The sequence below is a fragment of the Vidua macroura genome, chromosome 1 (assembly GCF_024509145.1).
Source record: "Vidua macroura isolate BioBank_ID:100142 chromosome 1, ASM2450914v1, whole genome shotgun sequence".
Taxonomy (NCBI): Eukaryota; Metazoa; Chordata; class Aves; order Passeriformes; family Viduidae; genus Vidua; species Vidua macroura.
Window position 1 is genome coordinate 76,014,019 of NC_071571.1, and position 144,179 is coordinate 76,158,197.

The following is a 144,179-nucleotide window of genomic DNA, read 5'->3' on the forward strand; positions in this document are numbered from 1 at the left end:
TGTTTCAAAGTAAAGTTGGAGTACAAGCACATGGTTAATTCCTATAGGAGAAACTATAAGTAAAAATTTAGGACTAGGAAAGACTACTAATGGGACTTCCAGACCTGCTAATTGCAGCTTGACTTAAAAATCACCTAAGACCTGCTAAGAAAGAATTGGGGGGGATTTTTTGTTGTTGTTGTAGGTTTTTAAAATGTTTTTTCTTTGTCTGACTTGTGCCCTCTATATGTCATTCTCCATGAGATAGATTCTGTGGAAAACAACATTTCCTCAGGTATACTGCTTTGTACATTGGCAACTTGACCCATAACAGGCACAGCATAAGAAATAACAAGTCCCTTCTTTATTTCACTTCTTATTTCACTTTTTATATGCTGGACTAACTTGAAGGTGTACCTCTTGACAGGTTGATGATAGCACAAGAACAGCACTTTTCATAATCTGTTAAAGCTGAGAAGAGTCAACGTGGATCTTGCTAATTGTATATGAGCCATTCAATGACTAAGGAGCTTAAAATGTCCCTAAGTCTCTGAATTCAAACGTAATATAGCAACAACATTATACACATGTTAAAATGTAGCAAATTTTTTTTTTTAATATTTTTGTCTTTTCTACTGAGCAGGGTTATGATTTACTGTCTGCTTTTGTCTATAAATATAATTCCTGGTATTATTTACACTGAAAATGTATGCTGAATTTGATTTTGTTCTCTGAGGGAATATAGTTTCTTTCAATTGTGAGCAATTGATCTAAAGATGGCTAGCAGTTTAGCTGTTCTTAATGTATCACCATCACTCTTGCCAAATGAAAAATTGATACATTTAATCTGTGTTCTTCCAGATACGTTATCAAGGGAGGAAGGATTTCATGTGTATGTGTTAATTTATTTTCAATTGCATTTACATGCACATTCTTATTTAAATGGAATGACACTAAACCTCCTTATAAACCTGCAGAGACAGATTTATGCGTAACAGCATTGGTATACGATATTGAATCAAAACCATGCATCTAAAGCAAACATGTCAATAAGCCTGAAGTATAAAAAATATAATTTTCTAAGGAATGCAGAGAGACATATTAATGCTAAGTGGGAATCAAAGAACAAGTTTTTGTAATTGTTTGTAACATTTCTGGTGCTGTTATCACTGAATGAAAACTAATAAATGGAAAGATCAAGGAAAAGAGAGATCTGGCAACCTTCACATAACTATTACTAAGAACACTTTGCAGTGCAGCAGGTTTTTTACACCATATATTGTCTTATATCTGCAAATTAACTTTAACAAGGCTTGAACCAGTACTAAAAAAAACAACGAACAACTGGCTGACTTGAAAAAGGGAAATCCACAGACCAATTTTAGTGAAGTCAAGTAAAGATTTTTTTTTAAATGTTTATTTTCATACTATTATGCAGAAATAAGTTTTTTCCAAATCAGAGGATTTCTGTTCTATCAAAAGATTTCTGCTTGCTTGTATTAATAAAGCATTATTTTATAAAAGCATTGTCTATTCTAACTGCTAAAGAAGTGATGGGCTATTTGAAGACTGCTACCAATAATCCATAATGGTGTGTCCCTCTGGTTGTTATAATTTTTTTTTTCATAATTATTAAGTAAACCAAATACAAGTTTTTTACACAATATAGATTTTTTGACATCTTTCTTAGTTATTTATTCTGTGTGTAGACATCTGTATGAATTATGTTTCATTTATAAATGGCACATAATTCCATGTTTGTAGATGCTTTCCAAGTTTAACCATTTTTAGTTTATTGTATTAAAATTCACTTGTAGCATCAGAATATCTGCACTCTAAGATAGAGGAGTAGGAGTGCAGATGATTTATAAAAGCAAAAGAGTTTTAGTAGATACCAGGATGTGCACATTCTGCAATGAATGAAAGACTGGATGTTGGACTGATTTTTTGGTGCCAGCTACTTGACTTTAGCTTTCAAAAATTGCCAAAAAAAAACCCCATTGTTTTGGTTAAAATGAGATGCCAGAAACCCAAAGAAGTCAAACAATTTTTTTTTTTATTCTATAACAATAGATCAAGGGGAATTTATAACAGAAATCTGGGCATTGTAAGACATTGGTGAGACTGCATGGAGAGTTAAAGGAAACTGGTGGTATTGTCAGAGCAGCAGCTGGTACGAACACTACTGGATGGAATGGAGAGGGCATGCTACTTTAAGAAGAGTAATAGGGTACTGCTGTGTTGGATTTTTTTTCTTAATGCTTGTGCTGTGAAATATTTTGCTCCTCCTTCCTTTTGTTCCTAGTACTACCAGTATGTTCCTCCACAGTACTTAGACTGTTTGGCATTGGATCCTCTGCTCCTTTATTACTGTCACCTCTCTACTATTTATTGTTATACTTTTATGGTTCTAAGAGACCTCTGGAGGTTGTCTTGTTCAACCCAGCCCTTCTCACAAAAGGCTATCTAGATCTGGTTACACAGGACCATGCCTAGACAGCTTTTGAATAACTCCAAGGATGGAGACTCCACAACCATCTGGACAACCTGTGCCAGTGCTCAGTCACCCTGACAGGACAAAATTATTTCCTGATGTTCAGAGGAACCTCTTGCTTTTTGGTTTGTGTCCATTGCCTCTGGTCCTATCACAGGCCAACTCAAAAAAGAGCCTGGCTCTGTTCTCTTTGCAACCTCCCCTCAGGTGTTCATGTACATTGATAAGAGCCTTCTCTCTTCTGGTGCAGAGTTGCAGCTCTCAGCCCTTCCTCATATATGAGATGCTCTTTGCTAGATTCTGTCCAGCGTGTCCATGTCTCTCTTGTACTGGGATGCCTAGAACTGGACAAAGGACACCAGGCATGGCCTTCCCAGTGTTGAGCAGGGAGAAGGATCACCACCTTTGACCTGCTGGCAGTATTTTGCCTAATGCAGCCATCACCCTGCTTTGCAGAAAGGGTTGGGTCTTGTTCAGCCTGGTGTCCAGCAGAATCAGGTCCTTTTCTGCCAAGGTGCTTTCCAATTTGTCTGTTTCTGTAATATACTGGTGTGTGGAGTTGTTCTTCCCCAGATGCAGGACTTTGCACTTCATCTTGTTGAACTTCATGAGGCTCCCATCAGCTCCAGCCTGTTGAGGCACCTCTGGATGGCAGCATGGCCCATCAGCCACTCCTCCCAGTTTGGTGTCAGCAGCAAACTGTCTGAGGGTATACATTTGGGATATACCCATCCTTGGGATATACTGCTAACAAGTGGCCTCCAACTAGACTCCATACCTAACTACCTAGCACATTCATGGGCATTTCATGAATAAATAATCAACATTACAGATGTCCATGTAGTCATTGTAGAAGTAAAAAGCTAAGACTCTAGACTCAAACTTACAGTAATTCAGGAAATTATTAAAATTATTTGCTTATCCTGCAGCTATGATGTGGTGCATCATGATCATTATATTTTCCTAGATTATTGTCTTAAAGGCACATATTCTCTTTTAAAAAAAAATTCTGCTTCATTGTGATTATTCAATGTAGTGTATGACTTTGTTTGGGGCACTTTTCAAATCCTGCTTTTTTACATAATTCTTAAGGACTTCTGTAGTTCCTAGCATTAATGTTTTCCAATCATTAGCTTGTCTTCTTACTAAGTGTCTGACTTGGGGCCATGATATTTAACCGTTTACAAAAAAAAGAATTTAAGACATAGAGAGAGACCATTATCGGAAGTACTGGCTGACTTAGTGAAAACACACAGAGAATCAAACTTCACTTTTACAATTTTTGCTGTTACTTCAGCACATGAAACTGAGAGTTCAGTACTTCTTTATATCAGACCTAGCACTTCAATCAGAAGCTTGGAAATAATCAGACATAACAGGAAAGCAACCATTAAAGATATCTAGTTCCAATAACATGTTCAACATCAAGCAGGTGTAAGTGGCAGAGGATTAGATATGGTCTTGTTCAAAGAATGTTTTCATTGTGAAAACTTCTATTTTCCCCTCCATTCAGATCCATTCCCTAAAAATTTTCTGGCCACCATAAAAGACAATTTTTTCTAGATAACTGTTGCCAGACTGTGACTTAGCCATAAACCAGTCCATCTTGTGCAGCAAGGAAGGGTACCTTCTGGATTGTGTGAAGAGAGATGGAAAATAATTAGGATATATGTGTAATAAATCGATTTCTTTTAATATATGCACTACAATATTTTAGTTTAGTTTTCTTTATTTATAACAAAAAATTCTGGCTTTTGTTAATTTTGGAGCACTTGACTTTTATTGTTATGTTTCTGTACACAATTTTACAGAGATAAAAAATGTATCAAATGTGGAATAAAACCATGGAGAAATAGGATCATTAGGTTCCATACAGGCCACTGCTAGGTTTGGAGTCTTTACAAGCATCACACTGATCAATATTTCAAGGGCTCATGAGACTACTAATGCACTGTCATGTTCCATGTGGGCCAACACTGAGTGGAGAGAATTCCAGTAGGACAGACATTTGCCAGTAGCAATGCTTAGGAGAGTGGGGTCTAATTCCAGATATTTCTTTCTCATCTTTCTTATACCTTTTCAACTTCTTAAAAATGCAACTGTTGTCTTATGGTATCTCTGCCACTATTGTAATCAGAAATGAAAATAAAGGAAAGCATCTTCACAGAAGTGTGGTAGTAGATTTATCATTTCAGATGATAAAACTGCTTACCTTGAAGACAGAGATGGTAAAAAGCAACACCATAGTCTCTGGTAAGATCTTTATCTGTCTGGCTTTTCATCTTGCATGCCTTTTCTTTTCCCACCTCAGTTTTCCTTGTTCAGTTTCTGTGAATTTATTTCTTTGCCCTTATTCTGCCACTACTTCTTCCTTCTTGCTTCTTTATCAGAAATATATTATTGTTTTTCTTTCCCTTTGCTATCCAAGAAGAATGAGTCCTCCAGCCTTCACTCCTGCTTCTACCACCCCTTATTTTCATGATCCTTAACGTAATCTGTCCCCATTGGTAAGCTTCTATGACTCAAAAGCCAGCTGTACCCTGCGGAGTTTCACATTCTGCCTTCAAAACATGAAGGTTGTTTCACTCCTGTGAGAAAATTTCAGCTGTATAATTTTTTTCCAATTCTCTGAAATTTCAGTATCAGTTTGGCTGAAATGCTTTTAAATTATTTCTGCCCAAGGCAGACCATCAGCATAGAAAATTTAATCCTAAATAATTTGGGAAATTTACAAGTAAATAAAAATGGACTGTTCTAATGGGAAGTATTAGGCCATGTTAAAAATAGGTTATGATGCCACCTTGTTTTAAAGTTACTGTCATGTGTATGAATAAGTATATGGTTGAGTAAATGTTTTTCCTTAGATGACCATATGCTATCAGCATTCATAGACACTGAATTTTAAGCAGCTGACCATACCAACAGAAACAGTAGTTTGTGACAAAGTATGGCTTTTCTAGAGTTAAACCTCAATTCCCAAAGTCAGTCCAGTTTAAGGGTACAAGTATGACTTGCAGTAGCTATGCCTGAATAAATTAATATCTCACTAGGATAAGATAGGTTCACTTCAGCTGAATAAAACCCTAGAAGAAATGTACCAAAATACTTCTCAGAAAAGGGAGTAAGCACACAATCAGGGTCTCTGACCTCCTTTTTCCTGAATTATTCAATTTATTTCATTGATTTCAAAATGTGGCGTAGTTCTCTGTGTGTATGTGTGTGTGCATGTGTAGAATAGATTTTTGTGCATTTACACAAATTGTCATTTATTACCAACTTCATGGTTACAAATGAGAAAAATGCTAAAAAGAGATGAGGTTTTTACCTTAATATTCAACACTTAATATTCTGTCCATCATCCAAAAAGCAGTCCAGCTTTAAAAAGCTATTTCGCATCCATATATATACATTTGCACATATTTGTGTCTCCCTTCATCATAATTTAATTTGTTAGTATTACAAAATTGAAAGTGCAACTTTTATTCTAACACAATCCTTAGCATTCTGCTATGGGATCAAAGCCTAAATCTAATATGTTAGGAGACAGAAGCACAATTGGTACAGTCCAAAAAGGTTCCATGAACTTTACCTTCAGATTGATATGAGAGGATTTGCTCAAAATAAAAGAATCTTATGCTTCCAGTTTAGCAGAAATAAACATGTAAACTTGGAAGATAGCACAGGTGCCTCAATAATATTGCCAGTTCCACATGGATTAATGGGAACTGTGAATGTATCTTTACACAGTGTAGTGTCAAATGGTGGTGAAGACTAGGAAGCTTGAGTTAGTCCTTTGACAGGACAGGAGAAAACAAGGATCTGAGAATGAAAGTCTTTGGAAACCAGGAGCAGAGGGGCATGTGGCAGTTCTGATTTTTATATTGATAAATGCGAAGGGGAGAAGGAAAGATTTTTTTTTTTTTTTTCTACAGAGGTTTTATACATGGCACTGTGTATTTATGAGCCCAAGTACAACGAAAGCCAATGAAATTAATTGCTTTCCTTAAAAAATTAAAAATCTGTCAGGGTAGATGAATTTTTCAAAACAAAATAATTTCATATATGGCAGTAAAAAGAGATTCCCTCTGCCCCCACAACTTGGCATTTTGCTGCTTTACTTGTTTCTATCTCCAGATGATATCTTCACATGCTAGTATAGTATGTTACTGAAATGCTGACTTGCTCATCTGCCAAAAGGTTGTGCTTAGGTGATGGGTCATTTCTGTTCCTACTGATGATTACAAATAAGGGGAAGCAACAGCAGGTGGTTACATTAGGAAATGATGGTAAGTTGTGGTAAAGATCTTGCCTTTTTTTTTTTTTTTTAATTATCTTTTCTCCTGAAAGCGGCTAAAAACAAGCAGAATGGTGAAAACTGAATAGCCTAACAAGACCCAGTGAGCTACATATTTCTGTATTAGATTTCCTAATAGTGAAATAGTTTTCATTGTTACTTTTGTCCTCACTCCCAAATACATTTTTCAACTCCCGTTTAAGATCATTTGGCTTTCCTTTTTTTTTTAAAGACTTTTTTTTGCAACCAGAGAAAGCCTCTTATGACACTTCTTAAATAGAGCAATACTGACATCCATTGGTTTAATCTTATGTGACTATTTGTTAAATCTCTTCTAACTAATGTACACATAACTCTCTACAGTATCACAATGAAAGGATTGAATTTGATATGATCCAAGGAGGATTGTGCTAAGTCCAATTTGCTGTATTAGAAACATGAAACCTACACAGATTACTCGATGCAAAGAAACCCATTGCAAAATGTGAAGTCCAAATACAATGACTAAAATAAAAGCAGGCATCACAAATGCCAGCTGGGGAAAGAATATTAATGGGGGATTAGTAGTGATGCTGAATTTTTTTTAGAACCTCTGGAAATGTGAAAATACCTAATTTTATGAACTTGTTTTGTATTAATCATTAGGCAAAATAGTGAAGTCTGAGGAAAAATGTTACTAATCTAATAGAAAAAGCAGTTCAGTGAAGAAAATAATTACTCTCTGGTTTCATCTCAGCCCTCAAAGGTTTTCCTTTAACTTGGCAGCATGCTATTTTTTAAAATAGATATATCTTTTATAAACACTGCTGTAAGACCACTGGTGATACAATGAAGTGGTTACATTTAATGAAGAAAAACACACCACAAAAAGTGGAGGTGTTTTCAATATTCATTATTACGACAAGCTAAACAGATGAAGCTTAAGCTTCAAAACCAGAGAACCATTCCGGCAGCGAAGGGAGGGCGACAGGCTTTCACAAAAAAAAAGCTTTCCGTTTGCTGTACCCTCCCACCGCATTCACTTGCAAATCACTGTGTGCTCGGGAAGCCTGCACTTCCCCGGGCTCCAACCTTCCCAGGGTAAGTGCTGCGGCTCCAGCAGCAGCGCCTCTCTCCCGCTCCTCTCCGAGGAGGGAGAGTAAGAGGTGTGTGTGTCTGTGTGTCTGTGCACGCTGCGCGTGTGTGTCTCTGGTGGTGCGTCTTGGGTTTTGGTGGAGGGATTTTTTTTGTCTTTTTTCTTTTTTTTTTTTTTTTTTTTTTTGCTCGTAAATCAGAAGCTCTGAATGAAAGCCAGTCGGAGGGAGAGCTCCCCCTTAGCTTTGGTTCCGGACTGTCCAGAGTTAAGTGATGCTGGGAGAAAAAGCCTGAGTTAGATCCAAGTAGGATCAGTCTTAAAAAATAACAGGAGAAAGCTGACCAAGAAAAGGACTCTAATAGCTCGTTTTTCAGTTTGGTTGGGGTGGACACTCAACAGAATAAAAGGTAGGAACCTTTCTCATTTTCTTTCTGTTGATATTATTACAGTTATTATATTAGAGCAGTATGTTGTTTAATGAGATTCGTATATTTGTTCTACTGTATACAACTTTCTGCATTTTATAAATATGCGTCAGGAGTAATGAGACAAGGGATAGGAAATAACTGCTGTGCATTCTCTCCTCAAAGTAAACCAATATCATCATATACATTCAGGATTGAAACACTAAGCATTTTATATTTTTTCTTCTCCTAGTATGCAGGCTATCTTTTGAGCAGCAGTTTCCATCTATAGTCAGTTCTTGAAAATTTAGTATGGGGGAACAAGTCTAACTGAATTGAAAAAAGCACAATGTTTCATAGTGTAACAGTTATGAACATAGCATGAAACATACACATATGTGCCCTCACTTTCTGTATACCTGTGCAAGTCTGTTGCAGCTTTCACTGTTAATCTTTCTGCCCTGGATTGAATTTCAGAATAATTACCTGCACTCACAGAAAATGCTTCTTATGAAGGAAATCCCTGTGGAGAGGGATAGCAAAGTGGATACAAGCAATATTTCAAATATCTGTATTGAGCTATATGCACACAGACAGGGATAAAATTGCCTGGTTTGACATTTCAGTAAAGGGGGAGTGGAGGGAGAAGGAAAAACCAGGGGGTAGAAGGGAAAAGGTGGAGGGAGGAAAAATTCAGTCTGCACCTGTGTGAGCATTTATTGCCAATGCTGCAATAAAATCCATATTTGATGTGGTGTTAAATTAATTCAGCACAATACAAATCTAAATCCATGCTCCCAACTACTAACTATTGATGGCATTGTCAGCTGCATAAGAAATTTTCAATAGGCTCATACTGTACATGATACTAGTTGCAGCTGTAAAAATCTAACAGCCCTTCAGCTTAGGAGAATGCATCTACACGTGCAATCAGTGACAAATAGCAACCAGCATTTTGAAATGGACCTATCATATCTGTTGCTTCCACACAAATGGAGCTGTTGCCTATAATTTTCATCTTTCATCTCAGTAAAAGCCTCTGTGTTATCCCAACAGCACTCCCATTGCTTTGAAGGTATTTTTTAATTATACAACTTGTTGTGCATGTATGTGTGGATGCGTATGTGAGTGTGTATGTGCACAGTGTGAGGAAGCAGGTCTGTAAAAAATAGTATGGTTTTTTTTCTTTTTTTTTTTTTTCTTCTTCTTTTAAACGTAGTAGGCTTTAAATTTACATGGTGATATTACTGGAGGGGGAAGACAGAGAGTGGGAGACTGGAACACACTTCTGAATCTCTAAATCCTTTTCACATATGCCCTTTACTAGAAATATTATGAGTCTGGTACTAGGATTTATTAAGATTTTTACAGCTACACAAACTTTTATACTAATTGCTTACCTTCTGAATGTAAAGCACTCTATGCTCTTTTAGAGGAGGAAATGAAAGAAGGAACTTAGGGAACTAATGAAAGCAAGAAGGAAACAGGTTATCTTTCTCAAGAGTTGAAAACCAGCTATTTAGAGTCAATATGGGTTTATGTCAGGAGAAGAATACTCCTTAGATTACCAACTCTTAATTCCAGTTTGGGCCTGAGGGCTCATATTTTTATATACTTTGTTACATGAAAGTTTGAATGAATAGGTAATAATTTCTGCAGCAGTTTCTGTTAATTTTAATTTAGATTTCTCTCTGTGGGTTTTTATGTGTGGTGTCAAGACAGTGATGTACATTTAAATAGGAACACTGAAATGTCTGAAGAGTGTTGATTATAATGCATATATTTAAGATGAAAACTGATCCTGATTATTTGATTTTTTTGTTACTTTGAGTAGCATTGGAAAATATGTCTTGGCTACTTGCTTTGCCAACCATTTATAACACATTAAACAGTTTGTGGAAAAGAAAATAGCAAAATACATCTTAAAAAGACTGCATGTAGAATCTTATATATTCCTAAATCGTCTTTTTGGCTTTGCCTTAGAATAAATGAGTATAGATACACTAAAACTTCACACTTGCATGTTCTCAATAGACAAAGGATCTGTGAAGAATGATGAAATACTGAAATGTGCTCACAGTAGACACTGTGTCTACTGTTCTTTTCTATGCTTAGCAGTAGTTAAAAAAATGCAGAAAATGTTATATGTGAAGGAAAATGAGCATAGAATTAATTAAATGCAGAGAGAGATTAAAAAATACACATCTAGACATACAAAGCAGTATACAAATTTCAGCTAAGTGATGTAAGTTTTTTCCCTTGTTAAATAATTAAATGTAAAAGTCAGAAAAGGTTAATTTGAAGATAATATCTGCCTCTGATTCTGAGAGAGTAATTTCCTGATCTCAATGTGATTTCCCAAGGAAAGAAATGAATGAAATATAGCTTGTCTCATCTGGATAATTCTGTGCAAGTGATTATTTTTTTTTAGGTCTGCTAACCATACTTACAGGCTGATTGAAAAGGAGTATAATTTTGTACCACTAGGTTGCAGCACTGGTACAAGGGGTCAGAGTACGATTTAACTATTGTTGAATAGTAGTAATGGGGTGAATATGAGGTTATGACAATATTATTTTTAATTAATTCATTATTATCACCTGAAATCATGTTTGTGAATACCAAGGTGTTTTAACTGGACTTCACAAAATGTCCTTCATAGATTTGAAAAAAACTTGCTCTATGGCCAATTCTTTGGCATTATTATTAATTATGTGACTGATAGAAGAAACTCATTGATTATTTGGGCAGAATATAAGGGTATAAGAAACATTCTGTGAGTGACTAAAGTGAACAACATCAATATTTGTTCTGCATTGCCACTGAATTTGCTATGGGCTTTTTACTAACATACTATTGGATACATCGGTTTTTCTAAAGGAGGAAAACAGAAATTATAATAGTAAAAACCATCTTCTCATGAACAATTTAAATATGCCTGAATAAAACATTATGAAGGATGACTTCACTGCACGTAAGGATGCCACAGCATAGTACACTTTCATTTGCTCTGAATAGTATGTAACTATCAATGAAAGCTCATAGAAACTAAAGTTGCAGTTCACTGAAACATTAGGTGATTAAAAAGCACACATGCTGCACATCCTCCACTTTCAAACCTACTAATGTGAACACTTGCCTTTAAGAAAAACCCATAATTTCTCTATTGTCTAACTTCTGGTAAAACTTAAAAGCAAAAAGAAATAAAAGAAGCAGCAATGGTATTCTGAGCTCTAAATGTTCTCCAAATCTCTCTTTAGGCCACGAGGAACTCCTATATCAAAAGTTGCTTGTGTTTTGTTCCCTGGATTTACATGTCTTCAGCTTTGAATCATTGGCAAGATGGCTTCCCTAACATGCCTATTTCTGTGAGTTAATGACTCTACAAGAGCGCAATAGAAAAAAAATCGTAATCTCTGGGAACTGTGTATATAGTGACCAGACTGCATTACTGCACACAGGAAAAAAAAAAAAAAAGAAAAACAAAAGGTATCAGCTGAACCTGAACACTTTTTTTCTTTTCATCTGGAGGGAAGCCAGAACACCACCCAACCAAAGGCTATTGAGCTTATATATTCTCTCTATTGGCCTATCAGTCTATTTTTTAATATGTGGGTGATCACATTGGCAAAAATTGCCAGTTGAAGTCTCATATACATTTCTTTTTACATGCAGTCTTCCTGATTATTAAATGTCAGAGACAATTACCTCAAATGTGTTTGTGTGTTTACAGTAGAGGTAAAACAGGGACAACCTTTATCTTAAACAGAGCTTGCATTCTAGAATACTGTAAAGTTTCTTTTTAAATTTAATTCAGCCTTTCATTACTTGACTTTTTCTGCAAGTCCCACTACCATTTCTTGTCTTTATTAACTTTGATGAAATAGATTATGTTTATCATTTTTTTGTTAAAGGAGTGTGTCCAGCAGAAGGCATAAAGCTCTAGTAGCATCTCAGAGGTGCAGGGCATCTGCTCTGGGATACAAACTCAAGTCTGCTATTTGGAAGTGTGTACCATGTACCAACAGGCTGTATCAGGGAAATACAAAGATTTAGGAAGTTAATTGGACATCATGAAAAACAACATGGGAGGTGTCCTTTATAATATTATTCCCACATGTACATCGTTCTTCACATGATGTTTTTATTTGTGACTTATTAAGGCATCTCTTAATTGTAACTCAAAGTGAATGTTGAACCATATTTAAAACAGTAGGGAAGCATGTAATGAAGAGTTCATGTGTGTGTGTTTATGTAAAGGTAATGATTCAAAAAATTACTTGAAAATAGATGTTTCCAGAATTCTGTTGCTTCAAAGCTACAACTGTATTCTTCTGTTTTCTAAAAAAACAAAAAAAACCCTCTTCAAATATTTTCTCATGAAGAACTGTATATAGTATGATATATACGAATGTATGTACATGTATATTTTACTGTTAATATTTCATCACCTACCACATTACAGATTGCATTTATTGTATCACCCTAGTGCAATGTTTTGCATTACAACATAAAGAACATGATATACCACCACTTATCCAGACCAGAACATGATTCTTAAAGATGACTGCAATCCTCATGAACTCTGCAATGCTATAATATCCAGATTTTCTGAACATGAAGAATGTATGCCAATGTAATTTCCAGCATTTTTAGCAAGACTCAAAATGCAGTGTCCCAGAGGACCATTAATTTTTGTCCCCCAAACTAACATAAAATAAATATATAGAATTGAACTTTTTAGTGCATGCATCTACCACACTTTTCATCTGTTTAATGCATGCAAAAATTATCTTACTAATTGTCATACTCTCCTAATAGCAAGCACAAATAAAACAGAGATATACCTGTGTCTAGAAAACTTACAAGCTGTGTGTTCTGTCATTAGTTCCTCTAACTATCACAGCCTTAATCAGGAGACTTTCAAACATTTAGTATCTTATACAAAAGACAAAATACATGGAGTAAATCTATGAGATTTTAAATGAGAGTGAGAAAAGATATAAAAACCCAAAGTATGTGTAATTATTTGGAGTTAATATTGAGAATAGAGGGAGGGTGATTAGGTTTATTCTGATTCTAAGAATTCCAAGAAAAATTATCACATAAATGTATCAATTCCTTTCTCTTTGAAGTAGTGAGCTGTCATTTCCCTGATGCCTTTTCCATGGTGTATGGAACTGGGAACCATAAATGCACTTCCATTTTATCTCTGTGTCACCAGAAAATTAGTTAAAAGTGGACATTTTAGATCCAAAAGTGGATTAGATATTAGGAAGAAATTCTTTACTTGTAGGGTAGTGGGGCACTGGAACAAGATGCCCAGGGAAACTGTGGAAATCCTATCCACACTAGGTGGCATCGAAGCTCATGGTAGGAGGGGCTTGGAACTACATGGTGTTGAAGATCTTTCAGGTCCCTTCCAGCCCCATCCTTCCTATGACTCTATGATAAAATGTCATTAAAATTATAGGTAATACATTTACTAAAAGTTTACATGGGCTAATTTGATTGATAAGATTTAATTCTTTAGCTAATGTTGGATGTATAGTTGCTTGTTTGTTTTTTAAATGTTGAGATTATCCAGAAGATGATATGGACTTTCAGTTTTTAGAAATAATTGCAAAACAAAACCCAAGAAAAATAGAAAGCATAGAAAGGAAAAAAAAAAAAAAAACAAACCCAACTGAATATGTTTAACACAAAAAATCCCCAAACATGATAAATTGAAGCAAGAGAATGACAATATTTCAGTTCTTACTTCCTTTCCACCTGTAAAAATAAATTTTAATAACAGATTATGCAAATAATCTTTTACAAAAAGTTTTCATCATACTATAGATCATATTTTCATTAAGAGCACAGATACCTTCTAATTTTTGGTTTCTTTCATTTAGTATGGGACATGGTTTTTACATGTCAGTAAAAACATGTTTACATGTTGCATGCTATATTATTTTTTTCATGCATTGTAAGTTTGATTCTGTGGCATAAGCTATGCTTGCTCTCCTGACTTTTTGCTAAAAAATAAAGGCACTGTTAATCAGAATAATCTTGTATTAAGCAGTAAGTAATAGCGTAGACCTCAATTTATGAATGGGTTAATGGGGTACACCTAATTACTTTGCAGCCAAATGAAAAAAACATCCTTGCTTCTGAGACTGCAGAAGTAAGACATTTCATTATGGTATGAAATATATTTTAAGATCTACTTAAACATATTACATCCAAGTTCCCTAAATATGCTTCTGCTTCCCACTTCCCATGGCCAAGTTTTAAATAGTATAGTCTTAAATAAATAGTCTTCTAATTCTGTTTCTCTCAGGGACAGTTTCTACAGTCTTTTGGCAGAAATTTCTAGTGTCAATAAAAGAGTGGGATGTAGAACACTATCGTGAGAACCATTTTAGGGAAGTGTGATTTTTTCCCCTTCTGTTGGACAAAGGTTATTTTCTGACATTAGCATGCTGAGATGTGCTCTTTCCCTTGAGTGAGAGTATGGTCCTCATGGTGAAGATAGCACTGAAACTGGAATCTTGATTAAAATGGGTGAACAGAGCCCCAGGCATGTTAGGTATATTTGGTTCTCTTCATGACTTAGGGGCATTTTATTAAATTTCTGATTAAGAAGTTAAAAGCAATTGTGCTATGTGTTTCTGGAACTACTTTTTTTTCTGGTAGTCACAACTGAATGGAATGTGAACAGATAGAGATAGATGGGTTTTCCTCTCTAATAGTACTCTTTTATAAAATTGCTTATACTATTACTTCAGATTTCCCTTCTTAAGTGGTTTCAAACCAAATAGTAAGTATCCTGATTCATATAATTAATTCGGGAAAACCTTTCTTAAGGTAGAAATGTATTATTTTTTTGTTTGCTTATTAGTGCATACTATTTAGAGAGTCTTTAATCATTCTGATCACCAGAATAAATTGATCTCTTCTCTAAAATTTAAACACATATGTGGAATATTAGTACAGGATGGAAAATTAAGACAAAATCATACATTTATTCTTTCTATCCTTGATTAACAAAGCATCTGAATCACTCTGAAACATATATGCTAACTGTGGTTGGTTTTCTCCAGTTTTTTATTTAAGGCCAGAATAATGAGAATTAGGAAAGGAAAAAGAACTAAGATATAGTGCATTATATTAATAACCCCATTAAAGTTTTGATGAGCATAAATCTAGAGAATTTGAGAATCTGTAATGTGACTAAAAAAGGTCACTAGGCTTGAGATAGTCTAAACTGGATGCCTAAAATTTTGTGACAATGAAGTAGAAACCAATTATTTGAGATATGAAATCAGAAGTTTATTTTTTTTTTTTTTTAATGCCAGTATAAATACATTTCATTGCTTTCAGGGATTTAAATGGTACTTACTGTATTATGCTTTAGAACAGAACTTACAAATGAGCTTTTAAGTTTTTACTTCTAACAACAACCACCTAGCTGGAGTTACAAACCAGTGGTAGAGCTCAAAGTAGTTCAGCCTTCTCAATTACAGAACCAGGCACCCTGTGTTAATAGAGCAGTGAGTTCTTGTTAAATTTCAGGTTATGTACATTCAGGAGAGAAAATACCTGCCATTTCCTTTCTCCATGGCTACAGCCATCAAGATCCAACCAGTAAGTCCTTGTGCATGTGGGGTCTGAGGTTGTTATGCCACTTGGACAGGCTGTGAAAGTTAGGGCTAATGGGATAAAAGCAGCCAAGGTGGATCAGTCCCACAGCTGCCCATTACATGGTTCCTGCTGAATCACTGAAAAAGCACCCCGGCGGTTTTGCCTTAGAGGTATCCATGACTATCGGGTCATTTTAGTGATTTGACTGGTTCCTTGTTACTCTGGGTATGCTGGTTGGAGTCCATTTCTACTTCTAGTGTATTCAAATCCTTCTTTTCCCAGAAAAAAAAAAAAAAAAAGAAGCACCAGAAAAAAAATCTTGATGCCCTGACACTAAAAGAATAATTCCTGGACAACTTTAGAAACTACTTAATTATCATTACAGTGTATTAAAATTGGGCTATTAGTTATGAGGAAGATAAAATGAAAAAAAATATGATGGCATGATGACATGATGACAGCAAAAAAAGTATAAAGTATTCAATTCTATCTAAGTAAACAGAATTAATCTCAATTATTCTAATGTTTAATCGAGTGCTGACTTCTCAAGGGTAATCCATTAGTGCTTTATAATATATGAACTAAAATGAAGTGATGTGCAGAAAAAAAATGTTTGAAGGTAGTTTCTTACTTAATATGTTTCTGTACAATCAGAAATGCTGGCGATTAAGTACAGGACAATGCTGACATAAACACATTTCTTTTATAATCTTAACATTTTTCTTTAAAGGAAAAAGCTATAGTGACTTGAAATTAGCTGTGAAATTTGTAGTTTTATTTTCTGAGATTCTGGCTTTCTTTCGGGTTGGAGGTTATGAACTGCTTTTTATTAGTAATTTTGCTGGAATTTTAATAGACACGTGTTACATGAAATAATTGCCAGTGAAGTGGTTATGGTTTGAATTTTTTTGTCCTAAAACCAAACTATGCAGTTTGAATTTTTTGTCCTAAAACCAAACTATGCAGTTAGTCCACTCCAAGCTGTTCATCTCAGTTAGTAATGCCCTTCATATGGGATGAGGTTTTGCTGTGGCAATAGAAAAGCATTCATTTGACAATATGGTATCCTACAAGCTAGAAACAATTTCTTCACTTTTCATTATGTACCACACAGCTTTTTAAAGAGCTCAAAAAATTTAAGATGAACTTTTTTTTTTTTTTTTTAATTGCATTTGGAAGGGAAAATTAAGTGGAGTAAAGGAATAATTAATAATGCATAAACTGTTGAAGTTTCATAAATTTTCTCCAAGGGAAATTATACATTGTTGATGGTTTTGGAGGGGTTTTTCGTGTCTGTTCAGTTTTCATTAATATACTAGATATGTTTTTACTTCCCTGTCCTATAGGAGAAATATAGAATTCTAAATGTCCCCAGCTAGTTCTTTGCGATGTGTAGGAAACCTAAACTTTAGTATATTTTTTTTTTCTCCTTTAACTCTATGGTAAGTCTCTACATTTTGGTAGTTTGTCAAAGTAAGCAGAATAATATTCATAACTTGCTAACCAATTGAACGTCAAATATTGAAGACATTTCTTGTGCAATTCCCTGAAAAGTGTTCCTTTTTCAGATGTGAACCTTAGGAATGCAGATATTTTTAATCTTTTGGTGCCATCTCGTGGCAAGAGGATTATTGTATGAAACAAAGAGGTAGTCTTTTCAGTACGTATTTTCTAAGCTTAGCAAAAATGTGCCTTGCTTTGGTGATAGATATGTATGTATGAATTTTAATAGTGAATGTAAAATAACAAACTAATTCATGCATAGGACAAAACTATCTTTGGTTTTTGATTTTCATCCTTTTTAAGAGTCTATAAGTATCGATTTGAGAAATCTCAGAAAAATTGACTGTCATTAGCACAGAAATAGATTTTTAGTCTGCTGCATTAGATCTCTGTAGCATACTTAACTGGTTCAAGGCAATTGTCAATATATTTTTATTGTAGCAGTGCATTACATCTCTGTAGAATACTTTAATACTTAGCTAGCTTAAGGCAATATTCACTTCAGCATCCTGTAATGTTTAACAGAAAGCCAGGGTCTGTGATAGCATTCTTGTGTTTCATTTTATTTTCTGGTTTTGGCTTGGGAAAATTCAAACCAGCCTGCATCCAAAAAAAGAGCAAGGACAGCACAGGAATGCTGTATATTTTTCTGGTATTTTCATTAGGATTCAGAAAAATGAGTAGTTTTGGTTCTGTGCTACATAAATACTAGCTTAATACTGGGAGGTTTTAAAGATAATGCTTGTAGGTATCTGCAATTAGTACAGATCACATTCTTGCTCAGTTTCTGAAGGAGTTTTTTTATACAATAGTCCATATTTGCTTACTTATCTCTAACTTCCAGTCTGATGAAAATTTCTAGATGTAAATATACTATTCTCTGTAAAGAGCTGGAAAGAGAATCGAGATGTCTGTCCTGCTTTTACTTATGGTGTGAGGTTCTCATTCTTTCAAAAGTAAGGATGTTTTTATTCAAAAAAAATTATAGTCTCGTTCAAATATGCTGTAGTTATTGAAAATAGATGTCAGATTATTACTTTGTGAGTTATTATAATATTCTTCCAGCTGAAGAAGGAAATACTATCAATCAAAATTAGTGCGAAATGAGAAAACTGTTTTAAGATCTCACCTGTTCTTTTAATGTCAGACAATTCCATTACTTTCTGTACACATGACCATTACTGTCTGTGTACTATATGCTTTCTATATTTGTACAGAAAATAATATTAGAAGCATAAAAATTTAAGATATATTTTCTAGCAATTATATGGTAAATATTAAAATGGTAGTCATTAGAATGTGATTTTTAGTAATCAATCACTAGCTGAGGTACCACTGTGATAAGTTCAGTGTACTATGATAAGTCAGTCAAAAGGTGAAGCATTCATTTTCTTTAGTTAGAGATTGTGTGATTTCTCTGATTGGGTTAGCTAAGTATAAAACTCCCCTGCCTATCAGCTAGAATTAAGAGAAGAATCATAGCATTAATGTAATAAGATACAGAATTTCAACAGTTTTATACAGGTATGTGATAATGTGATTATTTCCTCCTCATCCCAGTAAAACTCGCTTAACAGTTGAGTACTGAATACTTCTCTCTCTTTCTATATTGCCTCCTGTAATAGACTACAAAATTGGTGGTAAGTGACTTAAGAAAGATTTGCAATTGCTCATTCCAGTGAATTGATGAAATGTGTATCCTCTTACAGGAAAGACACATCTAAATATGTGTCATAGTTTTGATAGAAAGACAGAAAAGTGTGAAGCTTAAGGACTCACAAACTAAATTTTAAAAAAAGTTTTCTAGAAAGATATTTACCAATATTTTATCTTCCTAACTTCTTATTCTGGATTAATACACATTTGTTTATTCACGTCAGTGTAAATTCCTTTCTGTTACATTTAATACAAACTACAGAGTACAGAATATTTTAAAGAATATTAAAGAGGAGGAAAGCAGAAATCTTTTATACATTTTGATTTAAGGCATTTTTTAAATGTACTTTCTTCTAAAAGCTTTAGCTAAGGCAGGCAGTCTGCTCCACCTGAAATATGGAATGAGATGGGCAAAAAAGCAAGCACAGATACAGAAAGATGATGCAGCATGTCATAAGTCACCAAAGAGAAAGTCTCCGATGAGATGAGATTAAGAAAATTTGCAGACAGTGTTATGTGGATAAGAGGGAGGTAAAATCAGTTTAAGGGATAAAAAGAATATGAAGATAGTTAGGAAAATGTATTAGAAAGATAAAATAATTCAATATATAATGTATTCTTTGAAGTCAGGGAGGGAAGAGGAAACATGGTCAATGTAACTGATTCTTCCTATTTGTGGAGCTTCTGGAGGTGAAAAGTTAATGATTTTGTGATTATCTTCAGAAAATGGAAATATGTATAGCACAATTTCAGAATACGATATTGAAAAAATTGCTAGAATCTCCTCATTTCTGCTGTAAAATTCCTTGTATTCCCTTTCTTTAAATGGCACCTGTTGAAAAGTAGATTTTGCTCTTTCAATCCCAGTGTGCATAATTTAGTTAGAATTTTAGGTAAGTAAATACATTATTTATGCTGGAAACTGTTGGATCCTGTACATAAAGGGGAGACTGAAAAATGTCTGTCACTGAACTTGTCTAGATGATCAAAAGGAAAAAAATGCTTTTTAAAACTGTTTCTGGGGTTAGTCTGTCAGATGAGGTTGATTGCTGAGCTGTGGAACTTGTGTATTTAGTGTGTTCTCCTGACTGTCAAAATTATTTATATCTAGTGTGACGACCAGTTAGTCTAAGCAACACATACCTAAGCTGTGACAGTGAAAGAAAAAAAATCATCCTGCTGTACAACTGCAGTAGTAAATAACTGACATGTTTCAGGGCCCACAAGCCTACAGAAATTTTAAACAAGACATAAAGGTCACAAAAGCACAGGTTCCTGACAATCATGGGTACTGTTATTACATGCACAATGTAGCTGTGCCATCTTTTCAGACTCCTGCAGAAACAGTCCAAATGAGTTTGTAGCTATGACTTTGTCCTTTGGAGATTGCAGTTCTTAGGACAAACTAGGAAGGGCTTTTGCAATAGAAAGGAGAACTGCAAAATTAAAAGTAGTGACACTGATATGTAATTTTTGTCATTTGGTTAAACATACCTTTGCCAAAGTAAACTCGGTTGTTTTCTTGTGAAGATAAACAGAGAAGCCTATGTATGTATTATCTGCAAATGATGCACTTTTTCCTTCCCTACCTTTTACTGTATAGAAATAATTTAAATTAATAATAACAATAATAATAACAATAATAATAATAATAATTTTGTATGAGGTATGAATATAGAAATAAGACAAAAATTAAAATTATCTCTTATTGGACTGATGGGATGAAATCAACATGCTTCAGAAATAAAAATGGGTTTTCCTGCAATGGATTTATATCCATCTGCTCTGATGTAAAGCACTATGACAGACTGTCATGGGGATAGCTGTCACTTTTTAGTAGAGTTAAGGGAATTCAGGAAGCAAAAGGCAAAAGGAATTGTAGTTCCTAAAAAATGGGACAGAAATTTCCAGCCTTAAGAAATTTTAAAACATATTTTTCCCTGATTTAAACATAATTTTTAATAGCCTCACAATGTCTTGTGCAGGATGGAAACTAAACCCTTATGTCCCTAGAAGTGTCTCTCTAATAGCATTCAATTAAGTTTTCCTCAGCCAAAGGAAAAAAGCACATTTATCTCCAGATATTCCACAAGTCTTTATGATAGCTTTTGACCAGGCTACAGCTCTTTTCTAGCTCCTTAGGTGTTTGTGACAGCTGATTTACATGGGAAAGAAATGGTGACTGATCAGCTCTCCTGCTTCTCTGTTAGTTCACATTGCTATCCACAAGGACGTCACAGATTTTGCACTTTGAAAAGACCATACTAGTCTGTCTTGCCACTCATTAAAAAAAAAAAAAAATCCTGCAGGAGATTAAGTAAGAATTAATCTGCCTCTTTCTGTGTGTTTTGGTACTTCTCTGAAAGGCATTTTGGGTAACAGCAGCAGTCAGGTGCTCTTGTCAATTAGGCCATGCTTGAAGTACTGGGTGCTTGTTCAGGCGGAAGAGTCATGCATGTGAAGAACCAGGAGACTCAGGGCTGGACAGCACTGCAGAAGCTCCTCATTGTCAGTGGATTTCTGATACGCTGTTTGTAATAGCAGGGAAGAAGTTTGCCTCCAGAAAGGACTGAAACCCCCCTCCTACTTTGTATTTCAAACCTGGAGTTCATATGCAGAAAACCACAGAAGTCTGAGGCCAGTTTATGTTGATGAACTCATGTGCTTCTGTGCAGGGGAGACCCCAGCAGTTCAAAAATTATTTCAGCTTGTGTTTAATTTACAATATTGTTGATCAAATATACCTAGTTGATCAGATTTAATCAGATATAAAAAGTTCAGCGCATTTATTTTTTAAAATTCTGTCCAGATATGTACACACTTGTGCTTTGGGCAACTTCATCCCTAAACAAAGCTGTGCCTTGTTCTGAGACTAATTTTCTAGCAGAAAACAAGAATAAAGCAACTCTTTATTTTTGAGGTTAACTTTTTCTAACTTCCAGTTAACCATCAACCTTACATATTTGTCTCAGCTAGTGCTTAGTAGTACTATGTTCAGAACTTATAATTTTTCAGACACTTCACTGGTTTCCACCTTAATTTTAATAAAATGATAATTTTAATTGCTCACATAATTCTTAGAAGGCTGTGACTTTTTCCATAGCCTTTCAATAATGTCCAATCAGTATTTGTCAGGAAGTTGATTTAATTGATTTAAGGACCACAATGAGCAGCCTGCTTTAGTAATGAAATGAAGAGGACAGTTGAAATGATTAAATTTTATAGACAATTCATATGATCAGAGATTGTCCTGGAAGAGAAGTGCAAAATGAGAACTTGCACTGAGCTGAACATTCTTATTGCCTAGGAAGTGCTCAATTGCACTTTTGCTTCAGGGTACATTGAGCAGAAATTTTCACATCCAAAGCAATATATGGAATTATATATTTAACAGAATACTAATAACTTACCTAACTGAAATACTACAGTATTGTAAGTCAAACACTGCCAAGTATTTTAGAATTATTAAATCTTCCACATAAGACTACAATGTAAAAATATTACAGAAATCAAATTACAAGCCTTTTTAATGCACATATTTTACTCCTAGAATTTTAATGATTGTTGCATTATCCTTTCTATGTTTCTGTTCGTAAAATTTCCAAAATTATAAGCAATGTTTTTGTAATTTTGTAATTTTGTTACTTTTATTCCAATGTGGCTCAGCTCTTATACAGTTCTTGATCACTGGATTTCTTTCTGTGCTGTGTGGGTACTGGTATTTTGAAGTTCCTTTTATGTGCCATGTTCTTTACTTAGGACATACTTCTTATGTTCATTGCTTCTCACTTCACATTTTCTGTCAATCACAGATGTTTATCTTTCATCTGTATGATGTAATATAACAAATTAACAACTGAATGCTTTGAAATTCAATTAACAATTGAGTGCTTTGAAACAATTGGTGCTTGTTAACAAAGGGTTTACTGCAACAGGCTAAAAGGAGTCTGAAGTCCTGTGTGAGAAACTTTATTATGTAGCTAAAACATAGAACACTTGTTTTTTAGCATCAAAATATGTTAATTTGGGCATACAAAACTGCTGTTGTAGTGGGATGCTAAGTAATGTCATACCCCTTCCAGGTATACCCTTCCTGGGCTGTATCACGAGGATCCACTAAAATTGGTTGAACTTGAACAGACCTAATTGGTGCAGCAATGCCCTGAAACCATGTAAGAGACCATATGGCACAGTAGCAAGGAGAAAAATTAAGAAATTAAGAATTTCTTAATTAATCTTAACTAAAAAATTTAAAAATCAACAATCATGTGATAAGTCCCTTTACATAAGGAAAGACTATCCCTAGGTATCAGCACACACATGCAGATTGTTCTTGGAGACACTATGATACTTTGCATATGCTTAAAAATATGTTTTTCTAGTGTTTCTTCAGCGTTTTTCTAGTTTTCAAACATTGATTTTATGGTGTACTTTAGTGCTTTTAAAAATATTCAGTGCTATCAAGGCTGTTCATGATGTACAGCTATAGTTCCTAGATAATTTTCAGTGTATAAAGACTATTATTTATGAAGATTTAATTAATGATAAAGAAAAGTCAGTTTTTATAATGTATCAGTTATTAGCTACTAATAGGTGTGTGAAGTAATGGGGGTTATTGGGCTGCAACAGTGTTTCTGCATAGGCATGGACCTCTTATCTATCTATTTGTGCACTGCTTGGTTGTTTGCAAAACAACAATGGCTTCAGAATTTCTGAAGAGTTTTAGGCTGCTTTTTGTCCATTCAGTATATTATAATTAAAGAATACAGCCACCACCACCCCCGGACTATATCCACTCTGCTTAGTCTGTAGTCCCATTACCTCCTAGAAATGTTATATGGATGCTTGGGCAGCACATCAAGATTATTTAATGAAATTTAAATTAAATCATAATTCCATAACTGGTGGGGCTTTTTTATTTTGAACTCAAACAAAACTAACAAATATTTAGTATTATTACAAGTATTTAGCCTAGAGAGGGAGCACTGCAATTACCATTGTATAGCAAATAAAACTTAAAATCAAGTCTTCTTGATCATTTGAGATTATCAAAAATTATGGAATACAATTATGAGTGTACAGGTGTTGAAAACAACATTCTATATCAGTTTCATTTTGGGAATTTTTCCTAATAATTGGGCTGCTTTGCATATAATCTCTGGGGCTCCTTCTTTGTAAACACATCCTGGTGGGATTTGCTCATCCTCTTCAAAAGCCTTCCATTTCCTTGACGTCCTGTGCCATAATGTTTGTGGAAGCATTGAGAAAAAAATATTCATGGGGGAGAGAAGAATCAGGATGTCTGAGCTGTGTATTGGGAGGAGAAACATAACCCAGGGTACATATGATGTACAGTTCTCTGAAGATATGCAGCTTTACCCATATTACACTACACAGGAGTGAAAAGCAAACAGTGTGTTGATGTTGGGTTTCCAGCATGAAGACAGACCTATGTAAACTGCCAAGTTTAGGTGCTTGGATTTTCTTGTACTTTTGGAAGTCTTTCTACAAAATTCTTTCTTTGGAAATATTGTGGCCTGCTAGTAACTGTCACAAAGATAAGGCATTTGTAAAACTAAGACTGGGGAATAGCTCACAGAGTTAGGAAATAACTTGTTGTAACTCAGGTTCATCCCTGTCCACTGGCCACTGGCTATGTATTGTATTTGTATGCTTAAGTAAAATAACATGGCAATATATAATAAAATAGATCTGGGAACTTTCAAGTCTGATGAAGTAGTTTGCCAATTTAATAAAATGTTGATTTTATTTTTTTTAAAGAAGTTTTCTGTAAACAATATTGTTTTGTTTCTCCTGCTTCTTTCCACCACAGTCTCTTTGGAAACATAACATTTTATGTTTGATCCTGAATGTGGTGTCACATTAGAGCTTAGTATGATTTGAAACAGCCGAAATAGCTAAAAGAATCAAATGTTATATTGGAGACAGGTCATTCTTAATAGCAATGTCATTACAGTTTTCATAGGATTTTTCCTCTTTCAGACAGCATTTCTTCTGCATGCTTAGAATCATTCCATCTTTCTTTCCTTGAAGACACAGTAGGTACATAAGCATTAACCATTTTGTGTTCAGGCCCTTGGGCTGTTTCCTGCTTCCAGTGAGGTTATGAAGTACTTCTGAAATCCAGTAGTCTAAAGGGACAACTGTAAAAAAGCAAACATAAGGTGAAATACAAAATATGAGTAAGCATTTAGTTTTTCAAATTATCTTTAATCCCTAAACAGCTGTGAAAGCCAGCCTGCAAATATTACCCATTTTATGTGGAATCTACATTAATGGAATACTTAATTTTTTTGATTTCACAAAATAGGGCCAGCATGATTAAGATTGGCTCAAAAAGCTTGGTTCTCATTTGTTCAGTTATTGTGTGGCTGTGAATCATATTTGAAAGTATACATTATATAATAGCCTTTTATTGCTTTTTTCAGTCTAAATAAAATGAAGTTCAGGGTTGGTCTTCTGGGTATAGCGCTAGCACTTACAAGATTAAGGATGGATAGAGGTGGAGAAGGAAATTAATCTCCAAGACAGTCTTAAGAGATTAATTGTACTATGTTAATGTGCAGTAGTTCTGTCTGTAGATGTGATTATCATAAAAATTAAAAAAAAAAAAAAAAAAAAAGAATCCACGGAGCTGGGGTTTGTGGTTTGTTTATTTTAGTTCTTCTCAGCTACAAATCATTTTAAACATTACTTCTTGCATATTCAGTAGATAACAGATAACAGATTAACCTCTGTCCAAGTCTTTCATAATTCTAAGTTGTAACTTGTTCTTCCCACTCACAAGCCTTTTTTTTCCATAGTTTAGCAGCACCAGTTTGTTCCCTGTGCCATGACAGTCATGAGACCTCTCTTAAAATGTGGTGTTCAAAATGAATTTATTATTTTAGCTGAGCCCTTCCCATTGTTGCTTGAGTAGAGAAGATAGACTTTATTTTTCTTATAGGTAATAATCTTCCTTATATATAAGTTTATTTTTTTTTTAAATCCAGATGATGCCTGCCGTTAAATCATATTCAGTGATCTTTGCCTCACAAGCATTAAGATGGTTGACATTTAGTAATTTTTCTCTGTCCACCAGGCATGATAATTATTCAATCATAGGAAGAATTAAGAGAGGAACTGGAGTGGAAAATGTATACTTTTAATCAGAGAATGACTAATTATTCTGAAGCTTCTTCAGCCAATTCATGTTCTATACTAGTAGTAAATTCATTAAACCTATGCTTTGAAAACCTGCAAATTGCAGTGAACAGTGTGTGGTCCTTGAAAATGCCTGATTCTCCTGCTGAGCTGGTTTTATTTTATCAACATGTGAATGTGCTGCTGCTGGGTTGCTGGGTTTTCTAAATGTCTTATAACTGAGTCATCCCATAGCTTAGCAGTTGCCTTGCTTACAGCTGGACACCTTGTCCAGTGTTGTTCCATTGCCTTCAGGGGGAATTTACATCACTTCTCACCTAGAAAGTGTTTGTGGGTTTCTTCAGTATATTATGTCTCTTGGTTGTAAAACATATTGTAACTCAGTTAATAGGATTGCAAAAGGTGGCCATTCAGATCTAAATTCTTCAATTACTCTTTCCTGTTTAATGCAAAGATCATAACATCTTGCTGCCAATATAAATTGTATTAGCTACCTGTCTTACATTTATTTGTAAAAACAATGCTGCTGCGCTAAGACAGCATTCTCCAGCTTCCTTCAATTTATCTGTAAAACACTGCTCCTCCAATGAGATTTGAATCAAAATTTTCAATCTTGCTTCTGTTCCTAATTCCCTTACAGAATTATGTCATCCTAGACATCTCTGACTTTTCTTTCTTATGCCTTGACTTTGTCTATTTTACCTCCTTCTTCCCTGTTATTCCTTTATATTAATATTTTAAAGCACAATGTATTTTATATTTCTGAGGTGTTTGCTTCACTATGTTTTGAATGAAATTACAGTGTCTTAGCCAAAGTCTATTCTTTACTGCATTTTCTGTTCCACTTTTGCACTACAAAAGCTTTTGTTTGTGCTATATAGTTTCTTTCAAAAGTTACTCCTCCTTTGGTCTTCTTGTCTTTCCTGCACATAAAATTATCATAATCTTCCAGTCTTTTGGGATATTGCACCAACTCTCTAAGATGCTTATTATATGGTTTTGAACTTTCAAAACAAAAAACGGTGCAATTTTCTAGGTTTGCTCATTGCACTTTTTGTATTAATGTACAGATGTCAAAGACATCTGATTAGATGCCTAATGCAGTACCTTCTTCACCCTGACTTGCTATCACCTGTTTTTTTTTTTTTTTTTATCCTTCTTGCCCCTCAACTCTTATTTATTCTGTTCTATATTCTTTTTTCCTATCCATACCTAACTAACATGTTTGTGTTAGCATACCCATGTTTCATCTCTATAATCATTTTTACTAAGCTAGTACATAATTTTTCCTTCCTTATTCCCTTCCGGGTCCCCTAAGGAAAAAAAAAAAAAAAATCATCTTTATGTAATAACTCAGTGAAAAATGTCCCCTAAGTGAGGAAGGCAAAGAAGTCCAGGTGACACAATCAGTCCCAAATTTATTTCCAGAATATTGTTCTCTAGAACTGGAGGTTTTTTCTTATGAGAAGGTTCTCTGTAAGGTAATAAATAAAAAGAGTTTGTTGATGAAAAGAGTAAGGTGTTTTTACAAATGTTGATAATGTGGAAAAAATTTGCAAACCTTGGCATGGATGAACATTTGTAGCAGACCTCAGCAATTTGCATAAATAAAGCTTTTGGAGGGGAAATTAAATTGGAAAAGGTTATGGAACAGGATTTGGAAAAACCCCAAGGCACAGAGACATTGAAGATGCTTCTGTCCAGTTGCAGAGCAGTAGGGACTCACATACAGCATCTGTCAGGACTGAGGATAGAAATGACAGCAGCAGTGCTGCTGCTGATCTGGTTGCTCTGTGACATGACTTCTTGCTGACCTCATTGTCTGTCAATGGTGTTTAACATCTTACCAGTTTCCAGAAAGGCACAAAATTTTCAACAGTGTAAGAGTGACTTTCTATCATATTCAGTGTATGAACATTTTTTAAACACCTTTCTCTCTCAAAAGTGGTGTACTTTTTGTAGGTTTGGTATTTATTTTCTTTGCTGTCATAGAGCTTTCTGTCTTCAAGAGTTCACTGACTAATGTGAAGGAAGGATTGCAAATTGGAAGGTTTGTTTATAGGCACTGGAAGAAATTACACTTGAGTTCTTCAATCCTCACTCATATAACAGTTATTAGAGACAAGATATCTGTTTTGCTCTAAAATAATATTTTAAGAAGAGTGAGAAAATCATTGCTTGACATTTTCACTAAGTTTTGCTAATGTGTATGTATATATATTTCATAATATTGTAGTTCTGTGCTTCTCAACACTGAGGGAAAAAATCCCCATAGTTTCTTTCAAAATCATAATATACACTTTAATTACATATCACATTTTCCTTTGAGTAGCGTCAGTGAATATCTTTAGCAAGTACACTTCAGTCACTGAAGTAGATGGCTTTTTGTTGCTGAAACTGAGAACAAATCCTTGACATTCTTGTAGTAACATAAGGATAACACTATCACTGGCATTAGATTCTTATGCTAGTCTGCCTTTCTCAAATAGGTGTTTGGAAGAGGAGTAAAAGAAATACCAGAGATAAAAAAGAAGCTGTGGAGAAAAGAAAGGATAGTTGTCAACATGCCAATGAAAATCCATTTTCAAAATATAGGCTAGCGCAAGTAACTTGTGAGTGACACTGGATGGAAACTGGAAAAGTGAACACAATGAGTCATAAGAATAAAAACATTCAATGAGATGTATTATCATTTAATTTATGTGACCTTTACAGCCTCCTAAGAATCACTTCTATTTTCTATTTGGAGCCATTGATCCATTGGATCTTAAACTGATGTAAGACCTCAAGTAACCTTCCTCCTATATTTGTCTAAAGTCATAACCTTCTTGTAATTGCTTGCTTTACTGTAAAACAAGATATAAATGAAAATAGGAAATTTAAAATGTTCAGCATTGCTTCTTCCATACTGACAGTAGCATTGGGTCAATGCATTTTTTTCTTGCCATGTGCAACAAATGATGTTTGTAGCAATATGACAGAGATCCAGACTGATATAAACTTCTCAGAAGTGAGAAGCTGGATGCTACCCTGTAAAAACATCAAGGCAGATTGGATAAAATAGTAATTCTTTACCTACTAGTTAAGTCATCATATACATTGGATGGAAATGGATTTGCTTCCCTTAAGTGATTTTGATAACAGATGGTTAACATTTCCTATGTTGACAAATTCTAGAATTTTGTTGTGCAGAAAGTGTCTGAATATATTGTACTCTGTGTACTCTTGTAGCTGTATCTTTATGAATTTATTTCTTAGCCAGATTTTAGACATTAGTATTAATAGAACATGGGAAATTCAGATTTTTCTCATGATTTTGTAACCCAAGAATTATAAGGAAAGTCTGTGGCGTTTATTCACTAGAGCCTCAAGCAGCTGGAATGCCCGGCTAGGCGCCGCTTTTGTGAGACGGTAGCTGCCACATGCACGGGTGCTCCAGAGCTATGGCGTTTGCCTCCCTGCTAGTGTTGAGCACTCCAGCGTGGGTACACAGCTTTGGTAGCTTCACTCTGAGAGGAAGTGAAGGGACAAGAGAGGCACACTTTGCTTGCAAGCCTGAGAGCGAGCTTTTATTTCCACGTGTGGTCGCAGCGATGGTTGGAGCAGACTGTTCCCGGCACGGCAAAGGGCAAAATGGCCAATGGACAAAGACAGCTTTAGGTTAAATAGGGGGTGGGCAGACAGGGGTGGAAATCCCCTTCGCCCAAGAGGGACAGAGGGGAGTGATGTGGATCACAGCAACCCATGGGAACATAACAGAGGTGGGTACAGTGTTCCGGGACAAATAGCATTGCAAAGGTGGAGTGATTGATACAGAACTTTCCATGAAGAAGCAGGGAGTGGCTAAGAGCTCCTGTGGCAAACAACTTGGAGTGAACCATTGTGAGGGAAAATAGGGGTACAGAGAACCAACCTAACTAACATTTATTAAAATCCCTAACTAAACCAACCCAACCTACAACAAAAGTCTATCACATATACATGTGTCTATCACATTTTGTGATCTTCTATGATGTTTTCTTCCCTGTAAGTGATTTGAAGAAATCTGCTGATAAAAATACACAGATCATCTGGTTCTTGATATCCAAACAGAGTAATTTTATTGAAGATAACTTTCTGTGAGGGAAGAGAAAAAACAGCATGGCTTAAACCTGGTAGGGAGTAAGCACCACACAGCTGCTCTGTCACTCCCCCTCCTGTGGGATAAGGGTGAGAAAATGAAGGATAAAAGTGAGAAAACTCATAAAAACAGTTTAATAGGGAAAGCAAAAGCTGCTCACACAAGCAAAGGAAAGGAAGGCAATTAATTCACCATTTCCCATGGACAGCCATTGGCAGGAAAGCAGGGATCCATCACATGTGACAAAGGTGATGCGGGAAGACAAACTATATTGCTCCTGATGTTCCCCACTTCCTTTTTTTCCCCTCAGATTTATTGCTGAGCATGATGTCACATGACATGGGACATCCCTCTGATTAGTCAGAGTGTCCTGGTTGTGTCCCCTCCCATCTTCTTGTGCACCCCCAGTCTACTCACTGCAGGGGTGGGGTAAGGACCAGAAAAAGGCCTCGACACCAGGCTTAACAGTTAAGTGCTGCTTAACAATAAGGAAAACATCTCTGTGGTATCCACACTGTTCCCAAAAAAAAAAAAAAATCCCAAACACAGCACAATAAAAGATACTGTAAAGAAAATTAACTCTACCATAGACAAAATCAGTACAATGAGAAAATGAATCGAGGGATTCTAGTATGGTATGCACCTGGTACGATCAAGTGGTGAGATTTCTTTTTGCCGTAGTTGAATAAAATTCTAAGTATTAATTCTTTTACAGAAGTACTTTGTGTTTTTCCAAACTATTACTTTATAGTGACAAGAAACTATATGCAAAATGTCTCAGGTATATGCTGCATATATCTCTATATATTTCACATTTTGAAAGGGTTTGCCTTCACATACACAGGATTATCAAATTTCTATTTTCCTAAGAAGAACAGCTTTTTTTTTCCCAGATAGTTTTCTTAGGCATCTGGGTGGTATATACATCATTATCATTTCAGTTAAGAGGCTGGGATGGGAGTATATTTATAACTGAACAGACACTTTGAGAACATTTTTAATTCTAAGAATTGGAATTGGAGAATTTTTATTTTTTTTTGCAATCTTCTTGTGGTTACTCATTTGTGAACTCTACAAGGGAGATTTCACTTGCTGTTCTTGAGATTTGGTAAATTTACAGAAGAATATTATTTAGAGAAAAATGTGTAGATACTGCCTAGGACAGCATCACTCATTCAGAAATGATATAAAAATATTGCATTGAATATACCACAAGGTAGGAATAAGTCTCTGTAATGCATTGTAACACTTCATGAAGTCTTTAACTGCAAAGATCAATATATCATTAATCACTTGTAATTTCTTTCCACTTAAAAAAAAAGACTGTTGTTTAAAAAAACATAAAATTAAATTATTTGCTGTCCATATTTTAGTGAAACAGTCCCTTGTTCTAAAAAAAATCTCAAAAATCCAAAACTCAGAGACAAAATGGTAATTATTATTCCTATATAATAAATTCTTGTATTTTTCTTGTACAATTTTTATTCAGTCACATTAAATACAAATATTTTCACATAGAAATATGTTTTGAATTCTAATTTACTTCCAATTGCAATTAAACTATAAACATTTGTTTTACAATTATAATAGTATTTTATTAATCTTAGATCCAAAATAGAAAAAAAAAAAAGAGAGAGGTAATTTGAAACTGTTGTAAATAATGCATGCATCAATTACTTATTTAAAACCAGAGAATTCACAGTACATCAGGTATATTGCTATAAAAGATTGAGTTTTACTGGGATAAATGTAATCCTACAGGAATCTATTAGGAAAAATATTGATTTTCTAGCTAACTATTTGTAGAAATGTATAACTTTAATTAGAATTGTTTGTTGTTTAACAAAGGAAGTAATTGGATAAACCTATAAAGTATGAATCCATCTTCCCTTTGACCATGACAGTTACCTTGCTATTCTACTGCAGTATTCCTAAACTGTCAAACAGCCTCTTGTGAGCTTGCTAGCAAAACGTGACAACATATGCACTCTTTGGATTTTGTTTTCTGGATTTTTGTTTTTGTTTTGGGTGCACTTGGAGAATTATTGGACCAAAATATCAAGACTCATTGTCACTTTGGATAGGCCAAGACACTGCCTAGCAGAGCCTCTTGCAGGTTTATATTTTCAGTTTGGACTAAAAAGAGCTGTTAGGTAAAAAATAATCTTGCTTGATGTTACATGGGACGTGGAGGGCTGGTCAGTATTGGTTGAACAGCTAATATTGGTTGCTGTTTTATGACTGTCCAGTAGCCATGTAAAAGGAATCTGTAGTGATAGAGGAAAAAAGAAAGAAAAGAAGAAAGGAAAAAAAACACAGAAAAAAATTATCAGAGGTTATTGGAGGGGACTTATCAGAGAAACAGAAGTAAACAGAAGTGAATTTCCTTGAAACACAATATTGAAAAGAAGGAGCAATAAAATAGAAATTAAAAGCAAAACTAAGTCTTGTGAATTTTTGCTTGTTTTCCCTTCAGAGTATATTTTCTATCTTCATATAATGTTCCTGCTAATATATACTTTGCTGAATAAGCATCCCTATAGCTGCAAAATTTATACATGCACACATACTTACATATACAGAAACAAAACAAATAAGCAACTGTACTCAGATCTAGAAACTTTAAACTTTATCAGCTATCCAACCACCTCTCAGATGGCACTTACAATAAAGCCTTTACTGTCTAAAGAGTTCCAGTATTGCAATCCCAATTCCAATTCCAAAGCCATTCATGGAATTATCTGATAGAATTCAGATGAAGAAAAAAAACAGCTAATACTAAAAATCAAAAAGTCTTAATTCTCTCTGTACTCCTGAAACTTTTCTTTAATCTTGATATTTTGTTCCTTCTAGTTCCTGATTATTTTAACAAAGAATTACAGACCATTAATTCCTTGTATGACTATTGACTTCATTTTCATCCAGACTTCAGTTTTATCCAAAAGAATTTCTTCAGAATTTCTCCTGGCTGAAAAGGATGAAAACTCTCCATCAAATGCTCATTTTAAATAATACACCAATAGGCACTGTAGGTGCTGTATATTACCTGCCAATTGCCAATTCACTCTATTCCAGTGTTCCGGCTTAGAAGACTGGTTGGCCAAAAATTGCTATGTTTCAAAAAAGTAACATGTTGTCAAAGTAAACCTTACGTAAGTTCTCACCTCCAAATCATTGTTTTATGAATACCAAAACCAAAATCAACTGACCAACCAACCAAAAACAAAACCAAATCAAACTAAACCAAAACCAAAACAAAAAAAAAACTAAAAAAAAACCCCAAAAAACACCACCAAACAAACCAAAATTGCAGAAAGTTACTTTTATTGTTGGTCTGTTTTCTATACTCCTTCAGGAAATCTCTGCACACCACAAGAAAACATCTCAGATGAATTCCAAGGTCTGGGTAGTTTCCTAGGCATTCTCTAGTTTTCTTCCCTTTACAGCTCTTTTAAGAACAAATTCATCTGTGGGATTATTCAAGGCTTTCTTAAGTGAAATCACTGTGTCCATTCATTTTCAGTTGTTCTGAAAGATCTGTATTTCCAAGTTCAAGCAAATATATATGCACACACACCACTATGGCCTAATAATTCCTTTTAATTTATACTATGAGTCAGACTTTTTTGCTTGCTACTTAGTCCCTCTCCTTGCAAAAGTCATTATTTTGGAATATCTTTATGCCTTACACCATGGGTGTTGCTACTTCATTACTCGCTGCTAAGCAAGATTTGGGTGTAGGAAAGGAGATGCAGCGTGTTGATTCTCTGCGGCGTGGGTTTTTGCTCTCCCCGGCCGCACGCGGCTCTTGGGAGCCCGGCTGTGGCGTAGCTTCCACGTGCTGCCGGGGTTTGCTGCCGCGGGTTCCCGGACACGGCTCCGTGTCTCGGGCGCGTGGGCTGGCCAACCGCTGTTACCGTGCGCTAGGGACCCGGCAAAGAGGAAGGAATTTGTCCATTTACTCCGTGCTTGGCAGGAACGGTTTATTGGTCACGTGGCGCGGTTCGATGGAAAGACGCGACCGCTCCCGGCACTCGCATGGGAGAAAATGGCGTCTGACTGCCGGCGGGATAGGGCTTTATAGAGGGGCGGGGCGAGAGGATCCACGGCCTGCCGGCCAATAGGGGCGGCTGCCGTGGCGATGATGTCAGCAACCGCAACCAACCAGAGAACCCCGCAGGGGCGGGCGCCGAGCCAGAGCGGGCTGAGCGGGATCGTGTGGCCAGCACGGGGTTTCCCGGGGCCGGACGGCAGGGTGGTTACAGGAGCAGCACAGGGGTAAGATCCGGCAGCAGGCAACATGGGGGCAGAAACCGCGGGGGGGGAACAACGCGGGGGAAACGCGGGATTACAGAACTTATTTTAACATAAATTAAAAACCCTAATCTAAACCCAAACTCCGGGATGCAACAATTCTCTAGTCTTTATTTTACTTCTCACTCTCCACTTTGTCCTGTTGGTAAGTATGAGCTCTGTTAAACTACTGATTCTCTGGATACTGAAACTGTGAAACAAACCTTCAAGTTGCAACCTCTCATGCAGAAGTTAAAAATGCCCTCCTGAGTTTGCCTTATTTCTTGCATTCTTCTTTGAAGAAAAGGGCTGCTTATGCTTACCCACATAACTTCACTTAATACTTCATTGACACACAGGTTTATTTCTTCATTTGGTGAGCAAAGCAGATATTTTCCCTATGGACTAAGGAGATTCTGCCTGTTATTCCATTTTGTAGTTGCTCATTAGTCCACACCCAATTATATCAGTGTTCTGTTGTGGCATTGAAGTCCCTGGGCGAGCAAGGATAGCTTGGATTCAATCTACACAGGGACTCTCAGCCAATATCATCCAGTTCTAAATGCAGATGTATCATTGGCCAGAGAGCTGGATGGGGCTAAGACCTCAACCAATCACATGTGTAATTGGAGCTCCTATAAAAGGAGCTGGAGAAATAAACTCAAGGCTGTTTGTCACATGGAGCTTTGGTGTGTGTGTGTTGGCCATGTCTCCAACCATTGACCCCACAAAACATATGGATTTTAAACGTAACATTCTATTACTTGAGTTATGCAGCTAAAACAACTTCAGTGTATTTATAGCTCTCCAGAGAATAGCTTTATCCTACAGGTAGGAGCTCACTATTGTTTTCTTGTCTACCACATGTCCTCCTTACTGAGAAGGCAAACGATTTCACTTGAATAATAGTAAATCTATTGCTCGTCATATATTAATGACCTCATCAAGCAGGCTTGGAACAGGGTACACGAGTACAGGATACAGAATAAAAGCCTCTCAGAAGTTAAATGAAAGACCACTCAGTATTGTATGCTGAGACTTCAGAAGGTGCAGTTTGCCTTCTTGCCTGTCACATACTTTCTCTGCAATCTCAAGTAATCTAGAATAACAGAATAATATTTTGTTATTGTGTTCTGTAGAGTCAATAGAAAAGAGGATATTCCTTTTCAGTATCATAGATGAAGTAGTAATGAACACCATAAAGACTGCTAGTGTTACTGCAACTAATGATCCAAGATGTTACAGATGAGGTATAACTCTTTTAATAATGTCAAAATATTTTACTAGCCTATATGGATGTATTTGGAAAAAAAGAAAACCATAATCCAAAAAACTCTTTCAGGCATAGAAACCCTTTCTATCTGAAATAGAAAAAGTGGAGTTTATACAGAAGTTGAATAAATTTCTCTAATTTTAATTAGATAGCTATCAATTGCATTAATTCTGTAAAGAAAAAAATGTATATACATATATATTTGCCACTAATGAACTAGACTGCTATGAAAATAGCATTGTAGAGAATAACAAGAGCTATTTAGCTCTCAAAGGAAAGAGAAATTTAGTTAGTTTATAACCTGCAGACATACAGAGGCTAAAAGGGAAGGGGAAGAATATGATGCACAGTAAAAAGATGAACTCACTTGAGTTCATTGTTTTTGTCTCCTGGATGAGTTTTGAAGTTCTGTTCCAGGTGTATCTTTGAAAGGTGCTTTGTTGGTTACCCTTGAAGTCGGAGAGAAAGATCAGAGATGAAATAACTATTTAGAATAAAATCTCTCTAGTGGCAGCTAGATGTAGCCCTTACCAATTACCCATGCAAGGTCATTTCCAGTGCAAGAGATTGCTGATTTCCACTCATGTATTTCTCAGAAAGGCACACAGCAAAGAGTGTGAAATGTGTTACATTATGGGGAGGGGAAAAAAAAAAAGTAGAATTCAGTGATTTAGTTCTCCAGAGAAGTGTTCTTGTTGGGAAGAGTTTCTCCTCACATTATTGATGTGGGTTCTTAGAAGTGTTTTTCAGCACATTGATTTTTTTCCTGAAATAATTTTCAAGTATTTGTTTTTTCAGGAAGTATTCTATGTAGTGATACCTGGACAGGAAAAAGTAGGTATGTCCTTATTTGGCTTTTATCACAAATTTAGTGGCTCTCTTCAGGCTATCTCTGCAATAGTCCAATATTACTGTTTCCTCAGATGCAATGGTCAACATCAAAAAATGACAGCACGTAGAAGGCCAGCAAACTAACATATATATCTCTGTATAACATTCAGAAATGAAAGAGATATCAAAAGAAGCTGTACAATACAAATATATTCTTCAATGTTAACATATTTGTCCAGTGAATATTTCTGAAATCCACAGGTTTAACTGACTTTTCCAGCTCAGCTTAGTAGTCCAACAGAATCTATTGCATTGGCCTGACCTCTTGTACCTTGAAGGCTGAGACACAAACAGAGATTGCATAAAGCATAGAACTGTATCAATACTACAGAAGGCATTCAGAACACACTTGATCCAAGCATGGAACCCAGGGTCAGACTATGCATAATTTAATTTATCTTATCAATGTCTACCTTTCTTTTCTTATACACCAATTTTAGTATATGCACAAATTATGTTTTCTGAGCATGAAAAAGCACTCTTGAATGCCATTGTAACTATAGTAGAGTTTTACAGTACACAGAAACATTCTTAAGTGAAAATTTTCCTCGGCTCTAAAGTTTCTAATTGACCTGTTTCCATCATCAGTTTATGATGCCAATGCTCATGTGCTACTTAAGAGCAGATATCCTTTCACAATACCAGTCAAGACACATCCTTTTCATTACTGAGATATGCAAAAAATTGTAAATTTTATTATATTATTTGCAGGTTTTTGCAGTTAATCCCTCTGGAAAACTAATTTTGAAAAATGCTGGATGCAGCCTGCTGTGCAAGAACCATTTGGGAAGAAGGAGCTCTTCCTTGCATACCTCATACAACAGATAGTTTCACATTGCATAGGCAACAGCGAATATTATATTGCCTAAATTGAAAACACTTCATCATGCTGCAATGTACTGCAGATTGTCTAATGTAAGGCACAAAAGGCTACTGACTGTTATACACTATACATGTATCTGGTATAGTCTTAAGAGATTTCTAGTCATGATTTGACATTTGTAACGGCTTATGAACAAGCTTATAAAAGATGATCTATAATTGTGACTCACTGAAATTGAAGAAATTTTGATCATTTCATCCAGCCACAGCAAACTAGTGTATTAACACTCCCTACATTTTTTTTCTATAATATCAGGTCATCATGGTCCAATAAACTGCAGTTACCCCATAAGGAGACTTTTGCTTTGCCAGATAAACTGAGAACAATACAAAAAGCCATAGCGGTATTTTAGCATGCTAAAATAATTATAAAGTGATTGAGCACAAGATGAAACTTCAAGCACCTTAAGAAACATTTATAGGAAAAAAATTCAAATGCATTGCAAATGTATGTTCTTGTCATTCAAGATTGTTTTTTCCTCCAAATATGAGTTTTATGAAATTCGTCAATAACTGAATGAATTTTGCAATACTTACACTTTTATTCAAATAACCTTGGAAAATAAAATCATAACTTTTACAAAGTTTCTTAAAATTTGATCCTTTTGTTAATTTCAACTGCGATTTTTCATGAGAAATGATTGCTTCTATTTCTTCCTGACTGCTAAGAAAGAATGTAATCCTTCTGCTATCATCTAATTAGCAGGAATGTGACTATCCATGCTGCAGGCACAGGCACTAACACAAGTTTTGAGGAGCCACTGTGTAGACATCAATGAACACTTTATTAAATTACACAGTTTTCTAAGCAGGCAAAGTCTCTCAATGCCCCAATTCTTTACGCTTTAGTGAACTGCCTCTGCTCTCTAAAGCTGTAAGGTTTCAGCCTGAGCTGAAGATATAAACTCCCTGATGAGATTAGACTGAGTTTTTAGATATTTGGCACGCTTCTGTGCTTATTCTATTTCCCTAATAAGGCTTAGAGTTTTGCTGGCAGGTGAAAGCATTGGGATAGCAAAGGTTAGGAGATTTAAAATTCCTCCTGCCCTGAAGGAAAAAGAATGCTTTTCTCCCTAACTGTTCAGCAATTATTCATTATAATTCACCCTGCTCAGGCCAAACGCTTCAGTACAGGGAGAAGGAATAGTCCACCAGGTCTAGATATTCAATGATCTCTCATGTTTCATTCTTGACAAAATTAATATGGATTATTTCTGATATTTTTATTTCCAGAAAACCCTATGGTCTGTCAAAGATGAAATGTAAGGAATAAGAAAAAAGGAAAATAGGGGAAGGGAGGGAAGGGAGGAAGGGAGGAAGGGGAGGAAGGGAGGAAAGGGAGGAAGGGAGGAAGGGAGGGAGGAAGGGAGGAAGGAAGGAAGGAAGGGAGGAAGGAAGGAAGGAAGGGAGGAAGGAGGAAGGAAGGAAGGAGGAAGGAAGGAAGGAAGGAAGGAAGGAAGGAAGGAAGGAAGGAAGGAAGGAAGGAAGGAAGGAAGGAAGGAAGGAAGGAAGGAAGGAAGGAAGGAAGGAAGGAAGGAAGGAAGGAAGGAAGGAAGGAAGGAAGGAAGGAAGGAAGGAAGGAAGGAAGGAAGGAAGGAAGGAAGGAAGGAAGGAAGGAAGGAAGGAAGGAAGGAAGGAAGGAAGGAAGGAAGGAAGGAAGGAAGGAAGGAAGGAAGGAAGGAAGGAAGGAAGGAAGGAAGGAAGGAAGGAAGGAAGGAAGGAAGGAAGGAAGGAAGGAAGGAAGGAAGGAAGGAAGGAAAGGAAGGAAGGAAGGAAGGAAGGAAGGAAGGAAGGAAGGAAGGAAGGAAGGAAGGAAGGAAGGAAGGAAGGAAGGAAGGAAGGAAGGAAGGAAGGAAGGAAGGAAGGAAGGAAGGAAGGAAGGAAGGAAGGAAGGAAGGAAGGGAAGGAAGGAAGGAAGGAAGGAAGGCGGGAAGGAAGGAAGGCGGCAGGAAGGCAAGGAAGGCAGGGAAGGAAGGAAGGAAGGAAGGAAGGAAGGAAGGAAGGAAGGAAGGAAGGAAGGAAGGAAGGAAGGAAGGAAGGAAGGAAGGAAGGAAGGAGAGGAAGGAAGGAAGGAAGGAAGGAAGGAAGAAGGAAGGAAGGGAAGGAAGGAAGGAAGGAAGGAAGGAAGGAAGGAAGGAAGGAAGGAAGGAAGGAGGAAGGAAGAAGGAAGGAAGGAAGGAAGGAAAGGAAGGAAGGAAGGAAGGAAGGAAGGAAGGAAGGAAGGAAGGAAGGAAGAAGGAAGGAAGGAAGGAAGGAAGGAAGGAGGAAGGAAGGAAGGAAGGAAGGAAGGAAGGAAGAGAAGGAAGGAAGGAAGGAAGGAAGGAAGGAAGGATCAAATATTAAAAAGCTATAACTGCTTTAGCATTTCAGTTAGGTTTTATAATACATGAAACAGAGGAACTACCCTCTTTGTAAAAAAAAATCTCTAGTAATAGTAAATATGGACCTTTTAGAAGACAGCATGGCTATAGGCTAGACAAAAAGAGGATAATCATTTTGGAAGATATACGTGGGATGAATTCACATTGGAGAAAGAAAGAGCTAAATTCACTATCGGGGAGAGTATAGCAGACAATTTATGGGATAAATACAACTTCAGAATCTTATGGAAGGAAATTCAGAGGACTGGCAAGACCTTCTCTAAACCATGTGTCTAGGACTGTATCATTTGATGTGGAAAAGCATGTTATGCTGGCTGGCAAGCAAGAGAATTTCAGTTGCTTTCAACCCACAAAAGCAAATCTAAAGCCACTTTTGAGATTAAAACAGGTAAATAGAAAAGGATGTAGTTAATCTGGAATGAACAATCCATACTCATACAGGAGAATAGGGTGACCAGTGGTTGCAGTGGTCACTGGTAGCAGTGGCACCAGACATAGAGCGATATAATGAAAAGAAATAATGGCATGGAAGAAGAAGTGATAGAGTTCAATGGGATAGAGATGAAAACATCTTGAGAAATACTCTGGTCATACCATAGTATGCCTATCATACATTGGCAGGCAGCCAATTTCAGAAAGCAGTTTGCTCAGACTGTTCTTCAAATCCTTCAGTCACATCTTATTTCAGCTGCCAACTATCCCTGCAAATATATAGGAAGCTTTAGTTAACACTTAACCTAAATCACTGTGACTGTGAGTGAAGTAAATTGCTTAGACTATCTGTGGCGTGCATTGAAAATACTTTCTTAATTTCAAGAAGTGGTTCTAAAAACTACAACTGTAGCCCTTTTTTCCTTTTGTTTTCTTTCTGTAGACTGGGTAACTAGGTGTAGTTGTTCTTTCCTCAAAAATATTTTTTTTTCCTTAAATGTTTTGTTGTCTGCCTGATGCCTAATAATTTACATGTTGTAAATCATTAGATGTGTGCTCAAACCTGAATGCTGAATTTACAATGAGGCTGAGTGGAGAGGAAGGAATGTTTCATACTTCTTAAAAATAATTTTCCTGTCCACATATCTTCTTTCCTGTTTTCTTTTTCTTTTTTTTTTTTTTTTTTTTTTTAAGATAAGTGATAAAAAATCCGCCATATTGAGATTGTTCAGGACTATTATGCTTCTTCTGCATTATTTTCTCCAGAACTGTGCCTAGATAGTTGTTGGGAGGACAGGGTTAAAAGCAGAATAATGGCTGGGGAGGATGGTAGAATCTCTCAGGTGACCTTGCATCTGGGAGTGCCAAGGTCTGGAGAATAACAATATGGGAAAACTTCGCATATTACACCGTTCTGCTGATGATGACAATGTTTTGAGCTATTTGGAGGCAGTCTCACAGATGTGCTTGAGCTCCCTGCTTTAGGAGAGAGATCAGAGCAAAGATCGTAAAAACCACAGAGGAGATCAGAGCATGGTGGTAAACTACATGTACACAGGACCTTGACAAAAGTGTGCAAACAGCAGGGCTGCTGTCCATCAGGGTGGACTGAGCCTGATGGTGCCTGCATTCCCTCTCTTGGCTGTCTCTGCCCAGTGTTGCTTCAGGAACCTCTGGTTAGTGAGTAACGAAATGATTTTACTCTTTTCGTTTCAGACATAAGTGTGTGGTTGTTCTGGCTGCCTGCCTGTGTCAACTCAACACAGTAGTTTGTTGTTATGCTGTGCAACCTATTATGGTCTTTACACTTTTTTTGCTACATCCTGCAAATTTCAAATAGTGTCTTTATTTTTTTTATATATACTTTGATTTTTTTTCTTTAATTCAGCAGAGAGGGCTTATGCACTCTATAAATTTAATAAATTAACTCTATACTTGTTCATCCTTATCATGCAGAAAAGTACTGGGTAGCTACCCTGTAGCTACTTTAACTCAGTATATACAGTCAGATAGGAAAGAGTAATCTAGAAGGGAAAGCAGGGTGCCACATGTAATGAAATGCTCTGGTACCTCACAATTTACAGAAATTATAAAGTTTCAAACAACTTTTGCATGTTCACAAGCCACCCAGCATTTTGTCACTGCTGCATGTATAACTTCTCCCACAAAACATTAGCGACAGCAGTAAATTTGACTATCTATGTAGAAAACTGCAATAATAGTGTGGTACTCTCCATGTCTTACTGTCAGAAAAGGTGTATTCACTGTATGTAGAGAGCTAAGAATTATTGTTAACTATCCAGGTAATCTAATCAACACATTAATAAACACACTCATTAATAAACAGTCAAAATTTTTATGCAAGATAACTTACTAATATCTTCTGCCTTTTCTCTGGTCTTCTGCTCACCCTTTGAATGTTTTAAGCCTAAGGGTTTCACTCTTCCTTAAGAGGACAAGGGAGAAGTTTTGGTGAGGCATCCAGAGATTTTTAGAGGGTGGAGGATGATATTCTTCACAGCAGGGGAACTGGGAGGAGTGGATTTCGATACCTTTTTCCTCTTCGGTTTAACATCAGCTTGGAGTTATATTTTCCATGTTTTGGATTTCTGTTTGCTTAACTACAGTTGTGGATATTCAATTACTGAACTACCAGTGGAATACAGATTGCATCCTTAACCTTCCACTTTGAATTTAGTATAATACATGTTTATTTGTTATTTTTTTAAAACTAGTTAGAATTTTTAGTAAATAAATATACTTAAAAAAAAGACATAAGGTATGCTTATATATAATCTCCCGTAGCCCAAAAAATCAACTTCTTTATCAAAAGTTGTAAAGTTCAGTATTTCCTTTGTTTTCTCTGCTTGTTTTTCAGGATCTTTCTCCCCAAAACATTTCTTTGAATGAAGTAATTTTGATGATTAGGAAATATTATTAATATTAAAAATTATAATACCTAATCCCTGAAATGTTAGTTGATGGGTTTTTTTAGTTATGCATTGAACTGTGTATATTCAACTCAAATTCTTAAGCAGATTAATGGTTGCAGGACTTCATAAAGAAGACTGAATTATAAGGTTCAAAGGTGTAACTGACTACTTTGCAAATTCCTGTTATAATTTAATAACTTGAAGTGTGGTCACTGGGGTGTGCAAGGGTTCTGCTACAAGCTATGAAATAAGCAGCTTATTGATAATTTACCAATTATCTTCTTAGTTCAGAATCAAGAAATTAAATTATGGATCACTTCAGTTGATTTCATTGGGATATAATACATAAGGTAATGAACATAAATCTATAATACAAGGAATGATGAGATTAGAATCCATTACAAATTGATCATTTGACAGACCTAATTTGTCTATTTCAAATACTCTTAAAATTCTTCATAAAAATGTATTGTCTTCTTTTCCCTTAAGGGATATCTTATACCAATGGGTTACACATACAGAGAGAAAGATTTGCTATGTTTTGAGTTACAGGCTCTTGCAAAGCTGTCTTTTTAAAGTACTTGCTTCATTACACTATGCTCTAAAGCATTAGAATTTTTGATTTTGATAGAGATGGCAAATAAATTAACACAACTAAATTATCTGAGCTGAAGGCTCTTCTGAGGCTCAGTGAAAATACAGCTTTTTCTGCACTTAGCTGTCCTGCTACTTCTACTTTTACTAGCTTGTTAAATACATCCTATTATTTCAAATCCTAGCCAGAGGTTTGAATTTCATTTCTGACACCATAAGCCAGGAACCAGAGTTGTAATGAAATAGAGGCACCTTAGCAAGTTCCTAATTCAATGAAGAACCAAAATCATAGGAATTATGGTTCATGGCTGATGGCCATAGGAACTCTAGCAGTAGGCTGAAGGCTGGAGGAGCTATGATAGAAGGTCTGCAGACTATGGTGGTAACTCTCTACCAGTGGCTGGAGAGGGTCCGAAAATTTGGAGAAGTCAGACAGAACGTAAGAAAAGTTTCTCACTGTGGCTGTATATAAGAATAGCACTATTGGCATCAACTCTGCAGAGCAAGAGCAAAACAAGAACAAAATATGCTCTGCTTGCTTCCACTATAATAAAATTAAATATTATTCTCCTCATGAGATTCCAACACAGTTTAATCTAATTTTTCAGAAAGCATCTTCAGTTCCAAAAATTTCTTTCTTTTGTACAAACATAGCAAAAAGGATTGAAAGACAAGATAGAGCTGTCAATGGCTCCCAACTGAAAGAGAAATGGAGAAAACAGGACCAGCATTGCAGAAATATCTTTCCTTAAACAAGCTTTTTGAAATGTCACACAATTAAAATTCAGTTCAAGTTTGACCAAGGTCAAATACAGAACAAAATTCTTAAATGGTAGCTATCCCAAGTAAATTTTTTGCTGTTCAAATTTGTTCCTCACAAGAGACATTTGCTAATTTTTTTTTATCAGAAAAAATTAAACAGACACAGTCTTTTGATCTTTACTGAATTTTCTATTTTAAATTTGGTTCTGCTGAATTCCAAAAGCAACTATATATGAATGCCAAAAAACAGACAAAAAGAGGACATAATTTAATGTAGAAATAAAATCCCTAGTGTAAAAGTTCTATATCCTGAACCAGTAAGTGGAACTTTGACACATGCATCAGTTAGAAGCATTCACAGCCCATCTTATACAGGTATTAAATCTTAGGAGTTTCAAATGGCATGAAGTATGTTTTAGTATTGGAGGGAGGGGTTACATGAATGAGAAACAATATATAGAATTTTTCAAATTTTGCTGGAAGTTGAAGATCACATGAATACAATTTGAGTGGCATTAAAATGTTTTCTTCTGAGAGGTATAGAAGTGATCAACCTGTGGAAAGTACTGTCTAGTGGTTTAAAAACTGCTCTCTGAAAGCTAATGGTGATGTAACAGCTTCAGTGATGATTGATTCATCTCTTTCATACTAAAAATTGTTCCAAGAAAACTCATTAAAAATAATACAAATCCACAAATCTGTATAAACAAGAGCGCAGTTGGGCACAATGTTCTAGTAATTTTAATGTAATTTAGAAGGATATTACACAGAAATATGGGCGTTACACAGGTGGATATTACACAGAAATTGGACATATCTGATAGATTTTAAAAAGCTTTAATTTTTTCCTATTTGTTTCTATTGTGACAAAAATTCAAAAAGTGATCTTCTGGAAAAAGAGATAGAGATTTGATGAGAATGATTGGTGAAATAATATAATTTAAAATTATTTAAAGCTATTTAAACTCTTCTGAGTTCTCAAACCCTCCTCTAAGATAAAATTTTTGCCAAAAGTTTGACAGTTTTACAGCTAGTTTTATAGGGAATTAAAAACAAACAAACAAAAAAAAAACAAAAAAACACCAAACACCAAACAAAACCACCAAAAAAATCCTAAACACCAAAAAAGCAAACAGATGAAAAATGTTTCTTCCTCCATTCACTCTTCCAGCACAAAATCCAGATATGCAATCTAATACAGAACTCAGATTTCTGTTTACTTTCTGTAGTTATGAATTAAAAGGTTTCCTTCATCTAATTATCTTCAAACTTAACCTTTATACAATGCTTTTTTATTAGTTTAGTCTGTGTTTTATTTTTTGCTAGCTCATTTTTAAAGGTAAATGTTATTACTTTAGAGTAGACTACTATCAAACTCATCACATTTAAAGCAGGAAACTGAACTCCAACAGGACTCTCAAAGGAGAGAAAAGTCCTTGCTGGTATGTACATCCATTAAGCAGCTGTGCTTGCCAAGTACATTAGCTACTTTTGTGAATTTAACAAATTTCATCTGAGCTTTCATTCTGCTGACCTAATTTAACAAGAAGGAAATTCAATAACAACCCCTAATATTGAAGCATTATTTCCCAAGAGGCATTTAACAACACTTCTACATCAAATAATAATGTGTGGATAATGGAATATATATACTGAGGGCAACAAGAAAGTGAAAAAAGGGAAAAAAAGAAAGCAAACACTCCCCCTCATACACACACACACACACACACACACACACACACACAAAAGAGAGAGCAAGAGAAGAAAATTCTATATACCCTTTTGAAAAAAAAACCCAATAGTTTTCAAATATTTAGGGAAATTGAGAGAGAGAATTTCAACTTTGAATTTCTTATGGTCTTTGAGAAGACATATTATTTTAGAATAAATTTTTGCCCTCTTCTCTCACTCGGTATACCTTTGTCTTAAAAGAACACAAGTATGAGTTGTGATAAATAATCTCCAAGGTGGAGGACCATATCTCCAGTTTGCACATGCTGATATAATTCAGCATATGTAGTATATTTATCATTAGTAGCTTATATTAGAACAGATTGTTCTGTGTATTAATCAAAGTTCACAAATGAGGTAAATGTCAAAATTTTAGGAGAAAGGGAAAAGGGGTAAATGAAATGATACATAACTTGGTGTTTGTTTAGACCAATGGAAATGGGTGAGTTACTGAGAACAGGGCTGGAGCCAAAATTCTTAATAGCAGTGGCTTTCAGAAGTTGTTTTGACTTCCAAATACTGGGAGAGAGGGGAAAATGTTCTACTGAGTGAATATAACTTGAAGACAATAACTGGTTCCTGAAAAGTATCTGTGCAGTTATTAACATGCCTGCCCACAGACACACAGTTTTTAAACTATGTCACTATATTTCATAGTGTACCCACTTTAAAAATCTTGACATTTTATTATAAGCTCTTTTAATCAACACAGGCTTACTGGAAATAGCTTGAGTAACACCTCAATATCAAATTGAAATACAGGAAAATTTTCTGAAATTTTTACGTACCTCTTCTTTGAAAAATAAAAATATTTAAGATGATAGTGAAATATAGTGTAAAGTTATTGAAAGAAGAGCCAATTACTTACCTATTAAAATCAGCAAGGAGGAGAAAGAACAACCCAAGCTTATTACTACTTGAGTTTTTTTGCCACATGTGGACGAATATTCAAGGAAATGCAACAATCATCATTGGTTTTTATGGGTATGCTAGGAAGAATAGCAAAATCACCCTGATTAAAGTTTGCAGAAACTACACCCTATTAAGATGACAAATCAAAGGGTTTTATTATTTACTGGAGGAAACAATTACCAAATGGTTTCACTAACAAAAACTGCTATTCTTTAAATGCTGGTATAGAAATAAAGTGAAGAGAATTTACTGAATTTCTCTTGCTGAAATAACATCTCATGGTGCTGTTAGATGGAGGAAGAAATAAAATTAAGCAAAGCGAAAAAACAGAAGTAGAGACAAAAAAAAAGAGTGAGTTGGGAGAGGCTTGTCCTCTCCCTGCAATATCATTTCCCATAATGAGATTAAATTCAGTAATTAAGGATACTTGGAAAACAGGCTGTCATATTTTTAAAAATGTTTCCCACATTTTAAGGCTAAGCTCACATTACTCCATATTGCAAGACCATCTCAAGAACTTTTTCTGTTTAAAAGTTTGCTTCATATCTTGTTGTAGTTCTTCTGATGCATATGATATTCCCTTTTACCATTTAAAATACCCTGGAGAACTGGTGTTTTACCATTTGTAATTTCTAAAACTACTTTGTGTAAGAGTTTCATGTCTCTTGATACTAAGACTAATAAAACACTGAAATTCTTGTAAATGAAATTGGGTGGAAAACATTTGAAGCAAAGGCAGCAGTATTTAATGTGTAAGTTTCAGCAATATTTACCCACCAGTCTAAATAAAGAACACTCTTAGAAGTTTCTAAACTGAAATTTTTTAATGGCACTCTTACTTTTTTTAAGGAAGTATTCTTACAGCAGCTACCTGATATATTCAGTGTCCCCCTATATGGACAACCTTTATATTTCTGACCAGATTGCTTTCTGTGTTGTCATGTTTGTATATGAAGGGTACAGTAGCAGTGATGTTGGACAGTAAGGAGTGAATGCATTTCACCTTACATTGTCTCTTCTCTGTTTACTTTCAGGGTTTGGTTACTGTAAACAGTTCAGAGATGAGCTGCTGGAAACTGCTTGGCTGCATCAGAAACTAGATACATAAAAAACAAGCCAAGAAAAACAAAACTTCACGCTCCACTGCCGACTGGCTTGAAGAGCATCAGCAGTGGAGAACTATGACAATACAGCAAGTCCTATTACTTCTGCTGCTGTGGATGTGGCTGCCACATCCCTGCCATACAGAAATGCTCTTCAGAAGGACTCCTGATCTCAGACCCAAAAGCTTTGGAGGACGTGCTTTAGGGAATGATGGGAAAGCAATTCACCGCCAGAAGCGAGGCTGGATGTGGAATCAGTTTTTTCTTTTAGAGGAATATACAGGATCTGATTATCAGTATGTAGGCAAGGTAGGTTTCTCAAAAGGTTTTCTGTATAATTTTCAAGTGTTCTTATCTTTCCACAGTCTTACTTTCTATGTTTTATTCTAATGTGTAAGAAGCAGATTTCCCAGAAACAGATATACTGTTTCTCCTACTAGAATCACTAACTTAATGTTGCTAGTTAGAGCTACTGCAAAATACTTGAAGACAATATTTTTGACAGATTTGTTTGTTTCAGCACATCATGCCTACTAGCAGCCCACTCAGTATGTATTCATTATCAAAGCATAATATTATTTGAATAATTATGAAATAATTTTACTACTGTCTCAATATTTCATGCTTCATACAAGATATTGCATTCTTTTTCTATGCTCATGTTTGAGGAATGCAACATATTTTGAAGAAAAAATGTTCTTCCTCTTTACCTCTCCCTGAAAATAAATTAACTGCAGGGAGTTAGTTCATTTGCAGACCATGTGATAGAAATCACGTGGTTAGGAAGTGAACTGCAATAGAAAACAGCAGACTGGTACATGTGACTGTGTAGCTTACTAGAGGTGTACATAAATGACACTGGAAGTGTACTTAAAATCATTTTCTGTTGATGTTTAGGTTTTCCCAAATAATTTATTGAAAAATATATAATGTATAATCCCACAATAACATTCAAACAGGCACAAGATGTTAATTCAAAGTGGTAATGTTCTTGAAAATGAAATTTAGTGTCAGCAGTAATGGGTACAACTTAGCACCAATGGTTGGTTCTAAACAAAGAAATTCAGTTTTCTATAAAGCATATTTTCAGTATTTACCTGGTTTTGAATTTGAAAAATACCACAGTGAAATACTGACTTTCTGGAAATCATTCAATCACAGAGCAGCTAAGATTGTAAGGCATTTTTTGAAATCAACTAGTCCAAAACCCATGCTCAAAGCAGGGTAAGCTTAATTTTCCTCATGACTATGTCCTGTCAGATTTTAAATAGCTTCAAAGGTAGAGACTCCACAATCTCATTGGACAAACTATTCAAGTGTTTGACCACCCACTCAGTAAAAGATTTGTTCCTGTATTTGAAGGGAATTTCTTGTATATCACATTGTGCCTACTGTCTCTTGTCATGTCACTGAGCACCACTGTAAAGAAACTGCTTCTATCTCCCTCACTTCTTCCCAACAAGTATTTATATACATTAATAAGGTCTGTGCTGAGCCTTCTCTTCTCTAGACTGAGCAATCTCAGTTCTCTCAGCATCTCCTGATATGAAAAATGCCCTAATTCCCTACTCAACTTTCTGGCTATTTCCTGGACTCCCCTCCAGTAATTCTGTACCTCTCTTCATGAGGAGAGCCCAGACCTTGACACAGAAGTACAAATGTATCTCACTGAGGCAGAAGAGAGAGGAACGATCATCTCTCTTGATCTCCAGGTGATCTCTTCCAAATGGAGCCCAGAGTGCTGATGACCTTTGCTGCAAGGGCACTTTTCGGGCTCCTGGTCAGCTTGCTGCTCAAAAGGACCCCAAGTTCACTCTGCAAAACTACTATTCAGCCAGCTGGGTCCCAGCACATATTGGTGTATGAGAGCATTATATTATAAAACATTTATTGGAAGAATTAAGGACACTGGAGGATTTGGGAAAAGAAATGCTTATAAAAACTTATGAAATTTAAACACCAAGTAAAAATTTAAGAGTGCAGGCTTACGAATGAGTAAGCCATTTTTTATTTGTTGCCTTGAGTCTGTAATATTAGCACCAGCATTTAAATAATGAAGCCATTTCCAAAGCATGTTGAGAGTCTTGTAAATAGTCCCTATATTTATTTCATCCAGTTCTCAAGGGCAAAGTCATGACTCCCAAGTGTTCTGAAGCAAGTAGGCCAGTTCCTCAGGCTGGGTCAGGTTCATAGCTTATGAAAATTGACCTTGCTGACAAAATAAGAAGGGTTACTGTATCAAAACACTTTACTACTGTATTGAAAGTATATTGCTTACAACAGTCCTAGGAAATAAATAGATTTCCAGGGCACCCAGAACTTCATATTATTTAAGAACCTTCAAAAGCATGCTGATTACTTTTTTCCTATTGTATTATTTTTGAATATTTATGATTTTAAATAATGAAGAGGGAGTGGTGTTATTTAAATTTTTTCTTCCAGTCATAAATAAGCGAAGAAAAACTCTTTAGAGAGGAAAGGGTAAACATTTTTTAAACATTTTTTAAACATTTTTTAAACATTTCTAACTCACCTGCATTAGAAAAGCTGTTGATAAACATTGAACTACTTTGGCTGAGAGAAAATAAGTGTTTGCAAAAGTGAAGTGATAAAGTAAAGATAAGTAAGATGATGGATTAAGAGTACAGCACTGAGAAGAAACTTGATGAGCAGTTAAGACAGTTCATCTAGTTTGTTCTGCTTACAAGAGTTGTTAATTTGCAAAAGCAAATTTAAAATTAAACAGTATATAAAATTGCCCAGTAGTAATTTTTGACAAGTTTGGGAAAAGGGTAGAAAACACATATAAAATTAAGAGTATCATAGCATGGTATTTGTTCAGGAAGAGTTTTATACAAAGGAAGCTAATGGAAAGAGATATAATTATATGTGGAATAAAAAATTGATTGTTAAATTGATAATGCTTTATTCTGACAGTCCAAAATCTCAAATGATTAGGTAAATAAAGAATTACTGATGAAAATTTTTCTGTATAAATTTTATAGTATCTACCTCCTTTCTCTTGTTTTTGCACTTACCTTTCCAACTGCCATCTCAGTTCTATACTCAAAATATTTCTGCATGTTTCCTTTTACCTCATTTTATCCAGAGACAAAATTATTTTGATAGGTGGGTGACAGAAAATTTCCTGTTAATTTCTCTGCAGCATGTTTGGAGACGGTGTTTGAAATTTTGGGCTATAAGAGAACTCAATGATTCATGGTCAAGGAGTAAGAGAGAATTTTTGTGCAATGCCAGTGGAAGAATCAGCAGAACTTCCAAAGATGATTTATCTGGGTTTATGGTTTATGTCTTTTGGTTTCTGATCTCATGGCTGATACAATTTTTCTTGTTTCTTAACCTGCATCTAAATATCTGTCAGGGAAGCTTAATAACTGATGAATATTAAAAAAGTGTCTACAATGCACAATGCAATTTATGCACTCATTTATTCACTGTTTGGGTCATCCTGAGAATGTTCAACTACAATAATATTATGGAAATGGTGTTCAGTGAATTAAAGGAATACATAATCCCATAACAACTGAAGCATTCCTTCTTTAATCTGTGTGAAATGGTGACAGAGTACATATTGACTGATTATGGACATTCCCAGGTTTCTTTAGATCAGTATTTATCATTATCACAAGAAAGAGGATGGTCATCCTTTTCTTCATGTAATACACATCATCGTTAGACCAGAAATCAAAATTATGTAAATGATTTTTGTATATACAGAACCTCAAATAATGATTCTAGCTGTATTTCTACTAAAGGTTGAAGTCATAAAGAAGATGGAAAACCAAATCTCTCTCTATATATTTATATATATATTATACAATTTGTCTTTGAGGTATCTTTGCAAAAGATAGAAGAAAATCTGAAGAAATTTAGAATTTCTTACTAGAAGAAAATCTGAGTAAAAGTGGTCCTCCCAGTTTCATCTAAATAATGCAGGAATGTTCTAAAAGAAGTGTAAACCTCATGTTGGAAAACCAACTTTATTAATATTAAGGAAAGTGATTAATAATTTTTATTTCTTTTCTTAGTATACAGTTTCAAGGCCCATTTATTATTTTTCAAATTAAGTGCTGAAATTATAAAATATTATGCATTTTCAAACCTGTTCTGAAAAACTTCAATTTACTTTGAGTATACCCATAAAAAAATTCTTTAAATCTAAACTTTATTTTCTAGTAGTTGTCACCTAAGGGAAGCATTACTATGTACCAACAATATCTTAGTACAGGGTCATTCAAACATAAATTTACAAATAAGTTCTTTATTCATATTAAAGTTCATTTCCCCTCTTATTTTCTCAACAGATCTTGTCAGTTCTTTAGTTTTGCAGATATTTTCCCAGCTTAGCTTTCTGAGATAGATATTGACTTTTTCTAGCAATTTCCATTACAGTAGTTTTATTGCATAAACAATCAACTGACACAAATATTTCTGCACTTTGAGAGACTGAAGTTCTTAATAACACTGCAGTGCCTTTTAGTATCTCTAGGGATAATTTATCATATATTTGCAAATAAATGTATATAACATTTGTGTGTCTCCTATTAGAACTGTTACCAGAAAGGATTATCATGACAGTATTCACTATCACGTGATTGTAAGTGTAGTCATTTTCTTTGATGGTGTAAAGAGCAGAACAGGTCAACCTCACTTCCTTTCACTTTGAGAATCCCAACCCAGACATGATTCTGAGGGAAAGTCTTAGCAAGCTGTGTATGCATGACACATTTTCAAGAACAGCAGTTACAGTTTCAGTAACGGTCTACTGACACTGTGGATGATGTACCACATCACAGTAAGAAAGACACAAGGCAGTGAAGCCTCAGATGTTGCTTGTATTTTTCTTTCTGACGAAGCAGCTACCAAAAGTACTGGTTTGAAGAGGGTAGCACAAAATATCATGTTTTGATTTCAAAGGATTCATCATTAGGTGTGACACTTACAATAAAAGGTCCCAATGAAGTGATGTTATTGTTGTGGTAAGGTGAAGACTTACCAAACCCTTTTAAAAATCTCTGCATTTTGATTTCTGAAGATGGTTTCTACCATAGTTCTTTCTTTTGTGAAGACCTTTGCTGCTATGAGAGGCTGAAGAGTAGGGTTTTGAATTGCAAGTGCTAATGTGCAGGCTTAATATTTGGTGTGAAGATCTGACTGAGAGATATAAAAAGCCTTTTCTTTCAGGTGACGGTAATCAGCTCTGTGGCACTGAACTTCTGTAAAGTTTGAATTTTCATCTAGAGCAGATTCTTATGACAGAGATTAATAAAAAAGAATGGAAAGGGATGGAAGATATTCTGCAAGCTGAATAAATGAATAATGACCTGTCAAGGTGAAAGAGGGCAGCTAGTCGTTTAACAGTTTCCATGTGAGGTGGTTTTGGTATAATTCCACTGGAAACAAAGCCCAAGTTATTCACAGATGTGTATCTTCAAAAACCTTACCTTATTGAAGATAGTGCAGTGTGATGGAATTGACATTTGAGACAAAAGAACATTTAGAAATTTATTTCTTTCTCAGCAAGACTTAAAATATAGAATTTGAAGAGGGTTATTTAAGGCACCAATTCATTTCAAGCATATGAAAGATTGCTTTTGGGTGTGGTCTTCTCAAAATTTAAGAACAGGTCAACAGTGTCATAGTGTAATATTGTTTTTCCATAACATCAGAGACATCAAAAGCTTCCCGTAGGATTGTCCTGAAGGCTGATTGATTCTCAGTGAGCCTGGGAAAGATTCATTCTCAATGTCTATTGAGTCTCAGCTTAGTGGAAGTTTCTGACTATAACTGCTTAGATTCATCACTTACTCTATATTGTTAAGTGTGCAAAGGGTTGATATTTTCTGTTTGTAAAAGGATTATTCCTTTGGAAACCTCGGTGTATGCTGGAGGCTCTGATTTCTTGCTTCAGGAAACAGCAGCAGAAGGTGCTGGTGGCAAAGAGATAACCAGGCTGAATACTAAGGCTTTATTCTCATAAATAATGAATTGTTTGTTACCTACTGTTCTGGATGTACCCGTACAAGACACTGGGTTTTGCTGGATGACACAGAATGTAATTGGCAACTGTTGAAGAATGCAAAGGCTTTGTAGTGTCCACAAGACTTGTCTACATGTCTTTTAGCCATGACTAAAAGGGCCACAGTTGTTGTGTACCTGAATTTGAAGCCAGATATATTTGTTCAAAGACTGTGGCTTCACAGCCCTGGACAGATGTCTGTGTGTGTAAGTTTCTTTAAAGCATTGTCTGCTCAGAAGGAAAGAGAGGTTAAGTCACTTGAGTAGGGCAGACTGAGGGCATACTTAACCCAGTTGCTTAAGGGGACGATTCCCAGTGTCCAAATTATCTGATGATATTTTTGCTCACATGTGCCCCACACTTCAAGTGAAAGACCTAAGTGAACACTCCCAGTTGCCTCTTAAGACTTTCCTTTTTTTTGAGCCATTGAGTTTTTAAGTTGGTGGGGTCATGATGTCCCCCTGCCAGAATGACCTTTTACCCAATCAGAGCTGATTCAACACAGTTGCTGCTTTGGCTTTCCTCGTAGTCCATACATTCTGTATTCTTTGTGTCCAATATCAGTGATGTGTTCTTCTCCTTCAGTTTTTTTTAACCTCCCCCTGCATCTGAAGTAACACTGGGAAAATAGTATGACCTTTATCTTATCCCAAGTTCCTGCTGTGGGGCCTTCTCTTACAGTCCAAGTTGTGGGTATCCATGGAAGGATGTTTGGGTGGGCCTTGGTGTTCATAGGTGGTCACAGATGCCATCTGTCCCATAACTTGGTGCTGTCTTTGTTTGACCAGTGATATGTGTACAAGCAGTTGCTTCCTTACACAGTTTGCCATAGGAAGAATTTTTGCCTGGATGCATTAACCAGGATGAGCTAATCAGACCTCACCTCTGTGAGGCCTGCGGTTCACACCATCCTGTTGCTCCATTCTGTTCCTATCTCATGGCAAAGCCCTTCTGTGGGCTGAATAGTTCAAGACAGGCACCTCTGCTCTTCAACTCCTTGCAATTCCAAAAAGAGAAGCAAGGCAAAATACATAGAAAAAAACCAGTAAGGCACTAATTGCTTAAGTAGACATATCTATATCTCAGGTAGACACATGTAAATGTGCTTATATTCAATAGCTTGAAATTAAACACTAAGCATAGTAGAGGACCTTTTTCACTTCCATGGGTAGTTTTAGGCACACTTTGCATAGTTTTAAAGGTCATGATAACTGAAGGAGTTACAGTCAAAGAAGTGGGATATCATCTCTAAAATTATATTTGCTCAGCTTTCAAGCAAATACTAATTTAAAATCTGTTCTTATATTTCCTTGGCCTCTATAGGACCTTAAGTATTTTATTTACCAAGTTTAACTCTTTTAATGGTCTTTAATTGGAATCTGCAATTAATCTTAACAAAAATTAGGTGGTTTTATTCCTCCCCCCCTAAGGAAAACAAACTAAAATTGAATTTAGAAGGTGCAAAGAAGAGGAAGATATTAATGGAAATTTTAAGTTCTGCTAAACAAAGTTATTAATCAATTGAAAATTAAATGAACTTAATTGTTCTTCCTGAACAAAATTACTCTTTGGAGGCATTTTAAAGCTTTCTGTTTCAAGCACAGCCTTTGCATACTAAAACAGGTATGTTGAACTCCTGAGGTAAAGCACTAAAAAGTATTTCTTGTTTGCTGTCATATGTCAGGAGGAGTGTTTTGCCGCTCCCTGAGGGTTTCAGTCTACTCATAAACTAATGCAAATATGAGTAGGGACAAGTAGCTGAATATTTTTTCGTCCTCTTCTGTCAAGTGAATGGAAGCTACACCTCTAATGGTATTGAGTGCTTCGAGGTAGCATGGTAAATGCAAAACACTGGGAATGTATGAATCATAGAATCACAGAATCTCCTGGGCTGGAAAGGACCCACAAGGATTGAGTTCAACTCCTGGCCCTGCACAGAACCCCAAGAATCACACCATGTGCCTGAGAGTATTGTCCAATGCTTTGTGCATTCTGGCATGCTAGCTTTACCTAAATAATTTAATGAAAGCTATCTAGTTTTGATACAAGAGTGAACAATATAATTTGACTTCTACATGTTTCTTTTGCACATTGATACTTGAGTCCAAGCCATTTATCAATCTGATGAGAGCTGGTAAATGAGACTGAGGAGTCAATACGGTTCTGCTAGTCATGGAAGTAGGTTTCCTGAAACTGCTTTTCACAGTATCTGAGAAAACTATTTTTAAATGGTAGATTTTAATTTTTATTCTAGTAATCCCAGTAGCAGTAGTCTGCCATTTTGAAAATAATTTATAAAATAGATAATTCTCATCTGTGTAAGCACAAAGTGAAATAACAGCTATCAGTTGTCAGGAATATTTAGAAGGAAGATAGTCTAAATTATGGGCATACTTCCAGCAGGTATAAGATCACCAATAGGATACAGTTTTGCTGCCTTTATGAAGAACACCTATAGCTCTCTTGGGTAGTTTTCATTTAGAGTTTGTATCTGATTATGCATTGTACTTAAAACAACATCATTCTTCAAAATAGTATAAGAAACTGGGAAATAGTTTAATCTGAACTCTCCAGTTCCTTTCAGTTCAATTTATCTTTTGGTTTTAGAATTTTATCTGCTTGTCGCAAAAAGAAAGACCAAAAGGGAAAGAACTGCTAAAACTGAAATTATTTATATTCAAAGCCACAACTCAGGAAAAGTAGAGTCCGCTTCATCACAGTACATTCATTCACTCAAGGAATTAAAAAGCATAATATAAAAGAGAGCATTACAAATGTTTGACCTATACCTTATTTGAAATTATAAATGTGTGAATAGCCAATAGTTACAGCAGCAATTCAAAGGCTGATTCTCCTTAGAGGCTTTTTTTTTTTCTTCTCTTGATTTTTTTTTTTTTTTTTTTTTTTTTTGTTAAATGAGATGCAGATGACCTTTTAAATATCCTGTATACAAAGATAGCAAGGAAGATCTGGGAGTAATACTGTGGAAAAATTGGTGACTTGCAACAAAATACCCATGAGGGAAAGAATTCTAAGAAGTTAAAAGTTGATGTTTACCCTTTTAAAATGTCTTCCTGATAGAAGGTTTTCCTTATATTTTTGAGTGGTTTTGTCTTTGGAGATAATTAAAATAAACTGAAGCAAAAAGACCGTAATGGTAAGTTCTTCCAAAGTTTCTAATACCTTTTGTTTTGAGGCAGTAAGTATCTGAAGTCCCTGAAGACAGAGTAGGTAGGATTTGATTGCAGGAGTAAACAAACATCATTGTCCAACTCATCAGTGCTACTTTCTCAAACAGTTATTTCTGATTCCTGAGTTTCTTCAATAGCCATTTACTTCAGAGCATTAAAGGAGGACAGGACCACTAAGGGAAAAAATTACCCTTTAATTTTACAATATTTTGGTCTGTAGTAATTTTAAATATATAACCCTAGATGAGTTCCTAATCTCTTCAAGCCTGAGAACAGAAGCTGTCTTGTTTTTGTTTCAAAGATTGAATTCACAAACTACCCAAAATCTTGAAAGGCAGGTACAAAGGTACCTTACACATTTGAACACATTTCAGAGCTTAGAAAATTATTAATGAATAGTTAGGAGGCTTGGTAACCTAAAAAGGCATGCATAAACAGATTTATGCAAAGAGCTAGGTGGAAAATATGCGCTGAACAAAGAAAGATAAAGTTCTGGGATATTCATGGTATTGTAGTTTTTAAAATTAAGAAGTTGCAAAGATTGCTGCCTGCACTCAGATGACTGGGCATGCAAAATTTGAGTGGGAAAAGACTGCATATTTGCAAGAACATGTAACAGCTGAAGAAAACCTTGGTGCTCAACAGCAATTCTGATCATCTGTTCTCCTTATCAAGCTTGTAGAAAAGCTTTTCTTCTTCATATTGGCTGTGCCTTTCATCTGTTTCCTAGATCTGTGGTCTAAAGTCCAGTCATGCTATCTGGATTTATTGTCATACACACAATGCAAACCTACACCAAATTAATTTTCTGGTGACATTTTTATTTAGGCAGAAGTGTATATGCTCTTCCTGCCTCTGAAATTGTATTCCTTCAGTCCTGCCTTTGCTTTCAACTTGCCTAAGTATGTATCTCAAAGCAGCTGAGGGGGAAGACATAAGCAAATTAAGCTTACTCTTGTTGTAAAGTTAGGAGTAATCATACTGTCCTTCACTGCCAATGTTTTGGTAATCTGAGGGTTTTTTTTGAGGTTCTGGGTGGTTTTTTTGGTAGGTTTTTTTTGGTGGGTTTGTTTTTTTTTTTTTTTTTGGTTGGGTTTTTTTGAGGATGTTTGTACTTTCTTAATAATTCTCAAGCAAATGACATTTATTAACACAACAGGAAACAGAGGCTGGAATGATAATTTGGAATATATATGGGTAAAACTGGTGGCAAAAACAAGCATGAAGACAAACAAACAGAAACCCACAAAAAAAACCTACTTTGTAGAAAAGTTTGGAAGACTGCATGATGCATTAGAGATGATAATATGGGATACATTGTCTCTTCCACACTCAAGAACAGCTGAGAAAAGATACAACTACTCTTTCCGACCATTTGGTTTACAAACTGGTTTATGTTACAAAAGTGCTTTTCTTGGTTTTATTCCTAAAATGTTTTAATAGTTTTCTCAGTAATTATATGTAATTTAGAGGTACATATGTTACAATATAGGAATTAATAGAATAAATTACACTTGATATGCAGACTACATGAAGTAGTAACACAGATTTCTTCTTTCTATATTAAGAACTCCATCTTCTAATGACATTTGCATATCCATTTTGATATATGACATTTGTTGTGAAGTAGGCATAAATTCAAATTGCTGAGTATCCATGCTGATGATTATAAATTCCATTTTAAATGGTATTTTTACGAATTAGAAATATTTAAGAAATATTATTTTAGAGTGAATATAATAATTAACAACTATTACTACCTAGACAAGCTGGGATAGAAATTGTCTATCTTAATACTAAACTATTAAAATGGCATTGATATTTTAAGTTTTGGCAGTGGGAAGATTGATTAATGCAACTCTGTAAGAGGTGAAGTAAATGGGGGAAGAAAAAGAGAGTTCTATTTTTTAAATTTTGTTTTAACGAGTAGGAATTTAAAGAAATGTCATGAAAATCCATTTTGAGAAAGGAAACAGGAAAGATAGATAGAGTAAGGCAGTGTTCCAAGCCATGTTACTAAAATTTAAGAAAAGTTTTAATGAAGTGAAGGTACTTGTAAAAAGTTAAATTAATGAGGCAAGTAGAATATATGAGTTTCAGGAGAGGCCACTTGGGTAGACCTATACAGCAAATAAATACATCTATGAGGAGACAAGAAAAAACATAACTTTTGTTAATTTATATATTTTTTTAAAATTTAAATCTTTTACAGAACACTCCATTCCTCTTATATATTTAAAATACCTGTCACTTGTAAGAACTACTATGCAGAAATACAGCTGCATTTTTGCTACTGAAGATGCCATAGAGGACTTAGAAATACCTGTAGCAATCAGCATCATGTCTTAGGTAATTCAAAAAGGATAATGAGACTGCTATATAAATAATACAATTGGAATATAAGGAAACTGCTTAATTACCTATTTAGTTAGGTCAGGTTATGTGACAGACCATTCTCTATGTGTCAGGAGTGGCATGTTGTCTACGAAAAGCCGAGTAAAATAAATGGAATAGCTAGAGGACTGCTGATGGCTGTGACACTGGAAAGAGCTGCATAGGATTAATCAAGGCTTGTCATTTAAGAATAATGGAAGAGATTTCAGTAATACTGATGTATTTCCTAGGAAAGGATAATGACATGCTGTAGAAAACAAAGTCATTAAAAGAATACAGAATACTATTTCAAGTGCCATGTAAAAGTCTGTGTATCATAAAAGAGAATTAAAAAGTTTACTAGGGATAATTTAGAATTCTTTTTACTATCAAAAGAAGAAAGTAGGAGCACATAATACACAAGGCAAGAGCTAAAGCTTCATGGAAATGAACTAATTCTAGGGAAAAAAGGAGAATGTAAAGGATTTCTTTTGTTTTATAGACAAAACATAAAACCCCACATGAAGAAAATTAAACACCAGCAGCATAACTAATGTAGTGTACTTTATTTGTAATTAGGAAAACAGAGATTAAGTAAAGGGTGCTTTTGATGTCTTACAAATGTCAGCAAATGTCACAGAAGCTTTATGGAAATACTGGCTAGGCCTATCAGCTGATTACCAGAGTTCACATAAGTTAGAAAGAATTTTTTTATCAGTGAGGTAGTACACAAAACACTTTTTTTGAAACCAGCAATTAACATTGCAAGGGAGAATAATTACTATGGAATACAGTTCTTAATTTGTATCACTAAAGATCATGATGGTCTTTTTGTCCCCAGTAAAAGTATTTGAGGAATAGAGTTCACTGGTGCTGATGATGCTGTCTTTTTGTATACACCATAAATGCAATTCTCTGTATGATTTGTGCCAAGATTTACACCCAAATCTGGTTATTTTGCTATGTTGCACTCTGATAGTGGAATAAAATATGCTACTTTGGTATAAAAAGTTTTAATTGTAATTATAGCTGCGTACACAGCTAGTACAGCTAGCTGTGTAAATTTCATTAATTTCATCATTAAATTTCATTATGTGATTGTAATTCCCTACATAATTGAGGTGCCTACAAGGTGTCTACAAGGAACCATTGTGGATAAATCCCCAAATGGTCTCCAGGAACCCAGCATTTTAGGATTTCACTCTTAAATGCCTGTATAGTAAAGCATGAGGTACAGGTAATAAACACTATGAGTTAAAGACCTGCATATAGCTGCAGTACTCTGATTTTGTTGTGAATATGGATATTTGGTGGAATGACTTGCTTGACTGAAGCATTGAAATGGAGGGGGACAGGCGCTTTAGGAAGGATGGGAAGGGAAGACAAAGAGAGGGAGTTGCCCTTTATGTGACAGAGCAGCTAGAGCACATGAAGCTCTGCTTGGGGGTGGGAGAGAAGCCAATGGGGAGTTTATGGATTAGGATTAAAGGGAGGACAAGCAAAGGTGACATTATAATGGGTGCTTGCTATATGCCATTTGACCAAGAACAAGTGGATGAAAATCTCTAGAAACAGATAGAAGTGGCCTCACATTCACAGCAGGCCGAGAGAGGAGATCTTTCCTCTCTGCTCAACAATGGGAAGGCCATGCCTGGAGTGCCGTATCCAGTTCTAGGCATCCCAGCACAAGAGATGGTCACATTGGAGAGAGTACAGCAAAGAATGCTTATGGCACTGGAGCATCTCACATATGAGGAAAGGCTGAGAGAGAAGCAGCTCTTTGCACCAGAGAGAAGGCTCGAGGAGATCTTTCCAATGTACACAAACACCTGAGGAGAGGGTACAAAGAGAGCAGAGCCAGGCTCTTTTCTAAGATGCCCAGTGACAAGACCAGAGGCAATGGGCACAAACCAAAAAGCAAGAGGTTCCTCTGAACATCAGGAAATACTTTTGTCCTGTGAGGGTAATAGCACTGGCACAATCCTTCTGCAATGTAATTTTCTGTTAATGATTTAAATTACAACTTCTTTATTTAGTAACTGCTATGTACATAGGATTTTTCTTGATAATAGTGTTCCCTAGAATAACAGATTTCATAATTTACTAAAAGAAGAGACAAACTTGATGGAAAAATAAAAATATGAGTTGCATTTAAGAGTTTATGCATATTCCACCTCTCTTCTACCACTGCTCCTCATTTTAATGCCTTACCTACCTGTTTAGGGTTATAAGATTTCTTTCCTGGATATATAGCCCTACTGATTTCACTGTGATATAAATGAGGTCAGGATTGATACAGGACATCTTTATCCCTCATTGTTTTAATTGCTATGATTAAATATAGTATCAATTCAGACTCATCAGAAGTCTTCTGAAACATATGAAAAAATATATCAGCTCTGCCTTTCTCTCTCTTCCCTTCCTTGGGATTGAATTTAACAATAACACTCTATTATTGTGGACATCACTGTTTTGGAGATTATTAAAATGGTTTTTATTCCTTAATTCTGATATACAGTCTCCACTTAATTTGACATTTTCCACTTCCTGGGTTGACAGACATTATTACTCATTTCTTTGTGATAAATACAGAGTATACATGAAGAGAAAAAACATGTATCACAAAGGTCGAAAACCTTCAAAGATCTTACCAATTGACATGTGACAATGATTTCAGACGGAAACAAAGACAATCTTGTGTAACATGTTTTTAAATGGCCTCCAGCAGTAGGCAAAATAAACCAAGCATCAATATTTTAGATGTGTTCTGCTTTTGTTTTAAAAATGTAGTTTATATGTATAGTGCAAATTATACATTAGGATATATAAAAACTAACTGTTTCAATGGTTATTTTTTTAATAACTAGGCTACTTTAGGAAAACATATTTGAGCATATATATAATAAAATAATTTTTGTTTACAAATAACCCCATACCTACAATTAGTTTTACAATCACTCTTTTGTGATTAATGCAGAGAGCATAGGAATAAGTGGTGACTTTTCCTTTAGAAAAACCTCAAACTAAACAAACAAACCCCTAAGTTTTAAAATACATGAAGCTATTGTGAATTCAGTGAAAGAAAAGTATGTGCTTTTTTAGCATATTTACCTTCCTAGGCTGTTGGCTGATTCTTGGTGGAATAGAGAGATTGTTCTGGAAACTACTTATTCCTTTATACAATATTTAGCAGTGATTTTTATTTTAGTCAAAAACCAGGCAAAAAACACAGCACATAAAAACCATGGATATTAAAAAATCTCCAACCAAGTCTGAGGAAAATCTTACCAGATATTTTTTCATTCTGAGACCACAGGATAGTGTACAGAGACTACTCGTAGAAGTAGGAATGTAGGCTTGTGCCATATCGATTTCAGTAGGAGGAGAGACAAACAATGTTTCTTTGTTCAGTCCTGCATTTTAATGAATGGGGTCCTGAACAACTGCCATGGTCAGGACTTTTTTCTTCTCTTTAACACAAGAATTCCCTTCTGCTTACTCATACCCAGACATGCATTGGAGGTGCCAGGAAGTAAGGGCACTTCAAGTCTACTGGCACTTCTCTGCTTTCTGTCTTCACCTGATGTACAGATTTTATTTATTACATGAAAATTGGAAGACAATATACACATATTGGCTTATGCAAGAACTTTTTGGTGTATGAAATTCAGTTAGTCTCTCATCTTAGCTCAGTGACTGTGTGTCTTTTGGAGTGGAAGCTACAACAACCTCATGAAGCTGAAACTTTCTTGTTCTAACTCTCTGAACAAGCTAAAAACCTTGGCTTGAGGAGGGAGATTGGGTAGTGGCATATTGACTTAGTGCATCTATGAAAGACTTTTTGCTGCTGCTCATATGATGTGTTAAAAAAAAAAAAATCTAGCCTTTCTCACCTAAAGTCCTAAAATATTTTGTCAGTGAAAGGACTATTTACCTTCTTCAGACCTGACTCTTCCCTTAAAAATAATATACAGTAAGAGAAAAAAAATACAAATCTAGTGATGAAAAAACATGATTGTTGTATGGTTATTTTCTAGAAATTGAGAATCTTCATTATTATATCAGTAATGAAAATTGTAGGGAGCTATGAAAATTATAATCCTATCTATGTGATAGATAGTATTTCACTCAGGGATGTGGAAAGAAATGCTAAAAAAAGTATATTAATTTTAATTTATGTCTTACATTTAAAAATATTATTAAGAACAAACAAAAATTTTGGACATGAAGGAACTACTGTGAAATTTATCAATAAAAATGGTGGAAAATATTTTTATCTTTCCTTTTGATAATGAATCAAGTTAAGCAAACACAGGCTGAAAACAGTCTGCATTGCAGACTGGAGTTTTTCATTTCCATTTCCTGCAAAAGAATTTCAGAGTACTCCTCATCTTTACATTACTTGTTGTGCTTCCACTTTAGTTTGCTCATCCCTTATCTTTCCTACTCTCACAAAGCATTCTTTTTGAAATCTATTTTTTTCCTTTCTCCCCATCTCCTCTTAAATAATACACGATAGCACAGTCCTGGCGAACTGACAATATAACTGAGTCTGAAAATTTAATGTGCGACATGTCTAAATAAAACCTAGTGCAAATTACAGAATCACTGAAAAGAGTTGCCTAAAATATTACCTTTTGGATAAATTTAAATAAGTGAACTTCTTTGGTGAGTTAAATGTGCCTTAAAGCCATGACTGTTACATCTGTCAACTTTGAGAACACCGTACAGGATATGAGCTGGTCTAAAAATCTTTAACAGTAAATGCAGCTAATGTTAAACAACTGCATCATTTAATAGCTCAGTTCATGATATTTAAAATAAATAACTCCATTGTGGGAATTCTGTATCAATTATTTTCTGCTGACTTCATGTCAAATCTGCCCACTGTTGTGATTATGTTTAGAGACACAATCATTATTGTTCAATTAAGTATCCAGACAAGTTGCTAATATTAAATGTGCACTAGAACACTGAATGAAATGGCAAATGCTTCTATGGTGTATTTTGGCTTTACATTGCTAATATAATTACTTAGAAAAAAGCTAATAGGTTACAATTTGCCCTGAAATTTATCCTCAGATTTAGGAGACACTCTGGATTATTTGTATAAAATCTAAAACATAGAGTAATCCAAGTGTGTACTGGAGTCTTATTGTTCCTATGATACTAAGATTAAATTGAAATATTGACACACTGCCGAAGAAAGTAGCAAAAAAATTGCTGCATTATAAAATTAAAAATGAATACTATAAAGTAAGAGAGTGAGTCCATTTAGTAAGTTAATATTAAAATAGTCTGTCATTTTGCAAAGACTACAGAAACTTTAAACTGTATTGGAAAGAGTCCTATACATTATAGTATATTAAATTAAGATTAAAAATAACTTGAACTGCATTAATGCCTACAGTAAGTTTTCTAACTAGAGGGAAGTTTCTTAATACACCCATATCTGGTGTCTAGTTATTTGAATACCAATCACTGAAAAATCATAGAGAGACTTCTGAATCAGAAATTCAAATAGAAATATGTGTGACAAATCTTAAAGTCTTTATCTCTCATTGTCATAAATCATTTCGAATTCCAGAAGTAGCTTGCATGATAAAATAGATCTGACTAGTCCAATCTTCTCTCTGGTTTGCACAGTAGCATCTTGCTGCTTTTTGGTGAAAATAAGATTAACACTTTGTATTCTATTAGAAAAAAAAGTCCACCTACTTTATACTCATTTTGGGAGATTTCAGAATTACATGGATTTCATGGGAGAATATGGAGAGAAATCTGAAAATCCTGAGTGGACAGGTTTGATTTGAATCATTGGATGTTAATTAACACTGATTTCTTGTGCTGGAACTTTTGAAGTAGATTTATTATGTTGTTCAACTCAAGTCTTCTGAAAGTATTTTTACAATGGTCTTTTACAGATCTAAAAAGTTATTGAGCTGAATTTGATTTGGGCATCTTTTCATGAGATCATTTTATTTATGGTTGCATCTACTCTAAAGAAGGATGTAACATGTGCATTAATTCTGTGTTTTTTCCCACAATTGAAGAAAAAGTAAATCTGTCTCTTAAAACCTGATTTTTTCTCCATCTTGGATTGGTAATTCAGTTTCACTTTTAAATATTCACATAACAATCCATTTTGTGGCCCTCTGTAAATATTATCTTCTGTTTAACAAGATCTTCCTTTTTTATTTATATGAAATCCTTCTGGATTAAAAAAATTGTTCAACCAATTTAGATAGAAGATATGCAAAAATGTCTTTCACGGTAATTGCAATTAGTGTATGATGAAACAGGGCTATATAAAATAATTCCAACTGACATTTTTTTTCCTATAAAGTGAGGAAAAATATGCATAAAATATGTATACCAATGCAGCTGAAAAGGGAAGTGTTTCTGTGAAAGAACAGCAAGAAATTCACTGAAACAGGAATTTGCAAAATATCAGTGACAGATATGAAAACAAAACCACATCTTCACAGCTGATCATTTTGTGCGATTAAATTGCTAAATGAAACAGATGCCTTTCCATTTCTCAGCTTGGCTGACATGAATCACAGATGCCCATTAGCTAAAATAACTATAGGAAACACTTTCTGCTAAAAGTAGCAGAAAAATATTTTGCAGAACTTTTTTTAGTACTTGAGTAAAATGAAAAAAAATTTGCAGCACTGATTGACAAACTGCTCACGCATTACAGAGTTGGGTAATGATTCGTCATACAGGGCTGTGAAGCACTTTGGGCAGTCTTTAGTCACCTGGATTTCTCTAGTAACATCTAGATTGAATTAAGAACTGAAAAATAAAATGGGAGGTATTCTCTTTTGTTATTTAACTATACTACACATTTTCACCCCTTGAATTATGTCTGGAAGACTTGCTCATTTTATCTATAGTTTTGTGTTTCCTGATCACTCAAAAAGACCTGAAAGGTTATTCTGAATTTGAACTTATTCTACCATAACTCTGGACTCTTATGTATATACATATAATTTAAATTGGATTACCAAACCAAAGGCATTATTAATTTTTTTTTTTTTTTTTAGAGAACATAGTGTTATAGCTTAAAGTGTTCTTTTAACTATGTAGGTTTGTATTCCTTTTATGTTACTGTGAAGTGCAACTCTCAGCTCCCTAGAAGTCTTTATGTGGATGTCTCAAAGTCCTATATTCAATTCCCTTTCCAGACTTTTGGCCAATATATGTGTGGGGGGAAACAAACAAACAAACAAACAAAAAATCCCCAAACCACACAAACAAAAAGAACCACACAAGTAGGAAGTCTGAATTTGGCAGAGGTAATATATTAATAATTTTGTGGGCATAAAAACCATTTTCCAATTACCTTACTAAGATTCACACATAGCTACAGGAGAGGCAATGGAAAATCATCAACAATAATAGTACCTTACGTATTAGACAAATAACTATGTTAAAAGATCTTTACATGCTAAATTGGATCTAAATATACTTGTCCAAAAGTTTCATATTTTTTAGTGCAGGGCCTTTCTTAGTTTTCTGATTTAGTTTTCTTCACCACACTGTTCAGGCTTCAAGTGCCAGGCAATATTTTAAGGCACCAGAATATAATTTTTTGGACTGCTAAATTAATTTACAAGTTCCTGGCATAGTTTTGCTAAATATCACTTTCCAAAACAATTTCCATGCATCATTTGTATGTTAAATTTGGCCAGACACTCTTGCTGGGTACTGGTTGCATGGAGTTACTCTATTCTGGAGATAATGTATTAGAATGGATTTTTGCCAAGATGCTTACTGGTTTCTGAGTCAAAGAACAGGCATTGCAGCATCAATACACTATTCTAAACTTTTGCAAGAATTAACAATACCACACCTGGGTTTGGAAGGCATCTGGGAAAACTGCAATGTGCCCATTTAAAGATCCCTCTCAAACAGGACTTTATTTTATATTTCTTTCACAGGTCTGATGAAGAGCAGCCTCTTACCATGCTCTTCATCATTCTGCTATGAAAATATTTCATAGAGTGGTCATGGACCAGCAGTGAGTTCCTAGGGCTAACATTTTTTTGAAGTGAAATTATATTCTAGGAAGACATGGAGAAGAAAACACTCAAGGACTACTTACACTAGATGACATTTTAAAATGGAACACAGCTTGGAAGATACTGTTGAGTCCCTTAAAAAGAAGGGTTAAAGGCTTAATTGGAGGTGTGAAAGGTCCCAGTTTTTGTGGGCCATTGGGGAGAAGCACGAGGGATTAAAGTTCAGTTTAAAAATTCATTCCTCAACAGAGTTGTGAGAATGGCTTGCATCCTTCAGTTCTTCATCAAGAGAAACAGAAGGAAAAGAAAGAAAAATATTTATTTGCAAAGGATTTTTCATAACATCTACGTTCCTACTCTTTATGTTTGGTGGAGTTTCCTGGTTTTTATATCTGCTGTAGAATGAAAAGAAACAGTAAGAAAATACTCACTTTGTATTACATGCACGTGTGTAGTGTAAGCAAAGTTTAATAGGTCTAAATACTTTCATGTAGAAAATCAAAGTTCTGAACATGATAGTATTCAAATTTCTACGATGAAAGCTTTGATCCAAGATGCCTGGTGAGTTTTGTCTGTTCCCCATATATCAAGTCTGGGGGGAAATATTCAGTGTTTGAAACTTTTTCACAACATAGAAATTTACTGTTTGACTTTGGCTTATCCCACCAGTCCACTCTGTATGTTTGGTTTCACCACAAAAGACAAGGAAAGACACATTCAAAACCATAATAATTAAATATTTTTACTTCTAATACTTAAAACAGATGCTATGGAAGACAATACAAGGGCATCATAGATGAAAAAAAGAAATATTTTCATGGCTGCATAGCAAGGGGGATATTTATACTGTGCTACATATATAACATTTTTCATTATCTGAAATGTAGACTTAAATTAACAAAAGCTCTTCACATGACTGAATCTTACTGCAGATCTAATCAATGCTGTTATTATGTGTGTAAATAACTATTTTTAGAAAGAAAAAAATGCACCAGTTCTTAAAGTGGAATATTCTGATATTTCTTGGGTGTGGTTTAAAAAAATACATTTGCACTTCATTTTTGTAATAAGAGCTTCTACTTTATTTGATTTTTCTGCTGAACTCAAAAGTAAGTTTACTAAAAAAAATATATTTCATGGTGAAAATAAATCTGAGTGCCAGATTATTTCAGTTAATTATGGAATCAATGAGATTGGAAGGACCTTTCCACCAAGGTGTTTAGAGAAATTATGCTAAATGAAGACAAAAAATCAAATGAGCCATCATCCACACTGCTTTACTGAACAGCAAAGCATAATTGAATAATTTTTCATATAAAGACAGTGAGGACTGCAAGTTATATATGTGAAGTTAAGCTTTATACAACTTAAATAATGGGTGTTAAATCAATACTTAATAAATTTGTGTGGTTTTCCTTTAGTCTATTTACAATAGTTGATGGAGTACAAGTGATAATGACTTAAAATGAAATGTTCCCCAATTTGGGAGAAATATAAATAATATTAAATTAAATTAAAAAAAAAAAAATCATGAAACCAGTGGTTCTGCTTTCCTTAATTTTCTTGTATTTAGCCATGTTCTTTATCTGTTTAATGAATTTACAACTAGCACAGCAGTTGTGAATTTTTAATAGGATCTCTTCAAGGAAAGAAAAGGTCAGTATTAACATAAAAATCTTCTTTAAGAATGTAGTGCAGAGGTTTCTTAGCAGAGAACAGGTGTTGCTGCAAAAGCAAAATCTTCCAGAACAGCCAAGTTGAAAGATTCTTGGAGCTAAGTTAGGAAACTGGCTGTGAATACAATTACTTTCTTAATTTCTTATCAACCACATATGTTTCATATAGAATAACTTAAAATATAATCATGATGTTTAAAAACAACCATTCTTTTCATTGCTTCTAAACAAAATACTGTCTTCTTCCATTTCAGCTTCATTCTGACCAGGATAAGGGAGATGGATCCCTCAAATACATTTTGTCAGGAGATGGGGCTGGTACTCTTTTTATAATTGATGAGAAAACAGGAGATATTCATGCAACTCGGAGAATTGACAGGGAAGAAAAAGCCTTTTACACCCTGCGTGCCCAAGCTATCAATAGAAGAACGTTGAGACCAGTGGAACCTGAATCTGAGTTTGTCATCAAAATCCATGACATCAATGACAATGAACCAACATTTCCAGAAGAAGTTTACACTGCTAGTGTTCCTGAAATGTCAGTAGTAGGTGAGTTCTCTGTACTAAGGCACAAATGCCTTTTCTTCATTACTTGACAAATTATTTTCCCATCTTTTCAAAAGTCAGTCATGTGCAGAATTATACCTGATGAATTAAGTATTTTTCATTTTGACATATTTGTTCAAATACTGAAATGGCATTCAGAACCAGATTTTTATGATCTAAGATCTGTTTCTACTTGGAATATCCAAATTATTGGCTTTACAGCTCTTTGGAATATAAATATTACAGACAGTAGGCAATGATGAATCATTCTCCTCCTTAGGAACTGTTAGAATAAGATGACTAAATTACCGTATTGAAAGATTAAATTTTTTTTCTTTCATTTTCAATGGAAGTTCCCAGTGGTGATAAGTGGTGAATGGAGAGCTGTCTCCACTCCCTCTGTGGGTGAGGAGAATTATATATTGACTCATGTACTGTTGATGCACTGTCTGAAGGTAGATACCCTCTTTATTTTCTTTTCTGCCACTTTTTTACTGTATAGACAAATCCTCTTGTGCTTTCACTTCTTCCCTTAACTACATCCACAAATGACACCTTCATGAATATTAAACAGCTGTTTAAGTTACTCTTTCTTCTTTGCAATGTATTTTCAGTTCCTATCTTAACTACAAAGTTGTGGCCTGGATCATGCCAGCTGGTGAATTTTATAACCAATAACATTTTATATGAGCTATTAATGATATTAGTGCATAAATGTCCTTAGGAATAATTTTGAAAAACTTAAAGATAGAAAAAGTTTCTTTTAAAAATTATATTAATTTATTCATTGTATAATTGTAGCTACCATAATATTAAATTCTAAAAATTCAGAAAACAAGCAATACTTTCAATATAATTTTAGGCTATTATTACCATTTTAATCACTTCCACTGCCTGAATAGGTCAAACAGGTGTTTTAGATGACTAAATTAGCCTGTTGAGATAACAAGTTTTTTGTTTTATATATACAGGTATTGATGATTTAGTATTTACTTTCCTGGACCTTGGAAAATGCTAAAAGAGGAAAAAAAAAAAAAAAAAAAAGCATAAATATTGAAAGAGAATGGCCTCAGCAAATCTGTGCAGCAATGTATGGAAGCATAATGCTAATAGTTTTCTATTCTTAATATTTCAATCCACTTTCAGTTTGTGATTGAATCAGTTTTTAAAATTCCAGCATTCAGCAAGTGGTTTTTATTGTAAAGGAATATAAATCTTAAAGAAAGATAAAGAAATCTGACAGATGATTGTGTAGGCCTGTACTGAAATTTCATCAAATCAGCCCACATAAAGAGGAGAAATGAAAAATCTTCCACCTTTACTGTTCCAAAATCTATCAAAATGTAATGCAAATTAACTAATGTACTGGTCAGTTTTTTCTTAAAGATATACAGTTTTAGGCAGAGCATCTTGGAAGTGCATCCTGAAAGAACATTTCTAGAGCATTTTCTTGAGAAGCACATGGCAAGGTTACAGTAGGGTTGAAAAAGTATATCTCAGAGTTTCCACTTTATTTCTTGTGTTCTTTCTATAAATTCCAAAATGCATTGTTTAAAACATGATTGGAAAGATATAAGAAAATTACTTAGTGTTTTCATTAAATATTATGCTATTATATAATACTAAGTTATAAGTTATTTGTTTCTTCATTTCATTAGTTTCAATCCCATAAATAACATTTTTTTTTCTTTAAGTGTTCTCAAACATTCACAGTATTATTTCAATGCTTCTAAAGTATTCAGATTGCAAGTTTTCAGTGTATCTGTACAGTTGTACATAGATCATAAAATTTTGAAACTGCAAAATGTCAGCATTAAAACAAAAAAAAAAGGAGAGATAAGATGATAAGAAAAATATTTAGAAAGCAATAATTTATAGAAAAACAAAGAACAACAAAAAAAACAGATTTGGTGAACTTAGTGTGTTAACCTTGTATCTTACGTAAATAGCTGTGCTGAAACAAATGGACTTCATTTTGCCAATAAAATTATGATAATTAAGAGAATTATAACTCAGTTCAAATCTGTCATGTTCCTGGATTTTATAAATGCAATCATTCAGCTGCTAGAGTGACTGACTGATTACCTGATAGGTAGCATTTTCTTTTAGCTTCATTACTTTTAGCTTTATGTCTGGTCCCTATAGGTATATATTCATCTGTGGTCCGTGAATGATGTGATTTTATAAAGTATTCATCAACATTGATTCATTTCTTCATAACGCTAATTTAATTCTCCAACTTAAAAAAATCTACTCAGTAATCTGAAAACTAAAAGCTAAACAAGGAAAGGGAAAAATCTTCTAAAAGCATAAACTGCATAAAACTTTTGAGAAAAATATAATTAATAGAAATTGTGAAGACATTATGCTAAAAATCTTTATCTTTTGGTACCACAACAATATATTATCACATCATTATTACAAAATATTTTTAAATTAGTATTTTTTCTGGCATCATGCAATTCAAGCATTTTTAGTACAGCAACTTCCATGAGAAATTTATGAAAAAAGGAACAATTGCATTTTTTATTACAATTACACTTCCCCATTCAAAGGGAAATACAAAGAAATTCCTACATTTCTCTATTTTTCTCTCTCTGGATTTTTTTTTTTTTTTTTTTTTTTTAAGTTATAGTATTGTGAACAGCCCATTACCTGCCCAGTACTGTTGGCCATGGGCTAAGAAATTGTTAGGCTTGATGTAAGGAATGCAGATAGAAATTGCAGTCTTGGATGTAATCGCACATTCCGTTGAATGTCCCCTGTAGCAGTCACTTATGTGAGAATGTAGAAACAGTTAATCTTTCTATAAATGTCTGCAAACATTAAGAGGAGTTTTGATATAAATATTTTCACAGTGGTAGGTACCAGAAAGAGAAACTATGAAGCCAAATTACTATGGCCCTTACCTGAGTACAAATTAATTATATGGTTCTATAAAAAGTGTGGTACTATCAGGACTGTAATATTTTCATTATCTAACACAGGATAGTCAACATGGTGTGGCACTATGCTGTATATTGGGAGTCTGAGAAAGAGAGATACTGCTACTGAAAGGGAGATACTGAGAAAGAGGGAACCACACCCTGCCTTTCTGGGTTAGACCTGCCAAGCAGACAGAACACCATGTGAAGGATTCCCTGTCCTCACTCTGTTCCACTTCACTGAATGCAGTGACTTCAGCGATAGGGGAGAACAGTGACAAGTTCCTACCAAGCCCTGCAGGTGCATCTGTTCCATGACTACCTTGCTGTCACAGGCGCCCTTGAAGGAGAGGTGCTGATCTCCCCTCTCTGCTGATTTGCAAGAGGAAATTGAATGGAACTGTGTCAAGGGAAGCTCCAATCAGAAATTAGGAAAAGGTTCTTCATCAAGAGATTGTCACTGGGACAGGCTCCCCAGGAAAGTGTTGGTGTATCTTGAATGCTTCTCTTAGTCATATGGTTTAGTTTTAGGTAGTACTGTGAGAAGCAGGAAGTTGGACTTCATGATCCTTATGGGTCCTTTCCAACCCATTACATGATATGATTTCATGATAGCATTATCCACCAAAAATACATCAATATTTTTATACAACGGCTTTCACCCCTGCCACTATTAGTACATCCACGTTCAAGAGTTTACTACCAATTAGGTGTGAAGGCTGGAGCACTAGACAGATACATAAACATGCCCATAAACATACCCAAACATACAAAGAGTGTTTTTTAAGATATCAGTTTATTCAAATCAACTGCACAGAGAAAGATCCTTAAATATAAAAGTAGGATTGGTGACTGGCAATAGTAAAATGGGGTGAAAAGCAAAATAAAATACATGCCTCTTTCACAATCAAAGGTGAAAGAGGACCTTGTGCACATAGATGGTGCAGATAGAGATCAGATATCATGCCTCTTATTGGAGGACACAACACTGGAACAATTCTCTTCATTCATTGTTTCCAGTTCCTATGGAGGTTGTCATCTTTTATATGTATTTTTACCACACAAGTGATGTTTTATAGATAATAAATATTTGCTCTTTTTTTTCTTTGTTATACTTTAAATCCATATCAGTCTTTAATATGACTACTAACTTACAATTTGTACCTGTGCCTTGTATTTATGTTGTACTGCGATTGTGTTCTCAAAACCTTGGCCGTAACCTGGTGACTGCCTTCTCTGTCCTGGTACTGAATATCAATGTTTCAAATGGGCTTAATCTTATCTCTACTTTAAGAAAACCCCCAAAAGTCAACTACTCTGCAGTTTTGCCACTATGTTGTCTATTTCTACACATCTGCACTGCAGCTACAGTGGTGAGTTGTTCATATGAACCTTGTATGCATTTATCTGGATACCAGAAAGAAGACAAACACGGTACCACATCATACAAAGAATGAAATGGTAATGTACCAAAAACTTAAAGTTATTGAAATATCTGCACCCTTGGAGTACCGGGTTTTCTCCATCCTGAAGTTCCCTGTACTAGAAGGAACGACAAGATGATCAGGAATTCAGAAAAACACTATTTAATCTTCTTCTACTCCATATGTCTCCATCCATAAACCTTAGCAAATCATGATGTAGCCACACACCAGCCTCTTTCAGACCACAACAGCAGTTTTGATTTCTTCCTCCAGCTGTGGTACTAACCAGACACCTGAGAATATGGCTATTTCTATTATCAAACAGAGTGTCTTGACAAAGGCCTATAAATTCTTTGTTGTCTTGTTCATCTTTCTTTTGTTGCTCATTAAACATAGAAAAGGCAGACATAAATGGGCCAACTTCAGGATCTTTCAGCTGAGTCGATATCCAAGAAGACAACTTATTTTCCTGAAGTCTTTGTACTGATTACTGGATTTTCATCTTCTTTCACTTTTTCCTTTCCTTACTTTCAGAGTGAGTGACCCAGAATATTCTTACAGTTTTGACGACAGTCTTCTGCTCTGTCCGTATTTTGTACTGATCTCTTTCTGCTCATTTGGAGATTTCTTTTCAGAACTGCAGATAGTCTATTTTCCTCTAGATGGATTTTCCTGTGGATTTTGGCTATTAGTGTATTTTAGAAAAGTTTTCAGAACTTTCTATTTAGACCTCTTTTTATATATTTATATATCTTCACAGCCTATATATTCTATAATCATTCCTTATCCTTATTGCATCTTGTAACTTTTCTGCTTCTAAATTAGGGATATCAATATATGATTCAGAAGATGTAACCTCCTTCTGGGTTTGCATGTGATGCACAGGGTGCCCTGTTGGCCTGTCATCTCTACCTCTTGTTATATGTTTTTCTTTCTCTGGACAGCAGTTAGAGCTGCTTAACTTTTTACCTTGGCTTCTTCTATACACCCTCATTAGTGCTATTCACCAATTCCCAATGCTTTGTCCTCTCTGCCATGGAATTCATCTTTCAACACTTCCTTCTGGTTTCCTACTTACAGAGATATTTTAAAATCTTTTTTTCATATAAAGTTCTCTCAACAAATCTTTTTGCAACTTCTGACTTAGGACATTTCAAAAACCCAAATTAGGATTTTTTTTATTTTTTTACAAAGTTTCATTTCACTTTGCACACAAGTCCTGCCATAAGGAGATGAAACAAAAAAGTTTTAAAAAAAGACCCAAAAACAAAGCAAAACCCCACCAAGTTAAAACATTATTTATCCTTACAAAGGACATCTTAAAAGAATTGAAATTATCCACTCCTGTCCTTGTTTGCCACTTATTATTTTCTAAGTTACAGGACTACCTTGTACTCAAAGTTCTTTCTGACATTGAGTTCTCTGAACATGCAGCCCTTTTCAGTTCTTTTCGGCATTCTGTAGCTTGAAATAGATATTTCACAGGAAAACATGTGTCATTATTTCCAGAGAAAATAGGTGTCATTATTTCCTGTCTTTTACACTAGAAAGAGCAGAAAATTTCTATTAATCTGGCTTGTTATTTGTATGGATAATTTACTATGGAGTGTACTTGCTCTAGTTAAATATCACATAACTCAGCTGGGAGTAAAGAAAACAAAACTTAAGTTTAGAATCCAGATCTGCAGTGGATATTTTGTGTATTCCTTTTCCTAGATAATTATTTCCAGTGATTTTTATCTAATATGTATGCATCATAAATGAATTGTGAGGTCAAAGTCATTAATACTTGTATTGTGTCTGAAGATGCTTGCAGACAACAGCAGCAAGGGCCAAATAATTACTGTTATAGTCCCAGACTCTAGGGAGAGTCAAACACTATAATTAAAGTTATGTTAAAATGTGCCTTCTGAGAACTACAATAATCTGACAAAAGACTGTTTGTTTCTGGGCCAAGTATACCACTGTTGAATTCTAGTTCATGGTATGTAAAATAGGCAATTATGCAAGCAGAAAATAACAGAATTCACTGGTGTGTTATTAATAACATAGATGATGCCTTATTCATAGATTCATAGAATGGTTTGAGTTGGAAGGGACCTTAAAGATCTTCTAATTTCAGCCCCCCTGCCATGGCAGGGATATCACCTACTGACCTCATTGCTCAGAACCCCATCCAACCAGTCTTGAGTGCTGCCAAGGATGGGACAGCTAAAGCTTGGGAAACCTGTTCCAGTACCTCACCACCCTCACAGTAAAGAATTTGTTCTTTATATCTAATCTAAACCTCGTCTCTTTCAGTTTGAAGCTGTTGCCCCTTGTCCTATCACTATATGCCCTTGTAAAATGTCTGTCTCCATCTCTCCTATATGTAATCACTGCCTCCTTTATGCAATGCTATAGAGTTCAGATTAGGTTTTAAATTCTGAAGGTCAAAGACCAGCTTCATCAGAAGCAACCTAAGACTATGTAAAAGACAGAGCAAGACCTAGACCAAGTGATGATCACTAAGTGATCCCTATACTGTAGTTTTAAGCCCTGCCACAACTGATCATCTTCAATGCCTTTTGATTCCTGGTCCAGGTTTCAAACCAGAACAAACAATACATTTGTTTTATTGAGCACCAGTGGTCTTCAGTGTACTGAAGCAAAGGAAAACCAGCTGGTACTTTGACAGCTGATATGCAGAATGTAATAGATACACTGATAGGACTACTCCTGTTCACTCCTTGACATGGCTTCTGTCAGGTTTTTAAAGGAATTGCTGATCCCCCTGTGGAAGCCTAGAGAGCATATCTCTTTTCCTCTCATAGCAAGGACTGAGATCAAAGGGGAGTTCTGCATCCTGAATGGCACTTGGAAGTGTAGTAGTGCCCTTGCACTTCTCCTGCCAGGTGCCTGACCCATAAAAGCCAAAGAGGTGAGGTAACATTAAAAAGTAAAGTTCATCTTTACTGCATTTGGGTAATGGAGTGCACATTGTCCTGATCATAACCCACAACTGCACTGTGTGATAGTGATGATATTAAGGAGCACAAGGGTCTTTCCACAGACTTTAAAGGCAATAGGTGCAAATCTACAGTTTTCAGAAGTTTCTGACATTTTTTTGGGTGAATATATGCAGCCATGTTCATTCCAGCAGGAGAAAAGCAGAGATGATATAATTTGCTCTGTTTCATGTGCACTGAAAGAGTATTAATTAATATATTCATTATGACACCCAAATAAGACAGTAGTAACTGTTAAACACATATTATTACATTTAATATGGAATTGTTTTAAATATATTTTAAATTTATTAAGCATGTTCTTCAGTTTCCTTCCAAATTATTCTTCAAATAATTGATTTTCCTTATATTTTTAAACTAACATGAAATAAAAGTCTCATACAATTGATCTATTAATAGATACATCTAGTTTCACAAATGAAGGGAATGTGAAAACTAGAAAAAAAAAAAATTCAGTTACATGTGATACAAAGTATTTATTTTCATGGATTTACAATGTAGAAGTTTCTGATTAACACATCATGCTGTTGTGACAGATGTCTTGATTATGACTGTTCTCTGTTGTTATGGATATGAAATGGAGGAGTTGTAAATTTTACTTGCACAATTCCATGTTGTTCAGTTACTGAGTGGCTTGGGGTTTTTTTGCCTTTTTTTTAACTTGCACACTTCAGTTACTGAACATGATTTGTCTTATCCTTCTTTTACACAACTGCTATTTCAGAGAAGGTGTTCTTTAGGAACAAGTATAAATTCTAGCACTGCAGTTTCTCTGTAGTAGTAGGATGGTCCAAAAGCACATTTCTGAATCAAGACAACACTCTTCAGAACTTAAATATATTAAACAGAAAGGCCTATTCACCTTTTAACAGAATAGTTATATAGCTATATCTCTACACATGGAGTTCAGTTTGGCTGAAAACATGAGACATTAGTGAATCATAGAAAAAAAGCTTTTAGAACAGACCTATCATCGCCACATTCTGATTTTTTAAAAAATGTTCAGATTTTTGGATTCAGCCATATTCTAGATGGTTACCAAAGCAATCTTGAATACAAAAGAAAGTTATTTTCTCTTCATTTCTTTATACTTGTGTAGCAATTTTTATCTTTTAAAATTTTATTTTCTGTTTGGGTCTTTCCTTTGCTAAATTCATTATTCACTCCATTTTAATAGGAATAATATAACCAGCAATATGCCCATTTTGCATTCTTTATGAGAAGCCAGTACTTTTAGGGACTCACGGAAACAAGTATTTAGATTCTGTAGCAGTTGAAAACTGAACATTTCAGAAAACTCATCTCTGTTTCAACAGTTAGGCAGATGCTTATTCCCTTGATATTGGTGCTATGATTCTGTCAGGTTTTTAAAGGAATTGCTGACCCCAATTTACTTGTAAAAAGTGGATTTGTCATCATGTCATAAAATCACAAATAAATGGAGAAATAGCATTTACTTTTACTTGTTTTTTGTGTATGTTAGAAAACTATGTAGGGTAGACAGTGCAGACAATGTGAGGGAGTAAATAGTTGTGCCAAGGGTCTTGGATTTACAGGTGGTTTTTTTATATTTGGCAGTATTTGGTGGGGAAAAGAATTTTGAAAGAATTGGGATAAAAGGAGAAACAAGTTTTAAAGTCTTCTGATCCTCAGATTAGCCCATGGCTAGCTAGTCATGTGCATATGATGATTGTTTTCCCTTTTTTTTTTTTTTTTTTTTTCCCAATCATTCCCTATATACTTAAAATAGTATCTGCACTTTATGGATGCACAATAGGGGGATCCTTGTTCTTTATACTTTATTTCTGTGATGGAAGAGTTTAACAGGATGTGGAAAATATTTTGATTGTGGAAAAACTGTCAGTGGTAATGGCAAACATTTCATGTTTTAAAGGATTGGTATATTCTACTAAACTTTAGAGAAGGTCTTTAAGGTTAGGACATTTTCTGTAATCTAAATAATCAGCAGATTTCAAAGTTCTTATGGCAGTGTTTCTTCTGGTAATGTCTATCTATAGTAACAATTAGAAAGCAGGGAGAACTGATGGCTTGTTTTTCACAAGATCCAATGACCTGTTTAATCATCTTTTTCTGTCATGTTCCTGCATAGTTTCATAGTGTAGTTTCATAACATCCTGATATAACTGAACAAAATAAAAGAAAAGAAAAGAAAAAGAAAACAAACCATAAAACACCCCAAACCCATTCTAGGCAATGGAATGAAAGTACTTATTGCAATAAAAAAAAGTCTTCTGCAAAGAGGATGTGAATACATAAATTATTGTAGCTAGATAAGCATAAGAATTCAGCTCAGACATAGCTATTGTTTATATTTTCTAAATAAATCTTAATCACACTTGTGGGATTAGGGAAGTTTATTTTCAATTTATGTAGAAGGAGACCCGGAACAAGGAAGAATGTACCTAATGCTGACTAGAAGATCACAAATATATTTGGAAAATACAATCAGTATTAGCTGAAATTTTCTTTGGTGTCTGTTGGAATGGAAATTGATGCTCTGACACCTCCATATAGTGTCATATGCAACTAAGTCTGCTTTGGATGTTTCAGGTACTTCTGTGGTCCAAGTTACAGCTACTGATGCTGATGATCCTTCATATGGAAACAGTGCCAGAATAATTTACAGCATACTTCAAGGGCAGCCATATTTCTCTGTGGAACCAGAAACAGGTAATGAAAATTTTCATTATTTTCATTTACCATAAACTTTAAACCTTTTCTTTAATTTAAAAGACCTTAGATCACATAAAAAATGTAATTAAAAACTAACTGAAATGAAACAGCATTTCTTGATTTTTCTCATGATTTATAACTTTTATAATACATATAAAAACTCAAGACATCTGAAATTATGAAGTAAAGTAATTTTACAGTGGTACTATTTATTGCTTAAGATTTAAATAACATTTCTGATAAAGGCAAGAATAAAGGGTTTTTTCTTAGAAAATATTGTTCTTTTTTTCCCTAATGATTCTACTTAGATTAATAAAAGGTGTTCTTTCTCCTAAACCTTGAACACAAATATCTTGAAGCATTTTTAGCATGAAATTGGAAAAGGACCTGTGATGTAGAACAAGTATTCAACCAAGACATATCCTCTACTGAAGACTACTATAAGACTACAATAAAACTTATGGACAGAAATTTGTACTTTGAAACATTAAATGAATATTTTAGAGATTTATTTCAGACTAGTATAAAAAAAAGATGCAGCAGATTTCTGCACATAAGCAACAAATATATTATTAGCGATTTTGTTTTCCAATTTATTTCTTTTAGGCATCATCAGGACCGCGTTGCCGAACATGAACAGAGAAAACAGGGAGCAATACCAAGTAGTTATCCAGGCAAAGGACATGGGAGGCCAGATGGGTGGATTATCAGGGACCACCACTGTGAACATCACACTGACTGATGTCAATGACAATCCACCTCGCTTCCCCCAGAGTAAGCTGCATTTAATAGTTGACTTGTGCTGTAAGAGTTAAGCAATCACCATCTGGTTTAATTTAGAGTAAATCTAGATTATGGGGCACACATAAACAAAAGGCTTATGTGCTGATTATTATTATTAAAGCAGTATATTAAATGTTAAAGCATTTTTTTTTTGGCTAAGAAACAGCTACATGATCAAATATAACTGCAATAAACCTGGAATTCCTCCCAGAAATATGGGGAGCAATAGTAGGTGGACTCGTAAGAGCATTAGAGCAATGCTTTTGCTTTCCTTACCTATTGCTTAATTCCTACATGCTCTCCCACTGGAGAATAAAACATGTTGTAATTCTAGATATGCAGAAATGTTTGAATTGAGGTATCTGCTTAAATATTTAATCATGAAGAATGTGGAAAAGAAATTACTCAAAGGGAATCAGACAGATTTGTACTTTTTCAGCTATAGAGCTACAAAACAACATAGAAAATTTCCCAAATTAAAGCAAATTACATTTAACTTTTTTAGGGTTTTTTACAGCTTTAGTGAAGGTTTTTATAATGCTTTTTGCCTTTTACCACTGTCAAGACTTTGTATCCTCAAACCAAAATGTAAAAATAATCTTGGTCTCTATCTGATATGGAAATATTAAACTATGTAGCATCAAACTTGTAACAGTTAAGCATTTTAAATACATTTGAAGACTTTTGCATAAATTGAAGTTGCAATATTTGCATGATGATTTAGATTTACTTAATACGTAAAGGATTTAGAGTATCCTCACCACACATTTTATACACTCTGTATAATTCCACTCAATACAGTAGTTACTGATGTACTCTTCTTGATCAAAATAACAGAATCAGCTTCAAATTATGCTCTTTATGGCAGAACTGAAGTACATAATTATGTTCAATTTAATATCGAAGTTAATATATATGTGTTCAGCTAAGATGTTTATCAGCATGTAATTTCATATACACACTTGAAATAAAAAAAGTCATGCACCATTGAGTAAGTAGGATTTGTGCATTTCTACAAAGGTTGTATTCTGAACAGAATTTATTGTTAATTTATATATTTTTTTCATTTTCTGCAATTTTTATTTATTATTTTTATTATTTCCATTTGTATATAGAAGATTATGGTATTTCCATTGTTGTGTAGGACAGGAATGCAGTATTACTCTTCTCTGGACACACTGAAGAAGATATTCAAAGAGGTATCATGTTCAAAGCCTTACAGAAAAAAAAAAATTAACAGTTAAACTTAAGACAGCGTAGAAGCTTCAAAAGTGCATATTTTTACTTTTCTTTTTCCAAATTTTCTTATTTCCTCAACAGTGTGTTAAATTAGAAGTTAGAATGATGGAGTCAACTTTCTATACCATTTTAACATGACTTATCTGGGATTCCAACATAATACTTGAAAGAGAGATGTAGCATGTATTTGAGATGTATTTGAGAGAGGATTTGATGTAGCATCTCTGCATTTTTCTTTAATGTCTGTTTAAATCAGATGTGTCATTTGCTTTAAAGAAACCTAATTTTGCTCTCATGGGCTTTTGTTGTTTGATTTTTCTCTCTACTTTCTCTCTGCCAATTTCTTTGTTAGATATAAATGCATGTTTCATTGGAGATGAATACTAAAACATTTATAAAGATGACATATTTTACTAGATATATGAAAGTAAAAATAGTTATTGACTTTTAAAAAAATATATATTTAACCTCAACATGGAAATAGACATTATAATGATTCATGATTTTAACAGAGTTCAATGAGACTGCTGGAATTGAAACTGATTAAGTTAAATTATTCTTATTCTATTCCAATAATAAAAAAACCCAGATATATTAGGTTAATGAAACAATAATATTCATATCGGATTTATAAATTATCAGGCTAAGTATTAGAATGCCCATTATGTTTCCACAGGACTCAGCATATTACAGCTATATGTTTCAATAAAATGTTTAATATCAGCTTAAATGTCTCCCACAAGAAACTCATATTAAAATTGTAGAAAATTTGACATAATGTATTATACCATACTTTCTAAAAAAAAAAAAAAAAAAATAGAAGAACCCCTAATTCCTCTGTTGTTTACATTATGAAGCAAGGATTCTTCAGAATATTTTTCTCTTCTAAAAAATATACTAAAACCCACATAGATAACAGTGATTATGAGATTGAAAACTTTTTCAAGGTGCTACAGAAAGGTCTTCAAAGACTTCAGACATTGGATCTTCGCTTCAACTGTAATATTTCCAAGTGTCCTCAGAAGTAAGGAGATAGTGTTGACCAGTGATAAACGGAAAATGTGATTTATGGACTTAGAAGCCTGAGTCTGAACGAAACTCAGTGCACCTGAATTATGGCAGCCCATGTATCCTGTGAGATTATAGCCTGTAGTACTTACCCTCACATTATATGCCTATTCAAGAGTGGATGGGAAGAAGAGTAAATGGAAAAATGAGATTGGTTTTTCATTCCTTATGACTGACTGAAGTATTTGCAATCCCTAGTGTGTAGACTTTAATCCTCAAGCTGATTTCTGCTCTCCTTAGTATATGGAAAAGTATTCTTTTCCTTGATCCTCCCATTTCTTTTCCTGACATCTCACTGGAGTAAATGCAAAGAGTAAACTACTTTCCTTGAGAAGAGAGAAATAAGATTGACAGCAGAGTTTTGCAAGGATGATTCTACTTTGGTGTACTTTGTATTCTGATACAGTGTCCAAACCTGCACTTCATCCTATATTAGTCAATGCATTAAATGTCTTCAGTGACAAAAGGAATAAAATGAAGCATCTCATACTATGGTGGAGATTTCTAGAAATGGATAGGCTAGATTAAAAATTATCTTTTAGATTATAAGTTTCTGGTTATTTTCCCTCTCTGTTTCCACTTCCTTATTAGCAATTTGTGATATGAGCTCTTACCACTTTGTAGGCTAAATAATGATTTGGGTATTGCACTGGGAGTCAAAGCAGTGTCCACAAGGCATAGGGATATAGTTTTAAGTGTTGAAAATAAAAAAAAAAATGAGGAGTAGTTGACACTTCATAAAAATAATTATAACATATAAATATTAATTGGGGATAAAAAAAAGCAGTCTTTCAACTTCGTCGCCCATAGTGCTGCTTAAGTGCTAAACTGGAGATAATTTTTCTTTTGCCTTTTTTTTTACCATTAGTTGATTATGGAGAGATTCTCTACTAGTGAAGTATTACAGGTTTAGATATTAGAGAAAGGTAATGAAAATATTAGAGAAAATGCAGGATAAAATATTCAGTTGAACATCAAAATGTGACTGAGCAAAAATAAACACATATAAATAGAATGTGGGGTGTACATGGCCATAAAGAATTCATTCTGCTGCTATATGTCTGTTTCATATTAAAATATGCTTAAGTAAAATTATACGAAGAAATTAAATTTAAATATTTCAATATTTTTAATTCACTGTTTAATTACAAACTAAATATGAATGCATGTATTTTTCAATTTTTGCATTTTTGTTTTTGTAGGTTTGTCAAATGGGAACATAATAACATAATAGAACAGAAAAAAATAACTCTGTAGAAGCAGAAACAATCTCTAATGACCCAATAAATAATAGGGTTTTTTTGTAGTAAGTGTCACTATGTAGCTGGCTTGTAATACACCAATAATCCTCAAATGACTCATGCTTTCCTGAGTTATGATAAAGTCACGTTGCCAGTGACTTTCCCACAAAGCCATGCCAATCTCTCCCCATGATTCTTCTTGATTGCACAAAACTAATATGCCCTTAATGGACTTTTCTGTACTACTTATTTGGGCAATGTATTTATGTGTTGCTTTTTGTGTAGCCTGTTCAGCTTTTTACTGTTGTGGTTGCTGTGCTTTACCATTTCCATTTTTGTGTTATTTCAAGCATACCTCTAACTCCTTTAACTTAGGTAGTCTCTAAGTAGAACAGAACATCTTGGAAAACTTAACAAAGGCCATAGAAGAAAATGTTTTCCAAGAGAGATTTGATGAATTCACTTTCATCTTTGGAATGACAACTGTAGATGCATTAATTTTAAAATATTTTTTCTGAGAATTCTTAATAGCACATTATGTGCCCCACGTGTTTTTCTAGCATATGTTCCAACAGATGGGATCAAATATCTCAACGCTTATTTACAGTTTTCACACTAAGCCTAGGACATAGAATGCTAAAATATATGGTAAGATACTTATTTTAATTTTCTGCAGCATGTCTGAATGATGACAGTTTTATTCCTATATATTTTATCAGCTGTATGACACTACCATAAAGGGATATAATTGAGATAAGAAAAGTAGCACAAACCAAGAATTGCAATACTCATAAGCCTATTTAAGTATGAATTAACTGCTTTAACAAGTATAGGCACAATTTCTGCTTGTAGATTTTTAAAACACCTCCCCCTGCATTAATGTGTTATTCAAATTTATTTAATATGATATCTTGCTATCTACTTTTGAAAGCTGAAATGTCAGCCTGTTGCATAGAATTGGCCAGCAAAATCAAGGAGTCCTATTCATGTTATTGCCTCCATGATAAAATACATGTAAAATCTATCTCGAAGATTGGCCTTACACATTGAGGGGTAAAAAAGAAGAGTGAAGCCTAGCAAGAACACAAAGCAGTCTTTCCAGATGATATTTCAGGAATGAAAGAAAAATGAGGACAAGAAACTTACAAGGAAACGAAAGGCATGAAGATTGCAGATATAGTTGATTCTTCTCTGAGACAGAATAAAAGTCTTTCTCAACCCTACTTTCCTATGGATGTTTTATCTACAGTTCTGTTTTCAGTCTTCTTTATAAAACTTGCCTCTGGATAGTTCTCTGCCTCATATTTTGTCCATTGTCTTAGCGTTAAATGTCAAGTTCTCTAGAATAAAAAAATACACAAAATTATGTTATCAGCTATTGTGTCACATCAGCTATTGTGTTACTTCATGCATGTGTACCGGCTTGTGGGGGTCCTGAATCGCTCTTTGTCTCTTTGACAGGTACCATCCATCTCCGCATTCCTGAGTCCTCCCCAGTTGGGACAGCCATTGGCAGCGTTAAAGCCACAGATGCGGACACTGGAAAAAATGCAGAAGTAGAGTACAGGATTATAGATGGTGATGGGACCGATATGTTTGATATTGTGACACAGAAGGACACACAGGAAGGCATCATCACTGTGCGAAAGGTGTCTATTAACAGCATTCACTAAATTATTTCAATGTCAATGTTATGTCACAAGAGTTCATTGCTTTTATCATGTGATAGCACATGCTAATTGCTTAATATTTGCAAGCATCTCCCATCAGTAGCTGAAAGGTACTATTTCCTTTTAAGATGAACTGGAAATAGAAGGTGGTGACCATATCTAAGATGCAGCATAGGTTTAAAACCTTCTAAGCAAAGAATGAAAAAGTGGACAAGCCCCGATGTGTTAGCACTAATTATCTCTGTGATTTCAAATGCTTCTTAGGTATTTCTATAACCTGTTTTCTTTCAGCAAGCAATCAGCAGCTCACTCACTAATGAGACACACAGATTTTCCTTCTCTGTGAGATTCTTTTCTACTTGGGTGAGATGAGATCTGTATGCCAGAACACCGACATAAGTTGCAAACCTGTGAGAGGGCTGCCACATGAGCAATGTGTATGTAATGAAGGTGTTCCTGGTCCAGAGCTATCTTTAGTTCTGCCCTCTATCTTGCATTGTCAGAGCACTTTCAAATGCTTGTCTTCTAAGTCTACGATGTCACAAGTAGAAATGCCACTCTCCTACTCCCCAAAAATTTCCCTTCCAGAAGTCCCTTGGTCCTTGTCTTTAGGACATCTCAAATGAAACTTTGAGATGAACTTCAAAGAGTTCAGGCACAATTTTTAAGATAAAGCACTGTTTATATTAGCTCTTAAGCACAGAATAATGAAATAAACAGTGATATAAAGGATACCTTCACATCTATTGATAATGGCAACCAATAAAGAGAGAAGTTCTACAAAGAGTGCTCCTTTTTAATTTCTGTGTTCTATTATGTTCATAGCCAGTGTAGTTCTTTATCTAAAAAGAAAAATAAAAAAAAACAAAGTTTGAGGTCTTATATTTTTTCTTTTCCTAGTTTGTGAAGGCTTCTCTTGAGATGCTCTTTTCTTGCTTGCTTCAGATTTTCACACAATTATATTAAATCTATAGCATCTTGAAAAAAAAGTCTAGTAGCTGAATCAAGCACAAGAAATTTCCTAAATTAAAATACAGCAGTTCCAAAAATGTCAATAAATACTAATGAACAAGATCTTCTGATTTTGTCATTAACAGTCTGACAGAATTTGCATTTTTCAGGATGCTGTCTCAGTCATGAATAAGTAGTTCATTGAATACCACAGACAACAGCACTAACAAGCAAGGAAGGAGATGAGAATGCTGAGTTCATTGATTCATTAAAATAGTCTCTTTTTTGTTGTTGTTGTTATTTATCCACTTTGATTGTAATTTCTGTTTTCAGTGGTGAATAACTACAAATAGCTTGTGTTCCTTTACAAAGCCTGCAAGTTATTAAGTCTGAATTTATTATGTGCTGTAAAAGAACTTTTTCTATACAAATTTTTCTTTACAATTTCTCACAGACAAAATAATTGATTTTCCACAATTTCATATATTTGGGCAAGACTTTTGTTCATTACTGTGGATGTGCTGGAATGCCTGTATAATCCAGCGGTTTCATATCCATGTTCTGCACTGTAGGTGGACAAGATGTCCAAACTGGATGTGAATGTTGTAGTAGCAAGTTTACATATTCATGGTGCACATTCTGCCAGATTAAACCAATTAGAATAAATCAGGACTAGCATGTCTTCTTTGCTTTTAGGATTGAAGCCAGTGTCCCTTAACAGCTGAATGATACACTTTACAGACACACAATAGCCTCAGATCTAGGTTAAATAGTTGCTTTTCTCATTTGTATTCATAGATACTCTCCAATCTGCTCTGACTATTTTTTTAAAACAGGTCTGGGACAGTGGAGAAACTCATTCTTTCACTGGACTGCATCTTTCTGCTTTTGAATAGTGTGTTTAAATATCTAACCTGTCACTTTGGCATCTTTAGTGAACATTAATTAGTATTTAAAAGCAGCTAGGCAGAAAAAAATAAGTCATGAACCACCCATTTTAATGAATGAAAACCACCAGTTCTATATCTCTCTGAGAATCTGTGGGAGTTAATAAAGTCTTCTTTGTGTCAGAAAGGTAGATTTTCAGCTTGCTCATTTCCTTAGAATCATTAATTAGCTAACACTTTTCATCTATGACAGCTAGAAAAATGTGAAGAATTAGAATTATTTTCTATCCAAAATGATTTCTAATTATAACCGTGAACTGCTCCTCCTCCCATTTAAAAAGGAACTGCTGACAAAAATGTCAAATATATTTTCAAAAAAAAAACACCCTTTGATGTCGGATTCATTAAATTAAATGAAAAAGAATAAGATTAAACCCCACTGTTTCTCTAAATATAGAGAGCTTTGACACACACACCTTCATCAAAAGACACCTAAAACATTCCTGATATTTAAGACCCACTATATAGGTTTGACAATAAGAATACTCTGGTCATTTTTATCCAGGCATTTACAGAATTTCCTATGAAATATCAGTGTTATTGTTCTGGTATGTTTGTATTTCCAGTCAGTATCTCAACCATTTTAAGTGGTTATATGATTGTTTCAAATCCATATTCTTGTGAAACAGCTGCGAAATTCCCTGAATAATTGGTTCATTTGCACTGAAAATCTTTTTGTCATTCATGCTGAGATAATTTAACTAATATACAGGAAAAAGATACTTTTTCTAGAAACAATATAATTTCTTATTAGACAAAGTGAATCCCATGGGGGGAAAATATTAACTGTGTTGGTGTTCCCACAATGCAGGGGCAGGATCTGATAAGGCTTGAGCCCTCTTCAGTTTGCATTATGTACATAGGTCAACATCTGCCAATATTTAAATCTAATTTAATAAAATTTATTGCAATTTTCATTTTTAGCCACTGGACTATGAGACAAGACGACTTTATACTTTGAAAGTAGAAGCTGAAAATACCCATGTGGATCCCCGTTTCTATTACCTTGGGCCTTTCAAAGACACAATTATTGTGAAAATTTCTGTAGAAGATGTAGATGAACCTCCTGTTTTTAGCAGGTCTTCTTACCTTTTTGAGGTGCATGAAGATATTGAGTTGGGGACAATAATAGGAACAGTAATGGCACGAGATCCTGATTCTGCTTCAAGTCCAATAAGGTAATACTTCAGTGTCTGTAAACACATTATTTGCTAAAGAAATTAATATAAATAATTATATAACATTAATTTCACATAGAGGTTTTAGGTTTATTCTATTATTTATTAGTGTCCCAGAGATAGACAGAATTGAGAATGGTGCAATCTGTAAACCTACAAATATGTCAGGCAACAGCAATTTACTTGCACACAAGAGACACATAAAATATTTTCCAGTGTCACAATTCATAAAAAACTTGATTTCAAGTAGGCCCATCAGGATTGCTATTTACTTTGCACTATGAACAGCTTTTAGAATGCTGATGAAAGTTCTAGTCTTCAATAAAACTAACATAATGTATGAAGTAAAAAGAAATGCTTATCATATTAAGCCAAATAGTCTTAAATATAATTTCTCTAGAAAATAGCAGGGTTTTGTTTTATTCTAGTTAGAAGTTATTAAAGTAAGCTAATAGTAAAAAACCAAAAACATTTGAGTAAGTCTTTATTGCACTATCAGAAATTTTCATTGGCTGTTCTAATTTCCTTTTTTTGTTGTTGCTGTTGTTTTTATATTCATTTTGGCATTGACTTGTTTATTGGGGTTTTATTTGTTTGTCTTTCATATTTACTGCAATTGCATGTAGTGGAGTGAGCAAACAACAGCCACCAAGACTGTAGAGATGCTATTTTCATATAACAGCATTTTTTTTTCATTTGGCTCAATTTAGTTAAGTACTGTAAATGAAACCAGATGCACTTGATGAACAGTTTAGATCATTCATACATTTTCACAGAAACATAAACATTTGTTTCTATTGTACTATACAAGTGTACTATATAATTTTTTAAAAATTTGGCCCAATTCTGACACATATTCTAAAAATCATTCTATATTTGGCAAAATCCTACATTTAATTCCAAATCAAAGCTTCAATTCTAATTTGAAGGCAATGTTAAATATTAAAAAAAGAAAAAAAAGGAGGAAAGAGAAATTTTCTGATACTAGTTTGACACCACCATATCATGTTGGTGGACATCATGCCTGCCGGAAGTATAGCAACTATAGAAATATAGAAGATCCTCTAACATCTATGCATGTAAGTTCTGCATGTCAACTTATTTTTATACAAGTTTTTTTATCTTGATCTCTAGTGAATTAATACATGCTAAATAATAGAAGCTGAGCTTATAGCAATACTTGTGAACAGCTTGTAAATTAGCTGTCAGTCTCAGTCTGAAGAAACAGTATATCAAAGACCATTTTCCTTTCAGGATTAAATTAATTCTTTAATTATACATTGAAATTCTGATTTTTTAAAATAATTTTCTTATAATCTTGTAAAAGCTCCAATTATCAAATATTACACGATTGTATCACATTCTTAAAATCCAAATTTTAATTCCTTGTTCTATGGAGCTAACCTTCAGAATTTTCAGAAGTATTTATAGAAACTAAATATATCTTTAAATATATGTAAATGCTTCTTTTTCAAAAACTTTGTAATATAGAACATAAAACCTGTACTTACTTGTGAAATACATATTTTCATTGACTTTCTATAATTTTGACAATACTTTTTATTTCATAATCATATTTAGATTTTCTCTGGATCGTCACACTGACCTTGACAGGATATTTAACATTCATTCTGGAAACGGGTCCATCTATACTTCTAAGCCACTTGACCGTGAGATATCCCAATGGCACAATCTTAGTGTTATAGCAGCTGAGATTAGTAAGCTAATTTGATTTTCTTTTTCCTTTCAGTCTTCCTTAGCCTGTAAAGTTACAGCTGCAAATTTGTGATGAAAACACCCCCCCTTTATTTTCCCCTTGCCCCTTCACACTAGATGTTCTGGAAAAGTGAACTGTGGGGTAACAGCAGCTGTCTCCTCATTGCTCTTTTCCTCACCTCCATCACTGACCTTTAATGTCCAAGTTACTTCTGAGATGTTAGCCAATTGAATTATAAGACTGGAGTAATTCTTTTTATTCATTTTCTTGGGGGGCAATAGCATGATTTTGCTGTTAAAATAACTGAGTTTAGCATAATAATCTATGTTTTTGTCTCTATTATTTTCTTCACTCCTTTAGAAGTATTTTCATTATCTCTTCCTATGGTATCTACACCTACAGCTCTTAAAATCAATATAACTTACAAGTCCCATTCAGTTTCATCCTGAAGCTGTAGCATTTCTTGGACTACTTAAAACATCTCTCTGTAGATATTTTCATGTTAAGAGTATGAAGAGGAGAGCAGATATCCTCCTAAACCTACTACATTATTGCCAATACCTTGAATCAATGCACAGAAAATTTTCTGAGGGACAAAGGTCTGATCTTTGAAATCAGCAACTAAGAATCACTTCCTCTCAAAGTCACTAATTTTCTTAGGGCTAATTCTGTATCAGTTAAAAAAAATGGAAAAAATACTGGTCAGCAGTGAAACATGGCTGGCAAGAGTTACAATGCAGAGGACTAAATGGAACATTGCGTCCTGCCAATTAAACATTCTGCATAAGAAAAAAAAAAAACAACAAAAAAAGAAAACATTCAGAGTGCTGTCCAATGCTGTACAAATTATTTTCAGATTTATATAATGATGAAATTTAGCATCCTTGTATGCCTAGATCTTAGTGCTAAACTTATCTCATTGACAGAAAACTTAGAGAAAATTTATACTGTGGACATACCTGGCATAGGTAGCATTCTCCACAGAGATATGTTAATTTTGGGGAAAGAAGTGAAGAGGGAGGTTTAGATCTTTAAATATTTTAAAATGCTACCTGTGAAGCATGACAGAATGAAAGCAGTGTTAGAATTCAATTGGAAAGTTAGTACAAACATACAGAAGGCCATTAAAAACTGCATCCTAAACTTGGAAATTGAAATAATTCAGGATGTTAAAAAAGATCCTCATCATGCTCTTTAGCAAAGGTGTTACTGATAACAAGCCAGTGTAATTCCAGTTGCTCCTAAATGTCTTTTGTTTCATTGAAAGCAGAAGAAAAGGAGGGGGGAAATCAGTAATTTGGAACAATCTGTTACTGTTGTTACTTATCCAGTTCCATTAATGTAAAAAAATCATATCATTCTTAAATACCACACAGCAGAATTCCAAGAAACAGCTGCACTTTTTAGACCCAGGCATTATTTATCATTTTTGGTATGGCAATAAGATCAGCACGTGATAGCAAGGACACTCGTATTCCTGAATTAACCTATACTAACAAAAGAGCACTCTAAATAATAGTACGATTTGGCATTTGGCAAGGGGGAGGTTATTCTTGTTTCTGAACCTAAAGTCTGAAAATCTACATTTATATTTTTAAAGGCAATTTAAACATGAAAGAATCTTATTCTAATAAATTCTTTACCAAATTTTTGGAGGAGTACTTTCATTTGTTTTGTTGGAATTTCTTTGAGTGGCAAGAGAGGAAAGTCAGACTTGAAAATTTTTCAAGATATGCATGTGATCAACTAAATTAACTCTATCCCAGCCAAAACCAACACAATGCACAAATTACGTCTTTTATGTCTTTTCACTGTAACCCAAACTAGATCACAAAGAATTTCAAAACCTTACAAAAGCTTGAGCCCACCAAGCAATCAAAATTGTTATGTTAGTAGTGGGCATAATTTTCATACACAATATTTGAATACATTATTAACATTTGCAGCCACATATCTTCATGAAAAACTTAATTGCTCACTAAATCACAATACTTCATTTTTTTTACTCTACACAAAAAATTTCCTTATTTTTCAGAAGGCGTGATTCTGACTTGTTGCTGGTTTGTACACTAAATATTAACCAGATTCAAACTTCATCTCACATGTGTATTGCTCATGAAATTTGAAAGAAAAAACTCTTAATAAGAAAATAATTTCATGTTTCTTCTCTCTTCTGCTGTCAGACAACCCCAAAGATACTACTCGTGTTCCTGTCTATGTAAGAATTTTGGATGTCAATGACAATGCCCCACAGTTTGCTGTATTCTATGACACTTTTGTCTGTGAAAATGCAAGAGCTGGACAGGTATGCCTTTGATAAACCCTTCCCACTATCCAGTTTTGCTACAGCACTCAATTGTAGATCATTCTTGCCTATTGCTTAGGAAAAAATCATATCCAAATTAGCTTTTGAAATGTTAAAAATGAAAGCAAATAAGTTCTGTAAGTGAGGCTTAGAGTGAAATGTCAATATGTTACAAGCGCATCAGTGTTTCAGTTACCACTTTTCCTTACCTAACCTTGTATTGCTGTTAAATCCTGGTGAGATATGTCCATGACATGGTCATGATTCACTTTGCCCTTAATTTCACAACATAGATCATTATATGTAACCAAAAAGTTCGATCTATATTTTCAATAATTCTCCAGTAGAAAAATTCAGATAGATTACAATTCATGCTAATAGTGATTACAAACAAAAAAATCTATTGCACATTTTTTTCCCAAATGTCATCTTTCATTATCACAGCAAAAATTTCTGAAAAGAAAACTTACATTTTTAAGTGGTAACATAATACTTTATTTTGCTTCATAGAGGCTACACAATGTGTACTTCAATTGAAGTGAAATGACTGTACTGCTTAATATCTAACGTCCAATAGGCAGTTGCTTATTAGAACTGCTTAATTTTTTTTTTCCTATTACATGTCCCAGAGCATAATCAGCCAATAATAAAGCCTTTAAAATGGTACCAGTAGTACCTCAGCGCAACCTTTTCAGTACATTTGACTAGAATGTGGTACTATTGCCAGCTTGTCATAACTGTTGGAGTCCCACAGGTATAACATTCAGGTTGTATTGCAAATTTCACATTCAGGTTGCCATGCTTAATTCCAAAGTGACATCGGTTTGAACTTATAACACAGAATTTGAGGCCCAAATTTATAATGCATAAAATATCTAAAGGCACTGAGCAAGTGCATTTTTCTGCTGTGACAGTCGCAAGAGAATCCAAGGTGTTAGATAAAGAGAAATCACTGGCTAAAAATGTAGAATTTTGGACAGTTGAAGCATCTACTAAAAATGCTAAAATAATATTTTAATAATTTTCAATATGACATATGGATTAAGACTTGTAAAAGAAGAACATTGAATTTTCCTCTTCCAGCTTCACAATAAAAAAAAAATCCTGCGTTTAAAAAAACATAAATGCATGAATCCATAAATTTTACTCCTCTCAGGTTTCAGAATTTTTTCTGTGCAGGTTACTAGTTCTAGAGTGCACAGGAAATGTTAAAGAGACCAGTTAAATTTCCATGTAAATGTATTTTAAGGAGCAGTGTTTTCTGCACTATCTAGATTATTAAAGTCAGTATAATTTAAAAGAAAATATAAAAGTATTTCTACATTGCATTGTTTTACGGCTTACAATCAGAATAGGCTGTCAGTTAAAAAGTTGAATAAAATAGCACTAATCACTTATAATTAATAAATGAGATACTAAATAAGTTTACACAACCACAAATTCTTATTTAAGTTGTTATAGGGCTCAATAGTGTCTTTATCACAAAAAACCTGCCAAGGTTATTGAGAGGGCCATAAATAAAAACATTTTTTAAGAAATCTGAGTTGCAAATGATTGCTTAAAGAAAACAATTTGCAGGAAGAGAAGAAATGTAATGCAGGATAACATGAATAATCAATTTGAATATAATTATATTCTTCTTGTTTACTGGCAGCTCATAAATAAGACTTTTTATTTTTCAAATTCAATCTGTCCTAAGAGAATGTAATCAATCCAAGCTGAACATGGTTCTCTGAGCTTGATTCCTCCCACATTTCTGCTATTTTTCTTCCCTTTCTGGTTTTCATAATTACATTTGATCCATGAAATTTATATCTGTTAGGTCACTGAAACTAGCGATGCTGCATCAGTCACAGATTCTGCCGTATTCATTTCTGTATTTCCCATCTACTAAAGACAGGCATTATAACGAATATTATACTTTTCCATGTACTTAATTTATACAGAAGCCTAAATTTTTTACATACATATAAATAGACACACACATACTATATATGATAACTGGGGAGGTGCACATAAATCCATGTATACAAACATACACATATATGCAAATATATAGCAAGAGAGAAATGCAACTTTTGTAATCTAAATGACTCAAAGGGCCTGTGATTGTTTTCCTGCTTGCTATTACTGCTGATGTCAGCTTGTACCATGAACTTACAAACGATGCAAATATCCTATCTCAAAAAGCTCAAGCTATATACAAGCAGCACTTCTGGCAGAATGCTATTTTAATAGTTGCTGTTCTTTTGACCCCCCCCCCCCCCCAAAAAAAAAAATGAGGACAGTCTTGGTGTGATGGCATAAAGAGGACACAGGCATTCATGTGACCTACACAAGGCTGACTCAATAGGAGTTCAGGGAAATAAAGCAGCAAAATGCTCAGATTGCTGCAGCCCTGCAACCAAAGAAGTTCAGCTGTCCTCTGCCCCCAGGTGAGAAGAGCCAGGAGCTGGGCATCTGGACAGATGGAATCCCACTGGTTTTGTCAGCTCCCAGCTGTCACATGTCTGGCAGCTCAGGTGCCAGCCTCCAAAGGTCCTCTAATGTAAAAGATAAGAATCAGTTTAGAAAGCAGAAGTCAGTCCTGCTTTAGAGAGATCTTGCATGGAAGCTGAGTATAACTTTTCGATATATTCATTTTCTCTATAGTAGATGTCAGAAGAGAGGCCCTTCTTCTCTATTTGTAAATGATCTGCCAAAAGAAAAGAAGGCAGGAGGTGACCTTGGTCAGCAGCCAAGTGCCCAACGAGCTACTTCCTTCCCCCTCAACAGTATAAGGGGAGAAAAGAGGAAAAATAAATGGCTTCAGAGAAGGACAAACTTACAAATTACCATCACTGGCAAAACAGACTCAATTTGGGGAAAAGTAACTTAATACGCTGTCCATTAAACATGGGGTAGGATCGTGAGAAACAAAGAACTAAAACAACTTCCCTTAATATCCCCCTTCTTCCCAGGTTCACCTTCACCCCTTCACTACTTTATTTTCTCTGACACCCCTTCCTCCTCACACTTTTCCCTGCCCCAATGTGAACATTCCCCATGGACTGCTGTCCTTCAGAATAAATCTGCTGCAGCACGGGATCGCCTCCAGGTCCGCAGGGAAAGCCCTGTCCCGCCGGGCTCTCTCCCAGGCCACAGGGCCATCCCTGCCGGGTCTCTCCTGCCCCGTCCCTGCTCCCGCTGTCCCCTCGGGGCTCGCAGGGCTGTTTCTCGCTCGCTTCCCCTCGCTCAGCCCTGGCTGCCGGGCAGGTTTTTGCCCTCTCTTGCCCAGGCTTTCCCCGGGGCTCTCGCCCGCCCGCCCGTGGCTGAGGGGCTCAGCCGTGCCCTGCGCTGGGGCCGCTGCAGCCGCTGGCACCGCCTGGGGCCGGCCCGGCAGCCCCAGCACAGCCCTGGCGCCAGCACTGGCACACCTTCACTTGATTCAAATCTAGTGCGATGTTTAAATGGCTTGTTATTATCTTGCTGTTTCTAGCAACATTTTGCCAAATCTATACATCGCTTGTCATATGGCCAAATGTTATGTGAATAGGTCTAGCTCATAATGGATTCTCTTTCAAAGACATTTTAAAATATGAATCATGGAGTCTATTTTCCTTTTTCTGATAACTTAATTCAGTATAGATTATATAAACACACTAGGTTTCTTGAAGCAATTATTTTTATGCTGCACTTCATGTTATCAGCTCATTTGACCCATATAACAATGGGGATGACAAAAGCATCAGGGATGCTTTTCTCACCATAATCTTGCTTAAACATGGCTTTTGGGATCTTCATATTTCCAGAAATTTCCTTCTTATATTCACCAAGTGTCTTTCTAAAAATAGCTAAAATTCATATCTATTGAAAAACTAAAATCCCTGAAGTTTTTTTCTAGCATTCAATTTTCCCTTCTTATTTTTCAGATATTTCTATTAAAATTTCTTAAATCCTTTAATCCTGAAGTGTTATTTTATCTTTGTTTGTTGCATCTCTTTCATGTCTTTTGACAAATGACAAATTGTGATCAATTTACTTGGAATTTTGTTCTCTTTCTTTCCCAGTTCCCCTGGTTCATTCTTACTTTAGTTTCTTCACTATATAGCCATAAATCTTATAACTTCCAGTGGTTTTACGAGTATCAGAATTTTGTCATTGCCTTACCTTTTTCAAAAACTCTCAAAGGTTTTTTACTCAGGCAAGAAAAAGTTTCTGAACTGCAAATTAATGTAGGGTTTCTAAAGAGTTCTGCTTTCTTTTTCTCAATAGCATATTATATTTTATTTGTCCTAAATTTTAAAGCAAACGTATAGTATATTTTAGAAGAAAACATTTACCTAAACAGTTGATGGAACTGATGCTTGCAGAGGTCCTACCAAGCAGAAAGATTAATTTTGTTGGAATAAGCAGACCATAGAGCAAACTTTTTTCCAGTGGTTTATCAGTTTTTTAACGACCCTCATAACTGCTACTGGGCCCTTAATTTCCTGCCTGTTATCATATAGAGTAACATCCTTGGCTTCCCTGCAGTTACTGCTTTGTGGCATTTCTAGAAAGAAGCGACTTAGAGTGTTATATCCCTATTTACAAGGTAATTGGGGTTTCCCATGGCTGGCCAGGTCTAAGAGAAAAAAAACCTGTTTAAAACCACATGCAAAACAGGATTTATCATGTTAAAATAGTAATCAATATTATCAGGAAACAGTTTTCAAACTGCAATATAATGCTTGCAATTCTACACACTCTTTTTAAATTATGATTATGAACACTCAGCAAATCAGCTGATTTTCAGCAGCCTAATACCTACAACTAACCATATTCATGGTCTTTAGTTGTTAAGTAAAATGAACTAGTGTTTTTTAATTTCATTTTGTAAATACCTATGAAATTCATATGCTAATTGCTCACTAAATAATTAAAATATTAATTCTTCAAAAACAAATAATATTCTATGCTTGCATTATCAGTTTTATTCATTTAGAAAGTTATTGGAGGATTATGCAAGAAAACAGATTTAGAGAAAGACAAAACTCCTGTTGAAAAGCAAGGAAGCTGCTATATTAAAAGAAGTCTCATCCTTGCCTCATCAAGATATTTACTGCTATTTTCTGGATGGACAAGAGAGAAGTTGGGAGTTAGTCGTGCGTTTTTTAAGGCAAACAGGAGTGTACTGCAGTTGTTGATGTTAAAGATGATCAGAACTGACAAAAGCTGTGATATGAAGAGAAATGGCTGTATTTGGGAGAACTGGAAGAGGAAAAACAAACAGGGTTTAACACGTACACCACAGGGAAGGAATAGTGTTAAAAATTAGATCTAATTCCATGGCTGAAAAAGCAGTGCAATTTAAAATGATGGATAAGAAATGAAGAATAAAAATGATCTAGACTAAAGATAATCTATATTTGGCAGTTAAACTTGAGAACATAACTGAACCTTCAAGCATGCATGCACAAAAATCAAGACTTAAATTCATTTTATATGCCATGGTATAAAAAAAGCCCCAGGCTGAAATTAGGCAATAAAGTCAAAAATAAAAGTCAAAAAAATAATTTTGCTTGGGAAACAATATTTAGCCACTCTTAAGTATAGAAATTTCAGTGAAAAAGCCACATATTCACTTACCTGACAGGTAAATAAGTACTGATAAAGGGCTTGCCATTACTTTCCCCCAAAAATACCCAAAATTTGTTTTAGGCATTGCAGAAAGCTCCGAGTCTGAGTATGGAACTGACCTGGCACAGCTTACTCTGAGAATTATGACACCTGATTCTTATCCCACTGCAAACTTGTGCATCTCTAGGGTGTGCTACAATGTTTTACAAGAGTAGAAATATGTATAAAATATAACTGGCATTTTTAATCTCAGGAATTATGATGGTGTGTTCTCCTATACTAATAAATAGAAAAATCATGTTTGAGAAAAAATGCTTTAATGTTGAAATGTAATTTGAAACATTAACTTCCCTTTCAAAAAATATCTGTTTGATAAAATGCCATTTTTATCACAAAAATAGAAAACTTTGTGTGAATTGCTATCTTAGGTTTTGATTTGAATTTAAAATGATGAATCAAAGATGAAGTATAAACACTACCAGCTACAGCTAAAACTATTTTTTGCAAGTTTTGTCCACTATGTAGCTACAAAGATATAGGTGCACATGTACTATCACATGAAAAATACAGATGTTCTTTTTCAAAAAAACTTATATAAGACACTTGTTGAACATTTGTTTAGTTTTCATATTTTACAGAATAAATATTAAATCAATATGTGTGAATGCTAAGTTATTCCAATGCTTTTCATCTTCTTTGATCAGACAGCTCTATCAAAAACCTAGATGTATTTGTTCTTTTTGTTGTTGTTGTTTGTTTGCTTGCTTTTTTTCCTGCAGCTTATTCAAACCATAAGTGCAATAGACAAAGATGACCCTCTTGGTGGACAAAAATTTTTCTTCAGTTTAGCTGCCGTTAACCCTAACTTCACTGTTCAGGATAATGAAGGTAAAATTCATGCCTGTTACAAGGAAGGAGTTTAATCTTTTCTGTCTGGCTACATTCCTGAAAGATATGCTTTTGATGTCTATCAATATGTAGAGAAGCTGTGAAGTTTGCTACTATCAAGAATACTTTACCTGAATGAGGTTTAGGACTTCTACACTTCTATCTGTGTAGGTGAAGCAAAAATGTGATAAAAAAAAGTTGTAAAGAAAATCAGAAATGTGTTGGATTTGGGTAAGAAATAGATTAAATACTTGACTACAAAAGAAAAAAAAAAGCTTTCAAAAATGACTTCAGCTGACAAGTTGAGATTTTTCGCTTTAGCCTTTTGTCACATAGTTCTGATTCCCCAGGCCTTCTGTTTTGCTTCTTTCTGACCAATAATGAAAATAATGGTTCTGAGAGCCACTTTGGCTTTTCTTTTGATCCTTTCTCAAGCTGTCTTTATCAGAAAAAAATTTCAGAAGCTTCTGTTGGGGAAATGAGACTATGAATTTTGGCTTTCATTATTAGTATGACTAATTGAGAGGACTCTAAATTACAGAAGAAACAAATAAGAGGGGACATGGTATCAGCCTTCAAATGTGTCAAAGTCATAAAGGCAAAGGGAATAATCCTCTGTTCCTGATGAGTATTTCAGGATGTAGTAGACTACAAACAACAGCAGAAAAAAACTTCTAATGGTAGGGAAAGTGAAATAATTAAATAAAATAGTTTGCATACCTTATAAATTCCCTTGCCGAAGAGGTATTTAAAGATCCATAAGACACATAATTTTTGATGTTGAGTGAAAACAAATAATGTTAAAATACATAAAACCAGTGAAGGGAAGCAAGAAAGAAAAACTTTGTGTTTCACATCTTGAAGTCTATGAAAAAATACATGATTTAATATTTTAAACAAAGGTTATATCTTGGTCACTAGGTCCTGAGTACAGAGAGGTATAGATCTTGATATTTCCTTACTAACTGTAATTATTTTCTTTCTTTTTGCACGTGGGTTATTTTAGTGGTGCCTGAGGTTGTCAAGATAGCTAGCCACATAGCTCAGGCAACCCACAAATATGATGAAAATTAAATTTTCATTTTAGTGCACACTAAACCTGTATTTTCTCTCTTTTGAACTAAACAGTTATCAACTCTGGTATTGACTGCCACTCTAGCATTGTGGCTCTAACAGTAGAAGAAATAGTCTCTTGGTGTTATTCATTCCTTCTCTTCCTTTCCTTCCCTCTGGCCACTCAGTGGACAGCTTTTGATGCTCAAGTATCCTGCACACAACTAAGATTTGTCTGCTTCAGATACAGTTTAGTAAGTTCATTTATCAAAAATGTGCAGGAATACCTACCATCTTTCACATTTCCTGAATTCCTAAGACAATTTCTATCCAAAAAAAGCCCTATTTCATGTGCTAAGGTACATAATTCATTGTTCTACAGTGTGTTGAAAGCGGTGCAGCAAATCTCATACTGAGTTGACAGCATTCCTGTGGGTGTTGTCACAGATGATCCGTAGAAAGAATCTTCAAGAACAGAGTACTTGTTGAACTGCACAAAGTGGAAAGTTATTTTTCCTCGGTTGGTCGTTGCGTTTCAGGGTTTCAGCCCTGAACTGTAACTGTGTCACACACTGCATGCATTAATCTATAAAACATTTTAAGCTTTGAGAAATCCTCTTTTCAAACCACACGCCAAAGTGGTGCAGAGGCACAGAGAAGCAGGCCAGATGTACCTAAAAACCTATAAATAGCTTTCTGATCAAATGGGAATGTTGTTAGAAAAACAGAGGTATCACTATGATATCAGGATCTATTTTGAAGTCATATAAAATACAATAATTTGCATCTACTAAGTGATATGGTTTCTGTTTGTATAGCCTACAACAGTATCTTTTAATCGATCTAGATAACACTGCCAGGATTTTGACGAGAAGGAATGGCTTTAGTCGACATGAAATAAGTACTTACCTTCTCCCAGTGGTGATCTCAGACAACGACTACCCGATCCAGAGCAGCACGGGCACGCTGACCATCCGGGTGTGTGCCTGTGACAGCTGGGGGAACATGCAGTCCTGCAGTGCTGAGGCCTTGCTGCTCCCTGCCGGCCTCAGCACAGGGGCACTGGTGGCCATTCTCCTCTGCATCATTATCCTGCTAGGTAAGAAAAGAAACGTGTCTTCCTCTACCCAGGAACAAATATTTAAGGCCTCACTCGTTTCACAAAATTATGCAGGTTGATATTAATGATCCTGGATTTTGCAAGAAGAATATAACTGCAGCTTGAAATGGAAAGGAAAAAAAAACAAAGGCAAACCTTCGTTATCAGCCAATTTAACACTAAATAAGAATTCAAGCTTGGGACTGTTAAAACTATCACTGTGCAACCAGAAGCTCATTTATGTTCTTGTGTTAAGTTGTCCCAAAAAAAGAAAGTTCAGAAAGGATGAAAAGTATAATCAAAAATTGCTTCCATGTTTTTAATTTTAAAAATTTTTGGAGGAAAATGCTCTTTTTTATTTAAATAACTATTAAAAATCAGTATGCAGTATATATTTCAGATATAATATAACAGTAAGCAGAAATTTTACTACGTCAAAGCCCTGTCTGTCCAGTGATTTCAGTGCAGTAATAAAAAAAAAGGAAAATTTTGTAAAACCTCCATTTTGTGGTTTGCAGAATAAGGCTTAATGACCTATAATTCAACTCAAACCCACTTTTTAACAATATCCTTTGAGCTTGAAAAAGGAAAAATATCTTCAGAACAGACCTGGCTATTTTAAAGCTCATTACAGCTACAGAAGGAGCATGCAGAAAAGCTCATGGTCCTGTAAAACAGAGCACACAATGTGTGCAAAATAGGTTTTTGATATAGACTTTACTGTGCTACCATTATACAGTAGAGGTGTTTATCCAGTTATCAAAAAAAATTAGTTGGTGAAATGTAGCTGAAATATAGTTCTTGTACCTGGTGGATTTGCTGCTAAGAAATTGTTAAATAAAGATCTTTACCCATTCTTTGTTTCCCTCTTTAAGTTATAGTGGTGCTATTTGCTGCTCTGAAGAGGCAACGAAAGAAGGAGCCTTTGATCCTTTCTAAAGAGGACATCAGAGACAACATTGTGAGTTACAATGACGAAGGTGGTGGAGAGGAAGACACCCAAGCCTTTGATATTGGCACACTGAGGAATCCTGCAGCTATCGAAGATAAGAAGCTTCGGCGAGACATTATCCCTGAAACGTTATTTGTGCCACGGAGGACTCCTTCGGCGCCAGACAACACGGATGTCCGAGATTTCATTAACCAAAGGCTAAAAGAGCACGACACTGATCCCTCTGCGCCGCCGTATGACTCGCTTGCAACTTATGCCTATGAAGGAAACGATTCCATAGCTGAATCCTTGAGCTCCTTGGAGTCAGGTACTACAGAAGGAGACCAAAATTATGATTACCTCCGAGAGTGGGGCCCTCGGTTTAATAAGCTAGCTGAGATGTATGGTGGAGGAGAAAGTGACAAAGACACTTCTTAACCTACAGTAGGCTACTTTTTTCTTTTTTTTTGAGCGGAAGTAATTTTACAGACACCTTCTGCACTCAACAGTATTTAACATTCAGGAAAATTTTCCTGCCACTCAGCACAATGGTTTCCTTTTAAAATTTGTTTTAAACTTGTCCATTAATGTCATTCATTCTTTCTAGTAGGATGCCACTTGGAATACATACAACATTTTATTTAATCAAACTTCCAAGAGCCAAAGCTATGGAAATTCAGTGTTGTACATTTTAGTAAGTAAAATAAAAAATATCTTACCTTCAGAAATTTGAACAGGGTGATAACCCCTTAAGCAACCTCATGTACAAGCCGCTTCTGTTAGGTACATGTCCTATTCCTGCAAGTGCAGCTTTTAAGATGGCGACAAAGAAAAAATTCCAATATGTCCTGTTCTGTACATTAAAATAAAACAAAATGTACACGTGGTGTTAATAAGTGTAATATGCAGCTGGTTTAAAAAAAAGTTTGTGCAACTTCATTTCATCAAATTCTATCTGCCAATGTTTTATATTTATATTTTTGTATTTATTTTTAAAAAATAAACCAGTTTTTACAACTATGTTAATGCTTGCTTGCCTGTTCTGGCCATGAATTTCAAGCTTGAAGAGAACATGGAATTTCTCCAGTGACATCACAACCAACTGCTAATACTTCTGTGCTGAAGTATTCTTCATACATACTACATAGTCTGAAGTGCTTGTGCTCACTGAGGCAGGAACAAGTTATACACTTGCTTGCTCGCAAGTGCTACTTTCTACACTTCAGTGTTTATGAGCATTTTTTGGTTTAATTTTTTAACTAAACTAATCATATTCTAGTCTAGAAAGATGAATTACTATCTTGTGTCAACTTGAATAGCCTTATTCTAAAAACATGCTGGCACAATTTATCTATCCAAACACATAACATCAGCTTTAAAATCTCAGTTTATTTGTTCTATAGTTCTCCATTTTTAATCATGCTTACATTATCAGAAGTGATCTGTAAATGCAGATAAAGCGTAACAGATAAAGTCTAAAAAGATGCTCAATTCTTTTTTAAACTCTATTTTTCCAAAGAAAAATCATTTGCTGACAAACCATTTGCTGACAAACACTATGTGTTGTTTTTCAACCACCTTTAAAGTTGTCAGTCAGAAGACTGAGAAAGTGTCGTAAAAACAAGCATCCCCTCCCCTCAATATACTGAGCCTCCTCAACTCTGGTAAAAAGCAACCTGAGCAACTAGCCAACTGTAACCAAAAGTATACTTTAACTATCACAAAATAGAGTAGGTATCCAAAACTATTTTGAAATGCCTCTTCTTTTCCCTTAATCTTTAGGTTACAGAAGTTTAAGCACTAGACAAGCACTGAAGACAATTTTGAAATGCTGTTGAGATTAAATAATTTCAGAGCCAAAGCAGTATGTTAAAAGGTCAGTATTAGCTACTGTGGGAGAAAAGCACCTGAAGAATTATTCCTCCTTGCTTTCACTTAGCTAATTATTGGCATAACACCAAGAGATATTGGAAATATAGAAGTCCTTTGAAAAGTGGAATGCTGCATTCTCTTTCAGTTGGATATTTCTTCTCCTTAATGGGCTGATAAAACCCAGTGAAGTTGAAAACTGAATACACTACCATTAAGCAATCTATTTTGGTGCAATGGAGACCAAATTTTTATTGACTTGATATCAAGTTAAACTATTTGATCTATTAAGAAACTATGAATATTATGGATTTTTCTTCATTTCAATCAATAGTACTTTTATTAACTAGTGATTGTTTATATTCCTTAGTAGAATATGAATCTAAGAATATTAAGAAATGTCTTACATAATCATCGTTACAAAGCTTTTTAAAAGTCTTACAGGTGATACAAACAGTTGATCTTTATGATCACTTAGTGAAAAGGACCTAATTTTTTTCTTCCAAATCTCCATTAGTCCTTCAACAGCATGCAATAAGAAGAAATAAACAAATAATATTCAGCCATTAAATATATAGACAAAAGACACTCCTCCAAAATTAATTTTGTCTACAGCAACATTGACATCAGTGACATGCTATGTATTTAACGGAGTACATACTAGGACAAAAGATGATATAGGCTGTAAAACATCTGGGTTTTTACGTCTTTGCTAAAAAAAAAAAAAAAATGGTTAAACAGGTCTAGACACTTCTACATATAACTCAGTAAAAATCTCTGGTTTGTATCCAGAAGGAAAAAACAAATACACACCTCTCTCTCACTATTCCTCTATATCATCAAACATTAAATAAGATTCTATGACTTTGATTTACATTACAGTACTAATTTCCAAGTAATAACTATAAGGAAATATTTTTCTATCACTGTATTAAAGGAAGTTATTTTATACCTGTTCAGTAGAATCTGAATCTGATGTTTAAAATTTAATTCTGTATGTGTTATTAAATAAAATATTAGTATACATTGTGAAAGTATATAACTATATATAAACATACTACTAACATTATTACATAAATAGTATAAATGAAGATTTTTTTTTTTAATATTTTTTGCCATATCATTGGACATTTATTTCTCAATACATTTTAGAAAATTTTAGGAACCAAGGGCACTATTACAATGTCTTCTTGCACCCTTAAAATAGTGAGGAATTGGAAAGTGAAACTCCTAGACAACTCAAAGTAGAAAAAATGTGAAACCTTCTACCCAAGTAGTACCTCCTTAGCTTAGCCACATGAAATCAGATAAAAATTAATAAAATATACCAACATGTAGTAAACAAAATCATTGTATTGTTTAGTCTGAATAAATTTTCTATATGTTCTTAAGACAAAATTGCCACAGGATCACAGAAACAAAGAAAATACATTAATATTGCATTTCAGTTGGAACTTACAAGTTATTTACAACAAGACGCCTTATGAATGTTTAAAAAGTCAGAAGCATATAAAAACTATTGTAGCCACTGGACATGCAATTGACAGGGAGTTCTTAGAATCTGTTGCAAAAAGAAAAAAAGTATATTTAAAGGGATTTTATGGAAGCAGATGTGCACAAGATCTTATGTTAGTGACAACAATGTAAAGAGTAACATTTCATAGGGCCTTCAGGAAAGTGATTGATAGGAGGAACAGTCTAAGGAGAGTAAAAAAACCCCAGAATACAAAACAAGCACTTAAACCAATAAAATCCTCATGTTGCAAAGATCAGGTAATATCTGCCAGCTTCCATCTCTGTATATGCAGATGTTTTTCTCTCATTCACTCTTACAGCATATCATATTTCCATCATTTCTTCTTCAGTCATATGTAATACTATTCCCAGGCCAAACTATTTATCAATTGCATTACTGTCTGTCAAAAGTTTACCCTTCATTCCTCTCACTCATTGCCCAGTGTGACTCTGTTGCCTTTGAATCACAGGTTCCTATGACTTCTTAAATTCTTCCTGTGCTGCCTGTCACACAATGTTGGAAGAAAGAGGACCAATTTTGCTACGTTATTTCCCTTTACACCTGTTAGTATAATTTGCTCCTACTGGGTTAACTACGTAAATATTTGTTAATGGCTACAGAGCTGCTCATTATACTAATAATAGAATATTCTGAGATGGAAGGGATCCACAAGAATCCTCATGAATGATGGAGAAAATTAAATGCAATAATTTCTCCAGGTTGCTTCAGACTGGTTTGCCCTTATTCTATCAGAATAAAAATTTTTGACAGTGTTCCTCTAAGTTTATCCAATATTGAATAAAAAGCAAATACTCTCTTTTGGCCAATCACTAAAAACTCAAAAGAAAAAAAAATAAAAAAACAAAACCAATGAACCTGTCAGGAAGCTAGTTACTAACATACATCTTATATAAGTATATAAAGAGTTTAGTTTTCCTCACTTTGCGTCAAATAAGTTGAACTGGAGAAATAAAGAAATAGATTTCCTGGAGACCAGGAAATAAAAGTTACCAGAAGTCTTCACACACAGTATTATCATTATCAGGCTCACTTGAACAGCACAGAAATCACTCAGCTGTAATCTGTTCATTGCAAGATGCACAAATAAATGTTCAATCTAAAATAATTTTACTTTTTCATAACAATGTCATCTATTATGTTAAAAGCCATCCTATAAACAGTAAACATAAGGAGATAATTGGAAATATAAGGAGACGTGAATGAATACAACTTTCATTTTTCCAACAAAGTATTCTGGGCTTCCCAATTGTTTCTCCAGTTTTTCAGAGGCTTATTAAACTCTATTCTAATATGGGTAAGCTGGATGAAAAGTCACTTTCTACATGACAAAAGATAGAACTAATAACATGGGAATTCACAAACACAGTAATAAGCCAGACATAATTTTAAAAAATTATTTTGTTTTCTCTTCTTTATAGCTATTTTTGTTTCCATTTTAAAAGAATATAGCCAGCCATGAAATCAAAATGACAGTTTTTAAACCAATATTTTTTTTGGAATGTCAGTTTCTCTTGGGTTTTTTCCCCCAAAAATAATCAAAACAAGCATTTAATTTTTGAGAAAATTAATTGTCTTTAAATTGACCCTAGTCTTTAAATTTAAACCCTAGTCAGCAAAGAAAAAGTAAAAATATATTTGAAAAGAAAGATGAAATATTCCTTTATTTTGACTGCAAGCCAGAAATCATATACATTTTCAACTCATATTTGGCAAAATAATTTTGTAACTTTCCATTAATGTTTGTCAAATGGTATTTTGTTTATTAATTAAGTTTTGGAAAGTAAGCATTTTATAAGTATTTCTGCACCCATGTCTAGGTACTGTGTGTGGAAACTTCTAGCAAAACATTTTTGAGGTAAACAGAAGAAATTCTAATTTATTATATTCATGAAAAGGTCAGAGGAAAGTCAGTAGCTGAATCTAGAACGTATCTTTTATGTTCCAAACAGGTAGCACAACTTGCAACTTTGCAGTCACAGAAAATACAAAATATACAAATAAATTAATCAGTAACACATGAAAAGATTTGGAAGTCATAACACTACTGAAAAACTTTAATTTAAGGAGGAACTTTGGTGTATTTAATATAGGTGCATACGAAATATCTCCATCATATTGCATGTGTCTCATCCTACTAATTTCAGAATTGTAAAAAAATTACAGAATCAATGACCTTCCTTATTTTCAGCTGGTTTCTGGATAATGTGTCCTTGTTCATGAGGACAGAAATTAAGACTTGGCCACACACAGGAATTTCATTTGCATGCTATGACTCAAGGCAGTCATACTTTTTCCTTATAGAGGAGGGAGCTTCAGATTTCATAGTCTGCTTAGCTTTCCAGAAGGTACTTGACAAGGTCTATCATCAACATTTCTAAAGAAATTAGGCTAGAAAATCTTCCCTTCAACAAAATACAGACAAAATAATTAAAGTAAATATTCAATAAACCTAACAGAGGATGGGCAAAAGTGGAATTCTTCTAGATCTGATCTTTTGATCTGGCAAAGGAAATGAATAATGGGTATAAGAGCTTATTTGAGATTGTTATTAAGACCAGTAAATAAAAAGGCCATTCAAAAGAATGTGAGCTGACGAAGTAGTACAACATGGTTATTCACAAATGAGATCTTGTAGTTATAATAGCTAATTGCGGGAAAAGTCTTAGCTTGGTGTTAAGTAAATAAAGGAAATAATATGCTAAGAATTATTAGGAAAACAAGAAAAAATGTTATACTACTTACTGTCATGTCCTTACAGTGAAGGTTTTATTGCTGTCATTAGCATGTCTTCCTTCAGACAAGGTATTCTCCATCTAGCAAAGATAACGAAGAGGACAAGTGATGATCAAAGTCAGAAAATGGTTTCTCTATAAAGAAGAACAAGGCAGGCTGGGATTTTCCAGCTGATAGGAAATCGATGTCTATGAAATGCAGCATCTAATATTCACTTTGTTTTTCAATAACAGAATCAGGAATCTTATAATAAAACAAAAAAATACCAGGTTCAAAAAGAAAAAGAGGTTATTTTTCAGATACAAAATACACTTTAGATCGTGAATTTCCTTGCTGCAAGATTTTGTAGATGCCAACTGCTTAAATGGATTAAAAAATTGTTTAAGGAAATGTTTCAAAAGGCCCTCCATGTAAGTTATAATCAATCACGAAGGCCCAAAATTTTATACTGCCAGTGATCATAGAAGAAAATGCTATATGTAATTATCACTACATGCTAACTTTATGCTTTCACTCTTCCTAACCACCCACAAAGACAAGTTTTCAAAGGCCACCTCCAAGACAGCTTTTGATGATCTAGACATTTGGGTTTCTGTTACAATGACTAATGTATTCTCATTTTTTTGGCCTTCCCTCTGTCCCAGAAACAAATACCACCATATAATTCTCAGTGGATCAAATGGATCAAAAATCCTTGACATTCTTTCACTGTATCCCTAACTGCTGCTAATTGTCATGCCAGAAAGTGTTTTAACAGTATCCAGAAGAGAAGCATACCAGGAAAATGTTAGATGGTTTTGACAGTAAAGCTCTATTTTACCTTTACTCAGCTAAACTTACCTTCCCTTCACTATAGTTGCACTTTAATATAAGTGGGGCCAAAATATAAATTTATTAGAAGAAAATTTAGTGGGTACTTCTCTAAAGCATGGCTGGCATAACAGCTAGCAAACACCAGGTTTAATGAGATGATATATAAATTGCAATTTAAAATATTTCTCTCTACATGAAAGACTATCAGATATAGTCAAGGATATTATAGTTAATTTAGGTACCATAAACATCACCTTATTTAGTAATGGAAGTTGGTAAACCTTGTTTATAACTCAGAGGATGCTGAAAAATATTATTGGAAGCACAGTTGCCCAGCTTCTTTCTCTCTTCCAAATTATCCATGTTTGAAAAGTAGATTTGCTTCCTACTCTTTATGCTACATTCAAAGTAAAATATAACCCAAAGAAAATACTATTTCTAAGATCAATATTATATGTATATATATATATATATATATATATATATATGCACATAAGTATGTATTCATGTTCTAGATAAACATATCACACTATAGATAAACATCTACACAATATTAATGCATGAAAAGGGAAACAACTATGTTTCATTCCTATTAATAAGACACAATTTTGGAAATGTCACAGTAACTTTTCTCGATGACACTCCTAGCAGAGAAACTTTAGGAAACTGCTATATACAATTATACCAAAGATATATAAACCTTCCTTCATCACCAACTCAAAACGGTGACCTGAGCAGCCTTGGTACAAATGAGGCTGGAAGACAGAAAAAAAGAAAAACATGAAGGTTGTCTTCTGACTTTTAATTATATAATCTGAAAAACAGCTCTTGTAAAAAAGTGTTCCTTTGTAGCTAACGCCTCAGTATGGCCTTTTTCCATACTAGTGCACTAGAGAGAGAGAGAGAAAAATCTTCTTCCTTATTGCAAATTTCCATGTACTCCAAGTATTATGGTAATTCTAATGCTCCCCTATTTTAGTTCTGCTTGCTCTATTTTCCTCAGTTCCACACTGGGTAAACTTGTTTTGGGAATAGTTAGAGACTACTGTAAAATTACTATTTTCTGTAGAGATTTGCCTCATTTCATACAGAGTTTGTCATTTCTAGTAAAAATATTCCAACAAAACACCACTTCCCTAGGAAGCAGTTTTCTATTTCTACTTCTACTGTAAAGTCTTAAAACAAAATAAATATTGAGAACCATAACCTATATAGTTTTGAATTTCTGAGCTCCAAGCTTGTGGCAAAACTGTCAGTCCTTCAAACCAAGAATTCACGCCTACGTATCTCAGCTGGGATGAATTTTCTTACTTTAGTAATTATTCCTCAGGTCTTATTTTTAAAAGACATATAAATAAGCCTTTTAGACCATGAGGATTTTTATTGCTCAATTAATTGTCAAACACTGGTCTTCTAGAGTGGCAAGCAAAATTGGACTGCCAAAACAAACAAACAAACAAACAAATTTAAAAAACACTCATAAAACAAAACAAAAAACAAACCATATAACAACCAAAACAAAGCAAAATACTTGATAGCCCCTTCTAAGGAAAATAAGGCAAATTAAGTGTTTGGCTACTCACTGGACAAAGTCAATAGATACTTATGAAGCGCAGGCCAGCTTTCCTTCAGCAGAGAAAAAAAAGACCTGAAAAATCCACCACGTGATTAAAACTCACCTATAACACACATATAAAAAAAAGAGATAAGCACAGCCTCAATAGCAGCATTTTCTGGGTTGCCTTTAAGCCTTAATTTTGTTAACTAATAATAAATTTGAGCATTATTCCCATTAGCATGTGATAAAGTTAAGCAGATTTTTCCTTACAAATTCAGTTATACCTGTATTGTAATGTGTAAGGAACCATTTAATATATAAAATTTGAAAATGTGACTGTGGTCTAAGATTCCCTTGTTGTTTTAGCTTATTTAAAATGTAAGGTAAATTTGGTATTTTGTTTGTTTACTGTAAATAAGGGCCTACCAGATTATTGTTTTCTGAAAAAATTAAAATGTTTTATTAATATTAATACTAGTAAAACTTTGGAGTTCTTATCTGTTATATAGGAAAATAGAAAAAACATACCCCAAACACTCAACTATAAAACGTTTAAAAAAGAGCCTTTTTGTCAGCAGAGACATAAAAGCAAATTCTATTTCCCTAAAATTCCAGTTCATAGGGTAAAACATGATCGAATAATAAATTGTAAATATTTTTACAAGTAGATTTAGCAATCTTTTCAGTATTTATTCCTTTCTGGTAACACATTAAGAAACCCTCAAATAAGAATATGGATTATTGCTGTCATATTTATTTTCAGGCATGTTCTGACTTATACCGTAGGCCTTACCTCTACTCTTAAGAACTGACAATAAAATCAAATATCTAATGTGAAACTGCTCTTATAAAGTGTTCCAGGCTTCTACCTTTGGTTCAGTACACATTTTTGCAGATGTAAAACATGCTTGCAAACTGGAACTGGTTTTTGACTGAGACAGCATGCAAACAGTCCTGTGTATCTGCTTTCTAAATTCAAATCTTTGTAGTTCCAGAGTAACAAACTTGCCTGATTATGCTTGTTACAGAAGGATGTTATTTCTTTCAGCGTCAAGTACATCCTGTTACAAACCATACAAAGAATGCCTTAACACTGTTAAAATGAATGCCAGTAGGCTTCATTGAAGATGCCTAAAACCAGAATTGAGAGTAAGTTTGAAGACCTGTAACTGAAAAATGGAGGAAATCTTTCTCAAATTTTTGATGTAAGGAAAAACAAATCAACCTACAGAGCTTACAAGAATCTGCTCAGTTAAGATTCAGCTTTGTAGCTATTTGTCAGGTCTGTCCATTTCAACGAAAACAAAATATTTCTGTGATTGAATCCCTTATTTTAATTAACGTAAGTAAAAGCAATAGCAATCAACATTCATATGTGCAGATAAAATCTCTTTAAGCCCACTGAAAATAACTACTCGTGGCCACTGTCAGCTATTTATATATATCTAAGCCATTTAATGCACAATTATCTTACATAAGATATTAAAGGAAAAACATTTTATGTTTAAAAGTAAAATGTCAGGAGAGGGGAGCAGTCTAGTTTTTTTCTAGCACCCAAATGCTGTGAAATGAATTAACAGCAATCCATGCTGCCACTGGAAGTTGAATAGAAATTAATTTTTATTTATAAAGTAGTGAAAGCTGAATAATGTTTCGGGCTTGGTAGTTTTTTTGCAGTGTTATTGCAGGAAAAAGTATTAAGATAATCTAGCAATAAAATATTGTTGTATTACTTGAAAAAATGGCCAATGTTTCCTTCTATCATTAGTTCAGCTTTATTTCTTCCAGTGGATGTACCTCAAACAGGTTCAGTTCAATTCAGATAAGCACAAATGAGCCATTCACAGACTAACTGATTATTTTTAGGTCCTTGTCCCTGTTGGCACCTTGATATTCCTCTGCTGTTGTTAAAGAAAGTAGAACCCTAAAGTGATAAGAACTTTAATGTAATTTCAGCAGCAGTTTGAGTTAGTCAGGACCATTCACTTTATGAATTTGGAGTGTTTAATCTCTTTCATAATTATAGTGGGATTTGTCATGCACAATCAAGGAAGTAGAACTTGCAAAGATAAAAACATATGAATAAATAAAACCTTCCATTAAAATAAATTTATTTTGAGAAACCAGTATGTATAGTAAAATCAGCTTATTTATTCATTTGGAAAGTCTACTTTTCCCTCATTAGTCCTTCAGTAAAGAAGAACAGTCACAGAGATTTAAAAAGAAAAACAATGGGCTATGGATTTTTTTAACTCTCTTCTTCATTAGACATTGGCATAAACAAAGATGTGTACTGAGCATAAGGGGGATTATATTTGAAAAGAAGCTGTAGTAGATTCTACTACTATATCCTGGTGCAGTTCTGGAAAGAAGCACCATTCATTTCCTTTAAAGGCTGATGCCTTTAAAAGGCAGATGCATAAGGAGTAAAATCAGACTAGGGAAAAGACAATTTCAAGTCCAAAGTCTGTGACTTGGACCTTCCCTGATTCATGAAAACAACTAAGAAGCAATATGAAGTTTTTTTTTTTAAATTATAACTTTCAGAAAACTAAGACCTAAAATTATCTATATTTCTGCCTGGCATTACTATGACTGAAGATGACCCATATCTCTTCCTGTTATTATTATATTTAAGGGAAATTCCATTGTTAATATTTCACAATTACTTTGAGAACCAGATATATATGTTAATAGCAGAATATATGTTAATAGCAGAACAAAGCTATTACTTGATTCTAACATATTTGGTTACAGGTTCTTCTTAACCAGAAAACTTACGAAGAATGGCAAGAATTATACCAACCTGCTCCATTTTTTGATCTTTGCTGGTGCTCTTGCTGAAATGTATACATTTCAAAAATATCACCTAAGCCATTCAGGAGGGATTCAAGACACAGCTGTCTAAAACACATTCTACATGACCAAATGTTTTTGACCTTCAGTGAGAAGCTCTATATTTCTAATGTCTCTGCAAGTTATCATCTGTTTTCTTGATGATATGCAAATATCAGCATATTTCAGTTATATCATCTTGAGTATACTTAAATAGAAAGCCAAATATTCAGCAAGCAACAATGATATTTTTATAGCATGAAAAAAAGTAAAGCTACTTAAAATTAGGTCTTGTGATATCACCAAGAGCTTGTAAAAAACTGAATTCTTGACTCCTGTGTTAACTGCACATTGTGTTTTAGGAAGACACATTTTACAAGTGTACAGGAATACAAGAAATTATTTTTCACAAGTATTAGTATATTTCATAACATTTTCACAATAAAGGCATATCATCCCTCTCTGATAAGAGAGCTCTGATTATGTCTCTCTATTGAAACATATCTGACACATTTCAGCACATCATTAGAAGTATGAATTTTACAAAGATGGAATAGCTCAAGAAGTGTGTCATGTAGATTTCTGACTACACAGGACATGCATATTATTATCTCACTAAGAGATATATAGGAAATGGTTCACGAACTACAAATTAGAGCATTTGAAATTTCTTCTCTAGACAAGCTCATTTTACAAACAAAAAATTAACCATTATTTGAATTAATGACAATCCTCATGTCCAAGTGAACAACTTCCCATATATAATATTTTAGTTTAACACTGTTTTGTGTGAGAAAAAAGTAAGTTACATTGAGCATTAAAATATGTTTATGTTAGCATATTCAAAACTGTTACTGTACATTTTATTAATTTAGTGCGATTTTGCTTTAGGATAATGCATCAATACATGGTGTTTCTAGTCCTTTTCAGTATAACTGATGTGCCAATTGAAAAGAAGTAAAATCACAACCAAATCTGATGCTCTATATTTGGAAATGGAAAGCTTTTTTTTTTTTTTTTTTTTTTTTTTTTTTTTTTTATGGGCTTCAAATCCTCCTATTCTGATATATGTGTTTTTCATCTGCCTTCCCCCATTTCCCCCTCCTTCAAACATTATCTTTTTTCAACTGGCCTGATGCTTCATGCAGAGGCATATTATGCAAAAATGCTGCCAAACTGCTTTCACCTTAATGTTTTGGACTCAATCACATAATAATGGCATTAACTGACTCTTCATGGAAGCTTAGAAGCTTATATTGCTGTAATAGCTGTTTTTTCAACTCCATTATTTAAAGACTTTTATTTAAAGTATACCCAAGACTAGATGTCCTGTAGTAATGTTATCAATGCAAAACGTAAAACACTAGGAAGAATTAGAAAAAGATGACTCCAGGTGTTCGTTTAGTGGTTTTACATACTAAAGAAATATCTGTTAGGATGCTCTTCATTTTTTCTTTTTGTTGTTGTTCATATTATGTAATACTATCTTCATAGAAAAGAAATCTCATTTCCCAACCCCATCCTACAACTTTGAGTGACATTCTATTAGGAACTTCTCAATATATTTTTACATAAATTGTAAATATGGCAAAAAATATTGTGACTCTATAGCATCTCTTCTGGGTTGAAGTCTCAGAACAGTTTTAGCTCTTTTTCAGCTAGCCATGTTAACCTGCTCAAGACTTGGCTGCTCACTCTTGGTCAGCCAAATCCAATGTCTGATGCCAGAGGCTAAAACTATTCATTATTTTCATGGAAAACCTTTGGGAAGGTTCACTTAATGTGTAAAGGACCTGTACTGTTTTTTTAAATGACAAAGTATGAAGATGCAATGGTATTCAAAGCTTTTTTGAAGTCTTATTCCTTTCTCATTAAATGTGAGGCATTCTTTTACTATGGCACTTGCAGTATTAAAAGTAGGATATATTATTTCTCTAAGGAAGCTACCTCAGCTGTTGTGGGCTATGGAACACATATTTATCAGTCTGAGAAAATATATAATTTTGTATAGAATCTCATCTTTTCTAAAACATGGCAATAAAACACCTGATTTAGCCAATTCAGCTTCTGCCTTCATAACACTTACAGCAGTAAAACTGATCTAATTTGCTTCCATGCAAATTTTGAAGGAAAGCAAGCACATTTCAAGTAATTTCTCTGGGTTTTTAACTGGAAACAATAAAATTTTGGCATACTTTTTCAGATAAACATTGAGCGGGTTTTTTTTTCTTCAAATATCCTTTGCTGGTAAAATTCAGTGTGGGGGAAAATAGCCAGCAATTTTCTTTGAAAACCACTGATTGTTATTTCATTTAACCCTTCTAAAAAGTGTTTCACACCTCATTTCTGCAGATGCTATGCCTTCTGAACTGCTCCTTACTTTCATGCTAATTAGTTGTTTCACACATTTTTCACAGGTCTTTATTTGTCAGGGACTTTGAGAGGGTTTGCATTATAAAGTGAATGGCATCATTGTGAGGTAGGACTTCTTATCTATGAAAGTCAAAACCTGAATTCTGACTCTGAAACACCCACTGCTGTCTATGCTGTCATGCAGGGCTTGACTGTCTGCATGCTGTTTTCTTTTCTCTAGGTAATTTCAGAGATTTTGGTTAAGGATTAGACAGTTGTGATCAACTGCACGTGGAATCTACCAACATACAGTGCTAGCATAGAGAAAAATATAAAATGCTGATATGAAATTTTCCTTCAAACTTGTTTTTACCAGGACACAATACTCCTGTGAGAGGTTTTCTTTAACTTGTGATTAAACACAATGTCTCCTTAATGTATGAACAAGGAATATTGGTGACCAGAGGTCTCATATTGTGGGATTCATATTAAGTTTTTTGCTCTTTGGCCAGGGTGAGGGTGGAAAAACCTTTCCAGACAGGAATGTGAAACTTGGTTCATTATTATTTATGCATAAAATATGTTCTAAGACACTAAGCTGTAGACAGGTTTTTTTTTGTTGTTGTTGTTTTTTTGGTTTTTTTTTTGTTTTTATGCAAACCAAAACAACAAAACAAATATATGTTGCAACATATTGTTTGCAGCTGACAAGTTTGGAATAGATATTTGGAAGATTTTAAGGAAACAAACTTCATGATCTAGGTAGTGGATAAAGGAAAAGTTGTAGATTTAGTCTACCTGGTGAATGGAGTTAGATGCAGCTGGCTACCAGTCAAAAGTGACGTTCCCCGGGGCTCAGGATTGGGGCCCGTCAGTGATCTGTCTGATGGGATCGAGCACATCCATGCAGTATGGCACTAAATTGGTGGGAGTGTTAATCTGCTGTAAGGTAGGAGGGCTCTGCAGAGGGATATGGACACGCTGGATTAATGGGCCAAGGCCAACAGTATGAAATTCAATAAGGAAAGGGTTGGGTTCTACACTTGATTCACAATGACCCCATGCAACACTACAGGTTGAAGGCAGAGTGTGTGGAAAGAGGCTCAGCAGAAGAGAATCTGGGGGTGCTGGTCAACAGCTGAATGAACATGATCTAGGAAATGCCCAGGTGGCCAGAAGGCCAATAGCATCCTGGCCTGTGTCAGCAGTAGTGTGACCAGCAGCACCAGAGCAGTGATTGTCTCCATGTACTCCGTGCTGCTGAAGCTGCATCTCAAGTCCTGCATGTCAGTTCTGGGTCCCTCACCAAAATAAAGACATTGAGGTGCTGGAGCATGTCCAGAGAAGGGCAATGGAGCTGATGAATAGTCTGGAGAGGAAGTCCTGTGAGGATCAGCTGAGGGAGGTGAGATTGTTCAGCCTGGAGTAAAAGAGGCTATGGGGAGACCCTACCACTCTCTGCAACTACCTGAAAGGAGGCTGTAGCCAGGTGGGAGTTGCCATTTTTCAGTTGCAGCTAGCAAGAGTAAATGGTCCAGGGGTCCAGATGTGCCAGGGGGAGGTTCAGATTGGACATCAGGAATAATTTCTTCACTGAAAGGGTGGTTAAACACTGGAACAGGCTTCTTGGGGAAGTGGTAGAGCCACCATCACTGGAGGTGTTCAAGACTTTCACTGTAGTTCAGTTGACATTGTGGTACTCAGTCCAAGGTTGAACTCAGTGATCATGGGGGTCTTTTCTAAACTTAAGGGTTCTATGATTCTATGATTTGGTTTTATTTATAAGAAAAAATGCTCCATCTTGATTTCTTCTGGGTTTTGTTACTGAATAAAAAGTCATTGCTCACTCTTGATACAAAGATATGTTCTACAAGTATGAAACATAGGTAACTCAGTAATTAAACTGACCAGGCCTGTCACGTTCTGCTTGGAGGAGCGGGGTGTCGTGATGGTTCATTAACTGATCCCCAAAGTGCAAAAGGAAAACAGCAGGGGACCATCAGTTAATCACAACAAATGAGACTTTATTGAGTGCCCACAGCAAATGCGATAGAGGGATTAGAAAGGAGATAAAGGATAAAGAGAAAAAGAGGAAGGGGGGAATATAACTACCAAATGGAGAGATGAAATCCTCGATGGTCCAGCCACATAGATTTGCCATCGTCCATGGGGGTTCACCAAAGTCTTGGTTAACTTAGGGGTCTTTTATAGTCATGTGCCAAGAGGGGGGAACAGGTACAGACAGTCCATGTTCCGAAGCAGAGCAAGTCAATTTCAGCATTGAGCGGGACCCATTGTTTTCTTGGTCCAGCAAATACACCTGCAGGCAACACTTGGCAAACATCCTGCTTCAGTCAGGCCAGCCCTCCCCCCTGTATTAGGGGTCTCAGTCTCAGTCCTTGGGAGGGGGCTTCAATCTCCATCCATCACGGTGGTCATGAGGCAGATGAGGGGTTTTCCATGGGAGATCACCAGAGTTACCCCAGAAAGTTTATTTAGCCAAGAGGTGGCAAAATTTGTGGGTTGAGCAGGTATCGTGAAGTAGGTGTGAGCACGTAGAACGAGCCACTCCTTGCCAGGCCCTTGCCAGGCCCTGCTCGGAGCAGTAGTCTGTGGTGGTAAGCGGCTGTGCGTTACTTTTCCTGGCCCAGGTCGGCTCCTGAGCACCCGGCTTGGGCACCTCGGCTTCTTGTCAAGGTCGGTGTTTGCCGCTATTTCCAGACTCTTCTGTGGCTGCGCCCTGGGGTGGGCTGGCTGCGCATTGCTGTCGGCGCGAGGGAAGAAATGAAGAGGCAGGGAATTCATCCAAATCTGTCCGCGTGGCGGCTGGATGCTTTGTTGTTCGCAGGAGCCGCAATGGAGAAGCCACAGACTACTTCCAACCTTGCTTGGAAGAATCTGGCCCCAAGGCCAGGGAGCTGCGGAAGGATATAGGGGTGGGACAGGGGAGGACGGGAGCTCTCCACCCAATGAACACAGACGCCGTGGCAGTGACATGTGCCACAACGATCAATGGGAACACGATGGGGGTGGAACAGGGCTTTGGGACCAGTGGAATCATGGGAATGAGGTGACGAGCACAGAATTCTCAAGAGTTGGCAGGGAGTGGTTACAAGAGTGACAGGGGGAAACTCCAATGGCAGGCAGCCTGGAATTAGTTACTGTGGGGCGGGGGGAAACCTGGGGGATGCACGAGGGTACACAGAACCGGCAAATTTAACAAAGATCAGAACCCCTAATCTGAATCCAAACCCAGGATGCAACAGTGGTACAGCAAACACACCTGCAAAAATAATCATCCACCTCTCCAAGCCGGAACTCCAATCGGAGTCTCCAGGATTTCAGTCTCTGCCATTGCGACAAACGTGAGGCAAAAATGAGGGGAACTTGGGACCGTCTCTTACAAGGTCCAACCTGGTTTTCTTCAAACTGTTTGGGTTCCAGCTGTGAATCCTGTCTCTCCAGACCTTCTTTTCACATCATTCTGCTTTTCCAACTTTGAGCCGCCTTTCAACAGAGAGGGGTAGAATTGTACGTACCTATTTAAGGCTAGAAGTAATGGAAACCTGCCATATGGTGATGGCATTCCCATTAGATATAGCAAGTTAATGTGCATGTACCACTTCACACATGCATTTTCCATAGATTGAAAAAGAAATTATGGTGATAACTTGCAAACCTCTGAAGTATCTCTTCAGCAATTAAAAGAATTGTCTTAGCTCATTTTCAGCTGACAACATCTTACTCAAGGGTCCTAGAGACAATCCTGACATTCCCTATGAATTTTCTAAGCTTATTACACATTGCTTCTATTGTCAATTTTATCAGCTTTCGTGTTTACCCTTGGAAAGTACCTACCCTCTTAATGAGAGGCATACAAGAAGTGTCCTCAAAATTGTCCAAATGCCAATTTAACACCCTTAAAAATGTGAAATAAAGCATTAATAGATGTCTTAAACTTGGAAATAATGTGTCAATGCAAAGCCTTGTAGATGGATGATGAGCATTATTACCTTGACTACTGGGACTGCCTAAAATTTTATTGGCTGCTTTTCTACTTTCCCTTTACATACAGGCACCTTCTGTATAAATATATATATATATAAATATAAATATATATATATATATATATATATATATATATATATATATATATATAAATATAATTTTTTCACTAGACAACTATATTAGGCAGCTTTACATGATGAGTGATGAACACTTTTTTTTTTTTTTGGTATATTCTTTGTTGTATCTCTTTGACAAATAACTGGAATAACTGGACTGTCATAGTTTGGAATGGGAGGAAATTCAGAGAAGTGATGCAAAGTTTTTTGTGTAACTGACAGTCTGTTGAACCACTGAGAAACTGGACATGCCTCTGTGAAATGCATGTGTTAAAGATGAAAAAACCCACAAATTCTCTTTTTCCCCTCTGGTCAGGAGCAAGGTAACACGACTGGGCTGGGTTGCCTTTCCCCAGTCCGCCTGCCGGCTCCCCCATCCCTTCCCCCATCTGCTCCCAGGCAGAGAGAGGGGGTGTCGCGGGCCGAATGGAGCCAGCCTTGCTAACATCTAGCTGCTTGCTACAACTCCCCAGCCTGGGGCCCAGCCACACCTACTCCACCCTGAGACCAGCCCCATGTCGGTGCCAGCATTTTACCTCCATGGAAGTTGCCCACAACCATCGGGCAGGGAGAAACAGAAGGCCACCCACCCCCCCAGTCCCAGTGTGCTGCTTCTGAGTCCTGACCTGGCTGATTAGATCCGAGCCACCTCCCCCAGCTGCCATCTAGAGCACCCAGCTTGACCGGGGGTCAGGTGACCATTTGAAGAGCCCAGGCGTGATGTCAACCCTTTCAGTGCTTCAGTCCTCCCTCGAGTGAGAGAAAGGAACAAGGTGCAAGCATGTAAAGGAACTGCATGAAAACATCAAGGTCAGTGAGGAAGAAGTTAAGTCCCAGATGGGAGGGGTGAGGTGATGCCTTTCTTTTTTTGGAGCTGAAATCCTCTTGTAAGCTATGGAGAAAAGACTCTTTTTTCCTTATAATGCATGAAACTATGGGAAGATGAAAGTGTTCAAATTGATATTGATCATGATATCGAATTGATACTGCCTCCATGCTAAGATAAGCAGATGTTGAAATAGCTGTGATCCTATGAGAAGTTTGAAGAGAGAAAGAGAGAAGAGTACTCCTGTGCTTCCCGGAGAAGAAGATCTCTGTTTCCAGGGGTGAAGATGATTTTAGAAATAGATAATGAGAACTTTTGCCTTTGAACAGCTCATCTTTAAAACAATACCCCGTAAGTTGACATGGTCTATCGACAAGCTGTGGGAAGGCTTGTGGCAATGGGAAGGATTTCACGATGACAGGGTTCCCTGGGCGGCTGCTAGTCATGATGAAATTGAGAGCCATGATGTTGCATGCCAGGTTGGTTCAGTTAGGGGTTTTAATAAATGTTAGTTGGTCGGTTCCATGTACCCCCATTTTCCCCCACGATGGTTCATTCGAGTCACTTACTATTGGAGCTTTCCCATGTCAGACTTGTAGTCACCCCCTGTTCATTCCTGAAAGTTCTGTGACAGTCACCCCATCCTTGTATTCCTATTTGTCCCGGGACCCTGTACCCACCTCTGTTATGTTCCCGTATACTGCCACGCATCACTTTTCCCACCCCGACCTGCTCCCGAGTGCATGGCTTGGCGCCTCAGCTTCTCATCAGGCCCTGAGGCTGGGGTGCCGCGGAGGGATATAGGGGTGGGACAGGGGAGGATGGGAGCTCTCTGCCCAATGAACACAGATGCCATGACGGTGATGTTGCCGCAACAGCCAATGGGACACGATGGGGGCGGACACAGGGGTTCAGGGCCAGTGGGATTGCGAGAATGAGGTGACGAGCATGGAACTGCGGGGGATTGGACGGGGGAGTGGTCACAGGAGTGGCAGGGGAGAAAACCCAATGGCCAGCAGCCTGGGGCTAACTTCTGTGGGGGGGGATAACATGGGGGATGCATGAGGATACATGGAACCAGTAAGCTAACAAAGACCAGAACCCCAAATCTGAACCTAAAACCCAGGATGCAGCACCTGTAGGCTGCTGTGGTCCACGTCACTCCCCTGTTGCCTGTCCCCATTGGGTGAGGGGGCTTCTGCCCCTATCTGCCCGCCCCCTATTTAACCCCATGCCTCCTTTGTCCTGGCACCATTTTGACTATGAACATGCTGGGAGATGGCCGCCCCAGCCATCGCGGTGGCCACGCGGGAAATAAACATTCTCCAGCCACGCTGGACAAGGTGTGCCTCCCTTGTCCCTTTGTCTCCTTCCAGCGTTCAGCTATTAAACCAGCAAACCCATGCAGAGGCTCAGCCTTAGAGCTTTGCACACGTGGCAGCCCCAGTCTCACCAAAGGGCAGCACTAGCTGGGTTTCCGAGCCCCCCAAGACTGGGGCGAGAAAAACCGAAGCCACACCATGAGAAACTGTTTATTCCTCTTGTGAAAAAGACTCCATAACCTTAACAAGAGGGACTTCTCTCCCTCAGTGAATGGAAGAAAGACTATTTTAAAGGTGGTAAACTGACTGGAAATCTTAGGTTTGGTTTCTTTACATTGTCAGTGGGAAGAAAAGGTTGTGGAGGTGGGGAGGAGAAGTGTTCTGAAGGATTTGTTTTAATTTTTACTACCTTTTTTTCCTTCTAGTTACTTTTGTACCCTTTTAAAGTTTTGAGCCTCCTTTGCCTTTCTCCTAAACCTATCTCACAGCAGGAAGTGAGCGTATTGGTGATGGGCCAGCACTGAACCCATCACATTCTTTGCTGTGTTGGCCGGGAAAATTTCATAATTGGGGAAATCTTAAGTTGGTGAACTAAAACCACTACAGTCCTTCAGGTGGTGAATTAAAGCACACAGCTTCAGCTACCATAATCAGAATATTCTCTTAAATATTTTGTCACAGCTTTTATTTAAACAGCGCTTTTACTCATGATCTGGAACCCTGTGAGCATATTCTTGTTTGGATTTTGGACAGGAATAGCTTCTACTCCTCTTTCTCCTTCACCACTGCCTATTCCCTTAACATATCTGCTTTTAGTCTTACTCTGGATAAGATGGCCAGACACAAATGGAAATCAGAACTCTAAAAAACAATGGAAATGAGTTTTGGGTTTTTTTTTTTTTTTTTTTTTTTTTTTTTAACACAGACCTCATAATTTGAGTATATTATGATTTAATTTCATTGCACAGATGGAAGTGAAAAATACTTTTTTTTGTGTTGAGTCCAAATGAGTTTGTGAAGACATTAGCCTTTCAGAAGAATGACAGTAATAATGAACCTAGGAAAAAAGGCAGTATAAATACCTTCATTGTGTTATCAAGACAGGCAAGGTACTGAATTATTTGGTGTGTGGTTTTCTTCTGTCTGATGAAATCAGAAATGTATTTATAAGAGCATTTTAAACTCACAGGTAGAACAAACAAGAAGTCTGAACCACAGCACAAATGTCTATTTATGTAAGACTATTGAAATCATTGCCTAGCAAACTGGGAAATGGATCATGGCTAAAAAAATGCAGGTGAGTCCATTTAGTAGCTTCCTGACACCAAAACCAGAGGTTTTATTCTTCACAAGGTTCTCTTGTGCATTTCCGAAATTCTGCAACATTCTGAAACTTCCTGCATGACAACTCTGACACTTTAACTTGTCTGTTGAGGAACGGAACAAACAGAGAGTAAATTAATTGCAGCAGCCCCACATAATCTTTTTTTCTCTATTTGGGTCAGAAAAAAATCATAGGATCAGTAGAACAATTGGAAAGGTAGCAAGCAGAAGCAATCGTGCTTTGCTTTTGTTGGAAGGCAACCTTAATGGCCACAAGCTTGTATCTGAGAACAGTTATATGAAGATTAAGATGAACTCAGGACCTGATCTGGTAGCTCATATAGGATGTAATGAAATGCAAAAATACCCAGTTAATGTTTGAGGTATTTGTAATAGAAAGAGACTTACTTGGAGGAGAGCCTGGCTTTTCAAGAAGAATCTCAAAATGAGTCTTGAGCTTGATGTATGTTTTTGAGTATTTCATTTTTCTCTCCAAGTGTTGATAAAGCAAAACTTTGCAGAAATATTTAAGCATGAAGAAACTAGGTGAATTGAAATTACAACAGAAGAGGTGGCAGACAGGATTAGGATGTTCTGACTTAGACTAAGGTCCGTCACAAGAATTAAGAGAAATTTTTGGATGATTAATCTATCTGCATCAACCATTAGAAAACAAGTCATTACCCATTTTAAGTCTCCAGGGAAAACTTTCATTTTGCTATGTAGAAAAGTAGCATGTGTTAGCTCTTTGGATGCAATTTATTTTAAGCATCTCTTAATGAACAGTTATATTCTATTTTAAACTCTGTTTTTATATGTGTGCACTCACAATATTTTGGGTTTTGTATGTTTGTACAAAATGTACAAGAGAAATTCAAATACTCTGCTGTATATAAAATTTATACTTTTTGTGTTGATGGCACAATTCATTTAGAGGCTACTACTTCTGGTCCAATGCACTTTCTTTTCCACTCCACTGACTGCAGGTCTTTACTAAACCATACCACTCCTTCTTATGCAGTGAAGATCCAAGAATAGCAATGAGATTGTTGTATGGCAAAGAACCTTCAGTTTTTTACTTAAATCTAGTAGTTTAAAATTAGAAACATATAAATATTTCCTAGAAGCATTAATCTGAATAGGAACAGCATATGTAATTAGAACAGTCAAAAGAGTTTTGAATTTTCATGTGATTGATACCACATTATTTGAATAAGAAGGAATTCTAGTTTCCCTATTAAATAGACGTAATTTTTAAAATAATTTGATACTTTTTTTCCAAATCTTTACTTGCTTGAAGCTAAAAGTGCCAGAGTATACATTTATCAGGCTATTCTTTGAAATTACCTCTTAGGATGTGATTTTTGCTTACACTTAAATTACTACATATCAGGATTAATTCTGCTAAAGCTTAAAAAAAAAAAGATCAAAAGAGTAGTATAAACCTTTTTCAAAGGAAATTGTTTTCTTGTTTCTTTCAGTTTTTTCTGTGTTTCATTCTTGTGAACTAAGTCCTGAATTTTCTTCTTCACCAAGATTTTTCTATCATTGTACAAAGCATTTTCTACAGCTACAAGTCTGAAGATTTCTCTTGACTTATAATTTTTTACAATAAGTGCATATTATTATGACCAACAAACATATAAATAAGAGAAGGAGGGTTACAGAACAAAGTAAGGTGTAAGTATTTGTCAAGTCCCATTTAAAGGAAAAAAGAATGTTAAAATCAGACTTTAGATTAATCCATCTTGAGTTTTCTGATGTTATTGAGAATTGAAAAAAATGGTAAATTTATTAAGTTCTGTGCCTATAAACAAACACATTTAGATACAAGAAATTATACTAGAAGAACAGAATAAATATACAACCTTCACAAGGGGTCAGAACACTGTTCTAACCCATGAAGATCAAATCAAATCAAATAATATTTTGCCAGGCTCTAAAGAGAATAATATTGATCTACAATTGATATGAACAAGGCCACAGCTTTTCATCTGGCAAAAGCCTGGGAGATACCACATACATACATTTTTTTATTGTGAATAATAATTAAATGGAGCAAACAGTCAAACAAGCCAAATATCAAAACACCACTAACATTTGAGTTTTCATGTGCCTTATTTCAAGCTACATTTTTCATTTTGGCACACTGTAGTTAAGAAATGGTTTCTATGTACTTTGACCCATTCAATATATATGGAGAAAGAGACTAAAAAAAATGCATTAAAATATTAAATGGATTATCCAGATAGTGAAAACCTTTTGCTGTCAACCTTACTCAGTAAATATAACCCCTCTCACATGCTTGTTCTTCACAAAAAAAACATCAAGTGGAAAATGAAAAAGAACAATTATTTATAGGAAATGCTCAATGATCAATAGAAAAGAAAAAGAAAGAAAGAAAGAGAGAAGAGAGAAGAGAAGAGAGAAAGAGAGAAAGAGAGAAAGAGAGAAAGAGAGAAAGAGAGAAAGAGAGAAAGAAAGAAAGAAAGAAAGAAAAAGAAAGAAAGAAAGAAAGAAAGAAAGAAGAAGAAAGAAAGAAAGAAAGAAAGAAAGAAAGAAAGAAAGAAAGAAAGAAAGAAAGAAAGAAAGAAAGAAAGAAAGAAAGAAAGAAAGAAAGAAAGAAAGAAAGAAAGAAAGAAAGAAAGAAAGAAAGAAAGAAAGAAAGAAAGGTCTCTAGCTTTTCCTTTATGACATCGGGTAGAAATATGACAGTTCCTGCACAAATGAGAGTTCTCCATGTTTTTCCACCCTTCTAGAGACATTTCCTTTAAGTCATAATTTTTCCTCTCTTTCTGCCTCCATTCTGCACTCCCTGCACCAGTGAGGAGAGAAAGGAGCAAACTCACAGAATTGATTAGTCTGCCACATGTTCATGGGGTAGCTCCAGGTGACATTACACACACTGTAGGAATACAGATATCTTAAGGCAGTTCTGCACCAGTTCTGTCACAATAAGATAAATGTAACAGTAGTGCCCCTAGGGCTTGTACGTATTTCATGGTACCTGAATGATTAATATCAGTTGATTGGCTAGCACAAAAATTTCTAAGTAAAATGTGAGAGAAAAAGTAGGCTAAGCTTGTACCTTACTTAGGATCATCTCAGCATCTCTTTAAAATTAGATTCATTTATTATCTTCCAAGGAAGCTTCTGCAACTATCCATTCATAGGATCTCCATTATCCTTTGTCTGACAAAAATATATTTCACACAGTTCGCCAGTGTCAGAATATTAGTATATATGAGTGGGAAGATTACAGTTTCCTTAGTATTATTACAAAAATTCATATTTTAGATTAAAAATCAAATATTCACTGACTTAATCTCCCCAGTACTGTCAGGTAGTTCTCAATTACCTGAAAGCACTTTTCAATACTTCTTTATATTCTGTCAACCTGTAGAAGTATGAAATGTGAAGTCAGGACAAAATATTCTTCCTCTGTGTGGGATATACATTTCCACTTAACACCTATTCAGTGCATGTTCAAAGACATTACATCAAGGGAATCTTTGAATTGACAGTCCATGTGCAAAACTGCCTGTACAGGAGGTGTTGGATGTGTAACAGCTACTAAAGTTATGCTAATTACATGACACCTGAACAGGTGCCAAAGTCTTCTTAGCAGCCATCTTCTAGGGGAAGGACAGTCTGTGGCCAAAGGTGCTGCTTCAGGAAGGTTACCTATTACCTTGGCTTCTGGATAAGCATCACTGGAGGGCTATCTAAACTAGTAAAATATGGCACGTTATCCATAAAAATTGCCACCAATCAACAAAATTTGGTTAGTTAGAATGCTTCTCTCTGCTAGGTATTTTGGGCTTGCCTAACTTGGAGAAAAGGAGGCTGAAGGCTGACATCAACGCTCTACATTTTCCTGAGGAAGGGAAGTAGAGAGGAAGGAAGGAACTGATTTCTTCTCCCTGATCCAGTGATAGGGTGTGCAGGAAAAAAAAAAAAAAAAGATACACTAGGGGATATTTAGATTGGATATTATAAAGCATTTCTTTACCATGAGGGTGGTCAAACACTTGAATACTTTCTAGAGATGTGGTTGATGCACCAAGCCTGTCAATGTTTAAGAGGCATGTGGACACTGTCCTCAGTAAAATTCTCTACCTTCTAGTCAGCCCTGAAGTGGTCAGGCACTTTGACTAGATGATCATTGTCGGTTCCTTCCAATTGGGATAATCCATTCTATTCCAGTATTCCAGTTTTCACATTCGCTATTTCCTTTCATGTTTTCTTTTATTGTTAAAATCTAGAAAGATTCTAAAAATAGGTCTTTACGCTATATAAAGTCTATATATTACAAGTTCCTTAATGTCTGTGAAATATTTTTGGGTACTGGATGTCCAAGTTATGAGAATCACCTTCCTCAAAGGGTAGAGGGACATGCTGCTTGTAAGGGCTCTTAGCCTGCTGCTCTGAGTCATGCTGGAGCACACTTGGTGTCTTACATAGATGGGTGAGGGGCTCATGGAATAATAGGAACCAACAGGGACATACTGACTAAATACCTCAAAGAAATTAAGGTGCATTCCTCTATGAAGGTGACAGCTGAAGTGCCTCCAGAGTTATGCAAGCAGCATCGTCAGCAAACAGGAGTTGGAAGCCACTGTGCTCCTGGAAAGCTACAACCTAGTTACCATAAGTGAAACTTGATGATATGAATACAAAGCTGAGAGTCTAGCTATCAGTGGCTACAGGCAGTTCAGAAGGGACAGGAGAGGAAGGAAAGGTGGAGGGGTTGTCCTCTACACCAAGAAATGAACAGAAATACAAAAAACTGTCTCTGAAGAACAGCCATGAGCAGGTTGAAAACTTATGAGGAAGAACTAGAGACTGAGGCAAGGGAACATTGTTGTTTTGTCTACCAAAGGCTGCCTGGTCAAGAAAAGCCTATTAACAAGGCCTTCTTGCTCCAGCTATGGGAAGTATCACATTTGCAGCCTCTTGACCTGGTGAGGAACTTCAACCATCACTTCAATGACATCTGCTGGGAAAATAGCACAATAAGCTGTAGGCAATCCAAGAGATTCCTGAAGAGAATTGAAGATATCTTCTTACGCCAGGTAGTAGACAACCCTACAAGAGTGGACGCAATACTGGACCTGCTTACCACCAATGCGTGTTGAACAATGACATCAAGATTTGAGGAAACTTGAGCTTCACTGATCATACACTGGTGGAGTTCACAGACCTGTGAGTTATAGGATGGGCAAAGGGTAAAGTCATGACTCTGAATTTTAGGAAAGCAAACTTCCAAAGTTTTCCAAAGTTCCAAACTGTTCAAAGAGTTAGTCAATAGGACTCCCAGGGAAACTGCCCTGAGAGACTAGGGAGAAGAACAGGAGAAGGTAGATATTTAAGGATCCTTTTCATAGTGCAAGAGCCCTTGTGGCAGTTACCTGCTACGACCTCAAGCAGTCAAGAAGCACCAGCTAGCACTGCCTTTGTGAGGCCGGGTCCACCATGTGAGCGGGCACACCAGGGTTATGGCATCTGCCTCCCTGATAGTGCTGAGCACTGTGGCATGGGTAATGCAGCTTTGGTAGCTTCATGCTGTGAGGAAGCGAAGGGATGAGAGAAGGACACTTGTTTGCTGGTCCAAAGAACCTTTATTCCCCCATGCGTGGTGGGATGCTCTCTGGACTGAATGCAGTGACAAATGCTGGAGAACAAAGAACTTCCAGCAGATTAAGTAAGGGGTGGGCGGACAGGGGTGGAAATCTGGCTCGCCCTATAGGGACAAACAATAGAGGAGTGACATAGACTATAACAACCAATGGTAACATAACAGAGGTGGGTACAGCATTCTGGGACAAATAGAAGGGCTAAGGTGGGGTGATTGATGCAGAACTTTCATGAAGAAGCAGGGAGTGGTTACAAGATTGACACTTGTCAGGGAGTGAGCAAACCTTGGCTGACTGACAGAACCCAATAAGGAGAAAACTGGGAGTGGTGAGAAGATTGACAGGTCTGAGTAAACAACTTGTAGCAAACCAGGTAAACAACTTGGAGCAAACCACTGTGAGGGAAAAAATAGGGGAGTACAAGGAACAAACTTCATTAACATTAATAAAATCCTTAACTAAATCAACCCAACCTACAACAAGCCCTTGATGCCCAGGTGCAGGAAATCATAAAAGGAAGGCAAGACACTGGCATGGCTGAGTAAAGCCAGGAAGTCCAAGGCACAGCTATAGCTCAGGGAAGGACACAAATAATGATAATAATAAAGGATTCTACGGGTATGTCAGCCAGAAAATGAAGGCAATGGACAAGGAGAAGGCTGAGGTACTCAACAATATTTTTGCCTCAGCCTTCATTGCCAACCTCTCTTCCCACATACAATGAGTGGATGGACCTCAAGGCAGGGACTGGAGAAGCTAAGGCATTTAAAAGATATATAGATGTGACACCCAGGTACATGGTTTAGTGGTGGACATGTCAGTGCTGGCTTAACTGTTTAACGTGATGATCTTAAAGATATTTTCCAACCTAAGCAAATATATTAATTAGGAAATTTTCTCACTCATGAAGAAATCTAGATGTGAAGAATGTGTGCCTAAATATAGCATGGACCTTTATACATGGAGCTTTTAAATTTTGTTGGATAGTAGGAATTCTTTCAAACTGTTCTTCACTTTACATAAAAATGTGTCTACTGTATTTATGGAACAAAATTTTATTTTTCATTTGAACATTGTAGTAATTATACTATATGTATATAATATATATACATATTATATGTATGTAAGGACTAGATGCTAGGACTGTATATTACAATGGCATCTTTGGCACTTTTCTCAATATTAAAATATTTTAATTATTATGGACATATTAATTATATATCTATAATATAAATAATCTTTCAAATTATTATCACAATATTAATAACATACGTACAACATTTCTGTAATGGTTACTGCATTTAAATTATATCTATCTATCTATCTATCTACCTATCTATCTATATCTATCTATCTATCTATAGATATATGTCCTAGAGTGACCAAGACAATATAGAAGATGTTTAAATGATGGAAAGGTAGTATGAACTTTTCTGACTACATAATAGGCTGTTACAATGAACATTGTATAACACAGCATAGAGATGTTAGTGATTATGTATAATAAATGAGAGCCATACAGCATCCTTATAGTTGTTGAATATTTGTACTACAAGATAGCTTAGGTTATTAATTTTTAAATAATTTTCTTCATGCATGTTTTATTCATAATATCAAGAAAATAATTTAACATTTTCTCCAGTCTCAAATACAGTTCTAACTTCTTTTCTATAAAAAAGTAATATAATAGAATATGTCTTTAATAAAAAAAAAAAGCAAAGGAAAAAAAGCAGGCTTTTAATAATAATACAAAAACAGCAAGAAATAAAGCAGGCTTTCAAAAACAAGATTCATGGAGAGCAATGAATGAGAAGAAAATAAAAGCAACAAAAATTGCAATTGTACAAAATCTTGTTATTAAGCGTGAGCAATCCAAAAATAAAATGTTGAGAAACATTTCACAGTTATATAAAGACTACTAGTTTATTACAGATTAGAAGTATTTAGATTCCAGATTTCTAAGAATTAAGCCTATCTCTTGCAATATTTCTTTGTAGAAAATGGTAATATAGTGTCATAATGCAAGAGTGTTCCTGGCAACCTTATCCTTCCTGAATGGACGTGTAGGAACCCGTTTCCTGTGCCTCTAGAGGCAAAATGGTTGATTGAATAATGGCTACACAATTACAAGGCTTGTTATCAAACACAGATTTCCACATCACACATCCTACATGTGTTTCTTTCTAAGGTTCCCCTTTATAAAGGTGGGAACAGAGGGATTCCCCTAAGAATAGCACATATCTTTCACTTAGTTTGGCCAAAATACTTGATCTGTATTCAGGGCATAAGGTTCCATAAAAAGCTATCTTCCAAAAGAATCCTTTTCTCCAGTAATTGTTTCCAAAAACAGATTTTTGATGGAAATACATTTATTTCCTAAACACGCATTTAATAAATATACAACAATGACATATTGAAATTAAATTACTTGAAAATTAAAGCACAATCACCAAACTAAGAATAAAATAGAACATCCTGAAAAGATGTAAATTCAGAACATCCTGAAGTATCTTATGCGTATACCTTCTTCAGCAATATATATGGAACAGTTTGGCTTCATCATAATTATGATCAAAGTCTATATAACTAATAAAAACACAATCAGTCTGAGCATCTCAATGATTTTTCAAATTTTTATTTCCCTTTATACCTGTTTTTACAGTATTTTGCTTCTCTCTGTATTAACCTGTAAGTACACAGAAATAAAATATAGATATATAATATATGAAATGTTATACAAAATAATACACAAAACTCAGTCTATAGAATTATTGAAGTTCCGTGAGAATTTTTTCTGACACTCCAAGAAGACAAGTGGTGAGACTAGACAGAAATAGCATGTTTTAGCAACCTGCCTCATTATTTATTGCTCCAGACACAAAAGCATGGCACAAGGTGACATGCACTTAGACTTCCAGTACTTGTGTAATGACATTTCCAGTGTTTGTACTTGTCATGGTTCAGGAATGGCACTTTACATCTTAGTGCCCCCTGCATTTGAGGCTCTCCCAAACCAGATGCTGCTTGCATGTTCCCCATCCATTCTTCCCTGCCTTCCCACTCCAGGAATGGAGCTGAGGACTGGAGGCTCTAAAATGTGAAAATTAGGGGTTGAGACAGGAACAATTTACTGGAAACAGCAATGAGATAAGATAAAAAAACAGTAACAGCAACAGTATTAATAACAAAAGGTATAAGAGTAAGAAACTATTTATACAGAAAAACCATGACAAAATACTGATTGGCCCTTCCCCACCACTTCCTGCTTTCTCCCACTTGGAGTGAGTCCCTTACTCCGGCCCCTTGCATCTCATCCCATGACATGGTATTAAATAATGTTTGGGTCTGACCATGCCTCCTTCCTAGCTACTGAAAAAATGGACTCTGTTCTGGCTGAAACTAGGACAGTACTGTACTTCATTTAATAATGTATTACTTTTGATAAGGCTTTGTATTTTTTTTTTCTTCATGAGATTTATGAAAATTATGACGCAGCTTTATAGACTGGTAGACAATTAAGTGACTAGGTATGATGACTATAGTAATGTTTTCAGTGTTTCTTATTTTTTTGCATATTGAAATCCCAGGTAACTTATTTTATCTTCCCATTTATATGACAAACAGCATTTCAAGTTTATATCTTCTAGCTTTCACTTTTAAGTCCTTACACTGGCAATCTGAGCACCACTTAATTATTTATTAAAGAAATTAAAAATAAATAATCAGGAAGAAAACACAGGGAGAAACACAGGAAGAAAACTGTTAAGTGTAGCTGTAGGTAATGTAATGTACAACCGTATCTCCAGGGAATATTTCACCAATTAAAGAATCCTAATTACTAAACAAGATAGTTGTAGAATGAACATAAAAGCACAACATGGTTCATCTGACAGCAACCAGCCTTTTTAATTTTCTCATGACAATGGCTGAAAGGAAGAAACATTCTACCTATAATCTCTCATTAAAAAAAAAAAAAAAAAAAAAGATTATACATTTCATCCAGTGGCTTCCTGCTACAACCTCAAGCAGTCGAGAAGCGCCGGCTAGCACTGCCTTTGTGAGGCCGGGTCCGCTACGTGTGTGCGGGCACTGCAGGGTTATGGTGTCTGCCTCTCTGATAGTGCTGCGCACTGCGGTGTGGGTAACGCAGCTTTGGTAGCTTCACGCGGAGAGGAGATGAAGGGATGAGAGAAGGACACTTTGCATGCGAGTCCTAAAACTTTTATTCCCTCCATGCATGGAAATTGGAGCAAATTGCTCTCAGTGCAATGCAAAGCAAAATCCGCCGGACAAAGGGTTGCAGCAGATTAAGTAAGGGGTGGGCAGACAGGGGTGGAAACCTGGCTTGTCCAATGGGACTAACAATAGAGGAGTGACATAGATTATAACAATCAATAGTAACATAACAGAGGTAGGTACAGCATTCTGGGACAAATAGAAGGGCTAAGGTGGGGTGATTGATGCAGAACTTCATGAAGAAGCAGGGAGTGGTTACAAGATTGACACTCGTCAGGGAGTGAGCAAACCTTGACTGACAGAACTCAATAAGGAGAAAACTGGGAGTGGTGAGAAGATTGACAGGTCTGAGTGGCAGGAGCTCTCCAGGTAAACAACTTGGAGCAAACCACTGTGAGGGGAAAAATAGGGGAATACAAAGAACAAACGTAGCAAACATTAATAAAACCCCTGACTAAGTCAACCCAACCTACAACAATTTCAAAGGCTGTGTTTGTTAATTGCTGACCATTAGGTTCTTTGCATCTCATATTAGCTATTAGAAGAATAAAGACCATAACATGAATAATCACTGCCAAAAATCATAGTTGGATGCCCAGGGTCATAAAATGATTCTTATGAAATGGAAGGTGCCTATCTCATTTAATCTTTCTTGTAACTGACTTCACTTTTCAGAGCAGCTCCAGCACATTTTTTCCCTAACAATAATGAAGCTGTTGGAAGGGTATATGAAATAATTAAACCTAATTTCCTGAAGATGAAAAAATTACTCATATACATCTTCTTCATTTTTGCAGGGACCGTCTCCTTCCTACTTATATTTCCCATATTTCTTCCAATACCTCTTCCACTCATTTCTATCAAAGTATCCACATTTTCTTTCCTGATCAACAGACACCAAGTAACAGGCCAGGCATTGTTCTGGAGGTCACAGAAGCTCTCTCCTTTTTTGTTTGTCTTCCAGTTGTCTAACTTACATGAAGTTAACCCTATCACTTCTATATCTTTGAGAAATTTGGTTCTAAGTGTTCATGGGTTCAAAAGCTGTAATGGGAACTGAAAGATAGAAAGGTGACACTGATCTCTTAATTCTTGCTGCTTTAGAAAATCATCAAAAAATTCTGATAATAGCAGTCTCCCATCAAAATTTCATTTGACAACATTATAAACACAACTTAGAACAAATACTTATAAACAAATATAAGTTTAATTTTCTCTAAGTTTTAAATATCCATTTTCTGGATTCGAGTTTCTCTGTTTATCTTTTAGAGAATACTTCTCAAAGACCATGCTTCTCTACCTTATTGTATTTCAAAATAATAATTGTGCTTTCCTAAGTAAAATATGAAAAAAAAAAAAAAACAAAAATTATCTTTATTAGGAGAGCTGTTGACCTTGTGGCTTGTTTGGTGGAACGGTTTACTCAATTTGAATTACATGTGACTTTCAGAATTCCCTTCCGCATCAAGAGTGCAACAAGAAATATCCCAAGTTTCTAGAGAACTTTGGTATTGTTAATCTTACTACAGTATATCAAGCAGTAAGACTCAAAGAACTAAATCAGTCCATGGACTTCCATCCATTTTGACATTTCCATCTGTTTCTCACCTTCAGTGTTATTCCTGAAAAAAATTAAGTTCAATAGAAAGAAGATCTTCATGAAATTGTTTCCACTGTACATTTCCCAATAGGAAAAGTTGTGACAATCTGACTGTAACTCATTTGGAGCATCCTTTTTACCAAACTTTTCAGAGGAAAACTTATAAAAACCCCATACCAAATTGAAATAGGAAGTACTCATGTTCCAGTACCTACTAAATGTGGAAATAGACTTATGCCTCTAAAAATAGTAATTTTTTTTCCCATTTATATATCTAAATCTGGAAAATTCATTTTTGTGAATCTTATTACTGTCATCAGTACTGATCTATAACCTCAGTTTTGTGTTTCCTAACTAGCCCTATATCATTTATGTCCTATATTGGGATAAATACATTACTGAACCTTTAGAAAAAGTGATGGAAACCATTCTGTTGTTCACACTGTTATGACAAATATCTGGCTACTTGTAATGATTTCCCAAATGCTTTCATTTCCATCACAGGGACAATAAAACAAACTGAAATAAAGACTTTGGCATTCATCTCTAGAAAAAAAAATACATTACTGAAATTAAAAACAGTGTTGCTGAAAGGATACATATATAAATTGTTTCAAGTAATGAGCACCATTACAGCAAAGAATTTAATGTCATTGCAGAAATATGAAGTAATCTGAATGTAATGGACCTGGTCTAAAATAGAAAACAAATTCAAACCTATGATATTCAAATGCAGGCATAAATGCTTTGCAGAGTAAGAAGCAAATTTATCTGCAAGAACTGGGTTCAAATTTAACTGCAAGACCAATTCCCTAAATACTAAATAGTATTATAGTAAGACTATTTTAAAAGGTAAAGGACTGTGAAGAAAAAAAAAAATAAGTAAAATGAATGACATACCAAAATCAAGTCTGGAATATACTCTAAAGCTTTAGTGTATATCAGCTGTGAAATATAAGTTTAAAAGACAAAAGTAACCTTATTTCATCCATCTTCCATAGATACACATTTTTTCCTTTGTTTTTTTCCTTTGCAGCATAGTTTTATCTTTACTGTGTCATACACAGAATCAAATAATTAAAGACAATCACAGATTATAGCAAGAACTATAAAATGATGGGGCAAAAGAAAAACAACTTTTAAAAAAGCAAGCAATGCTTCTCACTCCTGCAATGATTCCTGACATCAGCTATATTGAAGAAATGAATCATGAACTAACATTAGTATCCTAAAAACATGAAATGAACACTTGAGATTATAAAATTGCTCTGATTTCTATATGAAATCTATTCCAAATAATTTTAAAAGAAGATGCTAGGAATTTAGCAAAAAAACATGAGCCAAAAAGTCAAATATTAAATAACTATTTGTAACTCTTTCATGCCAGTCATTATCTTTATAAACTTGCTGACATTGTAGCTTATATCAGCATTAGTACATCTTTTCAGACATTAAGATGTCTGATAAGTTTTCTTGATTCAACTGCCCTACATTTTGGGGTGAGGAAAATGGAAATTGTCACTTGTTTGCAAAAATATTAAGTAGTATATTAACATTTTTAAGTTTCCTCTTTTTTTATTTTCTGAAAAAAAAATACTTTCAACATGGCAGAGAGGATGCAGATTAATCCATTGTGTTTATTTTGGAAATAACCTGAGGACTGACCTGCTCCACAAGTGCATCCCAAGCTCGGTATTTATATGAGCTTTTCAGTCTTTCTGAGGAAGCAGCATAGATATTGCCACAGAGTTGGGCAACATTTAGATACCATCATTGAAATACATCGTTTGAAGCCTCCAAACAAAATTTAGTTGATTCTTGAGCTTCAAACAGTGATTTATTTTAATTACCTTTCCTGTTATAAAGAAATAGCAATAATATATCTTAGAACTTATAGCAAGTCCTCAACACTGAGTGAATTTTCTCAGAATACATGAGGTATTCAAAATGCAAAAGTACAAAAAAATACATTAATTGCACTGTTTGTCTAGGAAATTAGACCAGACTTGATCTGGTTTTGAACCAGTCAGAGATGAAGTCCCTTCTTCTCCTTGCCTAGTGAAACTTGATCGTGGTACAGAGAGAAATGCAAGATTTATGTGATTTAAAATAAAGGATTTTAGTTCGTAACTAACTGATCACCTTGATGGGAAGACCTATATTTAGACCCTGATCCCAGTGGTTTTTTTGCAGTTTTCAAATAAAAATTACATGCATTTCCTAACTTCTGTGCAGATACCAAGGAACTGAATCTATGATTCTAAGTTTTCAGCAGTAGGAGTCCTCCTCCTAGTATGGGCAGCGACCAGCTTCCAGCCTTCATGTTCAAACAGACCCTTGACTAAATACTTGACAGGGTTCTCAGTCCTCCTCTGTCTCCACATCAGTGGCAGTTTGAGACTCCCGAGTCTGTAGTATTTCCCAGGATAGCCTACCTCTCTCTCATTCATTCTCAAGGATGCTTTGCAGTCTGCTCACTTCCTTCTGTAGCTTCTTCACCTGACAACACAGCTCAGCAACAGCAGCACCTTCTACAAAAAGGAATGATTGTTAGCCCAGAGAGACATCAGGCATGCATGGGCAACCTGAGATCAGAAGATCTGGTTGGAGGCCTCTGACACGGCAGGTGCAGTGGACAGGAGAATGAACCCTTCAGCCTGCCAAAACCAGAGCAGAGAAAGTATACAGGAATGAGACTGGTGATGAAAAGACCTCTTTGTACCCTTTGCCACAAAATTCTGGATCTGGTCACTGCCTCTGTTAGATGTTCCCAGATGGTGAGAGATGAGCCCTCCCTTGGGTTGCACAAACTTGAGCAAGCTGCTCCACCATGCCGTTTGCCTGCTCCGTTCACCACATTCCTGGTCATTCACATTCCCTATGGCCATGTATGACAGAGTGGGAGCAGCCACTGTCAGTGCTCACTCACATTAACACCACCCTAGGGCAAGCTGCTGTCTCCATGGGGGTCTTAGTGCTCTCCTGCAGTTCCCCTGGCTCCTGTGGTTACTGTGCTTGCTGTGAAGCTCACCTCTGCTCTGCTGCAGGATGTGCCTGCAATGGAGCTGTTAATCTCAGCAAGTAACAGTTCATGGCCATGTTTAAATGTTAACAGAAGTTTGAAAGTAAATAAAATCACAATGTTTTACTTAGTCCACATTTACAAGAGAGTCTATAGCCGCTGTGTATGCCGTTGATAACATTGGTTGAGCATCCTTTCACCAGAATACAGAGGTGACAGAAGCACCTTTGAAAGAGCTCTCTGTGTCATGCTTTACTCTTTTAACACATTGGTGTCTGCAGTTGTTTCTCTCACATATTCTCATTCCCCTTCTCTCTGGCTCCAGCTGTTCTGATGCAATAACTTTTTTCCCTTCTTAAAGGTATTATCACAAAGGCAGGTCTGCCTTGGAGCCCTCTAGCTTTGCCTCTACTGGACACAGGGGAAACTTCTGGCAGCTTCTCAGAGAAGCCACTCCTGTAGTCCCTCCACTACCAAAATCTGGCCACACAAACCCGATGTACACACATAAAGTACTTGCTGGCTTCTTAAAAAGACTGAAAATACCTTAGCCCTGTCATTTGAAGATGTCAGATGAGTGGCAGTAGAGAAATAAAATGTGCCAACTACAGTTTTTGGAACAGGAAAAAAAAAGAAAGCAATAAACTGTGAAATCTTTCAGAGTCACTTTTCATTAATTAGAAGCACACACAAATAACCTCCAATTTTGGTTTTTTTTTCTGGCTTATTTGTGTTTGTTTGTGGGTTTTTGTTCTTGTTGTTTTGTTTTTGTTTTTGTTGGTTAGGCTTTTGTTGTTTGGATTTTTATCTTCTCAGACATAACTAGCATATTATTTTTAGATATATTACTGGACAGAAGTTTGCAAATTGTTGTATGCCTGCTGCACTTTCTACCTTCTTCAATGAATGAATGTTTTTATTGCATGGCATTCTGCACCATTTAACAGAAATTAAGTACATTATATGATATACATAAATCTAATAAACCAGGGCTTCACTCCTCCATGCAGTTTATTTTCAATATCCTTTGCAATTTTATTATTACTATTCTAATTATTGTTATTGTTATTGTTATTGTTATTATTTCAAGTTAAATATTATTTCTGATTGGAGCTGGAAACATAAGAAGTCATGGTTTCCTAATTTCAGAAAAGTTTGCAGAATGCAGACCTCTTACTTGTTTCTTGATAATATATGTCATTTAGATTTAGAACCAAAATGTAGAACCATAATGCTGCATTAATCTTCCATCTCAAGAGCTATCCCTGTTGTGTATCTTGTTACACATACATATTATTATTCAGTGTGATAAAATACTCAATTAAAAGGATACATTTATGAAAAAGATCTGTCACAAAGTATAAAGTGCCTGATTTTTTACCTCTAATTTTCTTGCAAGCTGGACTCCAAACCACTATTGATTTTTGATTTGCAAAATAAATAATTTTAGTGACATTTTAAATCCATTAGCATCATGGTGAAAACCAATATATATTGGCACTTCAGAATAAGTACCATTATTTTCTACCTTTCTAATTAGAATTATTTTAGAACGGATTAATATTTGTTCAGAAATAGTACATCAGCTATTGATGATAAAAAGATTTTTAGTAACAAAAGTACATAAGGGGAAATAAAACTAGAGAAAATTGGACTAAAACTAACCAATTTTTAACTTTTTAAAAAGATTTTAACAAATTGAAATAAAATTTGTAAATAAGTGCAGGGCATTTTTTAAAAATATATATTAGTCCTATATATGTGCATTATTTAAGGATGTTGCTGTGAAGTTTTAGGGACTATGTTACCATTGTGATTATTTTTTCTGGCTTTCTGAATATTTTTCTGAATGAAGCAATTCTTTTTTTTTTTATATCATTAAATGGGAAGCATATCAAATTTACATTAAAGTACAGTCTAATTGACAAAAATTTAACTTAATCATAAAGAATAGTTTTCATTCAATATAGAGACACTCTCTGCAGTTATACAGTGTTTCTGTCTTTTTTATTCTACACATTCCTGCAAGTTTATTGAAATATTTATGCATTAAGGGTTACATAATTTTAGCAGTATATTCAGTGCTTCTCATGGAGCACTCAGTGATCATTATATGTTTTTTCTGTGATTCTTCTGGCCATCTTATGAAACTTGTATTCATTCACATTTGACCAAGGGAGTCCCACCACCAATCCATTAATGCCAATATACTAAACCCAAACATAACTATGCTGCAAGGCTTTATTTGTCACACAAGAACTACCTATCTCATAAGAAGTCCATAAATATATTCCCGTGTCTTTAAGTAGGATAACATTTTACACATTTTTTCACTTGCAATAGAGGGGATTTTAAACAGTCTATAGCAGTTCTATATTGACCTATTAAAATCCAGTGGTTTAGCTCATTATTTGGGGAACCTATAATTAAAAAAAACAACATTTAACATTTTTTCCTCCCCTGCCCCTAACACATCTCAAAATCTTTTTAATTCATTCAAAGTAAAAAATTAGGAAGATGTAAATTTAAGCCTCATAAGGGGTATAAATCACCTTCCTATCAATGTAAAGATTTTATAGCAGCATTTCCAAAATAAAAAACCTGACATTTATACAATAAATGTATACATAATTTCCTACTTGTATGTCACATGCTTGAGATGAAAATAGTTTTAAAACACAAGGGTAGAGAAATATCTGCCAATGTCACTAAAAAAGTAGAGGAAAAAGGCATAGAAAGCAATTTAGAATTTCCTAGTGTGCATAATACTCAGTAACTAATGTTCAACTTTACACAGAATGGGGGAAAGAGGTAACAATTCCTTCTGAAAGATAGAGACATATTCTAGGTAGGGAAACTTTTTCACTGATTTAATGACTACCATTGCTCATTGACCAACAAAACAGTTGGAGCCATTCTCGCAGGACCACAAAGTCCTGTATATGTGATAGATGGTATCACCAGAACAACCTCAGTCACAGCAGGAAAGACATTGAACAAATTGTCAGCACAATTTACATACAACTTGTCAACAGCATCTGGGTGGCTGAGCAGAAGAATGATGGACAACAGATGTTTCTAGGAGTGCTCCCATCTGCCCCATCTGAGTATACATCCCCTGTGGAACAGTGGGTTACAATGGCTTACCAGAGCTCACCCTGATTTGATTTTTTGAACTTTGATCCTTCTTCCTATGAAATAAAATCTCTCCAAAAGTATAACTTAACCAACATATAAGTACTTACTAAATTATTACTGGGTAATGTTCAGTCTTACTACTACTGCTACTACAGAAAACTGACATGAATATCTAGAGCCGGTTGAATCAAAATGGTGAGTGATTATGGTGCTTTCAGGCACCTAAACCATATTTAAGGGATAACTGTGATTTTGACCTTTTAAACAAATCCTGACTAAACTAATAAATGCATAGCAATAGATAGTGTCCCTAACAACACTCTAATTTTAATTTTAAAAAATTGATATAAAAATAATTTTCATTTTGCTCTCTTCAGAAGAAAAAATTTATGCTTTTCCCAAAATTGGTCTTTATAATATGCATATATAATTATTAATAAAAAAATTCAAACTCTATCTTTTATATATATATACATGCATATATATACGTATATGTATACATCTATACAGATATATTTACTTACAGATTTTTATGTATTTATATGTGTATAAATATATATAAATATATATATATATATAAAATATATATAAAAATATATGCATAGATAAGTATATGTATGAACCACTAAATAAAAAGAAAAAGAATCAAGCTTAAAAACCCTGTATTGTTATCATAGCTCACACTCAGAGTCATAGAGAGAATGATGAAAAATACATAATTGTGAAAAAAGAAACAGACATCAACATCTTTTTGAATACTGCCTGTTATGGCCCTATGACAGTCCTCATAATTGCCTAAAGTTTGTCTAAGCTGATTTATATTGTCTTCTGTCATGTAACAGATATATAGCACTCTGATATATATTTCATGTATATAGGAAATGAAAATGTCATGTTATAAAATACTAAGTATTCAAGAAAGAAAGAACTGAAATTAAGAGTTTTGAAAATATTGTCTGGAGAAAATAGTTCTATGGAGCTAGTTGAATTACATGTTTTCTTTGGCAACAGAGTTGATAGTGAAAATTCCCTTCACCCGCTATCTGTTCCTGTTCAATCAGGTTCAGTTATACACAGTTTATGAGGCCCAGTCCATAAAGTGCTGGTGACTTAAGCATGAAGAGGAAGGAGGGAGAATGGTATGTTATTGAAAGCTATTTTGTGTAAAAGCTGCATATTTTCAGTAGAAGTATCTTTAATGGCAGTAAAAGTTGAAAAAAAGTAAATAAGCATCACAAAATCTAGTTATAGGTACATATTGCTGACTTTAAAAAAATACAATATTTACCCTGCTAGTCTTATATCTTTATTCATTAAGTTTCCAGGTAATACTAGGTAGTTGTTTAGTTTGGATCAGAGATAGTGATGTTAGGTGCTGTTGGAAATATTTTATAATTATGTCAATTTCTGGCTGTCTTAAGCTGCTGACTTCTTTGCTCTAATTCTTACACATAACTTATGTTTTCCCACACACATTTCCTATCCCATCACGCAATTAGTTTTGTTTTCAGTATTCCCTCTCTATCTCCTTGGTAGACTTCCTGTAAGTGTAAGATCTGTACATTGGTACATCTGTACATCATTTTACATTGGTAAAATTATTCCAGTATCCCACGGAACACATTAAAATTAGATTGTGTCTCTATAATACACCGTCCTGCTCCACTTAAGGAGGTTTTTCTTCTTAATATGACTATTTTTACTTGCAGTAGAAGTACAAATTTAAGAAACACCCCCTCCTTCTATAGAACATGAGAACAATATTCAGTACATGATTTTTCTTCGAGAAACAAATTTGTACTCATAGGTTTGCGAAAACAACAGAGAAGTAAAGGAAACCTTTCTGTGAAATAGTACTGTCATCTAGACTGCTTTTAGAAGATGGTTGTAAAATAGGTACAGTTTCAAATGAGGGAATGTTAATGTAGAATGAAACTGTCAATTCAATAAGGGGATTACTCTCATACATACTCTCATAGCTCAGTTGTTGTGGTCTTTAAGAAAATAATTCAAAATTTTGCTTCTCATATATTTGAAAGAGAGAAAAAGTGATAAATAATAATTGGAAATAAAGAACATAAGACAAATGCTTTAACCTCAAAATAGAAATAAATTCCTGAGCAATTCCTATGTTAACTGGTAGGCAAATAATAACATACCTAGCAAGGTCAAATGAACATAACATGAATTGGAAAATGCATTATAAAGCTACGTAGTAAATGACACTGTTATTTACAAAATCTAATCCTGCATTGCAAAACACATAGCAAGAGTATGATTAATACATTCAAGCAAATTTACATAAAATTACTAAATACTCAGAAGGAGTAAACAATTTACACTTGTCCCCACTGCCTTTAAACACTATCCTCTTGTTTTTGTCATCATGGACACAGACTACAGAGTAAGTACATAGCTACAGAATTTCAGCAGAAAAATATGCTCTGTACTGGGTCTGGCTGCAATGGAGTTAAGTTTCTTCATAGCAGCCCATATGTTGCTGGGCTTTGTGGCTAAAGCTGTTGATAACATACCAGTATTTTGGGTCAACAGTCTTTACACAGAATCAAGGCTTTCTGCCTTCCCACTTTTTGACCCAAAGCAAGAAGACTCAGGCACAAGAGGTCAGGAGGGGCACAGGCAGGACAGCTGATCCAAATTGTCTAAAGGGATA

At 35.2% G+C, this 144,179-nt stretch overlaps 1 protein-coding gene and 2 long non-coding RNA genes across 5 annotated transcripts; 2 read left to right on the forward strand and 1 right to left on the reverse strand.

The window, feature by feature from the left end:
- Positions 1-8,192: 8,192 nt before the first annotated feature.
- Positions 8,193-103,601, forward strand: CDH10 (cadherin 10). 2 transcript variants are annotated; one of them, XM_053983635.1, is made up of 12 exons: positions 8,193-8,249; positions 47,936-48,313; positions 69,569-69,863; positions 79,788-79,907; positions 80,517-80,684; positions 85,703-85,890; positions 88,734-88,987; positions 90,569-90,705; positions 92,888-93,009; positions 99,390-99,498; positions 101,399-101,650; positions 102,526-103,601. In XM_053983635.1, the coding sequence occupies exons 2-12, from the start codon at positions 48,083-48,085 to the stop codon at positions 103,017-103,019; spliced, it is 2,370 nt and encodes a 789-aa protein (XP_053839610.1). In that variant the 5' UTR covers positions 8,193-8,249; positions 47,936-48,082; the 3' UTR covers positions 103,020-103,601. The 2 variants fall into 2 exon arrangements, with proteins under 2 accessions (XP_053839610.1, XP_053839616.1); XM_053983641.1 differs by lacking the exons at positions 8,193-8,249; positions 47,936-48,313; positions 69,569-69,863; ... (5 more) ...; positions 92,888-93,009; positions 99,390-99,498 and adding an exon at positions 95,421-95,444.
- Positions 85,394-101,542, reverse strand: LOC128810628 (uncharacterized). Of its 2 annotated transcripts, XR_008438094.1 has the most exons (6): positions 101,461-101,542; positions 91,664-91,756; positions 88,899-89,002; positions 86,647-86,753; positions 85,661-85,780; positions 85,394-85,581 (listed from the first exon to the last, which is right to left on the reverse strand). It is a non-coding gene; the product is annotated as an uncharacterized LOC128810628 (long non-coding RNA). The 2 variants fall into 2 exon arrangements; XR_008438095.1 differs by lacking the exon at positions 91,664-91,756 and having other exon boundaries at positions 101,461-101,540.
- A 733-nt stretch (positions 103,602-104,334) lies between the features above and the next one.
- Positions 104,335-106,736, forward strand: LOC128811977 (uncharacterized). The gene is made up of 2 exons (XR_008438559.1): positions 104,335-104,457; positions 106,436-106,736. It is a non-coding gene; the product is annotated as an uncharacterized LOC128811977 (long non-coding RNA).
- Positions 106,737-144,179: the final 37,443 nt, after the last annotated feature.

Bases quoted from the DNA above. Each gene is read 5' to 3' on its own strand.
- CDH10 (XM_053983635.1), top strand. From the start codon at position 48,083: ATGACAATACAGCAAGTCCTATTACTTCTGCTGCTGTGGATGTGGCTG. The intron at 48,314-69,568 runs GTAGGTTTCTCA...CTTCCATTTCAG, and splicing joins ATTATCAGTATGTAGGCAAG to CTTCATTCTGACCAGGATAA. The intron at 101,651-102,525 runs GTAAGAAAAGAA...TCCCTCTTTAAG, and splicing joins CTGCATCATTATCCTGCTAG to TTATAGTGGTGCTATTTGCT.